The sequence below is a fragment of the Lagopus leucura genome, unplaced genomic scaffold (genome assembly GCF_019238085.1).
Source record: "Lagopus leucura isolate 7727_CA_CO unplaced genomic scaffold, USGS_WTPT01 Super-Scaffold_100026, whole genome shotgun sequence".
Taxonomy (NCBI): domain Eukaryota; kingdom Metazoa; phylum Chordata; class Aves; order Galliformes; family Phasianidae; genus Lagopus; species Lagopus leucura.
The window spans coordinates 7,381,308-7,525,486 of record NW_024962277.1 but is presented as its reverse complement, the minus strand read 5'-3'; the positions used below and the strand labels follow the sequence as shown (position 1 = coordinate 7,525,486).

At 37.6% G+C, this 144,179-nt stretch overlaps 1 protein-coding gene across 1 annotated transcript; it reads left to right on the top strand.

The window, feature by feature from the left end:
• The first annotated feature begins 50,423 nt into the window (after window positions 1-50,423).
• On the top strand, window positions 50,424-129,982 carry SLC6A11 (solute carrier family 6 member 11). Its single transcript, XM_042880360.1, has 15 exons — window positions 50,424-50,517; window positions 50,984-51,214; window positions 54,303-54,437; window positions 54,585-54,725; window positions 55,618-55,708; window positions 73,824-73,956; window positions 91,655-91,789; window positions 117,975-118,078; window positions 121,721-121,845; window positions 122,385-122,497; window positions 123,285-123,422; window positions 125,999-126,101; window positions 126,891-126,991; window positions 128,312-128,482; window positions 129,830-129,982. Exons 2-15 carry the CDS (start codon window positions 50,995-50,997, stop codon window positions 129,980-129,982), a joined length of 1,863 nt encoding a protein of 620 aa, XP_042736294.1. The 5' UTR covers window positions 50,424-50,517; window positions 50,984-50,994.
• Window positions 129,983-144,179: the final 14,197 nt, after the last annotated feature.

Genomic DNA, 144,179 nt, shown 5'->3' with positions numbered 1-144,179 from the left:
AACTAAACCAAGCCAGAACTCTCCTAAACGGGATTAGACTCATGGCCAAACTGCAGACTGAACTGACTAAAACGTTTTCAGGGTGCATCAAGACTATTCAGCCAGGTAAAGCTCAAATCAGCTTGAATTGCCAGCTTCCGGACTCTTGTGTAGAAGCTTGAATGTTTTTGGCTCAAACTCGTAGTTCGCTATCTGATCCAAACTTTTCATTCAACAGCAGAACAGGTCGTGGGAGGTGTATACAAATGTTTTCAGCAGATAGTGTTACCCGTTTCTTAACAGTAAAAAGCTAGCATGGAAGCATTATTATTTTAGCTAATTCCTAGCAACAAAGTGATTGAAACTCAGTCAGGATTGTTCTTCGCTTTGTAAATACGGTGACTTACCTTTGTATAACATGTATTGGGTTTCTATGGCCTATTTGGGATATCATATTCAGAAGAAAAAAACAAAAAAAGTGTTATCTATTTACAGGGAAGCCTCTAGCTTTGGACTTGAACATCTACAAAAGTTATTAATACTGGAACAACTTGTTTTCAGCATCTTAACACTGACTGTTTGCCTTTTTATTTTCAAACTTCATATTTTTTCTTGGTTTCATTTTTTTTTAAATTTTCCTGTAGGAGTATCCCTCCCTAAGGTACCATTTGCAGACTTGAAAACTGTTAAGAAAATGAACACTGCGTTCTGTGTATATATAGTAAAACATATATAAACTGAGATGCATAGATAACTTGGGCTTTTGTGAGCAGAGACTGTGCTTTATGTATATGATAAATGATAGATTTTTTTTAAAGCAGAATAGCTATGACCTTTCAACTACAAGTCGTGCATCACAATTCCTTTCTTTTATTGCTTGACCTCTCTGTGATGGGAACAATGGATCAAAAACCAAAATGATCAGTTTGTTAAATTCCCTGCAATATATAAATGCTCGCTCTCAACGTACTGTACTTAGCAGCATGAGATTTGTGGACAACAATACAGTGGTACATTGGCAATCCATCCCACTAGGGGTTATTAATATATGTTCATTCATCTGTTTTTATGAATTTTTTTATCTAGACAATAATTGTAAATAAAGAACTTACTCTGTCTGTTCATTTAATACTATGCAAAAGGTTATGCTTTCTATTGTTATTCTTATTCCTACAGTGTGATGCTGGAATGTTTGTGGTTTCAAAACAAAAAAAAAACAACAAAAAAAAAAAGACAAAAGTAAGTAAAATATGTGATGTAAATTATTTTATAGTTTGAAACAAAATGATAAAGTTTTACTCTTGCTGCTTACTGTCTTATAGATCTCTCTTGGCAGGAGCACAAGTGGAAAATTTAAAGAAATAAATTCACAAAGCAGCATGAACAATAATGGTCTGAACGTAACAGCTTTCTTTGTTGTCACCTGAAGTTATTAAATCCAGCTTTGGATTCCCACTGGCACAATGTAAACATGTATGTACCTGCTCTGGATTGGCACTATGAAGCCTGCTTACCACTCAGAGGTTGCATTGGCTCCCATAGGCTTTCCTTACGCCCAGTTGCTAAGTCAGCCCGCAGTGCTTTTGTACCTGACTTGGAGTCAGTGAAACAAAGCTGTGGTGGTGCACTGTGGTGGGAATGGCTGATGTGAATGCTGTAGTGAACTTAGCTGAAATGAGTAAGTACAGAATAAGACAGGTGATGAAAATAAGACAAATGAAGGCCCTGCCATTTTGTGTATGAATGTTAGTTCAATGTTGGTCCTCAGATGAGCATCTAAGTCTATATTCCTATCACTTTGGCCCACTGACATATCCCTCTACTGATACTATTTTCTGCATCTCTTTCCCTCTCTGTCGCTATCAGAAAAAGGATCGAAGCCTTCTAGAACCGGGGAGTTAAGTCCAGCAGTCATGTCCTGCCAGACAAGACCTGCCCTAAAATCTCTACATACGCAATGCAGGGGAAAAATGAGGGATTTCCAGTTTTGCTTCTCAGACCCTCAGCCCAGAATTTCTACATCTTGAAGTGTAGAAGAAAGAGAACTGGGATTGTTCAGTGTTTTAAACAAATACATACATACGTTAAGCTTCTGCCAGTTTCAGAGATCTGTTTTAGCAATTGCACCTTTTCAAGAGTGTTTGCAACACGTTTTTTGCATTGCATGGAAGTGAGTTGTAAATTCAGGAGAATATGAAGGAGGAAATTCCTCACTATTCTAACTTCTTTCCCTCTGCACCAAACTGAAGATTCAGAAAGGCACATAACTTACCAGTCCATCACAGGGAACTCACATCCTTCAAAGTAAGGACGCAGGTTTTATTCTTGCTGTTCTTTTACGCATGCTAAGTATTCTGCTAGGAAGACAATGAGGGAAGTCATACACTCACAGATGATAGAAAATCAGGTACTGACCATGCATGCTGATGCTACACTGAGTGCTGCTGCGTGAGATGGGCTGGAGGAAATGGTTCCTAAGTAATGGACGAAGGAGAAGCAAAAAGAACAGTAAGGAGAAAGGAGAAAGAAATGCAGGTGCATTTATACTTCCCTATACACTGAAGTAAAATTCTAAGTGGTTATTATTAGTTTGATTGAGGCATTGAGTTCTAATCCAGCAGATACTCAAGTAGTGTTCTCTGTCTTTTCCAGCTGAAGTCTTAACCAGAATCTTAAGACTTCATGTCCAGTGAATAGGCTGAGGTTGCCACAGTGAGGTTCAGGCATCCAGATGCAAAATCCTGATCTAAAAAACTCTTGCTCAGCTATTACCCGTAACATATGATCTGACCAGAAGATTGACCAGAAGAAGGAAATTATCTCTGTCATTGTCTTCCAAATTATTTTTTTCAATGATTCTCTGGTACGAAATAAATGTCACAACTTGTGGTACTGGTTAACTTCAAAGCTAGGCACTAACATAGGCTGTGGGAAGGTTGGGGTTCAACACTTCACATTTCCACTTGGTCTTACGGTATTACTGTAAGTGCTTTCGAGAAACCACACAAAGGTAAGCAGCAGACATTTCTTACTTATATTTGTATTCCTGCAGCAGTGGGAGACACTGGCAAAGACTTAATACAGTTTATTCGTGGTCCAGATCTGGACCAGACTGACAGGTAGATTGCTTTGGATTATAAACTACATATATTCATGTCTCTAGTTTTTTATGTACATGAAATCTGCACAGGTAATGCTCAGTTTTGTTCAACTACACACTGATGACAGTTACTGAATGAGAGAGAACTGATTGTTTTTTTTTATTCTTACAAACAGCCATTAATATATTGCAATCTAATTTTGTGCAGTTGTATAGCATAATAACTGGGTGGTACCTGTAATCGAACCACTTATGTGTTAAACAAGACAGGCTGTGGAAAGACAAAACAAAGGAAATGTTTATGACTTTCGCTAGCATCTTCAAATAAACTTTCAGTAACTTTATTTTATGCTGCCAATCTGGAAGACCATTTTTGCCTGGTACCAACTGGAATATTAAATTCCTAGTAAGGGAATGTACTTTTCCACTTATTCTTTCTGTGATTAATTTTTTCTGCTTTCCAAGCAGCAGAGCATCTCCCTGTCCTCTTCCTGTTTGTGTGTTTAACAGTGATAACAAGTTGAGCTGGTACAAGTGATAACAAGTTGAGCTGGTACAAGCAGTGTTGATGCTTAGTAAATTAGATGACTTTACTTTTTTACAACATAATCTGAGATTATGAAAAGCAAGTTACTGAGTTTTCTTGAAAAATGTTTTGAATATTTCTGTCATCTCAGAGACATTATAAATAATTTCCTAAAAGATTAAAGAAAACAAGATAAACATTTGGTGAAAAATCATACGAATAAGTTAAAAACACTTTGCCATCAAAGTATGTCAACTAGGAAGGTTTTCTTATGCTTACTTTGCATAGGCATAATCAATAATAATTGTTAATTTGACTGTTTGAAAGGCTTTTATAGAAGACGAAGTTTACGAGAGTTACAATGACTACCTGCCATTGAGAATATAAATATCTACTCAGTTTGGCAAGTAATGGATTCAAACAGAATGCTTTCTGTCACTAATACACGTGCCCAATACTTAGGACTGCAATGCAAAGGTACTTCATCATAAAAATTCTTGCCACATCACCAAAAGGTTTAACATGCCAAGTCTAGAGTTTATTATCTAGGGTTTATGTAGTTACATGGTGAACTGGATCAGACTCTGAATCTGCTGAAAACTGTTGTTGATGCTGCTGTACAATTTCAGCTGCTTTCCAGGCAATTTCATGGGTTGCTGTACCGTATGGTTTGGTGAAGGCTGGTGCCAGGACAGCAGCAGCAACAGAAACTGACAATAGATGGAGACAGGAAAGAATAAATCAACAATTATTTCAGATGGAGAGGACAGAATAAAGCCACAATTATTTCAGATTAAAATGACAGTTCTAGCAAGCCTACATCTAAGGGACTTGAACAGATGTCTCTAGTTGTTCTTTGTTTTCGCCAAAGACAGAGCATTCAGTACTGTCTGCCTTACTGCTAAGGTACCCAATGTGTCACAGAGAATGAGGATTTCAGAAGCAAAAATGCAGAGTCACAAAACTCTGCTCGATGGCTGCTGTAGAGCAAGCTGGCTCTCCGCTAGGCAGGTGCCTCCATCTGACAAAATGCCATTATGCTTCACTTTAACTGACATTTTTGCTGGAAATGGGAGCAGGGCTGGGAAAACACTTCCTCACAGATCTGCAGGATATACATAGGTCACTCTGATACTAATGCCTCCTATATACTTCCTTGGGAACTAGAACAGCTAGAAAGAGCACAATAACACTATTTGATAGAGCAAATTCTCAGCCACTAAACACTATTTTTCAACACAGTCAACACCATTAGCTCTGCGTTTTTACCAGGGATCTCTGTGTGCCATGCTCATAAAAATCTGCACCAGAGGAGATGACCCACTGTTTCACAGCTGCTACGATGGCATTACTGATAGGAAAATGCTGCCAACACAGCCCAACATTCACTGCGCTCACATCCACTGCCTGGTCCCCATAAACATTCAGCAATGATCAATGAATGTCAGTGGGTGCCATGTTTTCTACATGGAGGAATTCAGTGGCACACCTCTCCTCCATACACACTTCCATGTCAGATGCCATTCTGGCAAACTGCCCTTCTGCTGCCATCTCTTTTATGGCAACAACGTGTCATGAAATACTGGCAGCAAGGTTCAGCCTCTACCACCATGCCACCAACAGCTGCCTCTGATGTTGTGAGCCAATATAATGTAACAGGAGGCATTACTTTTTGAGCAGCTCTTGCACAACATTGGCTCCATCTGCAAAAGCCATTTCTGATTACATACATGCTTTTTTGGTGTGGTTTAATTGTCAAGAGTTTAAATCACTTAAATTTGGTTTTATTGTCCTATTCTCCTCTGGTGAGGAATTTGGTTGTTTTCACTGTTTTTCTATTACACTTTAATGCTGTTTCCTATAAGCCAACGTGATGAAAATGCTTTTAGTGAAATATGCATTTTTACCTACATACTAGTGTCCAATAGTTTCCTACATACCACGACGCCTGGGTAAAATTGTGCTTTCCCTATATGAAATTACACAAAGAAAACAAATTAGTGGAGTATGCTTTAGAGATTATTCAACTGCCTTTCTTTCCATTTTAATGTTTAAGGCTAGAAGCACTAGCTAATAATGATGGAACACTTTGTCTCCTTAGTGTTCCTGCCCAGCTGATGCTGTCATTACATTTTGTTCCAGAAAATTTGCAGGTTGATCTATGCTATGCCACTGGCAAAGCTTTTCCTAAGCTAACTGTGAGTTGGTATGTCAGAGAGGAAATCTGCTGTTCTTTCAAACACCAGACACTGCAAGTTCTAGCAATCTCCTGATACAACTTTGAGCCACCCCACATCAGAGAAACAATACTTTGCTGGCCAGTTACAGTCACAGAAATGATTACTTAAGATCTGTGTTCATAAATAGAAACTGCAGCAGACTCTATACTCAGACTGTTCTGTTGTATCCTGAAATGGGACAAAAGTGTTATAATTTGAGAGTCTGATCAGTAGCTCATGTAATACACTGCTGTATTGCACAAATCACATCTTTATTAAAGAATTTAAAAGAAACTTTCTTCAAGATCCCCTGCTGATTTTGATGGGGAACTCAAACAAACATCATACTGAGTGATCTCTCCTTAAAAGTTATTTCCACAAAACATCAAAAAAAAATCTAATCAAAGAAAGGGAAAAGTGTATAGCTTAAGAAAATAGCAACTAGTTATCAAATTATTCTGGGCTCAGAAAACATCTAATTCTGATGTTAAGATTTCATCACAGAGGAAGCATCACGATAATGCCTGCACAAAGCAGAGAAGAAATGCTGCTTTTACCATGACAGCAGTTTTAGATACTTTATATATGTCCCACGTTTGTTTTCTGTAGCTGTAACTAAAATGGTGTCAGCACAGTGCTGCCATTTGCTCCTCTGCGCTCCTGGGACAATCAGGGAAATGATACATCAAGAAACTCTGAAAGAATTTCTAAAAAGAGTAAAGGAATGCAAGTGGTTACAAAACTCCTGAAATAATATGAAAGTTCTCTTTATAAAAAAGAAGCCAAAATGTATCTACTGTAATAGACAATTAACTTAAAATTTATGTTGCTGCTCCTTTTTTATTTTTGATAAATATATTTTTAATAGCATCTTTACAGTGCTAATAATTTCAAAGGCTACTTGAATCAGACACACCCAACTAAGGATGAAACTCCCTGTCATACCTTATAACACACTCAGTTTTGATATACTTACTAGACACGAAAAACTGAAAAGTAACTTTCTCATCTAGTTTAAACAGTGGCTTTCTTAAAACGCTCTGTTATTTCAAAACCAATGCGGCTCAGACCTTGACCAACATAATTTCAACACAGTAAAGAGTTATGAAAAAAGAAACTAATTAAAAAAATCTAATACAGTCACAAGCTTTTTAAGACTTAAGTGGCTGAAGCTCATTTACAACCAAAACTACAGGTGTTTGAAATCTTGTCGTGAGGACTGTTGGCACTTCCCAATCAATACACAAAGCAGGTGCAAGATGGGTGCCTTTGGAAGTCACACTCTGCAAGAGCACTAGCTATTCAGGATGTGTAGCATCCTCGATAGTCCTAGATTTGTAAGCAACTACCAAAATCAAACCTCTGAGGTCTGTTAGTTCTGTCTGGTGCCAGCTATTTTAGTTACCTACTTTACAGATAAAGTAAGCATCAAGTCCACTGAAAACTGAAGGTTGGCTTGAATGGTAGTTGCAGGTGTGGGAGCTCCTTAAGATGAAGCCTTGACATAACAGCAAATGAGCACATTAACAGAGAATGCATTATGGAGCAAGAAGGGGAAATGATTCTACTTTGTGCTAGTGTAATGAGCCAACTGCAGCGTGAGCAGCTATGCACTGATTTGATTATAAGGTAAAGTCAAATGCATGGTAAATGAGGATGTACAGTTTTTATTTCTTGGAAAATCTCAATTCTATTCAAATGTTGTGTCCTTTGAGATTATTATTAACACGTACTGTGTTACTGAGCCAGCTGGGAGGACACTACCACAATGCTTCTGGTGAAATTTATATATCCTGTGACTGTACCAATAGATAACCCTTGCAGTTTGACTTAAACAATATGCTTGCCCTTTTCATTTGTCTCTTATTTCGTTGCTTTATTCTATGTTGGTATGTAGTGAGCTATCTCACAATTACTGTTTTTTTCACGTCTGATCTGATAAATTTCTTATTTTAATAATCATCTTTACTCTACTTTGACTTCAACCTGGCATGATCTTTCTCATTGGAGCTATACTCACTCTCTGTGACCTCACTGGCTATTCATGCTTTTTATTCATATTGTCTTTCATGTTGCTTGATAGACAGAAGGCCAATTAAGGATGCAGTAAAATCTGACTTATACTTTATTTCTGTAGCTGTTTGCTTTCTCAGATATCCTCGCTGTATTGAAAGTATGCAGTATCTCAGTGTGAAAAGCCATGTTGCGTGGCTAGCAATAATAATAGCTGATTACAAACAAGGCACAGATTAATGCTTTAGTAAAGGGAAAAGGGAAGTGGTTGTTTCCTTTTTTTCTTTCCCAGAACCAACACTTTCATAGTGAGTTTGTGTTTTTCTGCACTGATATTATTCAAACTCAAGTCACATTCTGTTTGTTTGAGGAGCTTCTGTGTTACATTTTTCAGCCTGTTATTCAGATTATAACTAAGAAATGAAGAAAGTATGCAATTAATTTTTGGTTGCCTATTAGAGCAATAAAGGCTGAGCTAAAACTATATCAGTACAGTGAATTGTTGCTACAGAGTTAACATCTTTTGGTTCCAGGCAGAGAGAAACATCAAAAATGGATTTTTGAACAACAAAAAAGCTAATTTCCAGACAGAACAAACGTATGTGCTTTTTGACGTGGAAAAGCTAGGTGGGGGGAAGTATCAGTGTTATATTTCCAAGGATTACAGCAACCTACTTCTGTCCCTACAGTTTCTGAATCTGTGCCGTGATGAAAACTGTAATGATTCCCTATGCTCAGTTTTTAAGATGTAGATTCAATCCCCAGTGTAGGCACTGATGAGGGGAGAGGGCGTTCTCAGCAATGTTAACGGTCTGTGTTATTAGAAACGCTTCCTTTCATATTGAATTGAAAAAGATCTGGTAGCAAATCACCAGGTTTGAAGAACGTGTTATGAATAATGATGAAGAGCAAGAGTGTGAAATCAGTAGCAATCAAATTCTCCTCAGGTCCCACAGCCCACGTAGCACAACATGACTGTGCACTGTTAGCAAAGTGCACGTTTTTCTCTCTGTCTACTCCTCTGCAGGTTTAATGAATGCCCTACGCATAGTAATTACTTCCACATTATCACTTTCATATGAGAGTAAGTAATCTACGAATTATCCGAGTCTCAACTTCAGAACAGATTTTATTAATTTAAAAAGAATGGAAACTGTCTTCATTCATTCTTGGTGCCCTCAGCAGAGGTTAAAATACAGCTACAAAAGGCATAAGAGATAGAAATGAATCTCATTAATGTCATTTTTACAGTCCTTCACCATCACAGAACCAGCAAATTATCACTTGAAACATCCTGTGTTCAAGCTTTAGTAATTCCCAGAAAACTGCAGAGCTTTGAAGCAATCCCTTAAATGTTAAAGTTATTCAGATCAAAAGGATGAACTATTTCTAAGAATTCCAAATTGCTTTGGTTTTCTATTTATTTTCCTCTTATTTCTTTTTAAACTGATGTGGGTGGGATTATGTTTGTTGCGTTGGTTTGTGTTGCGTTTTTTTATACTATTTTTGTGGCAGATGGATCATCAAAACAAAACTAACACAGAAAAATTAGACCGTTAGCTTAAGCACTTATTCAGGATATTTTTTTCTCCTGAAAAATGTCATGCTCAATACCAGTGCAGATGGTCATAAATACAGTGATTTAAAAAAAACTAGTTTTAATAAACTTCAATTTCCATTGGGCTTAAATATGGTTGCAGAAAAGCTTAACAAAGTGATCTATTTTTAAGACCTCAGGAATAATACTTAAGTATTTTCTATACCAATGTTCATGAAATTATCTACCTTGAGGGTAAGAAAAAACTAACAAGTTCATCTCACCATTCTTATTTTTACATGAAACTGAAATAATAGCCCTTATCATATCTAGCAGTTCCTCCAACTGATTCACAATGTGGGAGCACTGCACCTTCTGGTAGCAGAAGTAAGATCACATCTCAAATACAACTCCAGAGAAGGGAGTTTTCTAACTTCTTAGCAAATGGCTACAGAACACTCAGAGTCATGACAGGGAGAACGGACTAAGAAGCTCAGGAAGCTGCAGGTTAAGTGGTTTCAACACGGAACAAGTGCAGCAAGAGTCTGGGTTGGATGGCTTCTGAATCCTTAAGAGACGTGCTGGTTCTGAAGGAAACCCTGCAGCTCAGTAAGTTTCTAGGAAAACCAAGGAAGTATAAACACTATTCATCTGTCTCACTCATAGTTCAGGTAAAGGGGAGGGAGAGGGGAAAAAATAAGCAGGATCTTGTGATACAAAACTACTTGAATTGCACACTGCTGCCTTAGGTGATATATGGACACTGTAGTAGGCTCAGACTGCTTTATGCTCCACATTTTAAAGGCAAATGCCTGCAAATGGAGGTGTGAGATAAGGCTTGGGGGAATTTAAACTGATGGCAACTGTCATGCTGCAACGCTCACTTGGAGGATGCTGCACACACTCTCAAACTTTATTCCCCAGGTGCATGGGAACTGTTGATCACAGCATGAACCTCTGACTGCCTGAGGCGAGCAGCGAGTCAGCTGTGATAGTACAGGTGATGGCAATTCACCTGTGCTACAGGAAGGGTGGAGCCGGGCTGCACCTCTCCTAGATCCCATTTAAGGGCTGACTGCCACTGAGGAAGGATCTCTCTCTGGAGATCGCTCCTTGTGGAGTTTACTGCAAGCCTACAACACCGGTGAGCATTTCCATTTATTTTTTTTCGCCTTGATAATCTTAGCCTCACCTCTGTGTGCCTACTGATTGTATGCTCAGGTGGCACAGTGCTGCATGCTGAAAAACCTTACAGAGGAACTGATTTGAGTATTGAAAGCTTCTGGCTGGCACTCTGCATTCAGCTTTGACTCACATAAATGGAGTTTTCCCTGGACAGAGGTTAAGTTCACAGCCTGATGATTGTGAAATGCTATGGAGCTGAACCAGTAAAGCTGTGGATTTACGAGCTATGTTTAATTCAAGAATGCATGCGCATATAGAGGTCTGGTATTACTGGCAGGATCAGATAGTGAGTGTGTGCATCCCTGTGAACGGAGGAGGCAGAAGTAATACAAATAAAAGAAACAAAGGTCTGAACAGTCGCTCCAGGGGAAAAAGGCATGGAACTCAGAGGATTAAACTAGGGAAAACGAGTTTCAAGCTTAGTGCTATGGAGAAGGAATAGTGCTTCCTGGTTTTTTCCCCAATAGGCTCAGGAGAACATAGCATATGATGAATTAACAACGATTCTGTGAATTCAAGAAATCCTATCAATGCTTTTTCTCTTATAAAAGATTCAGACCACAGGCTGAGTGTTCTAAACCTTTCAAGACAGAACTGTGGGTTCACAGTTTTTGAAGTCCAGTGATTTCTATGAAGGTGATAGTTACTGAAGTTCAAACAAGCTCACTGTCTTATACTTCAGTCTTAACACTGATGTGCTCTAACCTTGCCTGTTCACAGCGTGTTACATTGACTTCCTTCTGAGCTATTCCAGGAGATAACTTGCAATTAAAACTTCACTGCTCAGATTAGCCACAAAGTGTCACCCTAGACCATAAGAAAGCTAAATAAAAAGCATTCTGCCTAATTACTACCATTGAGAAATGTGCTAGAAATAGTCTGGAGAAATGTTCCTACTTCCTAATAAATTAACAAGCTTCTCAGGGGGATCTATTTCAACCTGTGTGCAAGTCTGTAGCTAGAATCCCGCTGTTTTCAGGTGCTCCTGAAATTTTGGAGCTATCTCCATACTCCATGCCAATCACCACCAATATGGATCATGTTTGTTCCTATTTTCTGCTTGAGATATTGGCATCTGTAATCTTCATATTTTACACTGGTGTTCTGGTTTTCTAGTGATTACATACCAAAAGCATGTTTTTTTGTGTGTGAAATTTTGATTTTGAAGGTATACATATGTATCATTAAAAGCCTACATACTTTATTCCCATAAATAACTCCATTGAAGCTTCAAAGTAGTTCCAAAGCAAAATCTGATATTTCATTTTCTTATTTTTGGTTTCTGAAAGTGTATGGAATTGAGACTAGTTTGTATTCTAGGGTTTGCATTTGTCCCATATGACTTTCATTTTAAAAAAATGCATCTGAAGTCCAGATTTAGTAGCAGATAATACAAGTTCTCTTAAGAGTGATAATTTTCAAAATAAACAGTTTTAAACACAAGGCCAAACTACAAAGTATCTTTGAGACCCGAAAGAAAATACCTAAATCCAAAATACCAGAAAATTTTCATCCAAAAGTACAGTGTCATTACATGCATTTGCAGGCACAATGGTATGGACATCTGGTTGTGCAACAAGTTGAGATTCAAAGCATGCCCTAGCTCTTCACAGCATACACGTGGTAAAAATAAGAGATTATAGATATCTATTGGTCTTGGTTTAATTTTTATGCTATCCCTTGGATGAGATATTTTTGGTGGGGAAAAAAAAAAATGGTATGTGAATTGAGTTTGCAGCAGCAAGGGCAAAAGTCCACAGAATGGTGGTTAACTGCATCGCTGAAACACAAACTGCAACAAGATATTCTTGAAGTCTGACACGGAATTCAACTCTGTAAAAAATACCTGAGCTGCAAATGACCACGAGAAACTGATCTTCCTGTTCTTGCTGTCATTCCCACCAACTTTTGTCCTCTTCTGAAATCTCTGAAGCGCTGTTCTGTTTCCATTCTCCACTCCTGCCTGAGCAGCCCTGCATTTTCACCACAGCTAAGCCCAGGATGAAAGCTTTCTCCTTGCCTCCATGCTTCTCTGGTCTGGGTTGCTAAGCTGCTTCCTGACCTTAACACCAGTCTTTGTTGCTGTTGTTCTGGGCTGGGCTGCCTTGAAAATGAGTATGACAAATTCCATTCTAAGTCCTAGCTACGATGAAAATGTTGGGAACAGTGGAAGCGAAGCAGTATGAGAGAAGTCCAGGGATTTTATGTGTGTACTGGTTTGCCCCAGGAGTTGTGCCCTCACTAGTTTTGCTTCCTAGCTGCATTGCCTCCCTTTGTGGTTCCTCCTTATATTCTTCCAATCTCACCTACTCAAATAAAACTGCATTTATGTAACAACTCACAAGTATTTAAATATTCTGTATCTGAAAGCTCATGGTCTATCTGCAGCAGTGGACAGGCTAAAAGTTAATGAATATGAAACTACACTGCACAGAATTAAGACCTAAGATGTCACTAGAATTGTCACATTCAGGGTGTAAATATAATTAATTACCAAAAGTGGAGTTTCAAATAATTTGAAATCGATATCTATTGGAGCGCTCACAAGATATGGCAGGAGTGCTATTGCTCATGGGCAGAATTCAGGATGTGCTTAGGTTAAATAAATGAACTAGCTTTGGTAATTTTTGTACTTTGGTAATTCTTGTTCGTCCAAGCTTTTATTGCTATTCATTTTGAATAATTTAAGTATATAAAATAAGCTTATTTTTGTTTTCCTACATTTCGGTCTCCAAAAAAAAAAAAAGTGAGCTTGTTGGCTTTTTCACTGATTCCCCTTTACATCTGTTGGCCTTTCCTAAATTACTTGAGTACTCAACCTAGTCTCTACAGCTTGATTTGTTCTGGTTCTCTTCTAGCCTGTCCAGCCAAGCAGACTGAACAGGTCTGAGCTTTAGTTAATATATATATATATATATATATGAAAAAAAAAAGCTCATATGTTATAAACAAGGTAATTCTTAAAAGGGGAGTCTTTAAGAGTAGCTGCACCTGAGTCTTTTTGTACAACAGTAAAATGTTATCCTCCTTCCCTTTCTATTTTTACTTACATGTTAGGCATATGTATCTAAAGCATCTCTGAACAGTACTTGTGAATAGTGAAAAGAAATGGAAATTGCCTACTATGATCAAAGCACACCTTAGAAGAACACTTACAGAAAACACAACGAAGACTAAGTCTGTTTCTTTTAGAATGTAATGAAAATGTAGCAACCTAAGTGAGTCTGCTCTTATCTAGAAAACCATACAGCAGGCCTGGTGTTTGCAGAATGAAGCACTTCCTGTCTTGTAGTGTATTTGATTTGAATGGCACCAGGGAATTATCAAATTCCCTTCTTATAACTCTCCTGGCATCTTCTAGTTATTCTTCAGAACCCTATTGCAGTCTGTGATTCTTCTATGTTTTGAAAGCGATCCAGATTTGGTACATTCCATAAAACTGGGAAGTCTAAAGATCATTCAAGGTAACAGTCAGCAGGATAATCGTTTTGACAGAGGGCTCTTGCAACACAAAAATGAATACAGTTTGCTGTTGGTGGTATGGTCATAAAGCTGACTAATTCTGTTTGCCCTCAGTAACTTAGAAGTTCAGAAGTTCAAAATGCCTGGGAGTGTTTATTACTGCAACAAATTTCTTAGTTGGTACCACCTATGCTTACACATCAGGAAAGTGTTTTATACTTGATAGCAGAAGTAAAGAGAGAAGATGAAAAAAATTTTCCTACAAAGACATGCATCAACTTCAGATCTTATTGCATTACATCCATGCATAAAATTTTCTAAAGGAAAGCTTTTATTTACTTAATGCACAGTTAAAATCATGTTTAGATTTTCCACGTGGTCGTTTTTTGAGCAGGGAAAAAAAAAAAAACAACAAAACATAAAAGTCACCACGGCTCTCCATGGAATTATCAATCTGCAAGTAATTATTCTGCAGCTGTAATTCTGCTTAAATAACTCTATAAAGTTTTGAGCTTTGTAAGCTTTCTGATTTCTGTTCCACTGCACAGAATCATTTTCCAATTTCACATTCAACCTTAAATAAAATCGGGTGAAAAAATTTAGAGCAATATTCCTAAGAGCTTCACAAAATCTTGTAAATTTCATGCATGTATCTCTGCTTATGAACAGGATGTAATAAAGCAAGAATTCATGTACAAAAGATGTTACAGTTTTCATCGCATAGGCTTCAATATAGATGAAGAACTTGATGAGAGGCTCTTTTCTCAGAGAAAAACTGAACTAGATGGCCTGACCCAAGCACACATCTTTACTGAGAATGACAGGTAAACTGTATGCTTAAAGATTGTATGTTTAAGTACTGTGACTTAGAATTCTCCTTTTAGGAAGGAACATAAGTCTGCTTTTCCTGACTGCTAGTTAATAGGGGACAGTTAATATTTACTACAACATCAACTTGCAAATTGGAGGCAAGCCAGGAAGCATCTGCAGTCAGATGTGATATACAGTAAGAACAGAAATTCACTCTAATACTTCTTGGCAGACATTAATTTATTGAATAGCCTCCTGTGCAGCATTCATCTTCCTTAGAGAAAGACAGGAAACTTAATTTAAGGCTGAAGACTATATGTATTGTAAAATATAAACTGAATCAACCTGAAACCTGCACAGAGTTCTGTTTGATGTTAACATGAAGAAACTACGTTTATTTTCATTACGTGCAAACATAACTAACCAGCTTGGTTTGTTAAAATCCTTGCTGCTATAAAACACATTACTAGGAAGCATCATTATAAAGATAGAAGGGAAGGGAGGAGAGAACAAAATTCTGGGTCAATAAGAAAGATTTCTGAGTCTTAAAGAAGTCTTCTATGAAAAAAGAACTAGGAAAAAATGCATCTCCTGGGAAACCAAACAAGTCTTTATTGGTATAGAAGCTAAGCCCAGAGGTAGATCATCTTCAGATATGTACTATGATACCTTCACAGAAGGCACATGTCATCAGCTTGGCTCATGAGTGCCAATCAATTATCAGGGTATTGTAATGGACAACTAAAGATGTCTTAAAGATGTCTTGCTGTCATACTTTTATGCTTGTGAGAATCCTCTTACAAGGTATCCCTGACTCTTGCAGCTAGAACAGAAGTGAGACTCCTTTATAGCACATTACACATATAGATGCAACCTTCCTTTTCCATGTGGGCTCACACTGAATATGGCTGAACAGAATGTCCCAGCTGTCCAAGTCTGGAGAAACATGGATGGCTTTGATACAGCCCAGGCTGAGCCAAGTGAAAAAACTGCATTTTGTCTTTATACGAACGTGCCAGACTGGGTATGCAAACGAGGTAATTACTCACTTCATTGCTCATTCTCTTGCCAGTTTGAAACCAATAACCTATTTTTGCATTTAATTCTGAGCGCTAGCCATCCAACAGGATATGACTGCCACTCACTAGCACTGGATAAGGAAAAAGTTTTTCTTTCAGATGCTAACTTTACAGGCAAGTCCAAGTTACATCTGAATCTGTGTATGTCCGTTTCATTCCACTTCTCTCATGAGTTGTGGTAGGTATTACACTGGTACTGGATGATTTCATCTGCTGGTAACATAAAAGCACTATTTCCTATCTTCACAGCTCTGTTCAGATTTTCTGTCAGTTGATGCTGACCCTCAGAAATATGTTTACCTCTAGGACCACCCAAACAGCTGTCAGAACCACAGGCTATGATAGCTGAATGCAAACACTGTTCAGGTAGAAATTTCTTTAATCCAAAACAGTTCCATTCAGAAGGAAGGCATCCCAGTTTGTGTCCATTTCTGCACAAGAACATTCCCGGGTGCTAGGCTGGTTTCTACTTCTGATCTTAACAATATTTGTTTCCTGGCTGTAAACAGATTACCTGTTAAAATGCGTGAAAGCTTGGATATCTCACTGTCCTCTTAACAAATGCTCCTAAAAACAGAATTTGTAAAATTGTCTCTTTTCAGATTTATAGACTCATTAAAGTTTATGTTCAGTTCCAATCTGTTTCATTTTCAATAGGTTCCTTCTCCTTAATTACACTATGGAATATTTAATAATGTCATTAATTGTACTAGTGATGTTCATACTGGGGAAAAAAACAACAAAAAAACACAAGCAGGCTGGAAAGAAATAAATAAAAACCTACAGTCCCTTGCATGCAGCATCTCAGCAAGCAACTTGCTCAAGTTACTGCAAAACTGTGTCATGTTTTAGACTTCAAGGCTGAAGGCCTAAGCGCTCCTGAATTAATGGCTCTCTAGCAACTTGAGAACGGGCACACCAACTACTGTGCTAAATGCCACTGGAAATCTTTTCCTCTTTATTTTAGTGATCTACACTAACTGATAGATAGAAGTACCACCTCATTCACTGCTGTCATCCTTTCTATTAAGATTATTTCTAACTTTGCAACAGCAGCATCCTGCTACCCTACCAGCTGGATCTGGGTGATCTAGATGTACTTCTGGAGTCAGCTGCTCATGAAAGCAGACCAATCTGAATAGTCATTCATCATAAATATATGTATGTATAAACATACCCATATAAATATATTTAAATACATATATATAACATCTTTGTCCCTTTGCACATTGTGTTATATATACATTGTTGTAGTTAATTTCAAGATAAATTAACAAGCCCTTCTATCTCATCGTAAGTTAATATTATATGTCTTTAAACACAAATCTATCTCAATTGCAGCAAATAATTTCAGATTTATGTATTAAAAATACTCTGACAGGAAAAACACCAACCCATGTTCATCATAGCAACTATGTGTTCAGCATCACAGTTGTTCCCTTAGAAACAAGGAATCATACAATGCACAGTGCTAGTGGAGTATGCTCAGTGCATAAATAAAGCAGACTAATTTTTCTTCTTTTGTTCTGAAACCTTCCCCAGATTTTCTGCTGTCAACTGCAGCAGTGGGAGCTGCTTAATTTTACTCATATGTAAAAGCACATTGCAGGTGACTACCAACGTTGTGTAGTGCTGGTGCTAAAATCTTGATTAACATGGAACAAAACAACATGTGCTTTTTCCTGTGGGAAAGTTCAGCCTCCCTGCACGTAGACTTTCTAAAGAAATCTCAGCAAAGTGAATTTCACCCAGTTAGAAGGGAAAAATAAGCTAACTGAAATATCACAGCAGCAAGCTTTTATTCCTCCAAAGAGATAAACCAGAATTTTTCTCCATCATTTCAATTCTCTCTGTGAACTATTTATTTTTCCCTGTTTACAGTCCCAGTATTCTGTCAGTACTTTAAATGGAAGAAAAAAAAACTATTACATGAGAAAAAATTCACAAAATAGAGTACTCAGACTTTGCAGGATTTCTTTTGGTTTTCAGAAAGTAAATCACTGCTTTAAGGTGGAAAAATATCCTGATCTGTATACTGCAGCTCTGTTGGTTGGCATTTGTATCTAATAGTGTGTCTTGAATACATGATGAGCCATTCACAGACTCCCACAAGCTGCTGAAGTTTAAAGCTGAATTTATTCAAGTCCATACCCAATCTTATTTCTCTAAAGAATAAGATCTCTGTTGGAGCTAACTTGAATCACTCTTGTTTTTCCTTGTTAAACTAAGGTAGATCTTTCTGATGGTGTCAAACAGCAAAAATTATGGCACTACATATATTTACATAAATCTACGTGTAAGCATAGGAATGAGTATAAAGTTCTGTTACCTTAGGTTTATGAGGAGTGATAACAGATTATCGTCTTTACTAGCTCTTCTAGGAACATCACCATACCATATGGCTGGATTATAATACAGAAACATCCTGAAAAGGATTTGTTTTCCTTGAAAAATATTTTGTTGTTATTCAAATCTGCCTTAGAAGTATATGCTTTCCTGCTGCGTGCAAAGTGCATGGTTTTTTGGGTGGCAGAAGCAAAGCAATCAGGGAAAACCATGCCTTTCTTCCTGTCCCAGTAACCTAGCCATGAGGGCTTGTGTATTCAAAGGCTATTGAAGGTGCTGACAAGAAGAAAAACTGGAAAGTTTAGTATTGCATAATACCCACAGAGCAGGGAGTTACATGAAGGCTACACGGCTCAGTGTAGAGGCAGTTCATCACATGTCTATGTACTTGCTTCATGGAGATCCCTGTTCTGTAATGCAAGCCACTGCCATTCTTTAGAGCACATTGAATTTATGCTGTAAATAGGAGTACGATGAGCAGCTAAAAGGAGCAGCATCTCCTTATGTCTGACATCGTATCCCCAGTTCCATGAGCCATGTTGTTCCAGCTGCCTTGCTCGTTGCTGGGCTAAGGCTTAAGAGAAACCCAAACGAAATGCTTGGAAGAAAATAAACGGCTTTAGCTGCCACACCCACCAACCCACACAAAGCTGATGACAAACACCATCTTTTATTTTAATATCCCATCTAGTTACTTTCATTATACAATCAAACTGGAGAGATATGAAGGGGGGAAAAGGTTTTAAACTTTGTCTTGATTTAAATACTTTTTTTTTTTTTTTTTAGTGAAGCTACAGGAACCTAAAAGCTGTTATACAGAACTTTGCAACAAGTAAATGCATAGCAAAAAAAATAAAAATAAAAATCGAGAGCTATCAAAACATTCTGCATACCCTACACTGTCCTGTATGACAAAAATGTAAAAATGGAGCAAGAGAAGCTTAATATATCTCTACATCAATTAATCACTAAGGACTACAGTTGTACTGTTGCTCCAAGTTTCTCAAGTAGTTATGCAAAGCTCCGCTGCTATACTCAAGGGGCACAAAACACCTAAAGATCGATGAAGCTAATAATGAAGTAACAATTTGTGATGCTAGCAGTTCAGGCTCTAAATGTAAGTCATTCATGAGGCTGCAGAGCTCATAAGGCACGTCTGCTCTTGCAGCTGATTTTCAGTTTTCTTTCTTACGTAGCTTCAATGATTTGTTCTGCAGATAATTACATTGTTCTGTGCTATCTGTAATGACACCAGTAATTTTACGAAACTATTTTCAATTTAAACTTATCATCAGCAGTGAAAACTTAAATTGGACATATTGGAGGACTGTGATCTTCAATACAAAAATGAAAGCAAAGGAGAATTAAACAGACTGTCTAAAATAAACAGCACAACAGTTTGGTTAATGGAAAGGTCACTGCTTTCTGTCAATGAGTTTCTGAGTAATACGCAGTTAATTTAAGTCTTGCTTTGTCATAAAATAATTCAATCCAATTGAAGAATCAAACTATTTCAGTTTTCAAACAACAGATTATCTTTTGGGGCTTTTAAAATTCAGTTTACAGGAAGAGCACACATTTGTTTTTAAATATGAATGACTCTTTTTTGTTTCTTTTCCTTGTAGTACTAAGCTTTACGCTGCCTAATGGTATTAGTACCTACTTTAATAAAGGAAATACAAACTATGAGGGCTGTTCCAAAAGTAATGCCTGTGTCATTATACTGACCCATGATATCAGAGGTGGATGTTGGTGATATGACTAAAACGTGGCATCTTTGAGTTGTTTTCCTGAACTGTTATTTTCACCACACTCTATTTTGCCAGCATCAGCCATATCTGCCACTAGTTAGTACTTGGGCAACAGTCAACTCTACCCAAGTCAAAATGCCTTTGCAAGACTGTAACTCAGCTCAGGCTCATCGCTATAGGAAAAACTCCAGGAAATGTGCACGATTACAATGTTTGTTTCTACTACTTATAACTGAGAAACAACTGCAAACGAAGAAGTGGGGGAATCATAACTGTGCTGGACGGACCCTAATTTGAGGATGCATAGATGTGATTCAAAAATGTCTACATTGGAATGATTCATGGATACATGAATGATACATGGAATGAAATATTTGGTGGCCCTGCTAGGCAGGGGGGTTGGAACTACATGATCCTTGGGGTCCCTTCCAACCCGGGTGATTCTGTGATTCTGTGATTCTGTGTGTGATTCTGTGATTCAGAAAGTAATGTTATGGACACTGGAACATTTCTGTTAGCAGAAAATGTCAAGATTTTCTAGTGAAGAGAGTGAAACAATAAACCAGACAAGAACTGATATCTATATGACAAAGATCAAATCAGTAGTTGGCAAATATAGAGATATACAAGCAGGCTCAAAAACTAACGCCTAAAGTATATAGCACAGACTTCCATGACAAAACTACCTTTTCTGGAATTAAGCTCAAACAAAAAGCACGGGGACTTAGATGATGTAGTAAGTGTTGAGAGCCTCTCTTTAACACTATTGCTTCTCCTTGGTAAACAGATTGCCACAATCACTTTCTCAATTATTGTGCTGATCATTCATCTTTAAATCCTGCAGAGCAGCGCTGCGTGAAATGCAGAGATGAGATTTATGGTCACCTCTAGGAATGGTATAATTCTGCCTCTTCCATCTGCCTCAGTTTATAAATATATTCTCCACTTGAGCTATACTTCCCTTTAGCTCATCTTCTCTTCAAGCCTGTGCTTACAAAAATTAACTGATGCATTTGCAAGCGCTTCTGAATTTCACTGAATAATTATTATACTGAGACAGACTAAAGGTAAAGATTTGGAATAAGGACTAATTAGAACAAACAAACAAACAAAAACACCAAAAAAGAGAACCCAACAAACAACAACCACAAGTCAGAAATAAAAAATACAAAATAAAAAAAATAAAAAATTTAAAAAAAAATGGAATGAGATTTGTGTATGTTCTTGAAAAAATACTGCTGCCCCTGAATGCTTTTTTTTTTTTTAAAGTTACCTCCCATCTACTTCACAGAGAGATTTAATCTATCCCTCCTCCTTGCTTATTATAGGGTCATTTTTCTTTCTCTGCATTTAGAAATATGATACTGGAATTTTTTGCTAGATAAAAAATAATGTCTTAATGGAAAACTAAATTGAACAGCTACAAAAGTCACATTTAAAAAAAAAAGAAAACAAAGAACAAAGGAACAACTTGCCAATGAAACATCACGCAATCCATGTAAAAATCAAGACGTTCTGTCTACCTCTCTCACACTTGTAAGGTATAATCAAAATAGATATATATACTTTTTAAAGCTGGAATATAATTCAGGGGTTCATTACTCACTTTGATGCAGTGATGACCAACAAAAAATAGATAGCTGCGCTACCAACTTAGGTTGTCAGAACAGCTTATCATATTCTGGCTATAAAACCTACTACTTTAAACTTTCACAATATAAATACAGTATTCCAGTAACAAACTCATGGGAGGAATGTTGTCATTGGAAATACCCCAGATACATTTTTGGGAAGAACTGTAATTTTACCTGGGTCATGTCTGGTTTTGCTCCTAATGTGCTTGACTGCGGTACCATGCAGATGGTGAACACATCAGAGCAGCACACCGCTGCAATGACCTCATAGTGCTTCAAGTGAGCACAGAGAGACTGAATGTGAATAACAGAAAATATTCAGAATTTGTTTTGCTCTACTATTTTTTTTTTTTTTTTTAATGAGCGTTCAATGAAGGGGAATTAAAAACTGAGTAATAGCGTATCTAGAATTTAAGAATTACAAGTGCAAAAAATCCCCACATACAACTCAGGGTAGACTTGGTCTGGAAGCTCCAAAGACTTGCACTGAATGGCACTAATGATGCTGCAGTCATCCTGTCTCATGCAGCACTGCTTTTATTCTTACTGTGACCTTTTCATACAGGTGGGAGTAAGTAATGACAAATGTAAAATTTCAGCTGCAGGGTCTCTATTACATCTGTGTACAATGAGACATGAAAAGGTAAGGTCACGACAGTTCTAAGTCCTGAAAGCAAACTGCAGCCCTTACTGCAGGATGTATTTTCAATTTCAATTTGGCAGGCTACCTGCCTTCTGGGTGGCCGTAACTTCTCCCAAGTTCTCTGGCAACGGAATGGACTTTTTTCCAAAGTAACTGGCCAGATCCTCTTTTTCAGAAGTTATTATTCAGCCATTTAGTCCTTCCAGTTTTACCCAGAAACTCTATTCTTAGTGTTTAGTGTTTCTTAATTCAGATAAACAGAAAGTTTCTAGTCACTGCATTATGCAAAATCTTCAACAAGTACAGAGGGAAGGAACAAGTTAAACACACTGCTCAGAGAAGGATGTTTTTAAAAGTCTCTGGACCGAGCTCTGTGGGAATCCTTTCAATTCTCACACACACTGCCTCTTACCTGTATCTCTGAAAAAAATCACTTTATTTTTTGCTGCTGTTATAACCGAGGTTTATTCCAAATATTCTGTTAGCATTTGGATGATGGGTGCTGCAGTGTCTCTGGTTCTCAAGTCTGTATATTTTTATGTAATATTCGTGTTTACTTCCACTATAACAAGAACTTAATAATACTGCATGACCCAAAGCTCTCAGATTGTCTGATTGCCCTGATCAGCCTCACCTGAGGCTTCCACTCCCTGTCCTCAGACCCAGGATCCTTTTAAGCTGGGTTCTGTTTAAGCTCTGAGCTACGCTGTAGGTGTTTGTTTCTATGGTTCCTGCAGAGCAGACCTCTAGCCTGTGGTCTTATTTGCCAGCTTGACCTTGGGCCTTCCTAATTTACTGTGGATGTGCCTGGAAACTCCTGCTTATGTGTAGCTCTGCTTCTGATAATCAGATTCAACTTTAACCCCGATGCATGAATCTGTGTTCCTGGCTTGCCCTGGACCTACTTCAACACCACAGATTTGTATGCTGATCTAGGCTTTTAGCTGGCCCTGACTCCCATCTCCAGGTCTGTCCTGCTTGCCTCGCTCAGCTATGGTGGGACAGAGTCCCACTGGTGAAGCTCCTGTCCCATGGGGCATGCTTTGCATCCCTTAGGGATCAGTCTGTTTTTCCAGTGCCTTAACGCCATTTTCCTTAATGCCATTTCTTACAAAATGATCTTTATTCATACAGTCTACTTTCCCTTAGAAACCTTGAGCTTTGTAGTAATCATAGCCTCTGTGTTTTTAATTCAATAGATACTGCAAAAACGCTACACACTAATATTTTTTGACATAGATTTATATTCCCTGGCATGTTTGCAATTACCCAAATGTGTTTCCATTCTAATTTGCGTTTTGCTGTCTATGCTGCTACGTTTGGATTCTTACCAATTCTCCTTCTCAGATGGTGAGTAGCCTGGTTTCATTGATGCAGGCAATGATTATCCTTTTGTGTGTTTTTGTGTTGGTTGGTTGTTGGTTTTTCTTTGTTTTTAATAACAGCATATCAGAACTACAAACTTATCCTTGCAGCACATAACAGAAATCAGAGGAAGAAAAAAAGAACATGGATGCAAAAGAGTCAAATGGGGAGGTTGGAACTAGATGCTTTCTGCAGCCCTTTCCAATCCAAGCCATTCTATTATTCTGTTACAAAAAACGAAACGGAGGAGAATTCCCCTGGCATACACTTCTTTTACGTAAAATACTGTGTATTGAATTTGGTGAAGAAAGAAAATAGTTATGACAGAGCAGCATAGCGATCTTCACTATGTCAGGAATTCCTATGCATTTCATCTGCAATCTATGTGGAATCAGAAAGAATGCAGAACAGATTCTTATTGTAATAAGACAATAGAATGCGGGAGTGGATACTAGTCATAGGAACTGAATGTGAATCTGGTAGTGTTCTTCTTCCCTGTAAGTTTTAAAACTATCCTCAGATATTAAAAAAAGAAGTGAATTCTGACTATTTTTGGCAAGGTGAAGTATCAGATGTGCATTTTATATTGCATTTGCAACATCAACTCTTGGCATGTATTCGTTTCTCTTTAATCATGCATTAAGGCAAACAATTCTTCACATCTGTGACTTAACAGCAAGGAGATCTTTCTACTACATTTGCATTAGGAACACTGACACAGCAAGGCTTAATCCTACTCTGCCTTCTGTTTACTCAACTGACCATGAACATCTTAGGAGTAGACACTGTTTATTCCTCTTTCTGGTCCTTAACAAAGAAAATGCCCGATCTGCCTTGTTTTCCAGATGTCCCGTGCATGCAATAAAGGTGAGGGCTACACTTCAGGCCTTACTCAGGGTAAAAAGCAAATAAAAGCCACTAACACAAATGTACTTGCTAGTCTCTAAAGTGTGATTTCATGGTAAGTTTGCAGGGATCACATGGTGGTACATCACTGTACAGAGTAAAATTGGCTTCGTTTCTTGCATTAAACCTGCAAGACTTGGTGGAATGGCCAAGCAATAGAGGGAGCCTAAAATAGTGAACTGCAGTGGTCCTGATAGCTTACGTTCTTGTTCTACCTCAGAGCTAATGCTCTGATTGTCCCAGAGTAGTGACAATTACAGAATCCTTTCTGTCACAGCCAATTTGAATATCCAGAAGACATCTTCTTGAAATAAGCAAGGAATTTTATGACATTAAAGTTTCAGAAGAAAGTCTGATTGATTTCTTGTCAGTATGTGAATCAAGGGGAATAAAAAGCACCTTAAATCTTTATTATTTTTCTTGTTGATTTTTTTTTTTTTGTTGCTGTTGCCAAAGCTATTAATAAAGAAAAGTTCAGAAGAATTAAGGTGACGTAAAATTAGTATTAAGTATCACAGTCAGAAAGTAAGCATTTCATTGAAGCCTTTGACTCTACTTGGTTTCAAGGTCTCTGTTTTGCTCAGCTGGGAGCTCAGTTTGATGGAAGACACAGAACACACAGCTGTACTTCAGATGGGGATGGCAAAACATAGAACATCAAAAGACAAAAAAGTAATTATCAAATATTCTGCAAACGGCAATGGAAACTTACCATAGTTCGATATACTAAATGGAACTTAGTAGGGAAATGCTTTAAAATTCCATATGCCCGTGAAATTGGAGTACTATTAATATTTTGAATTCTTTTTCTCGAAAAGAACCATGAAATTTTGGCAGTTGTTGAAACCGGATGTTTAACTAAAAAGGTTAGAGATTTCTAATCCATTTGTTTTAATTCCAGTGCAGCTAATTTGCCTTTTTGCAAGTATCCTAGCAACCATTTTTTCCCCCTTCTCCAGTACCGTAAAGGTTAGGTAAGGATTCTAGAAAGATTGGCCTAAAACATAAAACAAACTGACAGAAGAACATTTCTTAAAGGCACAACTTGCTCTAATAATATTCTGACAATTCTAACATGCGTTAAGAGCATGGAGGCAAGAACCAGAGAAACAATCCCAAAATAACTTTTAACAGTTTGAAAGGCTATGCAATACTTGACTGAATAAGGGCAGAAGCTTCACAAAGGGCTACTTGAGACCTGGAGAACATTCCATGCACAGGCTCGAGCCCGAGCCCTTTAGTGCAGTATTTATTCAATAAAAATTTCAAGCAAAAAAAAAGTTGTGCTGTATTCAGAAACAAAGTTCGATCTGCTATAACAAAATATCTGCAGCCAAAATTGGGTACAACCAAATTCTTTGTTGTTTTGGAACTGACTGCTTGTGGAGTTCCAGTAAGACTGACATCAATAACACAACATTTAGACGACATTAACAAACACCGCTTCCTCGCTTCTGCCTGTGCAGGCACCATGACTCTGTCAGCTTAATTCAGGTTTCACCAGTGTCACATGAAGCCTGGAGTACATTGTACCAGACGTGCCACAGTTACCTGTGTCAACTGAAATGCTCACTTCTGACCAGCAACAAGGTGCTAATAGTTTCTCAGTTCGGAGGTTATATTTAGAGATGTATGAATTTCTAACTACTTAAGCAAACTACGGAAGGTCTTGGATATGTCCACATGGGATACAGATGGGACAGCCTAGAATGCGTGCAGGGAGCTGTGTAATCGTGTTAGTTATGCAATTATCTTTGCTATGGGATTTCTTTAATAAGAGATGATGTTGAGCTGTAAGATACACTCAACATTGATGCATGCCCAAGAATAGCTTTTGCAAGTATTTATGCTCTTTGCTTGTTTTAAGTTATCTTCTAGTCTCCCATTCTCCATTCTAACCTCATTTTATTCCTACATCTCTGTAAGTAAATGTTTGTTTTGGGACTAATTTTCTAAATACGCTAGGGCTGGAACTAAAATTCAGCATAACTTATTTCAAGTGTTACAAAATGATTATGTTACTTAATAGTTACACTTCTTTTACAAAAGCTCTAATGTAAAAATTGAACATTCCTGATTACTTCCCTGGTTTGCATAACAACAGAAAACCTCTTCAGTTCTTGAGATTTTAAATTTGCTCATGGGAGAAACACTTATTGATCAGTGCATTTCAGGAGACTTACAGTGCTCTCAAAGACAGTTCTTACTCGACCTGACCAACTCCAGCCCACGGGACTGCACGACTTTTGATGGAAAAAGCCCATAACTAGCGTTTACGGGAAGAAGCCACCAGAGGGAGCCGACATTGCTGGACGCGCAGAGCCTTCGTGCCCGCACACAGAGCAGCCTGCTTTGCCATAAGATACAGCACGAGTTCTGCTAAAAGCACTTCCTGTACTGTCAGCCTTTCTTTGTTACAAGTTTGCAGACTGTGACAACTTCATCAACACCCAATTTTTGTTAGTAAATAATTTACTAGCTGTTCCTAACTCAGACGTTTACCCTTCTGGGCTGGTAAGCGAAATACCAATATGAAGAATCAGATACATGCTGCTGTTCCTCCAGAAATTAAACTCCTAACTCTTCCTGCAGTGCTGTTTTTGACTCTTTCACTAACAGTCAGGAGGTAGCATGAAAACCCACCTGGGAAAGACCACACTTCCAAAAACAAATTGGGAAAGCTGGTAACATGCTTTTTCTTAGCACCCTTTGGTAAAGGATAAAGTACAGGGAGTGCCCTGATGTAGCCACAGCACAGGCTGTGAGAGGGCTTCCACCCCCTCCACCTGCAGGCTGGCAGCTGATGACAGGGTTACTCACTGAAGGGAGGTCACAGAATCACAGAATGGCAAGGGTTGAAGGGACCTCAAGGATCATGAATCTCCAATTCCCCTGCCACATGCAGGGCCACCAACCTCCCCATTTAATGCTAGACCAGGCTGCCCAGGGCCCCATCCATTCTGGCCTTGAACACCTCCAGGGATAGGGCATCCACAACCTCTCTCGGCAGTCTGGTCCAAGCACGCACACCCAGCAGAGGAGTTAACAGCAACCATATGCCAAATTCAGCAAGGAACTGCCCCTAGTCTGTTTGCTATGATGGCTCAAACGCCACGGCATTAATTCCTGCCTGGCTGAACCTGCATGGAGATGATAATGCCTTGGATAGGTTGAGTTGTTCATTTGCTTTTCCCACACCTATTTCTTTTTTCCCTAAAGAAAAATGTGTGGGTTCTTTATAGATGCAACAGGTTGTCTGGGCTATGAGGGAGAGAGTAGCAGGAATCTAGTCTCCTCAGACAGAGAAGTAAATACAGGTTATATTTAATAAAGATAAGAGCAAAAGAGGCTGAACTCAAGACTTTTTTTACATATTTCATCCACGACTTTTTTTTTAACTACCATACTGCTAGCAGGGCTGCTTGTAGCTGCTGTGCAGCAAACTTAGTATCAAAAGTACAGAAAAAAAAACTCAACTGTTAAAGTTTGCACGTTGTCGATTTGGGAGAATTAAAAACAAAACCAAGAGCGCCTCCTTCCCCCAATTCCTCAGGTTAATTGGCGTAATTCCAAAATCGTGATAACGGAGCACCTGAGAGGCCATGGGAGCTGATGGCCGTCTCTTTGTTATCCTAAATGCACAACACGTGTCCTCAATGGGCAGCGAAGTGATTATAAAACCCAGAGCTGCGCCCTTTGTTCCTTACTGCCTCGGGAGGGGAGCGGGTTTGCAGACAACTAGAGCCAAAAAGAAAGTACTGAAGGGGTCAATGGAGAAAGTTATACCACAAAGAAAGGCTTCAGGCACAAAGAGTCGTTTTGCTCAGCAAACCTGCGTTCAGGACCCTACCGGCAAAAAGGTTACAGCCAGCAGAACACCAGGAATGTCTTCTCCCTTGCAGCCGGGAAGCTCAAGTAAGTGCTTTCCTTGGTACGCCTTCATATAACCAGCTTTTTTCATCGGTTATCTCACACAACACAACCCTGAGCAATATTTTCCTCGGAGTTTGCACTTTCTCCACGTTTCTCACCTCGGTTTCCCAGCAGAAAGGCGCCGCTCCTCCCGAGTCCTGCAGCGGCTGCGGAGCACCACGCGGCAGGCGCTGCGGAAGGTTCCAGGCGCTTCTGTGTGGGCGGGGGCTGTGCTGTGCGGGGCTGCACCTTCCCACAGCAAACATGGGCTCTGTGGGGTCTGCTCTTGGTTTCCTGGGCTACTGATGGCGGCCGTACTCGCCTTACGATGGGATAGCGGTCACGTTTTACCTCAGAACAACTCGGTTGAGGGGCGTGGGGAGGAAAGCTGTTGTTAGTGCACAAAAAGAGATGCAAGTGGTGAAAGCTCTTCTGTTTTTCTGCACGTTTCTATGTGTGGCAAGCAGCTGTTTAGGCACGTTCATCTTGACCAGGAAATATAACTCGTATGGATTGTGTAAGTCATTTTTCACCCTAATTCCACTTAATAAAGGCAAGTGGACGTCCATGGGGGTTTTATCAGTAGAACAGAGGAGGCAAATCAGGTCAGCTGGTCCAAAGAGGAGGGCTAGGACCTGCAGTGCTTAATTTGGGAATTTTGATTGGTATTCTGTGTGCAGCTTTGCAAAATAAAGGGAAGAATGGGTGCCACTTAATTATCAGTACTTACTGCTACATAATAGCTTCTGCTTGTGTTTGATTATAGTTATCATGTAATTCATCAGAATCCAAGCAAGTATCCTAGTCTGGGAGATAATAATGGCTCCTCACTCTGCAGCATTAAAACTGAAAGTGGTGAATCTCCTCGGCTGGTGTCCCATGCAGATGTCAAAGGAAGGACTGAGAGCTTTGTGCTACTGAATATGGGGTAAAGTCAGCTTCTAGGGAGACCCAGTGGGTTTCACTACATGTATGAATAATGCTAACAGATAATTATTGCAGTACTTTTAACTAATACTTGAAATCCTTGCTAAATTTAAAGTTCTAAGCACGTTAGCTGGAATTCTCCTGCTGTAAGCAGTGGGAAGCACTACCAAGGCTTGCCTATATATATAAATATATATTATTATATATATATGTATTTTTTTTTTTTTTCCGAGAGAGAGAGATCTTTTGATCTTTGTAATGTTTTTAGAATTAGAGATTATCTGATCTCTTAATGCACAATGCCTCTGACAAGTGGTTTGGCCTGGTATGAAATGGGAGATGGTTCTCTTTGGAAAGGCCGTGCAAACGTTAATTGAGATCCAAACATCAGACATGAGACAAAACCTAATGGTATTTGGATGTATAGGGCTATGATTGTTCATTTTAAGGTTCTTTAATGCACTGGAAACTGTGCTGTATATAAACAGCCAGCATGGAGCCAGAGATGAGCAGAGGAACTATCAGCACACGAAGTGAACTACCTTCATTTGGAGGGTAGTAAGAAAATTACTTTTTATTGCTCATTGGCACACTTGTCTTGCAAGAAGCATACAATCTGTAGATAGTGGCAGAAGAGCAGCATCACAGCAAATGCTGCTGACAGGCGTTATGGTTTTGGTTGTTTTTGTATGGTTTCCAAAGAAGAGCAGGTTTGTACAGTCATGTTAGATATATCTGCCTGCCAATCATTTTGTTGATAGGTTTAAATGAGTTTAGTAATTTCAAGCAAGTTTAACCTTGAGGTGAGAAGCTAAAATGTTATGTTTTTGAGTTTTGCAACAGCAAATGGAGAAGTAAAGGATAGGATGTAATGCATAGAGCTACACACTTTGTGTGTGTATAATTTCAAATAGCTCAAAGATGACTCTGAATCTCTGAGGTAAATGAGGGGATGGGAGATCCTATCTGCCAATATTAAAACAACAAACCTGCTAGTGCTAAAGCTGTAGGAAGTAATTACACACAACTGTCTCAATCAGAGACAAAAATTAATAGACTTGTTAATTAAGTGCATAATAAACCAGAATATTTGTTATGGGAGGGTGGCCAATAATGTTATTATTTAATATGGTTTTATGGAGTGGATGAGGTGATAACTAGCCTCCCATCCTGTACTTCATACACTACAGCTGAAGATGCTGAAACAATGAAGGCTTGAAAACAGGACTGGTTGTTTTTGATTTAGAATGACATTGTTCTTCTGCTTCTATCCTAATCCTCCTTATATAGCTCTTACAGTTTAATGTAAAAATGTAAGACTTTTATTAACTTTCCTTGGAGATATTTAAAAGACATGAATCTGGACAGTGTGCTCTGGAGGTGGCCCTGTTTGAGTTGGAGGGCATGAGAGGGAGAGTGACTGAGATGACCTCCAGAGGTCCCTTCCAAACTCAACTGTTCTGTGATAGAATTGAATTATTTCTCCCACGTAGTTGTCTTATGAGTTATATTAGCATTATTTTCGTAAGTAAGCAATTCCAGAGTATCTGACTTAAAATACTAGTATGGGTAGAACAGACAGCTGAACAATTTTTCTTCCTTTTTTTTTTTTTTTTACTGCTGTGGTTAATTTTGCTTGGTATCAATATTTTATACTAAAGGAGCTCTCCCCACTTTTCATATTGCAGCAAAATGATACAACTTTAATGTGCTTGTTTGCAGTTCAGAGACAGCAGCACAGAAAGCGTGCTCAGATAGCCTCATCCACTACTCTGTAGGTCAGGCTGAGCTGCTGCTGTGAGATTGAAATGATTCTCCCCAGAAACAGCTGTGTGCCCCATGTCTGGGGCTGTGCAGCAAATCCTTAGAGTTTGGGAGGCACAGACAGAGGGGAAGGGCTTGCTCCAAAAAGTACTTAGATCTAAAGCAAAATCTCAAGGACAAGGGAGGGAAATAGCTTTCTGAAAGTCCCATAAGAGGTTTATGTGTGTATCTACACCAACAATTTATTTTGTTTGGGGTGATATGGAACATGAGGTGAAAATTTGGGCTGAAGTGATAAGTAGTGTCTTGGTAGTAGCATTAATGCAACATTGCTGTACTTTAAGCAGTGTTGCTCCCTGTGGAATCAAGATATTAATTACACACTGGGTGCCATTCTCAGTGCTTGACTTGTAATGTGAATTCAAGGTCCTGTAGCAGTTAAGAGTTTGTTTTCTTTAGTTTAATGCCTTTTCAGTGTTACTAGAGACCTATCCTCTGGATAGCTGCTTCTCTTCCTGCTCAGAGGACAAACTGTATTTTGGTTTCTGTTCCTGTAGCAAGCTAGCCTTTTCTACCTTTATCTCAGTGATCTGGCTAGTACTTCATTCCCATCCTGTTCTTCTTGATGAGGACACAGATGATTTATAAATTAGTCTGTTTCAACAGTTATTTTTCCTTCAGCACGTTTTCTGCCTCATTTTGTACTTTCCACTGTAGCTTTGCTGTTTGGTTTCTGTGCTGATATGCACTGTCACTAGTGGATCCTTGCCCGCAGGCTTCAGAAATGCATCCAGTCTGAGAGTGACATATTGTCTTGGCTCTGGGAATGCAGAACAGACTTTTCTGGTGATATGTTCAGCTTCTAAAAATAACTACACATCAGGTAGCTAGCTTTTTTTTTTTTTTTCAAGGCCTATCTCTAAAACATAGCAATGTGATATACTGGCTCCCTGTAAAGCTGCGCCTTTTCTTCTTTCTAGAAAAAAGAGAGGGGAGAAAATATATTAATATAGCTGTTACTTCTTGTCAAAGAGTAACTTTGCTGTTTAGCTTCAGCCTCTTTCCTTCAAGGTGTTAATCCTTGTAACAGATGTCTGTGAACTGTGTGGCAAATTTTTTACTAAAATGATTGCAAATAATAGAAATCCTTCAGTCTCTTCTATAAAACAAGCTATTGACCAGTCTGGGATAATGGCGTAGATGGTATGAACAATGCTAATAAGCTTTATTTTGAGGCATTGAATGGGCGCTTTTAATTATCATCTAAAATTTCTTCTCTTTTTTTAGAGATATTTATTTGCTTTAGGCAGTGTCTGAGTATTTACATTATCTGTAATAATAGAAGCTTGTCACTGAACATTAAGCTTGAATATAAACAGGTGTGTTCTGTAGTTACTAGAGAAGAATTAAGGTTTAATGCTGCTTTTAAGACACTGAGATAGGATATTTCTGTAGTGCAGCTATTCGTGCCAAGGCTAAGCAATAATTCCCCTGTCTTACTGAGTGTACTCTCACCAACTTTTGTCACTTATTATCTTAGTGACTCATGATTTCTCAGATTCATTTAAATTTAAAAAAAAAAAAAATGTGACTTGATTCCTAAGCTTTCCATGTTGAAAGGTCAGATTATTCTAGGAGGAATACTGCAATATGTTTATTTTGTGTAGATGTATGTATCTTCTCAGTGAGGTGTGTGCATTTTAATGATATAGTAGGTAGCTTACTGATTTCAAGCCTTCTCCTGCTTGGTGGTGTATTTAAATTCTTTCTCAAAAGACTGCTATGTACTGCTTTGTGTTCCTGAGAAGAATTCTGTGAAAGAAAGCGTTCCTTTTCCTGATCTGTATTTAAATGCAGTCTAATCTCTAGTTGCACACTGCTCTTCACCTCGAAAATCCCTTTGTGATTTGTGGGTTCAGTTCCATTTTTGATTATGAGAACATGTTGAAGTATATGTTCATCTTTATAGTGTCAGGTCTTTCAGTGGAAAGCAAATACTAACATTTAAGTATATGTGAAGGGTCAATAAATGCACTGAGTTCAATGGCAGAGTAGTTCTGCAACCAGATTCTGCTCTTCCTTGGTCACAGGGGGAAAGTTTCAGAAAAACAACACAAGAAAATGAAATAATTAAAGGTAAGAACTTATATATACACGCATATTTATATATATATATATATATATATATATATATACACATACACGCACATATATTTAAGGTAATTAAAATGCTAGACAGAGAACCTGCTCACTCAAGCCTGGGTTGAGGCCAATATTGTTTGGGATTCACTGTAGAAGCTGCAGGTAAAATACTGCTCTAGAATACTAATCACATAGTATGTTAATGTTCAAAAGGATACATATGAAATGAGATTGCACAATTGTGACAATTGGCAAAGATTTAACTAGGCTTTTGTTTATAATATCTTGTGGTTTACATCCATGTCCTTGAGGAGGTTACAACTTATTTCAGACAGGCTGATGTTACCACAGTGGATGTCTAAAGCAATCAGTGGTGGCCTGGTGTCCCTTGGTAAAACTGATGGCAGCATTACCTCCAGATGTGTTGAATGTATTGTTGGATTGAAGCTGAACAAAATCTCATATATATTTGTCTTTCTCCCACCAGTATTCACCAGTGATAGGGCATTGTCCATGCTAAGTTACACTTTAACTTGTTCAAATCGTTGTCTAAATACTGCTTCAAAAAGAAAATCTGAACGGGTCAGTCTTGTCTTCTAATGGCCTACTACTAATTTCAGCCACTGTTTGTTGGTTGCAGAGAAAATGACAGCTTAAAAAGAGCATTATGGTGCTGGTTATTGCATTTTCTTTATTGCTAGCAACAGAACTTAGAAATTTTTCTGTAGTGATGTGAAACTACAGATGAATTATTAAAATTCTCTCCTGCGGTTTAACGAATGTCACAGATCTAGACTGTATTGTATTATAGATAGCCAAGGGTTCACTGTATTTCATGAAGTATTCATCATCCAAGTTACATGACTCAACTGGTTTAATATATCTCACCTAAATTTGTCCAAGCAGCTTGATTTGCTATGATATCTTAGCCAGGCACTTGGAATATCTGTGTCCTAATAGCCACAACACTTAGTGAATCCTCAGTGAACAGTTGTTACATTAAAAAGATAATCATTCCATTTTTTCCCAAGTAGAGAAAACTTTATCCACATATTGCTAAGTTTTTAGTGTGCTACATCTATCTGTAAGACTACATACAAGAGCTACATATAAATGTGGATTCACATTTTATTAATAAGTTTTATTATTAAGAGTTGCTGTGTATCTGAAGTAACTGTTTTGTGCTAGGATGAGTTTGGGTAACTCAGAAGCTACCAAAGAATAAGTGAATCATGTTTGTAATCACAAATCTGTAGATATGTGGAATTAAACTACATGGCATTAAGTTAAAAATGGATCAGATTATTTTTATTGTGCAAAAATGTCCACTTACTGTCTTGTGAAGAAATGAGCTTGACACATTTTGGGCTGGAGAATAACTATATGTAAAGCTTCTCAAGCTACTCAAATATGCATGATCTTGAGAGTGTTGCAAGAAATGTTTGGACTTAGAACATCCATCAAATCTTGCTCAGCATTAGCAAGATTAACTTTGCACATTTCCCAGATGAATACGAGAAATGAAGTTCTTTTTTTGTTGTTTTTCAGCTGGAAAAAGCTACAAATTTCATAAGCATAAATGAAATAATTGTCATATTCTAATACTTGGCAATGCAATTTGCTTTAATTGCACAACCTGCTAATTTTGTTTTGTTGCCTTTTTAATTTTTTTAAAATAAAAATAATAGAAAATGTTTTGTTACTTGCATATATTAATGATATATAATATCCTATATGTGACCCAAGACAATTTCTCTTTGCCCTTTGTGACCCAGGCAAGCCCAAGTGCTAGGCACCCTTGATTTAATAGTCAGCTGCTGATCTTACCTCTTCCCTGTGTGTGCAAACCTGCTGCAGCTGAAGCTGCAATGCCCCTTTTCAAGCTGTGCATTTCAGAACTCTTAGCGGTCTCCAGCAGCTTTGACTGCTGACTCTGTTGTGTGGAGATGTCCCTGAGGTTTCTGTGAGCCTCACTTGATTTCCATCAGGCCTTTGCACACAGTGTCTAGCTGTTGGTTACACTGGAGGGGTAGTATAGGTTATGAGGCTTCCACCTGCTAGCTGACATTCTAGTTCTGCTGCAGACTGGTCTCACTTGTTTATTTAGTCATCTACAAATTCCCTTCAGCGTTAATGTCTCATGCTGACAGTCTGGATTTCTTCTTGTCTTGATTCTTCATCTTGTGCTTCTGCCAACGTGTCAGAGTCACCACAGATACTGACATTATCAGTGCTCCACTTTTTAATGGCATTAGACAGCCTCTCATTCCCAGCAATCATTCTTATACATCTTAGTCTATACTGCTGTTCTCAATTTATACTGTCCACTTTTTGCTATTTGGCTTAACATTTTTCATTTTCATTATGGGTTAGATAACCTGTCAGTCAGAAGGAGATTGCTATTCCTTCCAACTTGTGTGAACCCTGTCACTTGACCTAGCAAGTAGTACAAGGATTAGCATGTTTGTTGTGTAACAGTTATGGACTTCCTTTGTCAAACCAAATGAAAATAAGATGCCTTATCTGGATGTAAAGCAGAAAAGATTAGTAAAGTCTGTAAAGATTAGTCTTTCAGTCAGGAAGGGGATTCCTTCAGGAATGCTTAGTGTATGTATATAAAAAAAAGTATATATATCATATTTTGAATGTGATCTTGTTTTGATCTAGCAATGTTATGGTTGAGAAGTAGGACAATTCTGGCTGTTGTACCCTGGTAGGGGTAAAATACCTGTATCTTCTTTGCTCATGAGCCACAGTGTCAACTTTTTTTGTTCTGTCATTTTATAGTATTGTAACTGTTTCCTGGCGGTTCATGCTTTGTGCTTCTGGACTCCCTTTGTAATGGATTTAAAAGTACCTTAGGAAATTCCAGCTTTACTCAATTAAACACTTCTGACTTTGCTTTGCAATACAAACTCTAGGTGTGAACTTCTGGTCTGAACTTATCCCCATGTAATTTGAAATCTATAGTAATACTACTGAAAAATATTTCCTTTTATTCCTTAGTAGAATTTGCACAATGCATACTTGTCATAAGCAGGCCAAATATGTGAGGCTACAGTAATCTGATAAGTCAGTGTATGTCATGGTTTTAATATTACTATGCAAAACAACCCTTGCTTGTCATTTGAGCTAATGTGTAGAAAAATTTTGTTTTTGGGTGTGCTAGAAGACATGGTTTTGAATACTTGGTGTTTGGTCTTGCATAAATGTTTAATCATTTGTTTCTGGTGCAGGATGAAGCAAGTAATATTTTCAATGTTCAGTGAGGGCAGAAGTGATAAAATATTACATGGATTAGTTATCAGTAAAAATTCATTTTCTATTTGTTTTCGAACAGGAACTCCTACAGTGGGAATTATTGTCTATGAGCATTCAAAATAGATCATTGCATATAGTCATTATTATAGAACAAAGCAATCTTTTTTTCAGTTAAGGCGAGGTATGTATTCTCACCTTAGAGGTCTGAGGCTGCACTTAGTTATATCTTATGGAAAGATGGTGTCAAACACATCAAGGAAAGATGAGTCTTATACAGAGTGAGGCCCCGGAGTATTTTGGTTTTTGGAGAGTTTGGTAAATTCATAATGGTCTTTATGAAAAGTCTTTGGAAAATAATTCAGGAAAATAGCCAGAGTGAAAGTAGGCTGGTTGTTGTTTGTTTTTTTAACTTTTCTTCATAGATCAGTCATGCAAATGGCTGACATCTGACAATGTGTTGTAGCATAAAGCTATGAACGTGAAGCAGTGGGAACTCGGGCATTACTGCATTCTAGCTGACGGAATCCATGGATAGTAGCTGCTCAATTAAAGTTCTTATTAAGAATAAGAATAACAGGAAATATGCAGTACTGAAAAACAAGTAGAATAGCAAGTACTTGGTTGTAAAAGTGAAAACATGGCAGCAACTTGTCAGCCTGGGAATTCAGCAGGAGGTGGGGATGTTTGGGCACGGGAACTGCCTGTTCTAAAACTCTGCAGACAAAGTGCACTCCAGAAGCAGTGTACCTACCAGAAAAGTGTTTGCGAATGTTAATGACTTTTAATTGGTTTAATTGAATAGGATGTACTCTGGTCAGCGTGCAAGAGGTTGGTTTCTACTTTTACACACATTTCCGTTAGTAAACGGATGTAGCAGAATACTAGGTGGTCCATGATTGTCTGATTTGCATTGATACTTTAATCTTCCTAGGAAGTAGAAAAAGTCAAACAGTTAATTAGGGTATTCTAAGGAATATCAAGTCCTGTTCCAGCCTGATATTCAGCTTTGACAACATTGGGTTGCTGAGCCAACGGTGTGTTTTGTTGTCATACCTCTCCTGCTGAGAAACCCATTTTCTAAATAATAGCGTGACCACTCAAGTATAGAAGGGGACTGAGGGAGGGTAGGCCACTGTTTAGAAAAGGTCTATGGCTGGAGCAGTGCTGAATAGCAGCACGTAGCAAGTAACTTCTGTATTGCTGTACATCCTGCGGGACCTGTCTGTACTGCAGTGAGAAGTTTTCAAGGGAATGGGAGTGGTATGACCTGTTTTAATGGCTGTTAACTTTTAACTTCATTGCTGCAAACCACGGATTTGAAAACAAGAATACCTTTCCATTGTGTCAACGTGCAGTAATTGACAATGGGAAGCTTTTCACTTTCAAAATCAACGACACAAAGACAGCTATTAATTACAGATCTCAACTCCTCTTTGAAAGAACAGTCATGGAATAAATTTTGTAAGCTCCCATGGGCAGTGAGAGGTTTAACCAGATTCTCTGGAAATGGTAATGGGTGAGTTGTGCTGAGGCTCTTCTGGTTCACCTGAATGCAGAATGCCTTGGGGGTGGGGAAGCTCTTCTGAGCATCCTTGCTGCTACTTCTCTCCATCATCTCTTGTTAATCAGTATTTCACTTTGAGAAATTGGGAATTCTCTTACTACATTTATTTTCTATCTAAGTGAGATTCTTCAGTCTGAGTTTTGTTTTGATATTGAATAACATCAGAACGCCTATGTAAAAATTCAGCTTCAGCCACTGAGGTGCACCTGATTTTTGACACCAAATTTTCTGTCTGCAGAATTCCCTTGAAAGGTTTATTAGATCAGGACATATCTGGTTGGAGCTCATAGCTAGTAATGAAAGCAGGCAAGCTTGGCTTGGTTTCTTTTTTAGCTGCCAACAGTTTGTTCATCTCTATGAATCACTCCTCACAGCAATTGGGCATACTGATTCCAAGCTTGGAACATAGTAAAATTTTAGTGCTGATGCAAACATAGTATATCAGGAAGCTCATTCTATAGAAAGCACTCATAGGAACAGTGTAGAATAGTGTAGAAAACTTGAGGATTTTTCCATATATAAATAGCTAAGTATTACATTTAGAATCTGGTGCAAACGCAGTGACTAATCTGGAATATATTGTTGTAAATTAGGTAATATTAATAAATAGCAGCAGCGTAAATGAGTGGCTCATTTTACTGTGACCACAGAATTACATCAAGTCTAGATGTAGACCTTGAATGCTGACATCCTTTCTCATTATCACAGAATGTGGAATACATTTTGGGCTGACCTCAAGTGAAGAAATTAGTTGTTAATTTGAAACCTAACTTTCCATTTAATTTCTCCAGGATGTGGCTTTGGCCCATTTGGAGTAAGAACTTCTTCATCTACCTGACCAAATGAAATGATGCTGTTCTAATGAAAAGCATAAATTTTAGAGCAGATTTGAGGTATTTTCTAACACTAGTAATCTGTCACGTAAAACCCACACATCAGGAAAGGTGTTGCCTTGACACCAATGTGCAAAATTATCTAACAGATGTTTGTACTTAAATTTGAAGTTAACTTAAGCATTAAAGTTAGTTAATACAATTATGGTGATAGAGTTAAAATTGCAGGGAAAAAAGTGTAATGCTTTGTTGAAACATTATTTTAATATTAAACAATGTTAAAAATGCATTAAATGTTAAATATGCCAAGTGGTAAGAAATAATAGAAATTTGATAATGCGGAATAAATAAATATGACCCAGTGAGATTTTTAAATAAAATAATTGAAAAGATGGATCAATTCCATTGCATTCACATAATCATGTCTTGGAAGAAAAACAACAACAAAAAAAGTACTCTTACAGGTGTTATCAAGCATGAGGAGAATGAAGGCAGAGTGCTGATGGGGCTGTTCAGGCTGAGACAGCTGACCTGGAGATTGTTGCTTATTGCTGCTGGCTATCTTACAGCTTTTATGACACAGCCTGTAATAGATTACACATTTGTCATGTTATGTTGACCACACTTCAGTCGCATTTTCAGCAGTTGGTTTTGCCTGATCCCACTCAGTGATTAATCAAAAATTAAAATTTATTTGGTAAAATTGGTGTGGATTTTGTGTTATTTTTTTATTAGAGTAGACTGAATAAATCTGCTATGCATTGGCTGTCTTATTTGGATTGATAACTGACTGACTGGGCCATTAGGCAGTAACAGTGCTTTCACTTCCTGAGATTGGGACCTTCATAGAGGATGTGATTTTTTTCAAGAGCTTTTGAAATTCAGTTGCCTTAAAATGTATTCTGAAGATCTTTATGTCCCGATGCTTTTGAAAATCTCTGCCTCAAGCTTTCTCCCAGTCAGCTTCAAAAAATATTAAAATATGTAATCTCATAATATTTAGACTTCAAAATAATGAATGGAGCAGCTTAAAGGATATTAATTTAAAGATAATTCTTATACACAAAAAAGTGAAAAATGAACAAAATGTTCAAAGTGAAGGAAATAGAGGCAAGCCTTTATGATGTGAATGTTAGTTGTCTAAGCTGTGTAAGCTTTTTATTTATTGCTGCTTTAAAAAATGAAAACAAACCAAAAATAACCCCATAGCCTTAGGAAATGTATTAGCTGACTTTTTTATGTCAATGATGGACTAACATAAATATCATTGATGTTATGTCCTACTATAGCTATTCATTTTTTTATTATTGTGAATTCAGAACTGGGATTTGGAACACCTTTTTCTATGCTTTTGAGGTGGATCAGTGTGTAAGGATGGACTTTTATTGAAAGATAATTTTATCAGGAGCTGCTCTAAAAGAGCTTTAGAAAGAAAATTCAGATTGAATCAAGATCTAGCTTCTTTAATATGAGAGGAATATTGTTTTATGTCCAGAATCAATAAAATATAAGGACACTTTTAAAAATTATTTAATTCTAGCATGTAAGATGAATTATCTGCTTTCTCTAAGAGACCTAGACTTCTAGATTTAGATAGAACTTGGAGAACAGAATGGGGGTTAAATACATCTCTAATTTTACAAATAATGAGAAGTCTACCACTGCTGTTAATTATTTTAGCAGAATGAGAATTAATTTTCTGCGAGGAATTAGAATAATGTTTTGTATGTTGCAAATAGTGGATTTGGACAGACCTTCAGATGTCTTAACCAACTTGACAAGAGTTGATAATAATATTTTTTGTCAAAATGAAGTGCAAAATAATAATTTTCATGAAGAGGAGAATATTTGTGGGGGGGGGAAAATATGAACCATAAAGCTTAAAAATGTATTAAAGTTTCCTTGCAGTTAACTGTTCCCATTTGGGCTTTTTTTTTTTCTTTCTCGAATGCTAATTTGTGCTAATATGAAACTGTAATTTATATCTACTTTAGCTAGGAGTAAAATAATATGATAAACTTTGAAGGTGATAAAAGGGAGTTCCAGTGAGCTTTTAGTCTGCCGTTGTACAGATGAGGTGCCATTCTCTATGGTATTTTGACCTTTCACTTCAGATTTTGAATGCAGCTCAGAAACTTTCTTTGGCCTCTTCATTTTAATGCAGCCCAAATCCTTCCTGAGCAAGCCGTTAGCCAGCAGCCAGATTTTGTTTTAATCAAATGGTCTTGTAGATGGGTTGTTTTCTGTGTTTGCAAGTCAGAATCCTGGCCAAACAGGAAAGGGGGCGTAAAACTTCAGGATGCTGCTAGTGAAGTAGGACTGAAGCAAATAATTTGAAGAATCATGTGGAGCCATGTGTTGAAAAAATTATGCCTGCGTTAGAGCGGTATGAACACTCTCACGTAACCATCAACATGAAATTAAATAGGAATGCCTAGCTGGAGAATGTCACAGCACTTCCACTGGTTAATGTGCTTTGACACAATCTTAAAAACCTTAAAATAGTAGTTTTATAATTGAAAATGCATTTAACACAGGCATCTGAAACATCATACACTTTTATCATTGTTAACCAAGGATGAGAAATTACTTGCACTAACAGTCAGCAGAACACACAGTGCTTATTGTAGAGACAAAAAAATCAAAAGAGATCCTTTCATTTGAAGCCCATCTGCCTATTATTGACGGGGTCCTCATCCTTAGATATGTGGAATATTCTACAAATAGCCTATTGAGAATTCCTACTTTCTGTTGGAACATGTGAAGTCTAGGATTTATTCAAGCTGAAGGCAAAATAAGCAAAACATGCAACGTCTGTTGCAAGCAACTAACTTGAAATTATATATTATTATTATGGAAGTAGGAATTAAGCAATTAATACAGTAAAAGACTCTGTACTTTTCAGATACTTAAATTTACTAAAAGGAATCTTGATTAAAATTTTTTTTTTTTCACAATAATAGGAACTATCATATAATATTTTATTTTGTGCTTTTCTTGGGGGGGGGAAACAACCCTGCTACTTCTGTCATTAATGAATAACAGCAGATGTATAATTTATACATGGTTTGTTCTACTTCTGGTGAAAACTTCATATAGGTTTCCCTGGCATTCAAAGTTGTTTTCCCTTCAGTGGAACGAGGTGTAACAAGGTGTAACTGCCAGTATGCCTGAGTTCTTAACTGAGGGAACGTGTGACAATGAACTTACTTTACTGCATCAATTCTAGCAACGGCTAAAGGATCCATTTACTGCATGGTGACGATGCTTGTCTCTCTCGGGAGAGTCACCACATGGCCTCTTCACCGTGTAATCCTAAAGAAGAGCTTCCTACAGATTTTCAGTATGGCTTACAGGGGGCAGTAAGTTTCCAGTGGCTCTTCCAGGTTTGAAAAATAATATTCTCTCACACAGGGAAGACTTGGAACTCCAACACAACTTTCTTCTGAAGCACTCTAGTGTAAGCAAAGAAATGAGAAAACTGTCTCACTTTCTGGAAAGATGAATGCAATTATAGTCACAAAGCTGTATGGTAGAGCCATATCATCATAGCCTTGGCTACTTTACAGATGTTATTGTTACTGTTGTTTTCTTTCCACTTCAATTTTACAAACGCAGTTGATGTTAGTGTGCTTTGCAATTTTTCTGTGACCTGCTTCTGACTATCTGACTCAGTACTAAGTTAATCTGGCCTGAACGTTATGCAGGTGATGGGATGGTCTTTGCTTCCAGGTTAGTATGAGTTAACATTATGGTCTGTAATAGCAGAAGCATTGAAAACTGCTATCCCAGCCTAACTCTGGAGACCAGTTAAGATTTGCAAAAACTTTAAGTGACTTAGTGACTGTAAACTCCAGTTCTAGCCAGTAGAGAGTCTTTAGTGTGCAGTAATAAGTCTGAAATTTGCAAGCCTCTGTCTCTATTGCCTTTGTATGAATAGTAAAGCTGTGGAAACTGTTTCTGAGTACAAAAGTTTCAGATGGATGCTCAGGAGTATAATACATAATTGTAGGAGTTGTTCACAAATTACTATAGGTGAGCAGTGAAATCCTTATCCTGTGTCTGGCCGATGGCCTGCTGCCTTGTGTGACTATGCAATGGAGCATAAAAAGCATGACAGAGAAGTGCTCTGCAGTTTGTTTTATTGGCTGGAAGCTCTTGCAATCATGAAAAAGTATGTATTCAATATATGATGTTTAGGTAGAATTGTGCGCTGAATGAATTTAACTGTGCTTTGGCATAAGTAGACACAGTGAACATGCAATTCAAATAGCATTTTACTATAAATTGCTATAGATCATAGATCTTTCTATCAGTCCTTTTTTTAAGGTGCACAAGACCTTAAAATTTTCAAACTGCAAATAACTGAAGAAGTCTCATATTTAGTTACACATCATCAGAAAAGGAAAATCTGCCTTTGAAATTTACCTCCTGGAAATGGTATGTTTTTTGGTAATAATGGTATGCAATGTAAGGTTTGATTCTTGTTTTGTGACAGCTACTTGGCTTAAGCCTTGATTCGCATTAAGTTTAGTTAGACTTATAGAATATCTTGAGCTGGTAAAGATCCCACAAGCATCATCAGGTCCAATTCCTGGCTCCACACAGGATTAACTAAAAATTTCCTATTAGAGAATGAATTACAGACAGAGCTTCAATGTGCTAAAGGTTTTTAAATGATGAGCTTACAGGAAAAAAAAAAATCCAAGTATTTATCTGCAGCACATTATTCAAATATGCAACTGAGTGGCTGTGAATATGGATTCCTCTGCAGATCCAATTCTTGTGCTCCTCATTATTCTCTTCTCAATTTAGTCTCAGTACTAAGTGGAGGCACTAATAACCAAATGCAGCATGGAAGTCTCAGGGCTAATAAGAACCTATATTTGTGAATACAACATTTATGCCCTTACACTTCAGTATATATTAGTCTACTTTGATTCCACCAGTAAAAACTTCTTCAGTGGGACTGATACAGGGTGTGACACCTAGTGAGTAGATATTAACTCATCGGTGATGATTGTGTAGATATTCTTTCTTGTCTAGAAGCTCTTTCTTAAAGAAAACATCAGGACACAATGACTAGAATGATATTCAGAAGAGGCAGAACCAAACTGTTGGAGTTGATGCCTAGCCTCCCACTCTGTAAGGAATTATTCCTGCAAAAAAAAAATATTTCTTTTTTTGTGACTCTTCATGGTCTTGCTATGCCTTCATATCTTCTTCACTTACCATTCTGGTGGATTATATTCTATTAAAAGGTAGTAGGTACTTCCTCTTTAGGATGTGGAAAAACAGGTCCACACACCAGGTCTGGCGTATGATTGTAGTTTTAATTAACTATCATGAAGCTTGACTATTGTGTATTTTGTCTTTTACAGCATGGAGCTATTGCTATTTCTGGACATAACGGGTTGGAGTTTTACAGCAACTTGTTTTTTCTGGTCTTCTTGCTAAGTTTCATTTTGGCTGAATCACAGAATATAAATCTACACATGTTGGCCTGGTGTCAATGGTCAGTTGATTTCTCACATCTGTGAGGAAAGTATTTTAGTCAGAGGAGTTTCATATCTGATTAATACATATATATCTGATTAAAAATAAAATGCCAAAAAGGAAGCAAAACATTTAGTTTTCAACAGCTGTGTGCGGAAATGAAACTGGTTGAAGCATCTGCAGCATCACATCACCTGCTCTGCAAGAATCTTGTTGAAGGCAATTAAGTGTTAACTAGCAGCGTGCTGACAGACAGCCGAAGGAAGGATTGTTTGCTGAGTTAGTAGTTGTCCTATGTGATCTATGTGATTGAGCAGATACAGTAACAGTGTCTGTGTAAATACTAGGCCTGCTATAAGAATGTAGGCTATGGTACTTTATCTAAAACTGTGGGTATTCCTGTGCTTAAACACTTCATGCTGAAACATAAATACTGAAGATAATAGGTTGAATTTGGTAAGACCTGGGGAAAAAAAACTGTGCTTTTTATTTTCTAACATGCAGCGTCAAACAAAATGAACTCAATAAAGGAAACATCTTGAAAATGACAGATCTCTTTTTAAGATTATCATTATTTTTTTTAAAGCTGAGATTTTTAAATTCTGAGGCAGCGTATTGATGTTACACTCCATTTTTGAAAACAGAAAATACCAAAATAAAACATGAATTGGCTGCATGCATTAGCTAAACTATTGAAGTGGTCACTTTAAGTGACTAGAAGCATAGTTCACATTCTCTTATGCAGAAGTAGAGCAACTCAAAGTTTCCAGACAGAGGCATGAGGATGGCTGTTTGTTTGTTTTTTTTTTTTATTAATAAAAATAAATTCATGCTTACTGTTCCATTTCTTGCTACTTTTATTGTCTGAAGTACTGACAGAAGTAAAAATGTTTTTGTTTGCTAAGTCATCAGACGTGACTGACACAACATAGAATGATATATTCAATTTGAATAGATGACTGCTAACTCTGGGAAGATGTGTATGAACCCTGCTACTGAAAGTTCCCTTCTAGTGCTCTCTGCCAGTAAAACTTATGTTTAGGAAGCTCAAGATATTTCAAACAATATTAGCAGAGTGGGGTATGCATAAAATACAGTGGAAACAGTGCTTGCCTTTATGAGGCAGCATGGAGAACTCACTGACTGTGGTACCTTGTCAGTGGAGCACTGGATCACTTCAGTCATACAGTAAAAAATAGTAAATTAAAAGCAGGAGCTGATTGACTGTCAAGAAAAGACTGTCTAACTGTTTAGGCAGGCAGTGAGGAATGCTTCAGGGGAGCTGGAACTAAAACTTTTAACAGCAAGGTGCTTCAGAGATGGTTAAAGATGAAGACATATATTAGTGCGTCTGTAATGGAAAAGCTGTACTGTGGAAAATAGCACCCAGTCCTGCATCAAAGATACAATGTCCTGAAGGGTGAAATGCATCTAACAGAAAGAAAAGATGGATCTCAGCCTGACAGAAAGGGCAAGAGAAATCCTCCGAAGGGCCACATCAATGGATGTGATAGTGGTTTCAACAGTTCTTTTGAAATATGAGTTCAGCATCTAAACCATTGTCAGTCATGGGGGATAAATTTGAGAGAGAGATCTACAATGATAGCTGTTAAGCCTCTCTAAATAGGAGCCCAGCAATCAGTTGTTGTTTAACTTCAAGACAGGTTTTTTTTTTCTATTTCAGAGACTGATCAGACAAGATTCAGAGAGCCTGCTGCTGTTAGACTTAAGTCTGTTCTGCAAAAGCCTAGCTAAAGATGTCTTAGTTCACAAACTGCTTTATGATCTCAGTCTTTTGATCCAAAATGTTGTGTCAGATCACTATCACTAATGACATTCTTATTGTATTTCTTTTCTTTTGTGTAGCTATTTACTCATGAAGGGCCTAACTTTGTGAAATCCTTACGTAAGACTTGAGCAGATTTTGCTTACATCAAATCTAAACTAAAACTTAAACCTGGATAGGATTGTTTCCCGCCATACCCCACTTCAATTACATTGACATAGGGTTACTGAAAGAACAAGAAATCAAGCACAGGCACTGTGGTTTAATAAGGAGTAGAAATGGAACACGGCTTGTTTTTCATTTCCAGAGCTATATAACGTGTTTTTTGCTCACGTTAAACCCTTGAAACTTGCATTGGTCTTGCTGTTACAAAATCAGATACGTTCATAGTAGCTTTAATATTAATTAAAATTATTTTCTGTATAGCTATTTATAACCTTTTTTATTTGTTTTATTCAGGAAAAAAGTACAAAAATAGAAGCATCTACGTGAGCTGAAAGATTTTTGTGGTGTAGTAGAAACTTCATCTTATCTCAGTCAATTGCTACAGAAACTCAGGCATCCTAATAAGGATCAAAAAGCATCAGATGAGCAGAGCATCCTGAATTCCCAGAAGAGCCCAGAGCATTAGGGAGTCAAAATGTAAAACTGTCTCAAGCAGTTTTCTTTGTGTGCCTTCTGAATTTTGTAGAGGTAGGACAGAAAAAAGGGAAGAGAGTTAACCTTCCTTGTATTGGTATGTCTTCACACTAGGTGTTTGTGCGTTGAAGATATGGACTGATCAGATGTCCCAGAAGAGTATGAATTAATAGCCTGAATGTGTTCTGCCTGCAGCCAGGGAAGGTGCAGCATGTATTCCTTGTTACGTCTGGGCAATGCTACTGCCGTGCATTTTAGCACCCTGACATATCCTGTGGAAACATGGCTTTTTCTTGGAGGTTCTTTTATCAGCATGGTCTTCACATGTTAATTTCTTGTCTTTATTAATTTTAGTTTACAAATCTAAATATGATTAGTTTTAGAGCATTTGGAACTTTGCACACCTTTTTTTAACTGGCAGAAACATTTGTCTTCTGCTCACAGTTTACTTCCTACATAGAGCTTTAATGGTTTCCTTAGGGGTTTGGAGATAAAATCTGAATAAGGCAAATGAATTATTTTGCTAGGTAACATCATTTTAATGTGGAACTCAGGAGGAATGGCCAGGAAACTTACTTATGGTGAATGGGTTGGAGGTAAGAACTCCAAATGCTTGTGCAGATCAGGAATGGAGCAGACAGTGCAGAAAAAATCTTCTTGGACATAACTAGATTACTTGAGATTTGTGATGCGGCTAGCCCCTCTATAGAACATGAAGTATGCTTTAGATAATTAATGAATGTTTTAGTATTAGATACTGGTTTTACTAGGAACGGCCTGCTGATGTTGGTAACTGTGTTTTTTGTCTTACAGTTCAATCATTTCACAAGAGTTGCTCCCATCCCATTCACTGTGTTCTTCTCTGGTTTCACGCCATGTGCAGATCTCCCAACAGACTGACAGAAGGAGACGTGAATTCATGATGAGGAGCACGCAGTACACGAGGTTAGTGCACCAACTGAGATGTAATCGAGAGAACTGTTTTCCTTGCAATAGAGGAGGCTTCCTTGGATGGAAAAAAGAAAAGGGATAATCAACCTTTTATAAAATTTTGGAAGCTTTATGTTGCAAACTGTGTTGGATTTCAGTATTCACAAGGATCATCAGCTAGCAATTATGTTGTAAGCTCTTCAGTTGTCAGATCAAATGGGAATCAGTGCAAGAGTGAATAAAATATTTGTCTTTGCATATTTCTAATTTCAAATACTAAGCAAATCAGCAGTGATTAATACCTTTTGCATCTGCCAGTCATCTTATAGACTGTTCTTTGGAGCAGTCCCCTTCAGTCTGGTGTTAGTCTATTTGCATCAGAAAGCTACTCATGGTATGACTTGCTACAAAGAACACTAGGCAGAGTATCAACAGGGTGATACTGTTCTGATACATTTAGCACTGGACAATGTATTGGGCACACTATATAGAAGTGTAAACTTCCCTGTTGGTGAGGTAAAATTTATTCTACTTGAACATAGAAGACTGTTCCCTCCATGTTATTGTATCATTAGTCACACATTTACTGCCCCTTAGCTTCCATCCATTTTTAGAGCTATTTTTAGTAACAAGATGAGAATTCAGTATCACCTTTGATGTTCAAGTGTGTCCTGCTGAGTCTGCTCAGCCTGGCTGGAATTCAGAAAAAACAATGCCTGTTTTGATCCCTGTTGGAATGTAGATGAAAGGTGGGGTAAGGGAGAATCTAAAAACTGAGTTTGATTTATACAAAGCCAATTTGGGAAAAATATGAATCTATTCTATCCTTAGTAGATACCAGCTGCATTAAAACCAAAACAAAGTAACAAACAAAACCCTGTTGCCTCCTAACCTTACTTCTCCCCACTCCCACACCACTGAAAAACGAAAGCAAAAATGTATACACATAAAAAAGTCCTCCCTTCCCCATCCTTTTGATAAAGCAAACCCACGTATATATAGATAGATAGATAGATAGATATGAATTCTTCCACGTTAGCATAATGTTTTACCATAGTTCTACCATTGGTTGTTTTTCATTTCATAGTATACTAGAGACCAGCACTCTCCATATGGGTATCAATTAGCAAAGAAAGGACCTCATCCTATGCCTGTCAGATGTGCATATGAAGGTGGCAGAGAATACAGTTAAGTACATTTGACAGAGCGTAGACTGAGGCCCCAACACCCAGTCTTGAGGCACGCATAATTTAAAAGCCAAAATAAAACTTCAGCCATAGAAGAAGTTTGAATATGTAGATGTACTTAGGCTACAAGTAGGGTATAATCAGACTCATTTCTAAAGTCAGGTTAATATAAAAGTTAATATAAAATCTGCCCGTGGGCATTTTTCAAGAGGTCTTCAGTAAGCATTGGATGACAGTTTTCCTGACAGTGTGATAAACCATGGAGTTGTAAGGTAATGGGGAGAGTTCACAAGGAAGGGCTTGCTGTCTCCAGGACAGCATCCTCCAGAGTGCTTAAATTAATCCAGGTTTTAAGAGATAGTGGTCCCAAATGCATCTCCAGGGGCTGCAGAACGAAATATTGATGATCACAGCTGCCACAGAGCACATGGATCTGAGGGAAGATTTGGAATGAAAATGTGAGCTGTTTTCCAGCTGTGGAGATGAATAATGGAATAGGTTGAACGAACCACAGGACTACGTATGTGTGTAGAGATGATTAGAATGGGGGGAGAAAAAGATGACTCCGAAATATTTCATTCAATCTGAAACAGAATGGTTTGTATTTTCTTATTTTTCTATTCTTTCTTCCATTTTACACTTATTCAAATCAAATTTTAAGCAAAAAGCTGGTTAGAAATGCCTATGTGGGTTGCTTCTACACTTTCCAGTGTGACTAGAAAGCGCCCATAGCATGTCCACACCTTCCAAATGTTCCCCCAACATTTCTTTACCCTGTTCTTATTGCCCGTACCCTGCCTGCTCCCTCTCCCCCAGCTGCAGTTAATGTTATCTGCTTTAAGCTGGCCTCCTTTCTGATGTGCCACACCTGAGCTTGAAGGAATGGAGGAGGAGAGAAGGAAAAAAAAAAAAGGGAAAAAGAAGGAAGAGAAGGCAGCAAACCAGGCTCCGGGCTGCCGCCTGAGCAAGCAGCGGGCACTGCAGCGCTGCAGGTGTGCGGGAGCCGCGGGCCCTCCACGAGCCGCATGCGGGGAGTGCGGGGTTCGCTGCCGCCCGGTGCTCGGCCCCGGCTGTCTCACCGGCGGGCGGGGGAGCGAGTAGCTGGGGATGCTCGGGCGGTGATGCCGGGAGGAGGGGGAGGAAGAAGAGGAGGAGAAGAGGGGAGCCACTGGGACAGCCTGAAGTGGGCGGAGGGGAGAGGCGGGTGTTATACCGTCGCTCGGGGGAAGGCTGAGCGTTTGCAAATTGCGGCTCCGAGGCTCGGGGCGCATCCTATCGCCGCCGGCCGGCCGGGCGGCAGCCGCAGCGCAGGACGAGGCTTCCCGTCTCCCCGATCTCCTCGCGCTGCCCGCGCTATCCCCGCCGTCCCCGCCTCTGCCTCCGGCTGCCCTCAGCTGCTGTGCCCCTCGCCTCCTGTGCAACAGAGAGGAGAACGGCAGCACGCGGAGGCGCGCTCGGAGCCGAGTGTCGGCTAGAGAGCCAGTCCCTCTCCCAACCGCGCAGACATAAGCAGAACCCTGGGTGAGTAGTCTGGGAGATTCCCTGCTTCTCCAGGCAGGCCAGAACCGATCAGGCCCCTTCAGCACATCCCTTTCTTCCTTTCTTCTTGTTCTTATGCCTGGAACGGGCAGGAGATCCCTGTCCTCTGTGAGGTTAGTCAAACTCATGTACCTGCTTGGTGAAGGATTTTTGAAAGGTTTTACTACCCAGCCATTAGAATAACATTCTACTATGACTGTCCCAACTTGAAAACCTTTCTACTTTCATGTATGAAATTTTCTTCCTTTTTTTTTTAATCTTTTTTATTAAAAAAGTTTCTCATCTTTAAAACTTTTTTGGCCTTATGGAATTGCCCTGTTCACTTTCACCTGTAAATTTATGTAGGTAACACATAATTTGAAGCTAACGATATGCTAAGGAGTTTCTTAGTCCTTGAGTGTTGTAATTAGCAAGTGATATCTGCATATTTTTCTTTTGCTTTTTTCAGGCTGAACAGCCATGACAGCTGAAAAGACTATTCCTATTATTAACGGCAAGCCAGAAGATGTTTTGGATCCAGAAGCTTCAAGTACCAACCTCGTCCACAGCAATGATAAGAAAGTTCATGAAAGAGGTCACTGGAACAATAAGGTTGAATTTGTGCTTTCTGTGGCAGGGGAGATTATTGGGTTGGGAAATGTATGGAGATTCCCATATCTTTGCTACAAGAATGGAGGAGGTAAGATGGCGTCATGTGTTGATTTGCAGCTCACTGTAAACATCTGGGAAATAAACATAGGGGTGTTTCACAGTGATTTCTTGCACTAGTAAGAGGGGTTCAGGACTTAAGTGTTTGTGTGTGTAGGTAGGGAAGTATTAAGCACCTGAGAATGAGTTAAAAAATGTGATGTTTCCTTTACCTTCTCACCAAATACTACGCGGTTTAATTTCTCAAGGTTTTTCTTTGGTTGTGAGGTTGCTTGTTTTTTTTTTTTCATTATTAATATATTTATATATTATTGTTGTTGGCTTTTTTTTAGGGTAAAAGAAACTGGTTAGAATAGAACATTTTCTTGTGAATACAGAATCGAGCCTACTCAACAAAGTTTGTCTGACAGAATAAAGTAGCAGTTTATTTTTCTGAATAGCATACTTTGGGGAGGAAGAATATTGTTTCTGAAAATGCTGCTTTTTTATGACCAAAAAAAAAAAAAGCCCTTTAAGTCAAAACCTTTTTTTTTTTTTTTTTTAAATCATTACTTCCCCAATCAGTACAGTAAGGGAGGGGAAGATACAAAGCTGACTGTTACTAAGCCAAGAGAGCAGGGTCTGTATACCTTAAAATAAGATGGTAGAAGTCTATTCTTTTCTCTCTCAAATCACAGAAGTATAACGTATTGTATGATATGTATTACTTATAGTCAGGTATCAGCTAGGTAAGATACATGACAATTAAGAGTAAGCACATCAGCCATGTCTCACACAGAAATGAAGGAAGAAAGACAAAACCTTAAGTTTAGAATCCTGTGAGCTAGATTCAACATTCTCCCACTTAATGTCTGAATCGGCAGCCCTAGTGTAAACGTATATCCTTCAAGAACAGTGATATGCTCAGTGACTGATATATGCTAAGATCTGTTCTTAACAGGTTTGTTTGCTAACAGTGCTATGCCAGATTTCTTTCCCTCGTTTGCACAAAACTAGGTGAACTCAGGGGTGGTTTTGGCCATTTTGTCTGCTGTTTCTAAAGACTACTCTTGTGGTAGGTGTGTTTCTAGTTTGCAGCTCCTCTTTAACACATTTGTACTGTGGCAAAACTAAGATGACAAGAATTCACTCGTTTTAGCATGCTACTGTACTTTTAGTCTCTAATCAGTCTGTTGGATGACTTGCTGAACAGTTGCTGGCTTACTTAAGTATCATCGTTAATCACTACAGCAGTCTTTAAGAATAGAATGAATGCATGTAGTTTGATTGGCCATGTCCTGGTACCATGGGAAGTTTGCCATTAACTTCAGTTTTCTTTGGTGAGGTCTCAGTCTACGACCTTTGGCTAACACCTCTGTTTCTGTAACTCTCTAGACTGCTGAACTAGAATTAGACTTGGGTCTTGTTTGTTGCACTGAATGTAAATACTGGGAAATACTTTATGTGTAATATGTAATCATAATGAAGAGGTATATGAGCTAGTTACTAAATAGAATGCCTGCTAGGTACGGAACAAATTCAGAAGCAGGATGGGTACTTCAGGTCTAAGCTTTCTCTGGCACTACCAACAGATAATGTAGGCATAAGCTTCTATATTTCTGATTTGCTCTTATGGACACTTGCTATTTTTTTTCTTGAAAAATAGTTCACTTATGTTTCTTGAATTAGATATTTCATGGAAACTAATTGGTTTGCAAGCAGGCAAAATTGGTATACTCTGTTGTTTCCTGATGGGTATCTGTTTTAGAGGAATTTAAAAAAAAATATTTAAGCCATTATAATAAGTTTCATTAAGTTGCTATGTTAAACTCACTGTGCTTGTCCATGTGAGTGAGCTAAACTTGTTTTCATGCTGGACAGCAGTTCTTAAATCATGGCCTGGAAAGATGTTGTCTTTCAAGCCATTTGCATAAAGTGTTGTTCATTAATGATCAGATCAATCTTTAGGACTCCTGTTGAAGTAGGAATGTTAGTGCTCTGAAGAACTGATTGATGTATGCAGTTACTACATCTATCAAAACTTTTGTGCAGTACTTCACTGTGTTTGTCTGATTAAACCAGTGGAACTTTGTTTACTGGTGTCAGTAAAAATGGCCCAAATAGTTATTGTTTCCTCCTAGTATTTGTATTCTTCCTTCCTTGTTTCCCCCTAAATCAGTGTAGTTAGTTGCTTTCTATCTCATCCTTTGGTTTAAGAAATCTGAGTACCAGGGGAATGAAGGAAAAAAAATATTTTGGCCTTGTATGTTAACGGGGTCTCTGTGTAGTGAAAAGGCTGTATTTCATTCCTTGTTATTTAGGTTCAGTTCTAAATTGAATACTTAAAATCTACTGTATTAGCAAGTGACAATGTGCCTAACAGGTATCTTCTGTCGCTTCTTTGTTCATACTTCAGTCATGTTCTCTGTCTGCCGTACCTAATAACATGGTTAATCATGAAATAATACAGAATTTCTGCTCTGTGTTAATAAGAGAAGAATGGCATTTTGTTGAAGGCTTCAAGTTGTACCACTCGCTATCTTTGCTGGAGTTTACTGTCAGCATGTAAGAAAAAAAGCTGATGCTTTGTAAATTTCCTACAATTTCTAGATGGCAATGCCAAGTCCTGTTTTCTTTCTCTGTGTAAGAAGTCCTAAGGTGTATTTTGTCATTCCCTTCTTACGATCCTCGTCATTGGTCTTATCTAAATAACATCACAGTACTTGGATTTCATTTCCATAATGCTTCTTCATCCCTGCTTTTCTCCTGAGAAAAGAAAGTAAGAGAAGAGAGGGTAGAATGATTTGATGATAATCAGATCAGAACGGTGTGGCTTAGCAAGAATGTGATCTTTCCTGTGCTTGAGAGAATGTTCAGCAGAGTTTAGCCTATTCTGAAAAACTTAAGTATGCTTTGTGTTTTGACTGGGGATGGGGTGGTTTTTGTATTGGTTCTTTGTTTTCAATCCACAATAATGGCTTAAGAGTTAACTTTTAATATTTGGTGCCAGAAGCAAACGCTTTTTGCACTTTTAGCACTGCACCTGCAAGAATTAGCTAAGGAATGAAAATAAATTTTTTGCTAAGCTGTCAAGGAACTGTGTTCGTTGTAACCAATACCACCACAATGTTTACTCATAGGTGCTTTCCTCATCCCGTATGTGGTTTTCTTTATTTGCTGTGGGATACCAGTTTTTTTCCTGGAGACAGCCTTGGGACAGTTTACTAGTGAAGGAGGCATTACGTGCTGGAGGAAAGTTTGCCCTTTGTTTGAAGGTAACAACCTTTTCTGTGTTCTGTCGCATTAAATTTTAAATGAAGGAAAAAATCTTACAAAAGTTAGGATGTACTTATAGTATTAAGCATTTGTTCTTAAATTATCTGAAAAGTACAAATTCTTTGTTCTCTCTTCCTCCTCTCCAGGCATTGGATATGCTACCCAAGTTATAGAGGCACATCTAAATGTATATTACATCATTATTTTAGCATGGGCTATCTTCTATCTGTTTAACTGCTTTACTACAGAGCTTCCCTGGGCTACATGTGGGCATGAATGGAATACAGGTATGACCTTGGTGGGAATATTTGCTGTACAAATAATGACTTCCAAGTAATAAAATGAATTAGTGTTGAGAACACAACTATTGTGGTAGAAAAATCTGTGGGAATGGGCTGATCATGTCAAACTGTGATGAAATGAAATCACAGAATTGTAAGGGTTGGAAGGGATCTCTAGAGATTGTCTAATCCACCCCCCCTGCTGAAGCAGGCTCTCTAGACCATGTTGCACAGGTCGTGCAGTGAAGACTTAATCATACCTTTCTGATTTAGGTCATTGTATAAGCATTTGTTCCTGTGAAATATGATGTCAGATGGGAAAAGAAAGCTTTTGCCTTTGTTATTTCTGTAAAATATTCTGGCTAAATCCCAGGACTCTCATTTTCAATCATACCCATTCTCTCAGAATACAGTAAGTGAACTCAACAGAAGAGCTCTTCTTCTTCTTTATTTGATACAAGTTAAAGAGTGACTTTCCACTTGCTCTATTAAACAAAGTGGAGACTTGTTGTTGGTTGTTTCATCAGCCAATTGTTGCCATTGGCCATTGAACAACCACTTGAAGAAGTATTATGTTGTAGTTCCTGAATGATTGCCTCAATTTCTCAAAGCTTCTTCGTTTAGCCTCAGATGTTTAGTTGGCCCTTGTCATTGCCAAAGTGCATTTAGAAAGTGTAGGAGTATGTAGAGTTCTACATGGATATTTTTCTAGCCTCTGATCTGGTGATCAAAATACTATTACAGAAGTAGCAGCTGGAGGATTTTAGAATATCTAGAAATCCTTTTAACCATGTAGAGTATGATATAGTAAGTGGCTTTACAAGTGCACAAACTAGAATTTGGACCAGAAGAAATGTGTGTACATGTCAATATAACAACTTTGTTGTTGTTTTTATAGAAAACTGTGTGGAATTTCAGAAACTTAATATGAGCAACTGCAGTCAAATCTCTTTGCAAAATGCTACGTCTCCAGTGATGGAATTCTGGGAGTAAGTGCACATAAACAATCTGCTTGATCTGACTGTTCATTATCTTCCATTTTTTTTTTGTTTACAGGTTATTAGGTATTTTATAAACTGATAGTACTTAGTGATATGAGTTCAGCTGTAAATTTTCTCATATATTCAAAAGATTCAAGATGAGAAGTTTTAACTCTTTTTAGAGGATTCAAGGAAAAGAATTCTATATTCTGAAAGAACATAGAACAAAGTGTGCCACTTACTTGGAATCTTGGCTCCTGCTGCTGGAGGAAAGAACCTCAAATACATACTAATGAGGCAGAGGTGAAAGAGGATGATTTTAAGTGTTTCTTGTTGTTTGATGGTGGTTGTTTTGTTGGGTTGTTTTTTTTGTTTGTTTTTTTTTGTTTGTTTGTTTTGTTTTCCCAGGGTGTTTGCTCTCTTTTCTTCCATAACAGTTGCATCTTCATCTGAGCTAACTAATATTTTGGAGTCTGTACATCATTATATTTGAATGGACTGTGTCCGTTTTTCAGTTAGAAAAAGAAAGCTTAACACTCTTGCGTCTCCTTGATTCTGGTTTCTAGTTAGAGTGATAAAGAATTATCTCTTCACAAAATACGGACTGCTTTTGTGATGATGCATTTTTTTCTTACTATAAATATTTAATTAGTACATGTGTAGTTGCATACTTGTTCTTTGCAAGGCACAGTTTGTATTAAGACAGTCACAGAACTAGATTTTTACTTTAATGTTAAAGTAGCTCTTCTTAATTTAAAGGAGTGTATTACAGAGTTTCTGGTTACTAAATATTCTTGAGAGCCCATTCTAATTACCAATTTATTATTTGGAAAAGCGTTATTGTGGGACTGCAGTTACAGTTGTTTTGTTGTTTGTTTGTTTGTTTTTTTTCCCAAACTGCAATAGTTACCTTTGAAAGGGCTATAAGTTAAGACTGTTCTCCAAGGGAGAACTCTGCATTTGGCATCATTTTCTTGAACATTAGCATATGCTTTTGTCTTTGCCTCTTGTCCCCCTAGTCTTGCTAAATAAGTTATCTTAGTCTTAGCAGGTGGTAGTTATTGTTTCAGTAAATAATGTATTAAAACAATATTAAATTGTACAAGTTTTCATGTTTCTTTTCTGTTAAAATCAGAATAACCTAAGCACTCAGTCTGCTAAATTACAATATGCCTACTCTATCCACTTCCCAGGTAATCTTTATAATAAAGAAGATTTTCTTATGTGGCACCTCTTATTTCTATGACTTCATTTTAACACAAATTATGGTTCTTTAGGACAGCTGAAACTGAACTTTTTTTTTTTAATTTAAGGGGCATAGTTAGAGTAAATGAACAAAGTATTTTCTCCAGTACTAGCCTTATTTGCTCACTGTTTTTATTTACTTATTCAATTATACTCAAAACTTGGCAACTGTAAGTATCTCTAGCTATCTAAGGAAGCAGGCAATGTTCAGTTGATTTCTAAGGAGGGCACAAGCTGAGTTCTTACCTCCCTGTGTGTCTAGGTGTTCTGTTTGCTGTTCTGTTTTTTGTTTAGTATTTCTGTAGTACGGTTTTTGGGAGATTGTCTGATTTTCGATGTCAAAGTTATTGCAACCTATGTACAGGAGCATTTCAAATGCATTCTTTCTCAGAATTCTCTAAAAATGAAGCTGAAAAAGATTATGTAGCTGAACTTGGATTCCTGTTACAGTACATTTTGAATCCTTCAAATTCTGGATGTATTTGACTACCTGAATTAGGAATGAGTTATGAAACCATAAAGGCTGATAATCAGATTAACTTTTTCTCTAACGTCTGTTGCAATCGTGTATGAAAATGCACATTCCGGACTTCCTGAAGTCATTAAAAAAAAAAAAACCCTCTGAACCACTTCTTGTTATGTATTAGTTTTTTTGTTGTTCTGTGGAAAAGCTTTTCATAATATTAACAGTTTTTACTGACCAAAGTATCTTATGATATTAAACTTATCTGCTTTTGGTGCCCAAGCAAAAGTGGTGCTTGACTTTCCAACCTTGAAAACTGAATATATCTACAGCTAGGTCAGGTTGCTCAAAGCCCAGTCCTGCCTGATCTTGAATGTCTCTGGGGGCAGAGCATCCACTGTCTCTCTGGGCAACCTGTGCATCACTGTGTTTATTGCATGTATAAAAATGAACAAAAAATAGCCCACCTTCTTCCTTATGTCCAATCTAGATCTTTCCTTAGTTTGAAACCGTTTCCTCTTTTTCTGTCACAGCAGACCCTGCTAAAGGGTCTCTCCTTTCTTGCAGCCCTACTTCCCCCTCTCCCCCCCCCCCCCCCCGTGGTTGACTACTGAAAAGCTGTTCTCAGCTCTCCCTGGAGCTTTCTCATCTCCAGGCTGAACAGCCCTAGCTCCTTCAGCCTAGCCTCATGGAGGAGTTGTTCCATCCCTTGGATTATTTTCATGGTCCTCCTCTGGACTCCCTCCACCAGTGCTATGTTTCTAATGTACTGAGGACTCCTCACCTGGACAGAGGTGAAGTCCAACTAGAGCCAAGAAGAGGGGCAGGATCACCTGTCTCATTCAGCTGGTCATACTTCTTTTCATGCATTTGGTTTTCTGGGCTGCAAAGGCATATTGCTGACTCATGTCCAACTACCCATCCATCCACCAGTACCCTCAAGTCTGTTTTGGCAGAGCTATGCTCTATCCTTACATCTCCCAGCCTGAATTGATAGCTGGGATTGCCACGATCCAAGTGCGAACCTTGTACTTGGAGTTACTGAATCTCACAAGGTTCACCTGGGCCCATTGCTCAGCCTGTCTAGATCTCTCTGGATGACATCCTGTCCCTCAGGCTTGTTGACTGCACCACACAGCTTGGTGTCATCTGCACCAATGATCCTGCTGTCAGTGTCATTGTTGAAGTTGGTAAAATGTACTGATCCCAGTACTGACCCCTGGCTGACCCCACTTATCACTGATCTCCATTCAGACAGTGAACCACTGACCACCACTCTGGGTACAATCTTGCAACTGGTTCTTCATCCATCAAACCCTCCATCTGTCAAACTCATATCTTCCTAAACTGGAGAGAAAGATGTTGTGTGGGACCACATTAAAGGCCTTACTGAAGTTCTGTTATGCTTATACAGAAGTCCACTAAGGTGATCAGGTATGACTTGCCCTTGTTGAAGCCATGATGGTTCTCTTATACCACCTCCCTCTGTTCCCTATCTTCCATGATAATTCCCTTGTTAAAATTTAAGAAGGTACACTGTTGCATGAGTTTCAAATTCAGAATGGATATGATAAACTAGTTGAGAAGTGGAAGAACAAACTTCACATACTGGGATTGGCTTTGCACAAAAATGACCACATGGAACTAAATTTTATAATTTAGATACATCAGGTACAGTAGAGCTCTGTGCTTAAAAATATACAGTGCAGATCACAGAGTAATTATTATGTAATAAATGTATCACCAGGCTAGTTAATTTGTGCAGTAAGTCAACCTGCAGGTAACTGTTTCCAGAAGTGTTAGCTAAAAGCTTAGCTAAAAGTCTTGTTCACATGATATTATTTCACTCCTTTATAAATGCTAGTGTCAATAATCATAAGTTTGTTGAAAGATTCTTCTAAAAACGAAGTTAAAAGAAAGTTGATGGGCTAAACTGGACAGGGCAGATGCTAGCTGTTAATTTCAGAACTCAGTGATGAAGCTTTTCACACTGCAATAACCAATCACAGGACTGAATTGATTTGCATAATGACTAGATTTCTTGCAGTTATATTACTTGATGCCTGTGGAGGATGGGGGAGGCGCTAGTTTTCTTCTGAACAACAGTCAGATCCTTCTGTACATTTTGCTTTTTGCAGTGTTGAAACTGCAATTCAAACTTCTCTAAGTTATGGTCACGATAAACACAATTTATTGTGGAAAGGGCTAGCTGGGATAAAAAGTTTTTTGAACTATTAGCATCTATTCTTGAGACAATTTATGAATCAGAGTGGTAATTATTGTGAGTAGTCATCTAATTTCAAGTAGAATCGAATAGTGCATTTGTTAATTGTCAAGCTGATTTTTTTTCTTTGGTAAGCATATAACCTCACTACAGTCTCCAATTGTATTCACAGTATCTTCAGACATTTTAATTGTTCTAATTTAAAAACTAACAAAAAAGAAAAAAAAAAAAAAAAGCAAAAGGTACCCCTTCATTCTTGGAGACTGGAGAGGAAGAAACCTATGAACTGCATGAGTTATCAGTGCCATGTGTTTTCTTCAGGCCAATTGCTCCGAGAGTTAATCACAATGAGGAATACAGCGGTTGCTATGTATTGCACAGCAGACTAGACTGGCATTCTGTAAATGCCAGCAGAGGTTAGTAGCAGGGCACAAGCTGGATTTGTGTGTGCATAAATGAATGCACAAATCCCAGAAGGGATGTCTTCAAGAGTGTCTTTGGAAAGGAGTAAATTTTTTCTTTTCTCCTTCCTTTAGTACTGTTATGTCTTTTCCATCACTTAGACTGGAAGTCCCAGCCCTTTTTGTTTGTGACTGGAAGCAAACTCAAATCCATAGGTGTTTTGAGGACTGCAAGTAACGATTTCAGCCTCTCTGCTGAAATGTTTCTAGCTTTTATTACTTCTATGGACTTGACCATTCATAAAACTATCACTGCAGTCAAATAGCAGCTTGTTCAAATGCAGTGAAAACGAAGAGAATGTTGTGCAGTACTACAAGGCTACGAAGGCGTGTGGGCTAACAGTTATCTTTCTTCAGGTCTGTACAAAGGATACTGTCTCCTTGTTACTCTAGCCAGTACAGTTACTTCCTCTGATAATTTAACATTCTCTACCAGCTTTGATGGCAGGATCATGCAGTAGATGGAAACTTAATTCATGTCTAGGATGGATTGTTTGTTTACGTTATAAAAAAAAAAAAAAAAAAGCAAACCAGACTGTGGAGATAAGTATTGCAATAGGTCCTAGGTAATATTTTCCTTTTCTTATATGTAAGAAACTCTCATTGTAAGAGCAAGGATTGTTAATTTTTTTTTTTTTTTTTAACAGTGTAATTGATAATTACTTGTAGCTTTGCGGCCATAATGGCCTGATGCTGCTGAAGGAGCAGCATGCAAAGTCTGGGGGATTAGATTCACTTTACTTGCTCTCCTGCGTAGTTAAAAAAGTCTATCCCTGTTAGTGTCTGTTTTAAGACTTAATTTGAGTTAGCTGACTTGTCATTGACTTCAGCTATCAGTGTTGACAACTCTGGGAAAAAATCAGGAGCTTAAGGAGGATTTCTTACCTTCCTTAAAAAGATTTGGTAATTTAGGGTATTGATTAGTTTCACATTCCATATGCATATACAGTTTTCAAAAGTAAGCAACTGAATTGACCAAAACTCAATTTTTAAACTTCAAACTCATTTTACAAAGGACAGACGAGAGTCTGAAATTTCTTTCATTTAATACTGGTGCCCAGGATTCAGAGACTGTCCAGTTAATTACCGTTTTTCATCTCATCCTAGAAGACCAGCCTGATAAAAGATTAAAAAAATAATAATAATAATTTGAAGGTATGCCACAGGTAGGTTTTTTTTTGTACAAATCTTAAATGGTAAATAGCATAAGCTGCAGTAATAATAGAGGTGTTGATCATTTTGGGTATGTTAAAGCAGACCTATGAAAGAGATAGGTAGCCACAGATGGAGCTAACTTTATAGCCAGGGAAGTAGTATAGAGATTAGAAAATAAACTATTCCATTGTGCTGTGCGTTTCCCGAGGTGGGGAAGCTGTCTGGTAGGTATAGGGGACAGCAACTGTATCTTTGTGCTCCTTTGACTGTTATTCCGGTCTGCCACCGTGGACAGGAATTTGAGATTTCTTGTGCCTGGGAAGGGAGCTGGGCAGACAGAGAACCCACGGTTTTGTGGTTGATTCCACCTCAATAGTTTTTTATTGGCTGTATGACAACAACTTAGTCCTCTGCTAAAGAGGGTCTAGTTGTTGTCCTGTCATTCTCTGAAGGGAGTGACACATCCTTAGCGTTTCCAAGTAAAAAACCTTTTTTTTTTTTTTTTTTTTTTGTTTAGGGAAAAGAAAAGGATTTGTTCTCAGCAAAAAGGAGAAGGCACAAACCCTTTCCTTGAAAAGTCAAAAAGAGTTTTTCCTGTTTCATTCAGTCTGCAACTGACTGCAAGAGTCACATTGTGCTTAATCCCCCCTATCCTATGAAAAGTCATTAACAAGTTGGGCTCAATCCTGCAGTGCTCAGTACCCAGAGACCTTCAGCACCTCTCAGAACCAGACCTTTTGTGCATGTCTTGTTGAAGAACACTGAGCTGTGCCAGACTTGCTTGTTCCAGTTTAGTTCAAGAGAGGCCATGTGAAAACAGCTTTTTGTTTGGATTCGCATGAGCTCTTCATCTGGTTTTGCCTCAGAACCACAAATTCTGCCTGATTTCAGTTGAAAGAAGGAAATGGGGTAGGTCTCAAAGTGCTAAGCCAAGGGTAAATGTTAGCCTAATCCAGACAGATGAACTTTCCCTTGATTTTGATTTTATCTGGAATGTTTTGTGTAACATTTCAAATACACCGAAAAAATTACCTCAAAGTCATGTACTTGAATAGTACAAAATGCCAATAGTAAGACTGTGCTACTGTAAGTTGATATTTTATATGAATTTGATTATTTTTGGTTAAAGAAACACATAATATTCTTTTCAGTAGAACTGAAAAGGATGGATAGGAAGAAAATGCCATCTTGGTATTCCATATTTTGTTATTCTCTTTGTTCATTTTCCTATATTCTGTAATCTGTTGACAAAGATATTGATTTAATCAAGGCTTTTTAGGGTGCTTGTAGTGTCAACACTTTTGCAATCATAGATTTCTTGATTACCTTCACATTCATTTATCTTCATAAAATCTATGTAAGATCTAATTATTCCCACTTTACAGAAGGGGCTCTGAGCTACAGAGGGTGCAGAAGTGCTTAAGTGTCAGAGGTCTGATAATTGTTATTTAATGTTCTTTATTGTAGAATAAATTGCTATAAATTAGCTGTGCTAGTTTTAATTCAGTTAAGAAGAAAAATGAATGTACATGAGCCAGTGGTTCAAATGTTCTCCCTGTGTATGCAAATAACAATACTTGAGTTTGGAACGGACCTTTGGAGGTCATCTTGTCTAACCACCTAGTGATGCACAGCCACCTGGGGCAGGTTGGCCATGACCACGTGCAGGTCATTTTTCAATAACTCCAAGGAAGGAAACTCTGCAACATCTCTAGGCAATGCTGTGAATCTGAATAAGTATATTTATATCTTAAAATAGAATTCGTAAGGGAAACTTTTAGTTCTCCAGTGAAAGTTAGGAGCTACACATTTGTGGTTTTGAAAAGTAATTGTATAATGTTGCAAATTCTTCTTCAGTAGTTGTAGGAGCTAAAAATAACAAACTTCGTTTTGTTTGATTGTTAGGGAGCCATGAACAAATTTGATCTTTTGTTTTCCAAGTTACATGGATTAATATCAGTATTTCAGATAATATTCACAAAGCATCTATTTCATTTTCCATGATTGAGAATATCTTTGTAGCATTCAGTGGGAAGTGTGGGAAAGTTTTACCTGCAGTGTTACATTTTTGTAGCGAAAATCACACGTGAGCTAAAATCACCTCTTGATCACACAGTTCTTAGAGTTCTAGTAAATATGTTATTGCATTTTCTAATAGTTGGAAAATGCGTGCAGGGTGCTGAAAGACATGCTTGTAAAGCTGATGTCTTTGGAAGCTGTTGAGTTGGGTATCTAGTTTTGCTGGAGTGCTAAACCTTTTTTATTTTCTATTTATTTTTTTTATTTTGAAGTATCAAAAATTTCCATATTATTTTTAACATACGAGCATGTGTTTAAAGACACACCTCTGTAAAAGGCATTTCTTGATGTTGAGCAAAACAGTTTACTTACAGGGAAATTGAAAATAATTACATTTAAAAATTGTGAAAGGTCTACAACAACAAAACCTTACTTATGTGGCATTAAGGTTAATGAATCAGTCAATTCAGAGCATGCTAAAATAACCAGATGTGGTTTTTTTCTGACTTTGCTTCAGTTTTCATTTACTTTATATATATGTAACTTTGTTATTTGAGGGAAGGCCACTACTGAAAAGCCTTTTTTCAGTATTGCCAGATTTTGTGCAAGTACAAAAGAGAAAACATCCTCTTTAAGATAACAACTTCAGTAAAGGATGTGGAAATCTTTGCTTTACTGGAGACCATACTTAGTAAATGGTTAGGGGTTCCCTACTTTAGGGTAGAAAAAGGGAAGTACACTGACAGATTCATCTGAATACTACATAGCCTTAAAAATAATCCTTTACATGACCTGATCTTTCCTTCTTTAAAGGTGGTGATCCAAGTTCTGATAAATTTTTGAGTCACAATGCAAGGCCACGGTACTTTGAACAAATATGTTTTACTCTTTAGCAGATTCAAAGTGGAGATATCATGTAGAAATACAGATTCTTTAAGCTCCCCAAAGACTTGGGAACCATTCAAACTAGTCAACAGTGAATGATGTTGAAAGCTGTCGTACATGTTCTTCTACGCTTGTAACTGAGCAAAGTTCTAAATCTTCTAGAATACTGAAGGTTACTGAAACTGAGATACTGTCCAGGATAATTGCTATCTGAAGCCAAGTAGTCCAGTAGCTCTCCTAAAGAAACAAATGTACCTTTCACAGTTGAAGCTGAAACGTTAAATTTCAGTTTTACAAGATTTGAATGTGTTTAAAAACCATTTGGATGTGGTGCTCAGGGACATGATTTAGCGGAGGGCTGTTAGCTAGGGTAGTATGGTTAGGCTGGACTTGCTTTTGCAGGTCTTTTCCAACCTGAGTAATTCTATGATTCTATTGTCTTCACTAGTTTATCATGGAAATAAGAGCTGCAAGACTAGCAAGACAAATAGTATGCAGCTCTTCTGGGGCATGTTTCTTCCATGTATCTAGAATTCGTTAAATGTGTTTTTATAAAAATTAATAGACTACCGTTTTTAGCTGTCCAAGAATATGTCCATTAGATTTGTTCATGGTCTTGGTATCAAAATTCTTAAGGACACTGATGCAAAGAATTTTTGAGATGCCAAAGTAATTCTGAAAAAGTTAAACAGGTCAATAACATTAATCTTCCTCTTGGTTATCTATTAGTGTGGGTACTGCATAAAGGAAATGGGTGCGTGCATTTCAGCAGCCTGATATTGATTTTGGCTTTTGAAACAGTGCCATTGTAGACCTTATTCTCCACAAAAACAAAGCAAAGTCAACTAACAATAACAACAAAATTGGGTTTTATTTGAATTAAAACACTTTTTAAGAGTATTTTCCAACTACAACTTTGTGGACTCAGGGAGGTAGCTGAAAGGGTGATTGTTTAGTTTAAAGTTCCCAAAGGAGAGATGCTTTACATGTTCAAAAAAACATTTGGTAGGTTTTTCACTCTTTTCTGCTATATTCTAGTGGGGCAGCAAGGAAACTGAGTTTTAGTGTCAGGAGGTTTTCCTCAGGAAGACTCATTAGCTAGTGTTATGGGTTTCATGAGTTTCTGATGAAGATTGAACGTCAGACAGTGCAAGCCTTCAAGCAACCATGTAGGCATAGTTGTCCTGCTGTGCAGAAACAGAAATTGGCTGTTATGCTCCTGAAGTCCCCTCCTCAGATATATTTTTTTTTAATGATTTCAACTCTCCTGGCTATTGTTTTTAGTAAACAAATGAAAAATGGAGCCAGTCAAATTTACCTGAATTTAAGTAAGAGTCATGTAAGTGTTGCAGGAGGGTCGTGATGGTAATTTTATGAAGATTCCATAGTTGTAAATGTGGACAAAGGAATCAAGACCTCCCAAAATATCTCACTTACAGTATTCTTACTTTTTCCCTTTTGACCTATCAACTGTTCTTTACTGCCTTGCGTCCCTGCTCCTTTGCTTTTTCCATTCTTAGTTTCCTTTGTAAGTACAACTTAGTGCAGGGCCAAGAACTCACCATCGAGGACTGTTTTGCGTAATCGGGGAGTGGTTCTCAATATTTTTTTTGGTCTAAAGCTGTTCTCATATGAATGCTTAAAAATGAACAATGGAATACAAGTCCACAAACTGCCTAAACAGCTCAACAGAAAATTTGAAAGCTATCAGGTTGACCTAAATTTCTTCTAGGTGCCACCAGTTCACAGCTACTGTGGCCTGAGTGCTAAACTAATTTACATCACTTGGTGAATGAAAACAACGTAGTATTTTTGTTTTTGTTTTACTTTTTTAAAACACTGTATGACTTCTTCATAGGGCAGTAGGTGGAGTAGAGGATAAACGTCACAGGGACTGAAGGTTATGAGAGAATACCAAGAAACTGTAGAGTTGAGGTGAGTGGAATGATACAAAAAAAAGTGATTTGATAGAATTAAACTTTAAGATTTGGTTAAGAAGTTGTTTCCATGACTTCAGTAAAACAGGTTGAAGGAAAGTAGGTCAGAAATAGCTACAGGAGAAGCAAAATGTTCCGAGTTTATACATCACGCTCTCTCTAGTTGTAAATACACAGATACAAACAAGTTGGTGCTGTATGTATATATGCACAGTAGTTGCTAAGTGATGTCTCGTTCAGATAAGTACTGGTTTCAATGAGACAGGTTAACACAAATACTTTTAATTATTTTCCAGCAGCATGAGAAATTTTAGAGAGAAGTCTGCTGAGGAAACGTTAATATTTTAAATTTTGGTAAGTTTAAAAATGTTGGATAATGAATGGTGTAACATAACAGTTTTAGGACTTCAGAAGGAAAAAAAACTAGGCTGAGCAGCAGCAAATGTAGCTCAAGTAGAAATAATTCTTTCTGATATGTGTAGATCTCAGAAATATGCTGTAAGAGGTAAATATTTCATAGCTGTGCATAATTCTTCAGTCATGGGATTCTCACTAGTGTGACCACTGGGAATTATCTGTCTGCTGCTTTCTGAAAGGCAAGTATAAAATACAGTGATATTCAAGAAGAGAATTCTTACAGTTTGAGAAGATTTATTATTAAAAGAAATATTATGAGAATTATAAAATAAACTGCTAGCCATTTGATTTTACAGGGTTTTATGTCTTTACCATTTAGCATACTTTGAAAAAAATTACAGTGGGACTATATAAGACAGTGAAGCATACTGCCTCAATTTTTTAGCATTTTGTATACCCTCTGTAGTGTTCTTTTTCTCTCATTGTAAGAGAAAACCATTCTGTATTCAAGGAAAGGTGTGAAGCATGTAATTTTGGTGAACTTGTCTTTTCTTAGCTTTTATCTCTTAGTACGATAACTTGTGTGTCCAGTTAGTAAACTGAAACAGCTCAGAGCCTTCTCTGAAATACCACCGGCTGTATGTTTATATATTATTGTTAGAAATAAACTTCTCTTTATTCCACAGAGAATAAATCTCTGGAGGCATACAAGGCCAGTTTGGGTAGGGCCCTGGGCAACCTGTTCTAGTGGTAGGCAGTCCTGCCCACAGGAGGGAGGTTGAGGCTGAATGATCTTCAAAGTGCCTTTCTACCTAAGCCATTCTATTTTATTGTTTCTTTGCTTGTTTGTTTCTCTTCCATACTAGCATTTTTTCAAGCTTTTACTCTTCCTAGGCTTTTCCACTTTTGAGTTGTATGCTCCAGATGAATTGATTGGTCTGCTTTCCAAAATATCAAGCAGTTAGCATGTACTAGACAACCATAAGGAGATGTTGCAGCTCTCTGTTCTAGAAAAGTTTCTGTGCTGTTCCGTAGAGCTTTGTGTTATAATAGAACCAAAATATCAATTTCAGTACCTCAGAGATCCTTAAAGCTGCTCCTAATTGCAAAATCTGAGGAAAGAGGCTGGTTAAGCACTGACTAGAGCAAAAACTCGCAGCATTGCTGCTTCCTAGAAAGGCTGCAGGGTCAAGTGAGCTGCAGCATTCCTTTTTTTTTTTTTTTTTTTTTTAAGATTGTCAGTGGGAAAGCTGAAGTGACTTAGATAACGAAGAACAAATATTGCTGGTGGAGAAAAAGCTGAAAGCAGTTTTAAGTTATTGATGTCGGTATGTAATTAGCTAAAGTGTCATCAGTAAATAATGTATCACAAATGTTCTTTGTTAGATAAACAACTTCCTCTGATCACTGTGAGAAAAATAATGCTACTTTATCTGTCTTTGTGTCCCAGGGACACAAAGACACCTTTTTCAGTGTGTCTGGAATACTGCAGTCACTACAGTTCTTCCAAAGAAGGCTGACTTTATGACTGTTAACTACTTGAATAAGCTTTTGGCTGTGTGGCGGTCCACAATGAGATTGTTCTTCTGCAGCTGCTTACTAGAATCTTAGATGCTGGTGACTCTTTGGCCTTGTAATTCAGGTATCAACAGAGGATCCAGGTACACAAAAACTGAATCCCACCAGTTTTAGATTAAGTTTCTGAGTGTCAGAAATTGTATACTTGCACACAATACTCTAATAAATTTGGGTATGAAACACTTAAAGCGATACATTTTCACAGAAATCAGACAATATCAGCTACATAAAGTTGAGAGATAAAGAAAAATGAGAGTTTAGAAAACATTTTTTGATGGAAAAACTTCTGCTTAGGAATGGAGAATGACTGAGAGTTGCTGGTGCTCCTGAGCTGATGGGAAAGCTATGTGGCACTGCTGCTCAAATCTGTTACACTGTTTGCACAAGGAGCTCGGTGACACGCAAGGTACATAGACTGGGTGTGAAAAATCCACAGGTATAAAAAGGGCATATTAAAACATGAAAGCAAACTGCACCATAACACTACTGCAGCTTTAATTCCCCATGCAATGGACTGAGGACAGAGTCTGGTGTGCAGTACACAGACGGCATTGCCACCTATTTTCCTGGATAAACAGATGAGAAATGACCTCAAGAGGCTGCGTTCTCTACTTTATGTATTTATTTTGTCAAAGAAAAATGTCTTGTGAACTGCTCCAGATCAGAGAGGGAACACAAAGGGCCATGTCCTTAAAAAGATTGAATGCACTCTTCAGCTTTCCAAACCGTGAAATAATGCAATAATTACCTCAGAACATTCCTGTCAATAATGCGTTAGTAGCACTTAGTCCTCTTTCTCTTCAAGAGCGTGCTACAGCTCTGCACATTGGAACACTTTAATAAAGATGCTCTTTCTCTGGAAAAGTGTTCTCCCAGTCCATGGGAAATGTAGTGCTGTGGTTCCTGTGTCCCAAGAGAGTGCACTTGTAGAAGCAGCAGCTTTCAAACTGTTTTCAATGTGGATGAAAAGGTTATTTTTAGCTATGAGTAGTCAGAATAATCAGTTACTCTATAGTATGCCCATCTGCAGCAGTTTCAGAAATGTAGGGGCCCTTCTTTCCACCTGGTCTACTGAACCACTAAATTATAAAGGTATTTTAGGAAATTCACAAACAAAAGCAATTTCAGTAAGTAAGTAATACTTTTTCACTTGATTTCCTTTCCATATTTTTTTAGGGGAAATACATGAAATGATGTTGATTGAAAGAAGCAAGGTAACCATTAGCAGCAGTGTGTTTCTCAAATGTAGGTAGCAAGAGGTCATCGAATGATGCCTGGTTACTTGCTGAGGTCTACTGAAAACATGCTGAGATTTCTGACTCTATACTCTCTCTCAATCTCTACTTGTCCCTTTATCTTATACACGCTACTTTTTTGATTCAAAATGAACTGTCAGCATTTGGCTTACAATATTTGATCCAATAAACTGTAACCAGAATGAAATTGCCCTCTAAGTAATAATGCCATGATTTTGTTCAGTCTGGTTATAAATGTCTTTGTGACGAAACATCAACATTTCTGGAAGCTCACAGGAAGCAAACAAAGTGTGCTGCACTTCAGGTATATCCTGTTATTCCACTTACATTTGTCTTTTCTTCATTTGAGGCTATTAACTTTTAATTTGTGTTATTTCTATGGAGAAAAATAGAAATTATTCTTCAGTAGTAGTCAAACTATATGTCCGTAGCAAGAGGTAGTGAAAAGCTTCTGTGTGTTTCTGAATGTTAAGCATGTTGCAAATCTGCTCTGGTTTAAATTCAAAGAAGAGATCTTGATTTTCCATTTACAAGCAAAATATCCTGTGTAGAGTTAATATTTTGCTACTACTGATAGAAAAACTCTGGTCTGGCTTAATCTTTAAATTCCAAATTAACCCTAATCCAGATGGGCATCTTCCTTCAACATTCTTTTCTAGATGTTCAAATGCCACCAATCTTCTGGCTTCTTTCCCGGTTATTGGCTGGTCATGAAATTGAACTGCTGTGTTTAAAAGAAAATAGGAAAATGAAGTCTTCACAATGCTTCTGGATTTTTTTTGACTACTGCTGTTAAGGATGGACATGCATTATTCTTCTTGGAAATAAAAATTCAACCAAATTCTAAGAGGCAATTACTAACAATTGTTTTGCAGTATGACTGGTGTTTACCTGCACCTCTGCTGAGCTGCATGGCCACTTGCATCCTGATACCACCTGGGATGCCAGTTTTGACAATTACAATTTTTTATCATGCAGAGGTGTTTGGAAAGCATTCCCTAGTTTTCTGATTCCCAATAACTGAGTTCAACAAATCAGTCAGTTGTCGCCAGTGTCTTCCCTGAGGCTGTCTAGCTGGTATAGTTATCTAAACAGAGCACTTCTGGCTAAGAAATTCATTGCTTTTCATTTTTACTTGTAGTATCACCTGATAAATTAGCTTATAAAAACTTGATCAGTTTGCAGCTCATGTAAGGATCTCACTGTCTCCTTTCACAAGACTACATAATAGTTTATACCAAGAGTTTCTTAGGGCTTCTTAGGATTCCTTGGGTCCTCTGTTCAAGAATCACTTCGCTCAGAGGGACCACAAGGCACTCGCAACCTCTTCTCATCTCAATCTGCATAAATTATTCTGTGCACATGTATTACTCTTCCCTTCTGTTCTGCTTTAATATGAACTATCAGAAGTGATGAAGCACTTGTACAACCTTCACAGATGTGACTGTTCCTGGGCATCTTAATATAGAACATTTTCAAATGGTTGTTACTCTAAAATAAACAATATTACTTTCTACATTGTTTTACCATTCTTGCTCTTTCTCTGTCTTTCTTCCCGTGAAAAGATGAGATGAGGAGGATAAAATAACATAGGAGGTCTTGCAGTATTAAGTAAAGATGCTACTTCTTTCTGCTGTCTAGGTAATCTATTCAAGGTCACAGCAGCTTTTAGATAGAAGTTGGACTGCTGAGGAGTGAGAAGCTGCAATCAGCTGTCGTCTTCCAGTCCCTGAATACATCAGCCTCACTTAGTTGCAGGGTAGGGTCATGTATTTTTTAAAATGCTCCCCCCTTTTTTATTAATTTGTGTTGAATAATGAAAGGACGTATATGAGGGTGTGCACAGTCAGACTGAGATGAGGCTTCGTGAACAGAATTTCATGTTCTGAATGACTTCTCCTTTCAATGCCTAACCTCTGCCGCTGCTGTTTCAGCCAGTTTCAGAAGGAGAGCTAAGGTCCTGACATGGTGCAGGGCTGCATCATGCATCCTCAGGAAATCACTTATTGCCTCTGAGCAAGGCTTTCTCTTGGATGTATGTGGCACAATATATGTTATAGTTTAATTATATGTTTCAGACTTGTTGCTGCTCGCTTTCTATGGGAAACTTTAAACCTTCATTTTCTTAAACAAAGAAACCATGAAATAATTTGTAGTGCTTTAATATATTTAAAAATACTCACTACAGTGCTAGCAGTTGAAATTGTTTGGCACGATGTGTCTTTTTTTAAGTGTGAGAAGCAGGGCTAATTGTTTGGAGGTCATTAATCTGCCATTTACGAAAGCATCCCACCAAGGTTTCTGGATGGGAAAGGTATGCGTCCCTGCTATTTGACACTTCTCATAGAGCATTCAAAGACTGAGCGTGGGCATTCTGTGGACAGCTTCCAGAAACTAGTTGCTTTCAAAGTTTCTCAAGTCTTCACTGAGAATTGTGTTCTTAAGACAAAGTTGCCTTTGAAAATTGGATGTGGATTATGGCATGTCTAATACTATTCTGTGAACTTTGAGCCTTGACTATGTCAGTGTATCATCTATATACTTTCATTATAATTGCTATTTTGCACATTTCTCACTTGAGACATTCATGGGTCTGGAAGTTGAGTAGTGCTTGTAGCCCTTTGCAGAGCTGTAGGCAGGACGTGAGCGTGGAATGTTTCAGTGCGACTGCATAGTTGGTACTCATTGGAATTAGTGACTGGTGTGATGCAGTTAATTGTCCATATGGATGTGTACAAATCTCCAAGAGTAGAATCAGATCAGATTCTTCTCTGGCTGTCTGCAGCACTTAGCACATTTTCTGTCTGTAATTAGGGAATGCAAGAGTTTTCATGGTGAGCAGTCGCTGCTGATGCATGGAAAGTGTTTCTCAAGACCTTGTAAGAGAGAGCGCGTAAGATGATGTGATGCAACCCCCTTTTCATTTAAGAGAGAATAGAAGAAATGACAGCAACAAATAGAAGGGTGCTGGCAGAATCTTAATTATGCTGCCTTACGAAGAAATTTTGCAAGAGAAAATAGATAGGCAGCATGTGTGCATATAAAATTGACTCTGCCCGTGGGCTTGTTGTGGTCACCTCCTTTCTGAAAGCTGTGTAGCCACAAGGTATGGGTTGTGAGTCAAAAGCCTCAATTGTCTGCCCTGCTGCCTGGGAAAAGGAGTTGCTTATATTTAGGGGTTGTGTAAGCAACACCTAACAAAAATTTCAAGGGCATTTTGGATCACTATAATTTGTGTAAGGCTGAATGCTGGAAATTTATGTATGAATTTGTCTATGTATACACAGCATATAACGCTGCCAGTATAGTTATGGAAACACAGATAAAACGAGCTGTGACCAGACCCAGCTGAGATGTGATTAAAGGCCAAAAAAGGCCTGAATGGCTGATATTAATTATTCAGAGTGTAAAATTAGCAAATGACTAATTGCTTCATTTAAGTTGATTAGGGTTTCTTTTAGGTTAAAGAGCAATTGAAAAAACTCAAGGGAGTTCATGAAAATCAATGAAGTTTATAGGAGTAAGTTTGTGCTTTTACTTTTAACTCTTTATCCAACAAAATCCGAACTACCTGTATTTTATTTACAGGCTGGTAAAGAACTTACTTTTTCCTTAAACTGTGTGCTTATCTAAAGCAAAAATCAAAGAGCATGAAAGGAATGTGAATCTCCCAGATAAGAGATTAATTCTGAAGTTTGGTCCCACAGGTTTCTTTTATAGTGACTTTTATATCTGCTCACTCTTGTTTTATGAAAACAACAAAATAAACCCCTCTCTGTGTTGTTTACTAATTTAGTAAATCCTTTGGCTAGGGGGATGTGAGGAATGTTCCTAAAATGGGAAGTTAAGTTTTTAGATCTGAGTGCCCTTCTCTAGTATTTTAAATATGCTGTTTTGAAATAATAAATGCAGTATATATTTTTATTGATTGCTTTTCCCCCCAAAAAGGCAATTTTAAAAAACATTGAAACTTTCCTCCTGTTTCCAAAATATGATCCACCTGAAAGAAGGTTGACTTTAAATATAAAAGTTGTAAAATCATAGTTCAATTTACAAAAGGGCATTTATAAAAATAGGTTTTACAAGGCAAAAATAAAGGTTTCAACTCAAATATTTCTTATTGGAAGAACAATAAAACTGAAACAACAACAACAAAACAGAGCAAAAAACATGATTGGAGTGTTTTGTTTTGGGTCTGCATCTTCTGCTGATGATTCAGAGAGGAAGAAGTTTTGTTTTTCTTTCTTTGACTTTTCTTTTGCACAAAACCTTCCATGCTGAATCTATTTAAAAATCTTTTTGATTTTTTTTCACTGACCTGTGAGAGTCACACGCTTGTTTATTTTTAACCTGATTTTAAACTCACTGCCAATATCCCCTTTTTTCCCCTTTTGTATCTTTATGCCTGACATGGTCCATTCTTTCTAGTCAGTAACCAGAAGTCTTCCTGGTTGAATATGGTTTGGTTTTAGATCAGTGTTTTGTGTGCAGTACTATTTTGTTTCAGTATTGTTTAATTTCTCTTTTTTTTTCCCCCTTGGTAGACGCAGGGTGCTAGCCATATCTGATGGCATTGAACATATTGGGAGTCTTCGCTGGGAACTTGCTCTGTGCCTCCTTGCTGCTTGGACTATCTGCTACTTTTGCATCTGGAAAGGAACAAAGTCAACTGGGAAGGTAGGATTGAAATACTGTGTATCAACTGAAGTATCACTCTCTTGTGCCCCAAACCTGTGTGTTATTGTTTACCTTTCCTTACGCTGTAATGGTAGAATTTTAAGTTCATTTTACATTTTTCTAAGTAGCTGCATTTATAGAGTATATGAAGTACTAATACTGAGTAATTAAGAATTAGTCCTATTTTTTATTTTATTTTTTTTTTTTTTGCATTGCTTTGTTCACCTTATTTCCTAATTCTTTTATGTGAGGCTGGTTTTTTTTTGTTGTTGTTTTCCCTGTAGTTATTTTGTTCTTTAGCAGCCAGCCCTTGAACCCTGAGATCGGCAAGAGTTGTGTTGTTTTCTGTACACGTGGTATTAAAATATGAATTTAGTCCTTAACTGAACAGGGTTGAAACTCTCAGTGACACAAACAAATTACACAAACAAGCAGTGCATTCAGAAATACCAGGAAACTATAATAATGCTGAGGAAAATAAAACTGATCAACAAAAGCAGAAAAAAAACATTAAAAAATAAAAACTCAGATGAAGATGGATGTATTAAGCAAAAATAAAAAATTCAAAATAAAAATCCAGCCATTCTATATTGGAAACCCAACAGAGCAATACAACTTCACATCCTAAGGAAGTCCTGGGACAATGGAGGGGTCACCTCGGTGTGGTAGCAGACATAGATCTGAGTAGAATATGTGATTAGTTGAGCAAGCAGAGAGAGGAAAAGAGTAATTGTTCTGGAAGGAACCTGAGAAAACCCAATGGGTTTCTCATGTGGAAGCCAAAGAATACAAGAAAAAAAATGCTGGATTGCTGAAACATTTTGTTTATCTAATTTTTAGTTGTTTACTACATGGTTAGTTTGTAATTGTGGTTAATTTTTTTTGTTTGTTTGTTTCTGTTTCAGTAGGCTGCATTGATAAATGAAATATTTGAAATATAGGGGGTAGTTTTTCTTTTTATTATTATTTGGAAAATATTGAAATGACTTTTTCTAGCTTTCATAAGCACATTCATTCTTCTTCCTCTCAAAATTATGGCTGCAATTATTTGCTGAATTCTGTTTCTATCTGCCAACTGTGTCAGTCAACCTGGCACTGCATTTTTCACCTAAGTAATTTACACAGATGGATTTAGACAGCCCTACTTTTATCAAGTTGCTACTTGAAAGAAGCTGAGAGGCATGTCTAGAGATACATATAAGCAATAATAGTTTAGAGGAAAGAGAGGGGGAAAAAGAAGACAAAAATATAGAGGCAAAAAAGTGAGATAAAGGAATGGCAAGGTAAATATATATATGTCTTTGAAGTATGTGCTCCAGGGAGGTACGAGAGTGGTTTAGAGCTACAACAGGCAGCAAAGAAATGAAGTTGAGCAAAACCAATCTTTTTTTTTCCATCAGAAAGAATGTCTAAAGATGGATATCTATTCTAGCATAGAATAATCTTGTCCCAGAGGTGAAGGAAAAGCATGTATTTTGAATGCACATATGTGTGTGAATACAGGGCTGTGCAAAACTGTGTACAGCACTGAAGAAAAATAGCATCGGTAGAAATGATCTGCTAATAGGAGGAGTCTCTAGTGATCTTGGAGGGGATGTACTTTCTTTTAGCATTTGTGCAGTTTACATTTGGATTTTTGTTATTCCCCATGTACATATCACATAAGATTCCTGCAGTTTATACCACTTGCCCAGAAAAAGGTCTCACATTTGAAAGTGATTCAAGTGAAACTGTTAGATTTTTTCCCTGACTGCTTAACTAAAATCTTATCTCACTAGGAAATGTAATAAATGTATTTTTCTTCTGTTTCATTTTGATAACCACCTTCCACATGAGGTTAAGTGAAATAGCCTGAGTTAGAAACATGACTTGCCCACTTGAAACAGGATTTCAACTAACCAGAATTAACTTAGCTGTCTTGCAAAAGAAATGCAAAGAAAGTGAAATCGGTGCTCAGTCTTCAGCTTTGTTGGTCTCAGAGGGGTCCTGCATGAAGTAGACTCATTATATATTTATACTACTGAGATTGTTTTGCCACAAGCTGCGCTTTTATCTCCAAAATCATGAGGAAGGCAACTGATTCCTCACACTAAAGACCACACTCTGGTCTTCAGCAGTCTGTCAGAGGATCTACTGCTGTTGCAGTAAGATTATTTCATAGCCAACAGTGATTCTTTCTTACTTCATTTCTGCTTCTGTAATTAGTAAGGAAAGCCTTTTAGTAGATCCATGTGTAATAGTGCAATTGGTTTCAGTGATACATTTTTTTTACCCTGATTTTAATTCATTTTTCAGATTTGTTTCAGAATTTTAATATTCTTACGCTTGCCTCTTATCACTGAGAAGGTCCCTGCAAACCTGTGCCATCTTACTGCCTCCTTAGACTTTCTAAGCACAGATTTAGTAGTCAAATGTTGTGGTGTTACAAAGGATCAAAGTCCTCATAAATCGAGATGGCAGAGCAGTTTTCTGGTCTGAGTTTCTGTGTCTGATATAAGGCGTGTTTTAAAAGTTCCTAATTAAGTTCATCTATCTCTAGTCTTTTGTGCTAGATTGAATTTCATTATGTTTGTTTCCAGGAAGCATTTAAGATTTTTCTCTAGATTTTTATTGTAATATTTTTTTTTATGCTAGGCTGTTAAATTTCCTATACATATCAGCTGGATTGATTATTTTCAATGAAATAACACATTTATTCAAAGCAGAAAATGTCTTAAATTTTATTACTTTTGAAGACATATTCAAAGACTGGTGTCTGTGGGCCGGAATATCAGGAGAGAAAGAGGAAGGGGAAAATGAAGAAGAAAGATAAAGGTCAAAAGAGACATAATGTTTTCAGATAACTATGCTCTGTGAAATATTCAAGAGGTCAGTTTATTCCTTTCCTCTTTTTCTCTGCATCCTAATGCATGATGGCAGGAAAAAAAGTCCAAGCAATAAAAGTTGTCATTAAATCAAACCATCATTCTCTGAGCAGCACTAATACAGAATTCATCTACTCAGATTATGAATTGAATGTTTAATATTTTAAATTAATAAATGTATTAAATCTAACATACAGCTTAACTCCAAATGAAGTTCCTGTGACACTGTTAATGAGGTGTTTTAACCTTTTCCACTTAGAGTTCTTGAAACTCATCGCTTTCTTGTAAAACCTTTTAGTTTTCCATTCCAATTAATGTCTAATATTAAAACAATTTCAGGTAGTTCTGACAGCTAAATATGCCAACAGAATGTTATTCATATATTATAACTTACTGAGATTGATAACATATAACAATCTTGCCCAAAAATGCTCCCAAAGTTGAGGTAAGAACTACATAGGAGACTGATAAAGATTAATTTTCTGAACACATTAGTTATTATCCTAGACTCTGATCATTAACTCTTAGTTTAGTGCTTCATCTTTGAAAAACATTTATGATTAATAACTATGGCAATTCTGAATATTTCTATGATGTGTACAGCTTGCATAGTAGCTGGGTCTTGCTAATTTTTGATATTCAGATAACATCTATGAAATCTTCATGTAGCAATGAAAAGGATACCAGTTCTTTTGTGGATCCTAACTGTCTGTTTATTAATTTGACTAATTGTTCTTGAGCTTTAAACTTTGAGAAAGGGACATCAGAACTTCCTACTCAGTTCTTCTGAGAGTCCTTTCTGCCTATTAGATATTTTTCTAATTTTTTAAATATTTTTTCTTTTTCTAATGGCAGTACAAATATTTTTTCAGATAGAGATCACTCCCGTGACCTCATAGTGACTCCCTGTTTCAAGAAAGATTTCTATACTAATCCATATTTTTCATGTGCAATATCATTTACATTTCCAAGAAAATAATGTAAGGATGCTCTCTGTCTCATTGCAAAGACTTGGGCCCAATGAATGAATAATGCAAACTCTGCTGCATATTTCAGTAGGTCTGCCAAAGGATATAGTTATTATAGATTGCTGAAAGTCATGTTTTGCAGAACATTTTTAACATACCAGGTAATATTAACATAAGAATTTGTGCTCCACCATTTCCTTCTTTGCTTATAACTCCTTCTTGATTATTTTTATATAGGGTCTACTACAATTATAATGCTAATAGGATGCATTATTCAATTATGGTTTAGTTACAAAACCATAACAAAAAGCAAACAACTAATGAACTTATATTCCTTACTATATTAGTAAACTATAATAAAATTTAGAGTTCAGTCCAATTTGTGCTCTGAAATCTTCCCATAAATTAGACCAGTAAGTGTGATTATTTGTCCCAGAATATTGCTGCTATCATTTGGGTAATACTGATTTGGAGAAAAAAAAAAAGAGGGTAGGTGAAGGAAAATTTCTATTGGCCAGGGAAATTTCATTTAGTAAAGAGATAAAAATAATAGCCTACTATAATGCTGTAAGCCAGATTTCATTGTTTCAATTGACTCGACATGCAGTAAGCGTTTTCTGATAGGAAGTGTTAGAATATTGTGTATCAGCAGGATTTTGATATTAGACTATCATACTGCTTGTAATGATCACTGAGACCAAGACTCATGTCGTTTTTGAATCATCACAAATGAGATCTCATTAGTACCATGAAGAATCTTCTTTTATTATAGACAAAACCAAACAGAAAGTTATGTAGCATTTTTTTTTACTTCCATCTGACTCCTGGTGAAAATGTAGTAGAGCTTTAGGATCATTTGGAAAAAAGAAATCCCATAAGAGCCTCTTTATTTTTAATTTTTTAACTAATTTATGCATCACAGAGATGGCCTAATAATCATTGAACAGTATTTTTTCTGACTTTGATCTCTCAATGTTTTATCCCTTCCTAAATCTTGTCGAGTTCCCTGAATTTCAGCACACCCTAATTTTAGTTGTTGACCTTACGCGGTTTCTCCACTTACACTTCAAAGCCAAAACATAAGGAGAGGCTAAAAAAAAACAACAAAAGAACCTGATTCGGAAATATAAGATTAGAGATATTGTACTGACTTAGCACAAGGACTTTCAGGAGGGATCAATTCTTTCACAGTTAATGAGTGCCTACAAAACAATTGAGCAGTAGATTCAGAGCTCCTAGACACAGAGCTCCTCCGTTTTGTCCTGTAAAAAGTTGTGGATATCCCTCTAAAACTTGTTCTCATTGTTATTGTTGCTTCTTTTTGTTTTTAGATCATAATTGACTTTTAAATGTCTTGTACACCTTATCAAGCTTTGTCTTGAAAGCACGTCAGAAAACATTTTATGGTTCTGTTTATAACTTGCTAACTACTTCAGCTCTGTGGGTCCATTAACCAAAGCACAGAAATTGTTGCTAAAAGGTATTGTTGTGCTCACATGTATAAACAGTAGTCAGAATAGCCATTCATATAGATGCCCTCTCTACATGTACATGAGTTGTATAAGATGCTTGATTAAATTGTACTATGAGTCAAAGTTTGGAAGAATAGCATAGTGATTACATGGCATCTCCTCCTAAAGCTTTTCTTTCTTTTCTCCTGATTTTTCATTCAGTAACCTCACACTATCCATTACATCTTTAAAAAGGATATTGTTTGGTTAAGAAAATAATTTGCAATCATTTTAAATTAATAAATATGAACTTACTGCATCAATGGACAAGGGAAAAGCCCCTAATGTTCCCTATCTCTACCTCAGTAAGGCCTTTGACACGGTGCCCCACAACATCCTTCTCTCCAAATTGGAAAGATACAGATTTGATAGGTGGACTGGTCGATGGACAAAGAACTGGCTGCAGGATCGAGTTCAGAGAGTGGTGGTCAATGGCTCGGTGTCTGCATTGGAGATCAGTGATGAGTAGTGTCCCCCAGGGCTTGATGCTGGGGCCAGTACACTTTAGTATCTACATGAGTGACATCAACAGTGGGGTCGAGTGCACCCTCAGTGAGTTTGCAGATGACACATCAGAGGGATGGGATGCCATTCAGAGGACCTAGACAGGCCCAGGTGCACCTCATGAGATTCAACAAATCGAAATGCAAGATCTTGCACCTGGGTCAAGGCAATTCTCACTGCCAATACAAGCTTGGGGATGAATGGATTCAGTGCAGCTCTGATGAAAAAGACCTGGGGGATGGGAAGCTGGACATGAGCCTGGACATGAGCCAGCAGTGTGCTCTCACAGCCCAGAAAGCCAACCGTATCCTGGGCTGCATCAAAAGCAGCGTGGTCAGCAGGTCAGGGAGGTGATCCTGCCCCTCTACTACTTGCTGTCAGACCTCACCTGGAGCACTGCATCCAGATGTGGAATCCTCAGTACAGGAGAGACATGGACATGTTGGTGTGCATCCAGAGGAGAGCCACAAAAATGATCCAAGTGATGGAACAGCTCTCCTCTGGGGACAGGCTGAGACAGGGCTGTTCAGCCTGGATAAGTGAAGGTGACCTGATAGTGGTCTTTCAATATTTAAAGGAGAGCTACAAAAAGAAGGAGACAGCCTCTTTAGCAGTGTCTGTGGTGACAGAACAAGGGGAAATGGCTTCAAGCTCAAAAGGGGTAGATTTAGGATAGACATAAGAAAAAAATATTTTACAGTGAGGGTGGTGAGACACTGGAACAGATTACTTAGAGATGTGGTGGATGACCCGTCTGTGGAGACTTTCAAGGCGAGGCTGGGTCAGGCCCTGGGCAACCTGATCTAGCTGGGTGTCCCTGTTCATTGCAGGGATGGCCTTTAAAGATCCCTTCAAGCTGTAGGAATTCTATGATTCTAGGACTTTGAAAGCTTTCTCTGTAGTTATCACATATTAAAGTATGAGGCATTCTAAATTATTTTTTTTTTTTAACTGGTTACTTCAATTATTCATTTAAGTATTTTGTTTTCTATTATGATATCTTTGGGAAAGTTATAAACACTTCAGCAAAGCTAAAAACTTGCTTTTTCTAAGGGAGCAGCAGTACTGTTTAACCTACCAGAAATATGCAGTGTATTGGGTTGAAGTGTGGGCAGTCACTTGGGCAAGTGATGGCATAATTATTTCACTCCTATGCTGTTATTTGTTTTCTGTGTATATATACATAGTATATTAACCTGTAAAGCTAGGTGGGTTTTTTTGTCTGCTTAATGTTCTGATAAAAGCCTGTCTCACTCTAAATGATATGCTTGGCAAATTTGGTTGGCTCCCATGTAGACGGATTGTTCATGGTTTCAGGGTTTTATTTACGTATAAATCTTTAAGTGTTTGAGGGTATTAAGCTGAACTTTGTGAAATTCATGTTTTGACAGCATGGCTCTTGTCCTTTCCTATGCTTTTCTATTTCTGACTCTTTAATTATTTCTACTGATTCATTTCATCTGCTGAGATGACCAGAGTTTGTGGCCATTAAAGGGTAAATTGACAAGATATTCAATAGACTCTAAACTTTATGTATTAAAGAACCAGAGACAGGAGAAAGCAGCCATGTGTGAGTGTCTCCAGCCATGCCAAGCCTGGACTGTCTTGGCATAAACCTATCAACAAAAATAGCATGATGGTTTTGTAGGTAGTTCTGATATTAATATTAATTTGTAAAAATTGATGGACAGAAAAGAGTCATAAACTGGATGATCATTTAGAGCAAGTTAATAAGATAGCCAATGAATTGTTCTACTGTACAATTAACATCTGCAATTAAGTAAGTTTTAACTAAAAATGGAGGATCCTATGTTTGCACTCTGTGGGAGTCTTGAAGACCTTCTGTCCCAGGCTGCAGTTCTAATTGGCCTGAATAGTTTAATCTGAAGTTGACACCTGGGCTTTTGAAAGTTTATTCTAACAAATCAAGCTTCTCAGTATGCATTAGAAAAAGGTGACAATTTCACTTAAATATTGGTTATGTATTATTGTTAATTTTTCTGTTGAGGAAAAAACATTGTGTGAATGGTTCAAGCTGTCAACAACAACAACTGTTAAGCTGTCAGACTGCTTGACTGAGTATAGTGTCATCTTTCACTACTGAATGCTGTACTTTCTGATGTTACTTCCCTTTTTATAGTTTTCCTCCCTTCTCCTGCATTTTCTGTGCATGCCTCATTTGGTTTGCATTGATGATCTTTACCTTTTCTCAGGAAGGTCTCTCCTTTGTCCCTGTTGCTCCTTTGCTTCTCTTTGTCGACCTGCCTAAGGGTAGTTGATCATCCCAGAGGGAGAAGTGTTTTGTCTTTCATGCAATTCTGGTTCTGGAATAAACTATAGTGAACACATTTTGTGTCTAGCTTTGTCTGAAGTATTTTATCATAGTATTTAGTATTGGAAGGTGTGAATACTGCTTTTAATTTTGTCTGTCGTAATGAGTGAAACTTAGATGTTTCATGGTAGTGCAGCTTTGCTGATGTCATAGTGCCTTCTAATTTACAGTTGTGTAAAAAGGATTGACATATGGAAGTAAAACAAGGCAAATAGAAACAAGGAAAACAGTTGAAAAGGGTACACTGACCTGGTAGGAAATATGGGCAGAGATGCAACTCAATGTGGCAAGACCAATGAGTGAAATAGGTAGGGGGTGCATATGAAAGCTGAAGAAGGACTTTCTATTAGGAAGTGTAGCAATAGAACAAGGAATAATGGCTTTAAACTGAGTATAGATTTAGATTTAGATTCTTTGCTATGAGAGTGGTGTTGTGCTGGAGCAAGTTGCCCAGAAAACCAGGATGGATAGGACTTTGGACCACCTAACCTAACAGAAAGTGTCCATTTATCTGAAAGGGAGATTGGAACCTGGTGACATATAAGGTCCCTTCCAACCCAAAGTGCTCTATGAAACTGCTAGAATTAGAAGGTTAGCAAGACATGGGAAGGAATGTGGTGAGGTTTGAGACCTGAAAATCAGAGGTAGACAGTTTCATATCTTTTACACATTTATTTCTGCCCTCCCTCAAGGAGTTAAGCCTTGCTTGCCAGCAGTTAAGGTTCAGTCAGTAGTCTCAAAGAAAATTTATTTCTCAATAGCAGGCTATGTAAAAACCTTAATGGGTTCAGTGAGGCAGAAAGAAAGAGTAAAAGGACAGAAGGAGAAGATAAAAGGGAAAGATGTATGGATGAAGAAAAAAAAAAAAAAAAGGACTGGGGCCCATTGTGAGGAGCCCAGGAAAAGGAACTGGGCAGCAATGATTATATCTCCTGAAGTGTCTTTTGTTTTAGCCTAAAGTAATAGCAGAGAATAGCCCTTCACTGCAAGGCTTTAACACTCTGTCCAAGACTGATCTCTGTATTCAAAGAGAGAAAGTAGAACATTCATGAGATGCATGCTGAGTTCCTGCTATCCGCCTCCTCTGTGTGAGGTTTTAAAACAGCTACTGAGATTTTTTTTTTCACTCTCCTGTGCACTGAGCATTTAAGGACACCTCAGACTTGTTAGTAAGGGAGATTTTTGTGCCTTTCAGAGTGGTTTTCTCAAGCTTTTCTCTAGCAGCTGAGAAGAGTATCAAGTAGTAAACATAAATCAGGATTGCATCTGCATGATTTCATTCCTTGCTAGGTGAACCTTAACACTGCAGGCCCGTTTTCATATCAATCTTTTGTTATTCTGGATCTGAGCCCTGGTCCACAGCCTAAGTAAAGAGTGGATTTCAGTGCAGCTCGGGGACGTGTGTGTGAAATTTTGGGGCAGAGAAAATCACCTGTTCTGTCAAGTTAATGTATAGAAAAAAAGCAAGGATAGAAAGGAAAGGAGGAAGGCTGCCTTTGGTCATTTTAGTGATAATTCACAGAATTTTCTGGAAAATTAAAGGTGAAGCACAATGACATAGATTAGCATATTTGGCTGCAGGTAACACATAATGGGTTATTCTCTCCTTGAAGTTACTATGCACTCATGATTTCTCCATGTTTTTCTACTTATAGGACCTGCCCTTCTTATGAGTTCTTTTATTCCCTACCAGAAGAAATCAGCTAACAGTGCATAACAGAAGACAAACAGTTGTTCAGTCTTTGCTGATACAACTGTGTCAGGGCTAAAATTTATTTCTTTCAAATGTATGACACGACTGCTTTCTACTGAGCTCATCTGTGCTTTGTGACTGCTGAGTTACGAGGCTGTTCGTTTGGTTTGGTTACGAGTACACAAAAATTCCTTTTGGATACTGTTTTTGTTGGGTCTTGTTTTTATTCATCAAGAGCATGCAAAAGAACTGCTTGGTCTTGCAACATAATATAGAACCATGAGAGTTGATATATTTATAGCACTGTCTTTCTTTGGTTTCATATTTCTTCTGCCGAAGTAAAACAGGTAAAATACCCTAATTCTCACATGGGTGGTTTGTTCTTGGGTAGTGGGAGTCTATAAAGCATCAGGATTGTCTCATTAGCAATTTACAAGGCAGTATGTAGGTAACCACACCCATGGCACTATATGTGAAGGACAGTACTGTATCAAATTCCTGCCAGAGAGAATGCACTCTCTAGGTTGTAGAGTCAGTTTATCCATGATGTAAAAGTGTCTTTGTAGTAGTTCTGTTTACCAGGCATCAGGTGAGAGATTTACGAAATTTAATTGTGTACCATCTCAGTGTCATGGATTGAATCCAAACTCTTTCTTAAGAAAACTTATTGAAATAAATTTCTACACGAGCAACAAAGGCAGCTTCAGCAGTTGCTGGTGCTATATTGGCTACTAAAACACATCCCAGAGAAAAGAGTTGGCTGCAATGCTCAATTTGCCTTTCAAAAATAAAAAAGAAAATAAAAAAAGAAAATAAAGAAACTCAAATCATCCTGTATAAGCTTTGATTGTTGTCATGTCATGTGTGTCAACAGCATGACACCAAGAATTCTGCAAAAAAAAAGATTTCTCTTATTTTCTGTGGGTAGAAAAGGTACATGGTTCTATCTGCGATAACTAACACCAATTGATGTCAGTATTTAACTTAATTTGTAAGTCACTTGTTCCTGAAGTACCTTACTGAGGTAAAAACCACATTATTACAAGTCTTGGATGAACACAGTAAGGTGCCTGTATTCCCCAAAGAGCTTGTCCTTACATTTGATTTGCATGATGGGCAGTTGGAGATCCCTGTTGAACTCCAGGTATAAAGTGAGGACAGGGAGATGTGCCTGAGGTAGAAAGATAAAACTGGAGCAGAATCATAGTTTCAAGTCCAGGCCAATATCTTTAATGTGTGATTCCTCTCCTTTTCTGATGCATTGCATCAAATCTACTTCTCATACTGTGAAGTTCAGCTCAAAAGCAGAATTGATTTGCAGCACACTGTGTCAGATCAGCATTCTGCAAGAGGGCCATGAGGTGATTTAAGGGCTAGATTTAGAGTCTACAGAAGTAGGAAAGTTAAGTGCAGTAAGCCTTGAGGTAAAATACAGATGTGACTAACTGCACTGTAATAAAAGTAGTAGCCACAGGGAATGGAAATGTGGAGAATGTGGGACCTGGAGGATAGTTTAAGTGGTAAAGCTATTTATTATGTTGTTGGAACAGGCTGCCCAGGCAGTTGGTGGAGTCACCATCCCTGGAGGTTTTCAAGAAAATGGTAGACGTCACACTGAGTGAAAAGACTTAATGGGATGATTGTGATGGGCGGATGGTTGGACTGGACTAGTAATCTTTCCAGTCTTTATGATTCTATGATTATATATAGCTATTAATAATTACTATACTTAATAAACACATAGTATTACAAATGTTATATGATGAATATATCTCTCAGCAGTCACCATGGTGATGAAATTGTATCATCTTCTGGCTAAACAAACACAACTTTTCAGTAATAAATGATGAGCTCTGTTTTATCCTACAAACAGGAAAATCATCTCTTGTCCCCTGTCCTGTTCTGACCCTTGCATCTTTATCTGCTTCATAGGTTAAACATTCTCAGAATATATCAAAAACTACTGGATAGAGCCTTCAGTGAGATCTGGACAGGCATGTCTAAATTAGCTATAAATGAAGTCCACTTAGTGCCTTATTTGTACCTCATTTCTGTCATGTCTAAACTCAGTAAACTGGAAATTGAGGTGCCCAGTAAGGGACAATTCTGTACATTCATTTTGTAGAAACTGAATTGTCTTATATCAGAATCATCAGAAACTCAGCCCATATTGAAAGCTATGTAAGAAAATTTCAGGTTTCTATGCCTGTTTATAAGTAATATCAGTATCTGGCTTGCTATGTGTAGTAGAAAACAAGAAATCTGGAAGGTTCTGAAAAAAAAAAAAAAGCTTTGATTTATAAAAGCTTAAACTTTTTGAAGACCTTTACAAATTGTAGGGGGAAAAAAAATCCTCAGTTGATTAATTAGTCCTAATTCATATTTAAAATTCTTCCTGACTGATTTTTAAAGTTGACTTTTACTTGATTAAATAGCAGTCTTTGATTTTGAGATATTTGTGTCTCTGCAAATTCACTACTTGATGGGAGCTGCACGTAAACACTTTTGCTTGCAGTAATGAGCTTAGTGAAAATGTTTGAAGTGCTTCCTGTATTATTGTGAGGAAGACTGGAATAGAACAGGTCTTTCTCTTTGTGCACTAGGTTGCTAGCAAAAATAATAAAAAAACCATTATTCTAGATAAGCATAGTTTCAGTGCACGTGTGTTTTATTTGCTGTTCAAGTTCTATGCTGTCTCATTTATGGCTGTAATAAAATGCTCTTCAAGCAGGATAAAATACAGGACGCTTGTCTTGAAATCCCTGAGGCTATATTTGTTACTATTTAAGTTTAGTTTCTCTTGGTAACCTAAGAAATGAATGTCTTTAGGTAGTTTTATTGACTGAAGTAGGAAATCTTACACAAATAAATGGAAGTAGAACTTTGCATTTGCCCTAGGCAATACATTTTGAAAATTCAATGTAAGATCTGTAGGCCACATCAAAATAGCCAACAATCTTGAAGAACAATTTCAGAAGAAAAGGCAGATCTTGATCTCAATAATCCTGGGAGGTCTGGAAACAAAGCCAGCTGGTAATAACTTGAGAAAGAATTTCAAGTAATAAATTTAGAACACTTTATGTTGTTTAAGAAATATATATGTATAGAAATAGCAATTCATCTATGTTTATTGTTTACTTCAGAAGAAACTGCTGTAGTTCATTGTTATTGTCTGTCTTTGGTACTTTTTCTTTACTTTCTTATGTTCTTTGTAATCCTGGATTGGTAGAGTACTAAGATTCCACTTAGTCAAATATTTTGCCATCCTATCCTCCTCCTGAATTTCTGAGTAGAGCCACAGAAAATGTTGTTGAAATGAAATTTGGGAAATGCTGCAAAGATCATAAAATCAGACCGAATTTAAATAATAATTGATACTAGAAACAAGTACAGGGGAAAAGTATCTTCACCCATGTTTAATTTTTAAATGAAGCTTAGGAATGTTAACTTTGGTTTGTTAAAGGTATTCAGTCAAGATGGATCTTCCATCCATTCGTTAAAAAGAACACAGACAAAATGGAATGGAATAGATTTTTTGTATTGATGTGAAGTTTTGGAGTTTTCATTTAATTCTAAAGAGAACTGTATCAGCTTGACTCTGACATTTATTTATTTATTCATTGCCTTAATTACCACACGCATTAAAATAAGGACTTGCACAGCTCTGCTAAATGGAGACTTTCCTGTTCCTCAGCCATTGAACTTGGTGTGATATGAAATTAAAGTTATTTATGTATTTCTGGTGTTACTATTACATGATTAATATTCTACTTCCTGTAATCACTGTGCACTTACTAAGATTCCTTTACACCTTTATGAAGCTATCTTTTGCCACCTAATTTTCTACTGTGCCATGCATTCCTAGTGTTTTTTTCCTCAGAGCTAAGAAATGAGCATCAGAAATCCTACTAAAATTTCTTACCTGTTGGTTTTTCAGCTGCTTTCTATACCAAGTGGAACTGTTGTCACACGTTAATAATGAGCAGCTGCAAAAGACTCTGTGTCTTGTGAACAATAAACTGGTCTAAGGGTGATTAAGAAGATTATTCTGTGCAGTTTTGTCTCTATGGGTTAACAAACAAGAAAAACAGCAAATGATGCTAAGTAAATCTGAAAAACACAGAGAAAATAGAGCCCTCATCTGTTGTGCTAGATCTATCTTCTACCCCACTCATACTTCTTACAAATCCACTTATCTGGTATTTTGTTGGCTTTTTGTTTGGTTTCTTTTCTGCATATGAAATTTTAGCTTAAAAATATTGGTAGATCTAGAAAATGTGTTTTTCCTTTTTGATATAGTTTTGAAAAAACTTGTGAATCAGCTGTCATTCCTTTGTACTGTTCTTGTAAATCCAGTTAGCGTTGAAAAATCTCATCTCTCTTCTGTTGTGATTTGTAAATTCATAGATGGTATGGTGTCATGTCAGCAGAAGACTTTCAGACAATGATGAATGGAAAAATTAGCATGTATGGTTGTAAAAGAAAATCATAACGTTATCTGCTGTTAACATCTATGATGTTAAAATTTGAAAAACTGAAAAATTATTAGTGGAACAAGATGGCTGGGTAAACTGTGGCATGTAGACTTTTTTTTTTTTAAGGGAATATGTGCCTACATTTATAATACATTGGCATATGTACAAAGACACAGACTGTGATGAAATAATTCCTTGTACAATTTTACTAACATCAGTACTGTAAAGCAGGATAAGAACTACTCTTTTCCTCTGTCACATCACTCAGGCAGTGAAATTTTTGGTTCCCAAGTCGTTTCTCTGCACAAATGTACTGCACTGGAGATATAATTTCATCTTTTTCTACTTTGTAGACAAGCCTTGTATGCTACTGATACCTGCAAACTTTAGCAGTCTCTTCCTGACAAAAGAAGTTGGTGCTGTCAATCGAGTTTTCAGTGGTCATTGTGTCCACTAAATAAATAAGTTAAATGACTAGCCAATAGTCAAAAACTCTAAATGAAAGTTAAAGATGGGCAAAGCATGGAGTCACGTCTTTTTCTCAGTATAACTCTTCTGATTTATGGCAAATTGATGATGATTCCATCATTGCTGCTACTTTTGCCTATCTCCTAAAGAAAAATAGAGGAATTCAAGGGAAATAATGTTCTAAAACATCAAGTGATGCTAAAATCTTTATTCCATTTAAGCTTTTAGACTTCTGAGACTATGTTGCTCAATTCATTGCATGCGGAGCTTCCTCCTTATTCTCATAGATTTATTAGAGATTTCTTCTACGTTTGCTCACAAGTCACTCTCACTGGAATATCTGGGATTGGTCTTGCCAGACTGTTCTGAAAAGCACCTTTTTAATTTAGGATGGGAAGTTCAACAGTCCTCATAGCCTGATCTGTACCCTTGTACCAGATCTAGGTGTTTTGGTATGAAAAGACACAAACTGGTAGCTATTGTGTAATTATATGCCTACCTAACTTATGTTACATAAGCATCTAAGTCTCTTAAATTTCTGCTAATTGAAGTTCCAATGTTTTGATACTTAAAGTTCATGGCAGCCAAAGCTCATGGTGTCTTTCTACATAGTGATATGTATAAACATCTTGGTAGATTTCCCTGTTGTATTGCAATGTGAGAATTAAGTGCAAGAAACACCATGCCAGACATTTTTATTTTGTTTCCAACTCCTCTAATACTGGCACAGCTCTGACAAGTTTAAAAAAAGCATTTTGAGCATTGGAATGCAAATTAACATACCAAGCAATTAAAGTCAATTAAAACAGGATGTGGTGTAATTAGAAACAGTTGTGTTCACATTTATATTCAGAGAGGTTTGATGTGTTGAAAGAAAATGATTTAGGAAACTTTTAATGCCTACAGATGTGATGATGATAATAATAATGACATTTGATTTCTAAAATGCCTCATCCTCTTTAATTTTGTGAGCTCTTGAGAAGCATAATAAAACAAGCACAGGGACAAATGATACACTGGACACAATGGAATGGAGTACACCAACACACAGGGATACTCAAACACTAACTACAAATAGTGGCCTTCCCTCCCCTCTCAGCACACTGAGTACCTGTTGCAGTAGCAAAGAAGCTACCAGCAATGTTAGTTAGCTCAGGAAGGCTGTATCTTTCCTATGTGTACTTCCTGGGTATCTCATTTATTGTTTTGAGTATTTATATTAGCATTTATTGCCAGAAATACTGAACCAATTTTCCTCCCTATTTATTATCTTTTTTCAGTATTGTAGCCAGAAAGGAAGGGGATCCCCACTCTCTCCATTCAATACAGGACTCAGATCAGGACCATGTTCATTCTTTTTCTTCTCATTAACCCGCATTCTGTTTTCATTTTGAGCCTTGCTATGGAGGACAGTCTCTTTGAGACGATATCTATTTGAACTCAGTCATATTCGTTTGCATTTTCACTAAGTCAATAATAGTAGAAGAAAGTACTGGGATAAATCTTTCCATTTTGCATTGTGTTGACCTATGAATTAATTAATTCAGAATTTTGCACTTTACAGGTTTATAATGGTTGGTTTGATTTCCTGGGAAAATAATTATTTGTATTTTCAAAAGGGATAGGGGACTTGAAAGATATGTAGGTAATTACCTCCTATTAAGGCCAGGAAGAATGAGGTGTCTAAGTATGACTTGGGCAGATGGACACATTCAAAGATCTGCTGCATGTTTTCAACTTCTTTTCTGTCTGTGCCACGTGAAGCACACGTGACAAGATTTCATATTTGGGATTATGCATTCAATGTGGCTTGAAAATCAAAATTCCATTTGTCATGAAAATGTGTTTGTCCTGTCATGGGTTGTCTGATGTTACAATTCTGAATTTGAGATGTCTGTTTTTGAGGGCTTTACAAGTTATATCTTTTTACCAAATGTTGCTCCCTATTCTTGCAGTTTAATTCACTTTGATTTGTGCAAGTCAGATATATTAAAGCATCATCTCATGTTAGGGTATATTGGACCTGCTTTGTGCAGATAGAAATAGTTACAGAGAATTAAGTTCAAGTTACAATACTTCTTAGAGGAAATGTATTTGTAGTGATGTGGAATCAATCATTTAATCCAACTCCAGATTTGAATAGCTATATTTGGCTCTCAGCTAGGTGACTATATAATTAGAGAAATTCTGCTCATTTTTTTCTTGGGAAAATATGACTTCTCACAGGTTTCCAGAAATATTCAGTTGTTCCCCATCTACTAAAGAACATCGATTTCTGAAAAAAATCTGGCCACATAAGTAAAAACAAAAATTACTGGGTTTCAGCACTTCCTTAGAATGCCTCACTTGATAAGGTTAACACAGCAGATCTCAGAAGGATATACGTAGTATTTATGTATGTTTATGAAATGTTCGTTCTTCAAGCACGGGCTTGCAAGCAAGGCAGTCATATGACATCAGTTTAGTAATTACTAGGTGGCTGAGAGTTCATTGCATGTGTTGTTATATACTCCATATAAGATAACGCAATGAATTTCTTGTGATTGTGAATCAGTGTCCCTCTACCAGTGTTTGGAGTAGTAGTTGTATAGTGTATGTGTACACCACAATATACAATGCAGCCAACTGTCACTAACCAGAGTAAATAATAGATTTAGAAACTTCACAGTTTTTATTGAAAATATTGACCTTTCCTGCAAGTTGTAAATCATTTAAAAGGGAATATGGTTGAAGGACAACATTCATCTGTGTGAACAAAGGCATCAAAGGCCCCTTTTCTTCCAGAAATAATTTGAGTGTTTTAAAATCTAACTGGAAGAGAGACGATGCACTTTATTGCACTTGGAAGAAAATGATTTTCTAATGTTTGCTTTTTTTTCCTAGGTTGTATACGTAACAGCCACGTTCCCCTATATCATGCTGATGATTCTTCTGATTCGAGGGGTAACGTTGCCAGGTGCTTCCGAAGGGATAAAATTCTATTTGTATCCTGACATTTCCCGACTGTCTGACCCACAGGTAGGACCATGGCCCATGCATTTATTTTCTTCTTTGTCTGGGAAAAGCCGCAAAAGTTTATTGATGTTAAAACCTGAATGCAGGTGATTCCTGGGTAGATGTTTATTGGTGGAGATTTGGAGTTGTAGATAGAGATTAAAGCTATCACTGCTTACATTTGTTGGGTTGGATTGTATTACTCTTTTAGTAGAGTTACCTTGGCTGACAAATCAGAATTTTCAGACGTACTCAGTTGCTGTTGTACATTCTGCCACTGAGAGGCAAAGTGTTGCTATTGGTTTCATCAGGAACAAACATGACTCTAAATTAGCCATTTGAGAGCTGTACCTTTCTGTGCTCATTCCAAAGCTAAATCTCAGTCAAGAGTAATATAGAAATCAGTCATTCAGATCATTATTGACGTTGAAGAAGTCGTCTCTATATACCATGAAGAGATAAAGGTCCAGCAAGACACTCAAAGCATTAACATTTTTCAGGTATTTCCAGAGTGGAGTTGAACATGAAAATGCTGGCTTAAGTTGAGTTTTTGTTGTTTTTTTTTTAAAATGATTGATTACTACAGTAAAATAATTAATAATGAGTTATTTCTATGATATCAAAGAGGGAAAATGCTACAAGCTCTATAATAGCTAACAGATTGTAAACAGTGTTTTACTTATCTGGTTTGGTGTTGCAAAAGACAATAGACGTTGATACCACTTAGTAAACGAGGTGATGTGTTTTTTCTTACCCTCAAAGATTAACCAAACAGAAAACACTAGGGGAAAAAAAAATTTAAAATACAAAAATTTCCAATGAAAATTTAATCTTGTAGAAATGCCATTCAGCCTAAAAGCAGCAACTGTTCTGTGCCTGCATAGATGAGAGGTAAAAGAACAGTTGTGGAAATGGAGTTAGGAACCCAGTGATGTGCTGTGGCTTCCTAACATCTAGCCTTAGCCTTGAATAAAGGTATCCTCAGTTCTCCTGAGAAATTAGCACAGTGAGAGAGCGAAAAAAAATAAAAAAGCAGAATTCCTTCATGTACTTCCAATCATTTGTTTGCAATACTTAGCAGACACATACTGTGGTAAATTCACCAAGCCCCATTTCAAGTGAACTCTATGTCTTAATTCATCTCAGCAGAAACATGAAATGTCTCTAATGTCTCTAATATGCTTATCTGAGAACATGGATGGCATGCGTTTATTATGTTCAGTTTTAACTAGCGTTTCACTTTATTATGTGGTTCTGACAACTGAAGTTACGTACAGTCTTAGCACAAAGTGACAAGTACTCGTTTCTTGTACGTGTTCTTCCACCTATGATGTCTGTTGACCTCATGTGAGCAGGAGGTAGACCTGCTACTTAGGTTTTGCTTCCTTCATTTGTCCACTGGCTCACAAGAAGCCTTTTAACAGGATTTTGCCTCTGTGGATTTTCCACATGCAACCAACACCCTTGCTGCTGTTTGTCACTGAAGGAGGGCATGCAAGCTTAAACAACGTTATTGTCAGTTTACAAGGGGGTTTTTATATGCCTATTTACCATACTGTTTCCATTTGTAAAGAAGTACATTGTTGCCATGACAATTTCCAAAGCATAGTGTTAAGCAAGGAGTCTGAGAAGCACAATGCCACATGTGCCTCCATCAGTTGGTCCAGCACATACAGCTCAGCTGATACTGGAGTGTCTTTAAAGAAGGCTTCATGTTTTGGTTTAACAAGCCAATATTTTTTCCCTCTGTTTCAGTGTGATTTTATCTAATAAACTTCCAGGCTTAGCAAACTTTGGAATTTAAAAGATTTATCTCTTTTTGTGGGAAAGATGAAATAGGATAGGCTCCATAGTTCACAACAGAGTTCATTAGCAATAATGTAGATGGCTTAATTGTAGCACAGGTGGTGAAACGGTTTTAGAGCATTATTTGTATTTTGAAAAAAGTGTATTTTATTGAAATTGAGCTTTGTTTAGACAAATCAGCTCTGGCAGAAGATTTCTGGGTTATGGGTAGTGTCCTTGGCACTTCTCAAGATAACAAAGCAGATTGGCATCACAATTGTAAAAGTAGAAGATATATTTTTAACATTTGCTTGCAAAGCAGAACACAGTAATGTTCAAAACCATGATTCTTTTGCATTAAAAAAAAAAAAAAATTAGAAAAAAATATCCCAAAACATTCCACGAGCCACTTCTGAATTTGTTCTAGAAGTTTTTGTCAAGGAGAAATTAGGAGGCAGCTGAACTAACCGTAGTATTTGTGTTTTCAGTTTTCATCTTCACTCCTTGTTTGTTTGGATCTACTCCACAGTATCAAAGCATAATGCATGTGTACTAGCAGACGTTGTTTTTCTCTTTGCTTGGAGGTCTGTTTAAATGATGTTCCAAGAAGACTGTGTGTCTGTATTAGGAGAGCAGTATTTGAACCACAGTGCCAGCTATGTTTACTGTGGATTGAGTTTCTCTTCAAAGCTTGCTTCAGTCTGAAGTTCTTGAATCTTTTGTTTTTGTGTAATTTGCATTCCATGGTTTGTTATAGCTTTCTAAGCAGCTATTCATCTGTCTTTTCAGCTTCTCTTAGAGAACACAGCATTTGAAAACTATTTCATTTTTATGTTTTCAGCAGACTGGGCCCTCATGGTCTGAAAATTCCATGTTCTGTCCTGAGTATCTGCAGAGCTCATACTGATCACTTTTCTTGATAATAGTAGAGTAACATATTGCAGCTTCAGTGATGCTTTACTTCATCAGCACTAAGGTCTCTATAGCCCCCATATTCAAATTGGTTTGAAATGTGCTCCTTTACCTCCAATCTGGAAGACATAGCTGCTGTTTATAGATTAAACATGGGGTCCTTCCTGAGCTCTAACTCACACAAAAGAAGTATTCTGAAAAGTTAATAGGATTATCATGCTTCTTATGTGCAAGTCTGACCTCAGAATATGGTTCTAGTTACCTCTCAACAGATGTAAGTCACTTAATATGTAGTTGTGCTTGTGAGTGGTATTCCCTGTTCCTTTCTGCAGGAAAAAAGTTTGATTCCCTGTAATGAGATTTTCCTAATATTTGTGTGCTGAAGAGATTTTAAATTCTTTGTTAGGGACTAGCAGAGAAAACAATTTGCTGTGTCTGAAATTGTGGTAAATTTAATCCCTGCTGTAGCTGTGGATCCTTAAAGTGTGGAGGGAAGTGAGAATAGAATCTCCTTGTTTACTGCATGCCTGGGTGCTGTATCTGGCTGATTTACTAATTTATTTAAAACATTCACATGAAAAACAAAAACAAAAACAAAAAAAACATACAAAAGTATTGCTTTAATGGAAATATTCATAACAGCATCTGTAGAGGTGGACATGATTTATAGTTGCAGTCTTTTCTGAATAGTTGGTGTTTACAAAAGTCTTGAATAAAGTTCAGTAACATGGTTTTGGGGCTGAATTTCACAGAATGCAGTTCCATTTGGGGGAATGACAGTTGTGCTTTACCTGTGAAGCAATTACTCATGACCTTAAATATGAAATATGAATTACATAAAAGGCACAACAAAATATGAGCCACCACAGTTAGAATTGTTTTCAAATTCATCTGAACTTTCATTTGCAGTGATGAAGTGTGAATGTTGCAGTAAAATTTCTGATGCCAGAAACATTTCTACGATGCACATTTAGTAGCTCAGCTTTTTGTCCTCTTTTTCCATCTTCTCTGAACAGAGCCAAGCGGGAAAGAAACAGAAGTGACAAGAAGGGTGTTTGCAGAGAGAACCTCTAGTTACTCTGTTGTGATGCTGTGGCAGACATGCTGAAATTTGTCATGACAAAAGCTTAAGTTTCCTCAGTGTTCTGCATAGACTCTTGCTAACATAGGCCAGAATGCAACTGATTTATTTTGTTTTATTTTTAAAAGCACACTGCTGATTCGTGTCCAATCTGTTGCTCTACAAAAGCACCAGGTCCTTTTCAGTTCTTAAGTCTGTGTGCAGTCCGTGTTGTTACGTGGGATGATTCTGTCCCAGGTGAAGGACTTTGAATTTGCTTTTTGTATTAATGACGTTCCCGTCTCCTATTTTACTAGCTTTCTGATATCACTCTGAATCCCAGCCCTGCCTTCCAGACTGTAGATCTATCTCCAAAGCTTACAAGTAGTATCATCCAACAACTTGCTGAGAGAGCACTCTCTCCTTTCAACCAAATCACCAAAAGAAAACGTTTGATATTAACATCAGTGCTGATCGCTCAGAGACATCACTGCCCCATCCCTGGAGGTGCTCCAGGCAAGGCTGGATGGGGATTTGGCAGCCTGATCTAATATAAGGTATCCCTGCCCATGGCTCTGGCTGTTCCCATGCTCTGTGTGAGGAAAAAAAATGTACTACATTGGATATAAGTTGCAGAGAAAATGTGTTTTTTCAGTAGACATCCACTTAGAGTGGATGCAAGTTAAAATGTTATTTTTGCCTGAAAATTTTACTTTTCTTTAGAATCTCCTTGATTTTCTCATTAGCATAAGTGTATTTTTCTAGTTATTACTCTTTTTTGGCATGGACCTGCAATTATTTTCTTTTGATTGTAATTCATCACAGCTGTTAACAATTCCTGTTCATTTAGCCTACATATGGTATGCAAGTGTGTGTGAGCACTGTGGGACACCGATGTAGAGGTGGTATTTCATTCAGTCCTGTTCTATTTAAACTGGAAAAATATGAAGGAATTTATCATTCCTGAACTTGTGATTTCCAAGCACAGTTCTCTGTGATGAGAGCATCAGTAGTAACATCGTTCTGATTCATTGCCAAGGAGTCTCTTTTTAGCAGAAATATAAACGACTGAGATTAATTCCCCCTCGCTCCCCTGCTAGTCCATGCAGCCTTGAAAGCAACTATCACAATCGCATCGCCATCTTGAGGCCAAATGAAGCCCCTGTTTCTGAAGGTAGAAAATAAAAAAAACTCGTAGCCTCAAAAGTGGAGGCAACTGTTTTATCTAATCAGAAGTCCTAAGGCTTTCTTTCTATTTCACAAAATTTAGAAGAAACAAAAAAAAATCATTATGTTGGCAATGAAATGATGTCTCATATCTGGATAAGTGTTTTGATACTTCTGTTTGTTTGGAATGTTACAAGTGAGAAACCTAATTCTAATGAGGAACTTACTGAACAGAATGCATTCAGTAGAGTACAGTCAGCCTGGTTTTTAAGTATGGTACATAGAAAAAAGGTTCCGCAGCAGATCACCTGCCTGCCATCATACCAACCTTATCACTAAGTCTAGTAATACCTTCAACAATTTACTGCACTTTTCACTGTTTCAAGTAATGATGCAGACATTTAGTTCAAAGAATTAGCTGGGGAGAAAAAAATAAACAGTAGGAATGAAAAGAAGAGAAAGTCAGTTCCCATCACACCTATGCAGTTCTGATAAAAGCTCTGTAATCTTTTTCCCCTGCCATTTCCCCCCCATTCTCTATATTGTTTACATCAGTAGGTATTCACTTTCCAAACCAAACAGTTATGATGCACAGCTGTGAACTGTTGTGAATGTAAAAAAGAGGAGTGAATGCCAGAAGGCTGTGCAAGGGCCATAGGTATGAAAATCCTGAGCTGAATTTACTGTGTATGTAACTCCAACTCTAATGTGTATTTTTGAACAAGCAGTGTTGTTTATTTGATACGGAATCTACATTTCAAGCTGTTGTGCCTCTGAAAGAAAAAAGGTATTGCTGCAGTTGTGAGGCTCTCCTGTTCCTTTTAAGTATTAAATTCCTTCCCCAACTTTCTAAAATTAAAACATGAATAAGAACAGATTCTTCTCTGCACAACTCTGCTGTTTTCAGTCATACAAATAACTGAGGCTTTAAATTGTAAGGTAAGCACTGTACAAAGGCTGGTGCAATGTTTAAAAACATTTTGCCCTGCCGTGCATTTTATAATCTGTGTATTGAGAATCTTCCATTTTACTACGCTCTTTGTCTTTTGCATTACAAATTATTTAAGTGGTTTTAAAGAAGAGCTAGACCAACAAATTGCTGCAATGCAGCACTTGCTGAACGGACAGAGATGTTTAACAAAACCATAAATCACTCCTGGGAACCTGTTCACAGTTGCTCCAAAGACTGGCTGAAGGCAAGTCTGGGAGCACATTGCGTTAGCCCTACTCCAAGGAATGTATTTACTGCTGTGTTGAATCTGCACTGCGGTCACTGAGCATATGCATTTCAAGATGCATGGGGAGAACGCACTCAGGGTCTTCTCCTGTCACAAAAAAACAATCAATGAAACAAAAAAAACCTCTGCAGTGCATGGAATAGCCCGATATTTGTTCACACACAAGTCACTACATTGTGCATATATATCTCAGTTTGCTGTGGGAAAGGAACAATCAAAATTGCAAACAAAACTGCAGGACTGTTAGTTTGTAGCACTGACTGATGTGGCCATCTGACTGATTATGCCATCTATGTATATAGATACAGCCCTGGATTTTCAGCAGCTTAACGCTGTGAAATTTATGTAGTGTTTTGTTATGTACCAAATTTGATTTCAAAGGTCCGACTATTGCCTTGGAAAATATTGCCTTATTTCAAGCAATGAGCAAATAGTTTGTCTCCTTCCACCCTCCAGCCCCCCCCCCTCCCCACTTCCCCAGTTCTTTCTTGTGTTTCTTGCTACTGCTACATAAGCAACAGCAAGCTGAGCAGGCAATAGCAGATTCTGGCAGTTAGTAGGGACTTGTTGAAAGAATGGGGTCATTTTGTAATTTGCACAGGGCTTTCAGGCCACATGGAATCTCTCCCAGCTTTCCCTACAGCCCCCTAGCAACCATGGCAATGGAGAGACATCACCCGAGTGTCAGGGAGACTAACAGCACTTTAATGTTAGACTTTACGGCCAGGGGGACGTGCCACTGGAGGGAGACAGGGTCCACGCATTAGCTCGCTGTGTTGGCAGAACAGGGTGAAATTTTCACTGTTTGCAATGATGGCACCTAAAAAGAACTAGATAAACACAAAGAGCTGTTTTATGTGTAAATTGATTTACATTCTCTGGAACACTTTTAGTCGTTAGGATGGTCAGTGAGTTCAGCCTGTCATCTGCTCAAGGCGTCAGGTCCCCCAGCAAGAGAAAAGTCGTTGATAAAATTTGTTACAGATTAAATTAAAAAGTGGTGCAAAAATACTAAATGAGCAATAGACAGTAACAAAGGAATAGCAATAAGGCATCTTGTTCTTAGTGAAGGATAATCAATAAAGGCAGCAAATAAAGGTTGCACACTGACTCTGGGACAGGTCACAAGTGGATGTATGATGTCATAGAATGAGAGGCATTGGAAATATGTAAGTATTGTAAAAATTGCAACAGGATTCTTGGCAAATCCTTGAAGAGATATTCCAGAGGAATGAGATGAGAAAAAAAAGAGCAGGACACTACTGGAACAAGTTACAGCTTAAAGAAAATGTCTTATTTACTGTCCAACAGAGAAGTACGTTTACATGTTTTTCTTTCAAAATCTTTAGAACATGCACTTTGTCATTCTCCAGACATTTCTGCGATTATTTCTGTCCTAGAGTAAGAATCCAAATTGAACTCTCTAAACAAACCAGCAGAGGAAAGGGTGGACAAAACTGCACACCTGAAAGCAGTGCGTTCACTGCACAAACTCATCACAGAGGTGCCATCCTGCAGGGATTGACTGTGAGATTGGAAAGGTCTGTAGCTAAGACTACATGGAGCACAGTTCACTAGATAGCCTACATGAGATTGGTACTGGAGTTCTCCTCAGGTGTTCTCTGAACTAATGGAAATACATACCAAATGAGGAGGCAGGCAGAAAGAAACAAACAGCAAATACCTCTCTCCAGGTCACTGTATGTGATGACTAAGGATTACTCTGAGCTGTGGGGCCTTCTGTGGCAATGTCTACATATTTACCTTACAACTGAACGTGCCTGGCTGCTGCTCTTCACTCTTCCTACTGTGCTTTCCTGCAAGTGTACAGTTTGTATGGCAGCTGGTCATACATGTACGATTAAGTTGCAAGGGCGCTGTGGGAAATAGGTAAAAAATGACAGAGGAGGAGGAAGGTGGGAGGTGACCTATGTCAGAAAAATGAGCTGCCTCTCCCATCAGGAGTCACCAACTGCCAGGTAGCTCCCAGCAAGCAGCCAGACACAGGAGAGATTAGAAAGATGAAGATATGTGTATCTGCAGCTGTTACTTTCAGATGCTCCCTACTCTGAATGTCTATGCAAAATTATTTCCTTGTGGGTAAAGCAAGTCCACTTTTTATTAGTATTGCTTTTCATTTAGGCCATTGAAGCTGTATTGATTTTCAGCTACTTAGCATACATAACTGCTTCTTCCCTATGCATTCTGTAGTGTTTATATGTACTCAAATAATTTTTTTATATATGTATTATACAATATAAAATATATGCTATGCTTATATCATTAAAATTGCCCATGAAGATAAATGACAGGATGGGATGCTCAGCATAATTTTTAACTTCAGTCTGTTGTGATGCATTTCATAATGCGGAGGAGCTGCTCAGATTCTTTTCTCTGAAAGAAGTATTTTAAGAGGTACACTTACTCCTGTGTCGATCTTAATTTTCAAAACATGTTTTTTAATTTAGTGATCTTTTCTGGAATTCCTGTTATTTTAAAATAGATTTCCATATGTTATGATATTTTTCCATCTGGTTGTTTATAAATAGTTACTTTAAACACAGACTCAAATAAGCTGCACATTTGGTGGCCATTTGCACCAAAATCCTGGCTGCAAAGATACATATTTTTTATTCTGCCAGAAGAACAGAGGCAATAATCTGCTTTGTTGCTCCAGTGCCAACCAAACGCTATTTACTTCAGTTTAGGACTGTAAATAAGGATAGGAAGGGAAGCATTTTCCTGTCACGAAGAGAGGCGATAAAATGCTTTGTGTAAATTTGTTACAGACTTGGCAGGAAATCATCAGATGTTGATGCACTTTGGGATACAAGTTCACTGCTCTTTCATTTGTTTGCTTATTTTCAATCTGTGCAAACCTTTCAGAGAACATTTGAATCAAGAAAGCACTGCTGAATTTGTAAATAATCAGAGGCAGAATCTGGCTGTTGGTGATTTTCCACTTAAGTTCTGTGTTTGTGTATTGATAATTTGTTGGAGCAAATCGGAAAACATTTAGAATCATAGAATTCTCAGGTTGGAAAAGACCTTGAAGATCATCAAGTCCAACTATAACCTAACCATACTACCTTAACTCTAACAACCGTCTGCACCACATTTCACACAGATCAGAGCTTTAGAAAGTGATATTAATTTGAATAAGCATTTTCCTTTATTCTTTTAATTTTTATTCTATTTTGAAACAAAACCTTATTTAGGAGTTAAGTGTGAAGCAGTTCATTTAAAAATAGGGAAATAATATTTGATTCCTCAAAATGTCCTTTCAGTTTTTGACCAAATGCTTTAATGTTTGATGCAATTGATAAATAACGTAAATTAAATAATCATTTCTCTGCAGAATTAAATGCAATCTCAAACAATGTCAACACTTTAAGTAGCTCTCCTGGCTTTAACAAAAGAAGGCACTGAATACAAATCCTAAGCTGCACTTTTTAATTCTAGTGATTTATTTATTTATTTACTTTAATATTGAACTTCACTGTAAGTTTCTGCCAATCCATGGTGTAAAGGAAAGGTTTTCTACTGCTCAGCTCTCTTAAGAAAAGAACTAGGCTCGCAACACAATTTTGGTGAAATTTGAGTGGCATGTTTAGTAAGATCTTACAGTTTGGTGTACGGTTCCTGCTGCTCTCGTCACAACTCATTCTTTTACAATAGTCTGAATCCCTCTGTGTAAAATAATAAAACAAGGCGATTACTCTAAGGAATGTTCATGAAAATGTGTAGTGAGGGCAGGCATTTTTCCAGCCTAGAGGTCTGAACAAACTTGTTTATCCATCCATGAAGGTGAGCTGAGCGTAGGTGGAAAACAAAAGCTGCAGTTAACTCACTGCCTGAAGAAGGTGTTGTTGGGACACTGGTCTTCAGAGAGTTGCTGTCTTATGGAGGAAAGCAAGGCATGTCAAGCACGGCTAGGGATTACAGGCTCAAATGTTTTGTTCCGTAGTTTGGTCTTCTCTACAAAGTAGGTTAGGCGGTCCAGACTCACCTTGTTTAGCCTTAGGTATAAAACTAATGTGTAAGATTCCTACTTTGCAGATGGTTGCCTTTCATTAGTGTCAAACACGTGCAAATAGATAGTGGACTATCAATATATGGAGTCAAAGAATGTAAGACTGAGTTAGTAGCATTTGGGAAAGATGAATAATTAAATAAAAGCATGATGCCTTTTTTCTTCTTTCCATACTAAAGTAATTCAGACTGTAGATTGGCAGTATCAAATGGAAGCAAGCTGTTCTTCAGAAGGAAGAGAAGTATTGCAAGTGACTCTGAGGAACAAGTTACAGCATCAAAGACTTTTGTGGCTTGGAATGATGCGTGGATCACTCCATGCTTCTGGCTGGAGATCAGGAAAAATTGCACATCAGTCCTCTGAATGTTTCTGATAAGCGTTTAAAAATAAACTTAGGATATCAGCATATAATGTTTGTTTTCCAAATTAAATTCTCCACTGCAAATCCGTCACAGGGAAGTGATGACAAGCATCTGTCTGAAGGCCTGAAACTAATTTTCTGTATTACTTTATTTACTTCCTCTCCAATTTGAAAATCATCTAGGGAACTGATTTTTGTAACTGTTGAACCTCTTATGAAGCTAAAAGTTAGTGATAGGATTTGTAGCTCCTAGTGATCTGAAACTCTTTAAACTGTCAGGTGGCATCTCAGTAACTTCTTGTAGCTGAGAATAATTCCAGAAAATACAGAATGCCTTTTGTCATTGTTAGTTCTTGGTATCTGAGGCAGAGGAATAACATAGTCAACCAAAGCTTGCTAGAGATGTCAGAGGTTCTTGGCACATAAATCTCAGTATGTGTCAATTTTGGTTTGTTTGTTTTGACTGGTTCCAAACTGATTCCTGCTACTGCTCATCAGGAATTAGCTCTGAGATGCTCCCTCAGATGGTACACACCACGTCACCCTGTCAGCTGCAGTTGCAACTTCATCCACAGAATCACATTTGTCCCAGTCAACAGAACAAGTCAGAAGTTGGTCAGTTTGCCTCTCTGTACCAGACCAAATTTCTTGGGAGTCTTGTGCACGCAACCTTGGTAGCAGCAGTTGTCTACTGCAGGTGCTACATGACTTCCCATCTCCGTCTGGCCATTAGGACTGGAGACTTCTGATGTGCATACAAGAGTAAAGGAAGGGTGGACTTTGAAGCTTAGTCACTCAAACTATGGTACTGTAAAATACCTAAATTAATGACCATCACTTGCAGTATTGAATCATTGATGAAATTCAAATATTTAAATCATAATTTAATCATCAATTAAAGAGGCTAAAGGAGAAAAAAGATTTTCTGTAAATATGGACTCTTCAAGGCTTCAGTGCCATTTAAAACCCGTGGGTTACCAGTGACCTGCAGATACAAGGCTGAGAAAGCACTGGGAGCAGTGCTGGCCAGAAGGTATGTGCTTGGGGTGAGAGAGGTGTTGGGGCTCCCAGACTTCCTGCACTGACCCTGGAAAGAGAAAGCCGCCTTAGGAAAGCATTTCCAATGTGTTCTACTCGAGTCATTTTAACAGATGAGTAACCTTTTGGTACAGCTTAACTGACTGGAATAAAATTGATCCGTGTTTGCTGCAGTGCTTCCCTGAGCTTCAGATTTTGACAGTACTTAAAAAAGTACAGTGAGCTGCACTTGCACTGATTGAATACTTTCGTTACATATTTATATCCAAATATCTATTTATGTACATATAATACATACATAAGTAGCTGAAGTGGTAAAATATTTATGTTAGGCTGTCTTTCTAGTAATTTGAATCCTTTCAATTTTATTGTCATAAGTCACATTAAATAGAAAATGACAGTTCTCAAATGAAAAGAGGATTTAAGATGTTTTATGGATGTGGCTAATGTTGTAGATTAAGTGTATGGCATTTCTTAGTTTTCTGGGGCAGTTTTTGCTGAGTTGGGATGAGATTATCCACATCTGTAGCTTTGTTGAAGGCTGTGACTAAAACATGATTAAGTTGTTGTAAAATTATACTTTTTGTTATTTTGGATTGCTGACCTACATTATCAGTGACAGTTTTTAAAGGATTATACATAAGTTCTCTGGGATTGCCATTTTAAAAAGACTATTAACTACAAATTATATATTTATTATTTATTCTGCCTTGGCATTCAGATTTTATTATGTTTGTGGAGGGCAATGCTTGGGTTATTGTGTGGGCAACATGAAATCAGTGCTGTTTTCAGTTAAGCATTTATTTGTGTAACAGTAATGGGTAATAAATTGTCACTTGGCAACATTTAATTAGTTTATTTTTTTCTTAATTTGTTTATTACTGGGACTTTCTAGAGACATTCCTTTTTTTTTTCAGGTTGGTTTTTTTTTTTTTTTTTTCTTTTTCTTTTTTTTTGAGTGCTTTGCCTCTTTCCATTTAGTCTTTAAACAATATATTTTTTCCAAATACATAAACTATAGCAGACATATTCATTGGATATGAGCTGAAAGCAGGATCACAGTTTTGGTGGGTATTGTAGACAATTAATAGATTGTAGTTGCTTTCCAGATAACAGTATCAATTCATGATGCTCCTCAGACAATTGGTTTGCTCACTAAATAGCAGTGGTAAATCTACAGGGCAATATATAGGAAACAGACACTTTGCTTTCCTTGCTTTCCTTGCTTTCCTTGCTTTCCTTGCTTTCCTTTTCCTTTTCCTTTTCCTTTTCCTTTCCCTTTCCCTTTCCCTTTTCCCTTTTCCCTTTCCCTTTCCCTTTTCCCTTTCCCTTTTCCCTTTTCCCTTTTCCCTTTTCCCTTTTCCCTTTTCCCTTTTCCCTTTTCCCTTTTCCCTTTTCCCTTTCCTTGAGGGACGAGGCTTTAAACACGGTTAGACCTGAAATTAGAGCATAGCCCTCCTGTTTCTGCAGCCAAGGCACCATTGCCTGTTTGAGTGGCAGCCAGCCAGTAACTCAGGAGGTCCTACTGGAACCCTGCCTTGGATTTGGTAAAAGTCTGTCAAAACAGAGATGCAGAGCATTTAGCAAAACATAAAAGAGTGTACTATTTAACTGGATGAATAGTTAAGTGGTGGAACTCAATGCTAGTGAATGCGGAGGGCAGAAGTATAAATTCATTCAACTCATTATGAGTAGGTCAATTGTGAGCTGTTAAACATGAGTCCACTCACAGCCCGTGGTTCCAGCATGTTTCCATTGCAGAATTTCTATCCAGCTTTTCGGTGCTGGTGTGTCTGTCCTGAAGGTGCAGCCTCCTCTACCCCTGGTCCAAACACAGTGATGTCTGTAGCAGCTTATCAGAGTGTGCTTATGTGACTAGAAAATGATGCATCAGTGGCTGACTGCTACAGATTCATAATTAATTGGTATCTTTAGTACTTTCACAGCAATTGTTTATAATTTTCATAATCTCATGACGTATTGGTGGGGGAAATTGTGCCAGAAGTTTTATAGATGTAGAAACATAATGGCCCTTATTTGGATACCTGCGATATCAGGTGGGAGAGAGCAGAGAAAGGAATGTTAGTGGAATGGAGAGGAGATGCAATGCAATATTTTTTCTGCAGAACAGCAGGTGTTAAAGGAAGTATATGAAACAAACTTACAGAATTTTAATGAGAGCTTATGCTAAGCATGCTGGTCAGCAGCAGAGAAGGCAATGTATCATTTGCTTGAAAGCATATAAGATGATATGTAAAGATCTGTTTTTTAACTATCATCTTTGCTGGTCTAACGTCTTTGCTACCTGTGGAGAAACAGAACAGCAGAAGCACATGCTTCCTCTATTGTAAAAAAATGAGTAAAATTATTCCTTTCCCCTTATCAGCCATTTTCAATCTTTTCATCTTTTCTTCGACAAAAACTTTCTTTCTTAAATCAAATATCCTTAGTTTCCAAAGCTTTTGGTGAAAGAATTTTCCAAAATAGTTTTGAAAATCAAAATAATCTTACATCACCTTCATCCATGCAGTTGCTGACTACTACCAAACATTTTAAGAACGATAAACTGGACTGGAGTTCATCTTTTATGCAGTTTCTAAACTTTGCCGGTATCGTCTGTCACGTTTCCACCACCAAATATAGATGGAACGGATGTGGAAATAGATTAATTTTGCCCTGGTAATGCTGCAGAAATTTGATTGGTTTCTGAGTTTTTGAAATGCAGTTGCCAGTGGCACAATTCCAGCAGCTGGGCTGGAATCCAGTGGTGAAGTGCCCGTCCACGGCACTGTGCCAGTGCAGTTGAGAAGGGGAAATATGTTCTTTACCTCTGGGCAAGGCAACACTGCAGACTTGAGTTTAGTTTGCTTTTGGATTTTATGCTTTTGGCAGTGGCTACAGAAAGGCAATGCTGTGGTTTAGAAAGCCATGCTTTTATGACTGTTGCTCCCTGCTTTCCATGAAAAGTCAATAGAGACAGATCATTTTCTTACAATCACTCACTAACTGCAGGCTCTGAAAAAAGAAGTTGCATGAGTAAAAGCCATAGCCATAAAAAGATTACTGAGAGACTCATTGCCATCTTCCCCAGTGCCAGCTGGAAGAAGGTGGTCAGGTCATTTAATCTGAGAAAGTATGAATCAAGCAGTTAGTGCATTGATTCCCTCAAACAGGATCTAGGGCAGGTGCTGTAACTATTGAAGTGACAAAAACAAGCAAACAAGAGGAAATTATATAAAAAAGAAGAGCACATTTTCAAAGGGAGCAGTTTCCACTCTATAGAGTGATATAGTAAACATGAATAAGGTTTGGGAGACAAACTTTCGCTTCCCAATTTTTGATTGTGTTGCAGAGGGCTGTTTTTTGCTCAGATGGAAGCTATGTTATGATGAGCTTGATTTTTCCAACCCAACTTGATTTATCATTCTCCATAATTTGATGAGGATTTTTAAATTTTACTTTGCATTTTATGTCCTCAAGCCCATTTTCAAATGTTTCATTAGAATAATAGAATGTATATCAACTCTTTACATATTTCAAACTTTAGCTTGACAAATATTTCTGCCAGCAAGACACACAAAAAAGAAAAACAACAACAACAAAAAAACATTAAGTCAGTTGCTGAAGTTTTCAAAGGTAAGGAAGTACTTTTTTTCCAGGCATTTTTGCTCTATTTTAAGAAAGGTTCATAAGCAATTAAATATGATTGGATCAATTATTTTTAGTGGAATTTGAAATGTGTTCTATTTATTACTGGGCATGAATAATACATGGTATTAAGTTGATTCATTAATACATCTGAAACCTTTGGATCAGCATTCAACTGCAATAATTAAATAATAATACATACATAATATACAATATTTTACTCCCTGGTCAAATTTTGCTTCATTTAGGATTTATGTACCATTCTGTATCATCATTTAGTACTTAGATGGTGTCTATATTGAAGAAATGGATGGGAATTCCTTTGTGGAATACTTATTTTAATATGTGATGTAGGTTGTTTTTAGTAAAAATTCAAATAATTCCCATATTTCTGTAACACATTTACTCCTGCCTCAAACTTCACTCTTTAGAAACAGCGTTAAAAATGCAGTTTCTTATCTAAGTATTCTTAAGAAGATTTCTTAAACATAATTCTTGAGAATTAACTTTTTGAAAGATACCATTTTTTTTCTTAATTTTCAAGTTAAATTCTTGGAATAATGATTGATAAACAATAGATTTGCTCTTTTAAAAAATATTGGAAATCAGGACTGAATACTGTTTTTTTTAGTATCTGCAGTGTTCCTCCAGCTTCAAGGATGCTCAGTGAGAATCTTAAAAGAGTGTCAGGAACAAACAAAAAACCTATCAGAGAATGGTCTGCATTATTACTGCAATATTATAGTTGAGCAGTTCTGTAATAGAAAGTAGGTACTTTGAAATTACCAATTTGCTGAGAAAATATGCAATCCCACTGCATTTGCATAAAAGCAGCACCCACCACCTCACTGTTTTCACGTTCACTATTTGGTACGTCAGCAGGCATTGATGAATGTCAGTGTGTGCAAAGTTTTCCACGTGGAGGAATTCTGTTACATTCATTTACTTCATATGCACTTGCATGTCAGATGCCATTTTGTCAGACTGCTCTTCTGCTGCTATCAACACCTGCCTCTGACATCAGGGGGCAATGTAATAATATAGGATGCGTTACTTTTGGAGCTGCCCTCGTATACTGAAAAGCCTCTAACTGTTGACAGGCACTGTATATGTGGCAACAGCCAAATATTTCTTTCTGAGAGCGTTTGATGATGGTCAGTAAATAGGGACACTAATGAACACCCTCATATTTGAAATAAGTTATCTGCATTTCCTGCATTTATTTCTAAAAAGGTGACAATCCTGTAAATGTCATTTCTAGGAAATAAAATTAAGCATGTTTTGGTCCCTAAATGTGCTAAGAAAAAAAGACCTGTTGTCTTTATGACACTGAATATATACTCTGTATCAAAAAGGCAAAGAAAGCATTCATGCTTTTTCATATTGTACACAATGAAAACAAAACACTGAATTCCTTAACTGCTTAATGGCTGAAGCTTTATATCGTGCAAATGCATGAGAAGGAATAAATTCTGCTGATTTACTGTGCACTGTGAGAGGACTAAAGACAACTGAAACAAGGCATTGCTTTAGAAGTCAGTGACTTTATCTTTCCATAACACCAGATGGCTTTCAATAACTGAAAGCTGTCAATACAAACAGACTTCATCACAGAAGAATGATGGAGACTGTTCCTGCTGATATGAACCCTGTACATGTAGTATGCAGTTGCAGAAAATAGATCTTAGTGAAAGGAACAGATGATGTTCTAGTGTTGGGATTGAGTGAGATTTTTTTTGCCTCCTATCAATGTTTATTGAAAAAAAAAATCAGTTTGCCAGATTCCCAAATTTAAGCTACGAACCAACCAAAGGCATTTCTAATTTCACAAAGCTTCATTAAAATTAGACAGAAAAATGTTTCAGAACTGTTTCAGCTACTCATATAAGATTTTTTTTTCCTCCAGAAATCATGTTCTTCATAGAAATGTAAATGTTTTCATCCTGGTAAAATCTCCTGAATGTTTACCTGCAGTTTACGTGGTCAGTCACTTTATGCATCAAAACTGTAGTGGAAAGCTGGTATATATTTCAGGGGAAAATTCTGTATTATGAGATGACTCCATTGTTACTTGTGTTCTAGGCAGTAGTAAGTACTGGTTGTAAATGAAAATATGCAAGTCTCATCTTGAGGGCTGAGATGCCAATTAGAAAGGGAGGCAACATAAAGATCAGCAGTGGAAATAAACAAGCATCTCAGCATTAAGTGTATCTGAGCCTTGTACCTTCCAGAAATGAGTGAAGGAGGAGGAGATTGCTCTTTTAACAAACCGATTCACTGTATTGCAATTTCATAACAGAGTTAAAGGTGGGAGCTGTTCCTTAGTGAGGTATCTGTAGTGATGTTACATTTGGGATAAAGTTGTGCGGATGCATGGGGTACATGGGGTGTGCAGATAGTGGTTCTCAGCAATGGGCCAAGTCAAGAAGACAATTGATAAACAACAAGTAGCACGGTAATGTAAAACATTTGCAATCTGCTTAGCTGCCTAAGTTCTTGCTAGGTTGCAGTTCATGTATTTGAATCCTACCCTCACGATACGTTGACTCTGGGAAAAGGATTCAAAGCCTCTGGTCATTTTCTCATCTCCTGTTCTGTTGTGCTGAGTGAGGTAATTTTGAGGATGCTAAAATCAAAACCATAATCAGAATAGATTGCAGGCTCAGAAGACTGTAATGAGAGTAAGGGAATTGGACACTTGAAAACCCACAAAGCCCTGTACCTGAAATCTGTGCATCCATTTGTTCACTGCTCTTGCCACAAACACACATGCATACCTGCTATCTCAAATGAGTGTTCAAGTTGCTACTTACCACAGGTAGCACTAGGCAGAGAAGAGGAATTTTGAATAATATTAATTTCATTGTAATGAATGCACACCTTAACATATATGGGTATACTCATGATTATGAAAACAGAGTAGTAGTACAATAGTACTTTGTGGTTGCTTGCTTTGGAATCTTGCCAAAGCAATTAAGATATCTGCTAAAATTTGGGTTAATTAGTTCAGGAAAGTAAACTAGTCCAGTAACAAACATTTTTTCAGTCATGAAAGGCAGTCAAAGTGAGTGAAAGAGTTCTTCCTTCAAGTCCCAGAGGAGCCTTGCTATGCCTTGCTCCAGCACCTGACTTTCAACATTGGCTGTCAACACAGAAACATACTACTAACGCAGCTCTGCATTGAGGAAGGTCCTGTTCCATTTTAACAGGGTGGTACTTGGCTAACAATCATGTTGGGCAAATTAGCATTTAAATGTGTAAAGTAATCTGAGCTATAGTGTTGGCCTCCAAAAACAGCAGTGAATAAACAAAACTTCATGTATTTAGGTCCTCTTCCCCTTCAGCTCACCGTTCTCATAACGAATTTGCTGTATTCATCCCCTTCGTAAGTAACATTAGCAGAAAGTAGGAGAGAGACTGCCTAGCAACCCACAGAGATCCCAAAGAGAGGTGGAAAGGAAGTGTTTTTCATGTAATTATTCACTTTTACAAAAGCTGTTGTCAGGTAGACACTAGAAACATAGCTGTTTTATTCTTCTCCTAACCTACTTTTAATCTTTTGAGAATCACTACTGTTAAAGAGAAGGAAAAAAGAGCTTAATTCAGCCATTTTCTGCCTGGCCGTTCAAGTTGTGTTTTCTTGCTCTAATGAAGGCTGTGCTTTCAGAAGCAGTGTTGTTTAAAAATGCCTGGATAGTAAACTTTAGAAACAAAGTCCAACATCCAACCTTTTTTTTTCCTGCTTCTCCAGAGTACGCAGTTCATATTTTGTTTTGGTTTAGTTTCCCATTTAATAATATTTCACATATAACTGAATGAAGCAGAGATTTTTTTTTATTTTTATTTTTTTCCATCCTACTTCTTTTTTTTTTCCCCAAAAAGTCATCTGGGGATAAAGGCCAGGGGCTAAACACCTCATTTATTTTAGGTAACACAGTCAGTGCCAGTGTGCTTGGATCCAGCAGTTTCTTTAATTTTCTGAACATGACAACCTTAGCTTTTTCCTCAGACACCATTTGAGTTGACTGAAGCTGCATAGAGATAACTGATACCACCTGGGTATGCCTGGAGGAGTTGTTCCACTTCTAAAACATTGTGTTGAATCTCTTTTCTATTGCTTACTGCCTAAGTATTTCAAGTAGTCTGGAGATCGGCACCTTTTCAGTGAATAGTCTTTGATTTACAACTTCATTTTTCTGTCACGTTTCTACTTTAGGTTCAGTGAATTTCAATTTAATAAACTTACATATTGAAAATTTTCTTTTAAAGGAGTAGATGTAATGGAAAATAAGTATATTGAAAGTATGCTGAAATACGGTTGGAAGTGTATTGAGTGTTTCTCATTTGCTGAGGCAATAGCATCCAAATTTTTAAATTGATCCTATAGGAAAGATTGTTTTAGTAACGAGAAATAAGAAGATATGTATAGAGAGATAAATGTAGCATTTAGCAGAAGAATGTATTAAATAGCACTTTATGAAGCCATCTGGGAGTGATTCTTATAGTTGCATGCCAGCCTACACTGAACTGAACAGACACACTTCAGTCAGTAGCATGCTGGTTAGATTCTCAGTATGAGAGAACAAAAAAGTTCATCTAAGTGATGTTTTTGTCATTTTCAAAGGACAGGGGATCTAAGGCTGGAAAAAATAGTCTTGTAAATGTAAATGGTTTTATGCCTCAGAAACTTCAGGCTATGTGATACTGTTACGTGGAAGTAGATTCCACATGTTCTTTATTTTCCCAACATAAAAATACTATTTTGAGTACCGGATTCCAGTTTCATATACAATTACAGCTCTTTCTGTAACTGCTAGTTTAAAATGAAGCTTTTTTTTTTTATCAGGAGGGGAAAGAAAGGTTCCAGTCTGATCTTGAAACACGGTCAGAATATTTCAGTAGCATCTCCCTGTCCATCTGATTGACCTCTGAATTCCAGGTATAGGCTTATAGCATGAGTGTGTTTTTATGTTGGATTACAGCAGCAAGATAAGCTTGGCTTTCAGTTTCAGCTCCTGCTCAGTCAGGCATGTTAGTAACTGAGAGCAGCCCTTATGAGATGAATTGATAGAAATGAAAAATTCAGACTGCAATGAAAGGATAAGTTGAAGCAGGGACTTTGCACAAAGTCATAAGAAACTGCAGTTTTCTCATTATATTTGGTGCAGCGTATATTTTAAGATCTCCTACAGTGTTCGGTCTGCATTTTTGGCAGTCTGAAATTAGGCTTATCCCTACCTCCTGTAGAAGTACTTGGTCCTGTAGTTGTCATCACCAAAGGCAGTTCCTTAATCACTGTAATTCAGGAGGTGGATTAAGAGGAAACGAAAGAAACCTGTCAGGTCCACAGCTGGCAGGTTCTGTTAAAAGAGCATGATTCTGCAAAAAATTCTGTCAGTACTCACCATTGGACAGGTAATTAATTCCATCATATCTGACGCCCCCTTTAAATGTAGGTGCTACTTGAAGATTAATGTCTACCACTGATAGTTTCTTACAGCCCTGCCATCCTTACACATACACTACATCAAATACTCAGATGGCCTCACTGACTCTGATAGCTCAGATGTAAGTCACTGCTCACAGGCTCACACACCACGTGCCTCAGAAGCCAACCTGAAAGTGCTAAGCTTTGAGGCCTGGTACAGGTAGAATATTCAGTAGCCGACATGAATGTTGGACATTTTTCACATATTCTCCATATACTGTATGAAACACTGGCACATGACCATTAAACCTTTCAAGGTGTGTGACTTAAATTCTGGCAATACTTTTAGTTGAGACTGTTTTGTAATGAGTTGTTTTACTCGGGCCTTGTTACTGCTTTTAACTCACACTTCTATTTATCATTTCCTGACAGCACAGGGTTTATTTGTAAAATCTTTATTTGTAAAATCTTTATTTGAAACCAAAGGAAAGCTGCTCTTTAAAATACAAATGCTGCTGAGATTCATCAAAATTAATGAATAATTTAAATTAAAAGAGAACTATGAAGTGATTGCTCATTCTCTGACAACAAAATGGGAAGTAAATGACTATTGACATTTGGAATATCATGTTTTAGAGAATGAGTGCAGCATTTAACTCTCCTATGAGATCTCATATGCTCTCAGATGGAGTGCTTCATTATGGAATTGTCATTCCCACTCTGTAGTTAAGAATGCTTTGAGTTTTGCAGCTGAAGTGAGCGTTCAGTCTCACTGTTAAGTGAAAAAAAAAAATCTTCATGAAATGAATTCCCTTGATTTTGTTAAAAATAAGTAAGCAACTTAAGAGTGTGTACAGATATTAGCAGCCATTATGTGTTTTTCATTTCTAATAGAGCTGTTAACTGTTCATTACAGAAGTCATGGAAAGAAAGATGAGCAGTGTGCATGTTCTGTTTAATGCAAGAGTACTCATCGTGCGTGGTCGTTGCTCCAGTTACATGTGGATAAGTGAATTGTACATCAACGTTGTAGTTCTTTTAGATCAGCCATTACTTCAAAACTATCCAAAGTGCCTCCTGACAGTGGAAGTATTATGGTGATTTTATACCACTGAGAAATCTGTGAAATTTAGCTTAATTTCTGACTATCACATTGTAACTAACCTCTCCACTCTGCTCAGAATATCCTCAGTGTACCTAGTTAGGTGTCTTACATTCTTCTGTAGACTAACACGCAAATGAAGAGCTATACACAGCAAGACAGAATAGTGAAATTTCTCGGATATCTTCCTAGCTGTGATACAAAATTAAGTTTTTCAGGTGACCATATACTATTTTTAAAATTATGTACCTCTTAGGAGGATCAGACTGAAAATAATTACTTGATTTTCCCATTTTTCCTAGATATTTGCACCTTTTAAAATACATTCAGTTGATTGTTGTGATGGTTTGTGGAAGTGATGGTTAAGGTCAGCTTATCCTGGGACCATGTTTCCTGAAGTCATGGGAGGATTCCACAGTAGCTTTGTGGTACAGTTTTGTTTTGCTTTGAGAGCAGGAAATTTGATAAACAGTGTTTTCCTGATGATTTGATACATGGAAATGACAAGGAATTGGGTTGCAAGGGCTCCCTCCTAAGAGCAGGTGTGTGGCTGCTGCACACGTGAATTTTGATCTCTGAGGTTTCCTTCTTCCAATACAGGAAACGTGGCAGAACATTTGTGAAAGTGTTGTGATTTGTGGACATGACATCACATGAAAACTTTATAGCAGCAACATGAAACAAAGCTAATCCTCTGGATCAATATTCCATATTGTTTTCACTACACTACACATCCTGTTTTTTCCTTCTTCATTCATTATATGTGCTACAGTTCTCCTTGAGCAGAGTCTGGAGTAGTACTGTTATCATATAAGCAAAGATTGAATCCTAGCCCTATGCACAGAAAGACCGAATTAAGGTTACATGGTCATGTGCATTCATGGATATTGCTGGCTTTTGTGGGGTGGACTTTGCAAAACGTAATTCTCCATATTAGTAAACAAATCAACATTTTTATTCCGTTTTGTGGATTTGTGTTGTACCTGTGTAATTTGGTAATCAGCAGGACAGCTGAGATTGCTGTAGAATAAAGCACGAGCAAGCCTCAAAACAGAGAATGGGGCACAAACAGCTCTGCTCTTCTCCTTCCCACTTAGAAAATAGAACATGAACAGAATTTGCATCTTCTCATTTCCACCTAGACAAAGCAGGTCGTGGCATAGAGCTGAAGCTTCCTTACTGTCTTTTCTCCCTTTGGGACAAAAGCTTCATCACATAGGCTCATTGATCCTAGCAGCAAGCAGCAAGAATTATTTCTGCACAGGAATCAGAAGAAGAGCAGCGCTGTGTTTGCATTCTTCTGGTTTGCCCATACTGCTGCTAAGCTGGTGCTGGGCCTGGCATGTCAGGACAGCAGCTGTAGCCCAAAGGCAAACTGTGAGCACAGGGATTGAAGGTCGACCCTTTGGCATTTGTTTTTTTTTTTTTAATTTTAAGTTATAATAAATAACGTTTCTTGTACTTTAATATTGTTTTTGCCTGGAAACTTTAAGAATATGAGGTGAGGAAAAATAAGAAGAAACAGTTACTTCTTTTAAAATAAGACTTAGTGGAAGACTGAAATATTTTCAGACCCCAAATGTATGAATGCATGTTATTGAATTGATTTAAATATCACTAACTAAAGGACTTTCAAGGTAAATAGTTTATAAAGCATGAACAGGATGTTCCCTAGTACAGGTTCTTTCCTCTGGAATTTGCTCATGCCAGAAACGCATTGAGCCCAGTCACATCTCAGAAAAAGCATGCTCCTTTTGTCCCAGCCTTTCACCAGCTGCCGGCTCCAAAATCTTTGCTTTGCAGTTCACTGGCAATGTTTTCTTTTGTCTCTGTCCTTCAGAAATTCATTGTTCTGCATACATTCATTCCATATACTTGGAAAACGTTACAACTTTTAGTCTAAGCCAGACATTACAAAATTACCCAGCCAATGCACTACAGCGATTCAGCACTCTCAGAAATAATTAATAATGCTTTTGTTGCCGTAACCCAGCTGGATGGTGCCTGGGTTTGAGCAGTATCTACAAGGGGCCATCTGTACCCAGTTTTCATGAGAATGAGTTTCCTTGAGGTACAGTTTATGAATGACTAAGTCTGGGTGCAACTAAGATGAACAAATAATTTGTGTGCCAACAAAATCTACAACTGCTAATGAACATTGCCTTTTAACGCCAAATTTGTCAAATGGTCACCAGTTTTTGGGGCAAGAAAATAAAGAAGTGACATGTAATATCAGCTGCTTACTTTTAAAATGTCAACATCTTTAGGCTTGTGACAAAATAGGAGAGTTGACCATCTCATATTTTTCCAGCTACCAAAATCCTACCTGTAATTCCTGATTTCATTTCCCAGTTTGCTGCTTCCTTGATCAATTGTAGATGTTTCTGACATTTCAGAAACCTGAAATTGAAATATTAGGTAATCACAAATCAAATCTCATTGGTTCTCTGACTCTATAAGCAAAGCTACACTGATTCTATTATTCTTTGCAGCAAGTGAAATTTCTTCCTCATGCCTTTTTAAGCATTAGCCACAATTTCTGGTGGAATTTCTACTTTGAAATCTCAGACTGCAACAAATACAAAGGGCTCTTCAATCAGATGCAACTTCTATAAATATGTGAACACTTGATTACGGAACATTTAAAGTTTTTTCCTCTGTTTTTATATTGATTCACAGTCAGGTGTCACTGTCTTTCGAGGAGACTCGTTTTCATTAGAGGAAAAGATACCACTTAAGGCCAGATTTTTATCTCTTATTTTCAAACTAACTTCAGGACCTCTAGAAGGATGTGCTCTCTGCTCCTGTTCTCAAGCAGCTCTGGAGTTTCTCACTTCAGAGTACAATTCCTCTTTGACCCCATTTCCACTAGGACTTGCTGTCCCAGGAATAATCAGACTTTGGGAGCTGGCGTATGCCAACAGGAAAGGCTAATGCTCATCTAAGTGCTGTACAATGCCCTGCAACAATGCATTGTGCAAAGACTGAAACGGAAGGAAACAGCAGATTCTGCATCTGCTGATCCAGTTTCCTAGCTTTTGTTTATGCTTAAGAGGACCGTGCATTTTCAGTTGACCTATGCTACTTGCAGCTTTTTGGGAGCTTCCAATCTTGTTAAAGAGCCTGTCTGTCAAAAGGCTTTCTCTGTGCAGTTTTTCCCTTACCAAGTGGTGAAACTTTGAGATGTAATCAGCTGTATCTTATTCAGTATGACAGCAATGAAACCATTTAAGCCATTGATGCAAATCAAATCTGATCTTAATGTTATTCCTAAACAGAAACACCCTCAGCAACTCCAGAAACCAAGGACTCATTTGATCAGATGCAAAACAAGTACATCCCCTTTGTATATTTATGAGGATTTGTTTACTATTATTAGTACAGTCATGAAGTCAGTACCTGAGTAGAATTTCATCTCCTTCCTGTCGCAAACTCGAAGCAGTTAATGGCTACGTAGCTACTGCCTCTGGTTATCAGCCAGGCACTGTTTTGTTACTTCTCTGAAAAGTGCTTTGCTTGCTCTGCCCTAAAAAAAAAAAAAAAGAAAGAAAGTCTTAAAAGAGCTCATTTATCTCAGAGGTCAGAAGTAAGAACTTATTGGATTGGAAGTAGTAGTGCAGCTATGCAGGTGTGGATTCTTCACACCACTCTCATGGCCAAACCAGAAGTTAAAAGCATATAATCATCTCCAGTAATATTCCACCCAAAATTAAGTGGAACGATTAATGAAATAATCTGTTTAATTTTTAAAACTTAAAAAAAAAAAAAAGTTAATTTTCCGTGGTTGCTGTGAGGACAATAATTGTACTGTGTCAGTTCGTGCTCTTTTCTCTTTTTCTGGTTTACAGTGCAGTTTTTGGTCAGTTTAGGATATAAATGTTGTCACTGATGCAATGAATTTATTTATTTCATTAGCTCTGCAGGACTTCTATTCTTCAACTGTACAGAGACCTATCACCTTTCCCTAAATAAGCTGTCTTCTCTTTCCTCCGTTCATCTATTTGTGTATATATATAAATCTCATATTTTGTCTTTATTTTCTTCATGCTAAATTATGAAATTTTAATTTAAAAATATCAGTGGAGAATGAGATAAACATAGCTGATTTATTTAGCTTAAAATTATATCTTACAGTGTTAATAAAACCATTAAAGATTTTTACTCACTGGGTTTTTTTTTTTTCTAGAAATTCTGTGTCTCTTTCTACTTAAGGTTAGTTTGAATGTGTAAAGACCAGGTGGGCTATTTCATGTTTATACCTTTAGGAGGGAGTGGGGAGGTTAATTCACAACATGTATCATTTTTCAGCTTGCAACTTAGAAAAGTTTTGCCAGATGCAATTTCTCTGCATGGTTTGCTCTGCAAATTTGCAGTCAGTGTAGATGTAACTATGACTCCTTCCTGACCTCTTCTAACCACTCTACTTTTTGTCTTTAGGTTTGGGTGGATGCTGGTACACAGATATTTTTCTCTTATGCGATATGCCTTGGGTGCCTGACAGCCCTGGGAAGTTACAACAACTATAATAATAACTGCTACAGGTAATAATACATTCTACGCTTTACATTTATTTCCAGTGACGGAAGTTTCCACAGTGCTTCACTCTGAAGTATTTCCCTTTTCTTTCAGCAACTCACATGAGTGATTGGATTCATTTTTTGCAGAACCAGAGACGTGTAACTTGTTTTTTCAGAACTCTTTTCCAGTTTTTTGTTTTTTTTCATTCCCTTTGATTACCTCTGACTCCTCTACAACACAAGTCACTCAGTACACACATGCTCAACTGTACAATACACAAAATTTCATAGATGCCTGTGTGCCATATTTGATTGTATAATGTTTATCTGCTCTAAAAAAAATTCCGTGAAGAACAGCTATTAAAACAGTTTGGTCTATTCTGCATGTCAATGTTATCATAGTTTACTGACGCCAAAGTAGAACGCATGCGTAGCATGTTATTGCAAGTCTGTATAGATATCAGCAAGGAAATTGATAATGACTTTCAGTAGGTTTTAATCTTGTCATAGAATCACCAAGGTTGGAAAAGACCTCTAAGATCATCCAGACCATCCACATTTTACCAATATTTCCCATTAAACCACATCCCTCAGTACAACATTCTAAATGCTTCTTGAGCACCTCCAGGGACTATAACTCTACCACTTCCCTGAGTAATCTGTTCTAGCACCTGGCCACTCTCTTGGAGAAGTATTTCCTAACGTCCAACCTGAATCTTCCCTGCCTCAACTTGACTAACTACATGGGAGAAGAGGCTGACACCCACCTTACCACAACCTCCCTTCAGGTACTGGAAGGCTGCTATAAAGTCCCCCCCAGAACCTTCTTTTCTCCAGGCTGAAGAGCACCAGCTCTCTCATCCTGTCCTCATAAGAGAGGTGTTTCAACTTTCTGATTATCTTTCTGACGATCTCTTCTGCACCTGCTCCAACAGCTCCATTCTTTCTTGTGTTGGGGACCCAGAATTGGACATAGTACTCTTGGTGGGGTCTCACAAGAGCAGAGCAGAGGGGCAGAATCACCTCCCTCGACCTGCTGGTCATGTTTCTCTTGATGCAACTCAGATACAGTCGGCCTTCTGGGCTGCAAGAGCACATTGCCTGCTCATGTTGAGTCTGTTATCAACTGACACCCCCAAATCCTGCTCCTCAGGGCTGCTCTCAAGCTATTTTCCACTGAATCTGTATTTGTACTTGGGAGTGCCCCTGCCCAGGTGCAGGACCTTGCACATCTCCAGACAGAGAACTAAAATTACATTTTTTAATAAATGAAATAAATTGTAAAACAGTTCTAAATCAAAAGAAAAAAAGAAAACTGTGGGAGAACAAATCCCATTGTGAAAATATTTAAATTCTAAATTATAGCTTTACTTGAAGAATTTAGAAGCCGGTTTCAGAAAACGTTTTCCTAACAGCAATTTGTGCTTCTGTCAGAGAAACACAGAATAGTAGGATCCAGCAGAGAAAGAGAGATCTGGAAACCACAGCCACACAAATGTATCCACCAGCTGAATGTAAACTCTCCAAAAGCAATTAAGGGTACTCTGCCATCTAAAACACTCAAGTAGCTTGTCAGCAAAAGTTATTGTTTTGCATGGCTATGAGTGCCAAACTGCCAGACATCTTGCTGCATTAAATAGTGTAAGTCCCAAACACTTCAAACAATGTTGATGGACATTACTTTCAGAACAGCGATAGAGATGCCTCAAAAGAGAGGAGAGCAACAAATGCTCCTACAGAGCAGTGGGCAATAAGGGCTTTCTCTTTTTTTTTTTTTTTTTTACCAGCATAAGAGATGCTTTAACTGAGAGTGCTCATTCTCTCAGTTATTTAATTTCTTTTGAGTTGCATCCTATTTAGGAACTACCTTTTTACTGCCTCAAGGACTGCAGTAATGTTTTTTGTGATTGTTTTATAACTTATTGCAAAAATCAGGATTTTTGATTTGTGACCAGAAAGCTTATGTAATTTTATTTCCTCTGACAGCATAGGTTGGCACCCATGTGAAGAAGATTGGCAGCCGCTCATTTTTAAAGCTCCTGAGAATGGTGCTGCAGCAGAACAGTTTTTAATAAATTCAAGCTTTGCAATTCAGTTAACAAAATATTTTCACAAAATTCCTCAATAGGACAGATTTGGTGGCGTCACAAAATCAGATTCTTCAGAAAACTGAGGAAATGGGTAGGGCAGAAGTTAACTGCAGAAAGAGCTGAGAGAAACTAGGCTGTTAACAGATTAAGACATACAGAGACAGAAAAAAAATGCTGCCTGTTCTCAAAAAAGAAGGCAGAATTAAACTTACATCCTAACTACCACTTAAAAAATTAAAATCAGGCCATGGTTTTGCCTCTTGTAGTATGTACAGTTTCTTGTCTGATTGTAACATACTGCTGCTATTCTGCACCCTGTTCTATTGGAGAACAAGGGTACATTGCAGTGGAAAATGATGATGTTACATATTTTAGTGGGAAAAGGAGTTTTCTTACTAGCAACTTGATCCACATCACTAATATTGTAAATTAATTGCAACCAAGTTAATGCACATTTTTGAGCTGGAAATGAACTTCTATTGTCTTTATTAATCTGTCATTTTAATGCTTTAAGACAGTGAGACAATTACCTGAGGCCAGATCCTCTGTGGATTTACAACAGTTCATATCAACAGTGATTATTCTGAACAGACAAAAACAGAGGCAGTAAAATCAGCTGGCAGTGCTTTCCACATAGTTTAAATATATATATATATATATATATGTACAGAAGTTTCCTGTAGTTTTTAGTAAGCTAAGAAATCCCTAAGGAAAGGATTATCTTCAGACTCTGTAGACAGAAGAGAAAAATGTTCTTGTTCCTGCTTCATGTGCTCTGTATTTATAGAACTGATCCAGCTCCCTGCTGGACACAGAGCAGTTCCCCACCGTCGTACTGGGGACTGCACCTCAGCGACATAATTTTTGCATATAAGCCCTTTTACAATTCAGGAGTTGGCTTCCTTGCTGCTTGCTGTGGTACAGATGAAAAGTCAGCAATTTCACCTGCTGTTAACAAACTGACAAAATTTGAAAGAAAAAGAAAGTGTTCTTGATCAAGCTTCCATTCTAAGATTAAAAGAGTAATGTGAATTTGCCTTTAGAGAATCTGTATAGACAAGGAAGTGACTGCAGGGGTGCAGAAAGCTCTACAGACTCTTCTCTCTCATCAGAGAAGCTCCTTAAGGAAGGTAGAATGAATTTCCAGCAATATCCAGGCTGTCAGGCAAGGTGAAGATAGAGGGTGGAGTCCCTGAATTATTCAGGTGATTGTCAAAGCATTCATTTGGAAGAATGTAAAGTTTTCATAAAAATTTGACTGTTTCCCATCATTTGAAATCCGTTAGGACTTCAGTCTGACTCTGATGCCTTTCTACCAAGGATACTTATTAAAAATTGATGGAAAATTAGATAAACTTTCTTTTCTTTCCACTGGTTGTTGGGCCTGAGCACTTGCTTTCAAAAATTCAGTGGCTTGTTAATCAGTGAATCCAGATTCCCTCTCACTTTTCCTTCCCAGAACAGAAAACGAACAGAAACAAAAAATCAAAACAGAAACAGATGTTAATCTTATGGCTCATTCTATGAATGAAACCCAGGCTCTGGCAACTGCAGTATTTCTTATTTATATTTTCAGAGACTGCATCATGCTCTGCTGCTTGAACAGTGGCACAAGCTTTGTTGCTGGTTTTGCTATCTTTTCAGTGCTTGGATTTATGGCTTATGAACAAGGTGTTCCCATTGCAGAAGTTGCAGAATCAGGTAAGTTCCAAAAGCAGTCTTTTGATTACAGAAAAAAGACCCAGAGTTGTCAGAATAGCTAGTCTGTGTCACATCCTTTGGATAAGTTAACTGTTTTGCAGATATTTTGAAAAGAAATCAAATTAAAGACCTGTTACCTCTTAGAATATGTTAGAATAATTCCATGTGAAGAGTTCTTACTTATTTGAGAAAACAGCTTTACAGCTTTTTGGAAAAAAATTTGGAAGTCATCTCAACTCCTTCTTAAGATGTACTATCCAACCACATATTTTTGATGTCTAGACTGCTTACACCATCTCCTAATGTCAGTACTTTTTCTCTCGAGCACATACATTGAGACACTCAGATTGATTAAGTATAAAATTTCTTACTTTAAGTCCAGATTGACAATAAGGCCCATGTTTACAAGAAATTAGCTATCCAACTTACATTACCATCACTTGGACTTAGAAACATAATGAAAGTTAATAGTTCTTTATTGTCGTTACATGAAGTATATAACTGTGTGAAACTGTTTACTTTGTTTTCTTTTGTTTCAGGACCAGGACTAGCATTCATTGCTTACCCTAAAGCTGTTACCATGATGCCTCTTTCTCCTCTGTGGGCAACTCTGTTCTTCATGATGCTCATCTTCCTTGGACTAGATAGTCAGGTATGAAATAAACACACTTCAAATACTTTGAAGTTCCTTGTATGTGTGTGTCATCATCCTTGATTTAAACAGCATTTATCTTCATGGAAGAATGAACTCTTGACTTAATTCCTTGACTAAAACCATTGATTCAAGTTTATTATTTTGAATCTCATTTAAGTGACAGTGGAGATTCTGTTATTATTTACCATTGTTTCAGCCTCAGTACAGCTTTATGTAGTCTATATTTGGGCATTCACTTTGGTGGCGCTTTTGGAAACCTTGCTCCAGAGCTGTGAGCCAGGCACTCGGGTCTCTGGTTTTCTGGTGATGTTTAAAGGTAGCAGGAATGCTTTTTCCCTCCCTCATTAGATATCTTGGGCACTTAATAGCTTTATAGAATGTCTTTCTTCTGTAAAATGGAAAGAGCTTCACCTTGGAGAAACAGTTTCCTTAGAATGAAATTCTGCTGCAGTCCTACAAAAGTCGCACATCATTCAAGCAATGTTTGAAAGATTTAAGTTTTATGTAATCCAACTGCTACAGGGCAAATAAATTCTGAGATAATATTAGCAGCTTCAAATATTTGAATTTGGTGGTAGACTGGAAATCCATAGCTGTAGGCTTTTTAATTCTGAAATGATGTTCCTCTCAGTTTGAGCTTCTGTTTATAGTATCCTCAGGGATCATTCAGTCTTTCTCAATGATGAAAGCATAGAAGGATATTTGAAGTGTTTTGTAGCAAATCCAAATCCCAGGAGTAGATGAGATACATATTTTATTTGTACTTTCTTATCATTTGTTCTAGTTCGTGTGTGTTGAAAGCCTTGTGACAGCTGTTGTAGATATGTATCCAAAGATTTTCCGAAGGGGCTACAGAAGAGAATTGTTGATTCTTGGCCTTTCCATTGTGTCATATTTCATTGGTCTAATAATGTTAACTGAGGTAAGAGGTTCTTTATTCAACACCTACAGACTAAAGGAAATGTGTGTCTTATAAAAGTGACAGATAAAGCACGTGAATGTTTGCCATAGACAGAGTGCACTGTCAGAAATATGACTACAAAATCCTTGAGAGACTGTTATCAATTAATTTATAACATTTGAAACGTGTCCTCAGTTTTATTCCTAAACTCAGTTTTTTGAGTTTAGGAAATATCTTAGCTGAATTTATCTGGCCAAGGAAATTCCATCTGCTTTGCACCAGCCAACCGCATATACTGACGATGGTTTCAGCTGACTTACTCTGGGCAGACCAATCTGAAGACAATAAAATGTTAGATGAAAAAATTAGTAAAGATGATGAAGTGAAAAAAAGCTTAAAATGTGATTGTTTTTTATATCATCAGGCCAACCCCATCAGTAAAGTCCATTTCTGAGCAGAAACTGATTTGATAAGAGAAAAAAAAAAGAATTTTTTTTTTTCAGACAAATCAAACTCTGGGATCTTTTGCTGCTTTTGTAGGATTTTAGTCCTGCTGCTCAGTGCTACCTTTAGAGAGTGACTTGAATACAACAGTCGTCTTCTTTTTTGTTTTAGCTTCTCAAAACTTTGAAAATACAGGCAGAGTCCATACTCTCCTCTGCTCATGTTTTTTCACTTGCTCAGACATCAGAGCCTCCCTGCACTAGGGAGAGAAGTGAACAAGTGTTTCAAGTCTGATGAGCTGTGGAGTTAAATGCCAGAGGAACGGGTGTCTGGAGAACCCTGGCTGTCTTAACTGTGAAAGTCGACTATGTGTCTCTTGTCCAGCAGTATCAGGCAGGGTTTCCCAGAGAAGCAGCTTCCCAGGGCTTCATCAACTCATCTGGTGACACTTAAATTCCTTCTGCAGAGATCCATGGTCCTTGCACCATGTACTTTTCAGTTTGTTTTGTTACTGAAGAAGAACAAATTTCATCCATACCACGGGAGAAAAATGGAGACTAGGACAAAATGAAATTTGTTGTTGCTTGCTTTCTTTTTTTCTTTCTCATTGAAGTGACATTTTATACCAGTCTACTCAGATGTCTTTCTCAAAAGAGACCTGACCCTCTGCAGTTGAACAGAAGTTACACAGACCTCAGTGTGAAGGAGCTGAAAACTCACCACAAGAAAGTTTATTAATTTTATTCAGAAGTAAAGGGCTCATTCAAAAAAGAAGATGGTGACTGTTGGTGTTAAATGATGCAGTGGCTGAAATAAGATTTATTTCAATTGAAATGGTCTGTGAATCTCATGATTATTTCAGTGTTGAATGCATATGGGATAAGAGATTAAGTATCTTGCATGTAGATTGGTATAATATTATTCGTATAATATTAGTCAGGTTTTCCATAATGTTATTAATTTGACTTTATAGTTTTTCTTCTCGTCTTGCCTAGAGGCAAAGACTCTAGAAAGTCAGCCAGTTCTCTGAGCACCTCTGATTAAGAATGAGAAAAAATACAGGAAATGAAGAAAATAATGGTGTTTTTGATAGATGTGACAATTTAAATAATTAAGCTGTATTCAAGTAATAAGGAAGAGGAAGACTGTCATACAGGAGTAACTGAGACTGCTTGAATCACGGGACCTAGGAAGTACAGCTCCACAGTGCACTGTGCTCCAGCACCCAACAGCCTGCTGCACAATGTAGTGATAAGGAATACTGATAAAACCAAGACAAACATGTCTTGGTTGAGCATGTATACCTTTCTTCATGCTAATTTGTGCTGTGGTACTACATAATGCAGAAAATTATAGGACCATTGATAACCAAGTGCACACTGTGTATGGATTCTGTGCTCACTGAAGATGCTGCTTGGTTTTGGCTGCTCTGATTTTTGGAAATGCAATGATTGTTATTTTAAAATAATTTGAAAAAGCAAATTTTTAATTGTTAGAAAAAAACCATTAACAATAAAAAGCTTGCTTGAGTCAGGATGTTTATTATTTCATGCTTTATCACTTAACATAGACTTGTGTAATTAATGCAGCCGAAAGTCTGAGTTATATTCAAATTACTTGTTTTGTAGTCTCTGACACTGGAGATTCTAGTAGCAATAGATTTTGCCTTCTTTCCCAGCATTTTAACTTGTTTATGTATTAGTGGTACAGACACAAAAACAAACAAAACCCTATTTCTACTCTGATCTGGAAATCAAAATCTCCTGCATTCATCTATCACATTTTGTGTGATAACAAGTGAAATTGAAGAAAAAAGGAATGGAGGTGGGATAGTATTTCAGAAACAAGTGCAATGTAGTTCTCTTTGTACACTATTTACTACCTTAAAGCAAATGTGCAGTATTCAGCTGGCATAGGGAACAATCTGAAGTGCTTGAAACAAGAGGTCGTTCACAAAAATCAGTGAAAAATGAATATTCTTTTTTCAGGAAGGAACCAACTTTGACAGGAAGATTGCCAGATAACCAACAGACTGGTTGTGAAATTAAATACATATTTGTTATGAATTATTCATACCATTGCCAACATGACACTTCATTTTGTTTTTTTTTGTTTGTGTTTTTTTTTGTCTTCTTTCTGTATCTGTCTTGCAGGGTGGAATGTACGTCTTTCAGTTATTCGACTCCTATGCATCTAGTGGCATGTGCCTTCTTTTTGTTGCCATATTTGAATGTGTCTGCATAGGCTGGGTTTATGGTGAGTCACTGAAAAATTGCTGCAGTTTTGAGTATTTATGAAGTTTTCTGTTTCCACAAGGAAAACAAACACATAGGCTATGTACGCTTGCAAAGCAGGGCCCTTTACATTCCCATGCTTTCTCCTGGATTTTTTTCTTGCCCCTTCCTGGGACTGACCTTCACTTTCCACTAGCTGCCTTAGAAAGCAGTAAGTCCTTCTTCTCTCACAAAATGTCTGTGCAGGCCACGTTCCCTTCTACATCTGACACTCACAGATAAATCCACTTGGAGTTCATACCTCATTAACACAAAAGGGACATAGTAGTGTTCCTCACTCTGCTGCTTCTGTCAGCAAAGTCAGGAGAAAGCCAGCACAGATCCAGGTATGTTCATGGCACTTCCTCAAGCATTTCTTTGCATACAAAAGACTCAGAATGTTATTTTGTAAAGCATATATGAATTTCGGATCTTGTGTGTCGTGAGCTAATTAAGGATTCATGCATGAGCTTGTAGGATATGTACTTTTCAGCTTGGGCTACTCAAACTGTTACTGACAGAAGTCATTCTTGTCTGACAGCTTGCCCGCCACTGCTCTCTGTTGCTATTTGTCAGACATGTATGTAGGCAGCAATCCCTGCCAGAAGCATGGAACAAAAGACAGTTGTATGTGTGAGACAAAGAGATAGCAGCCTCAATTTCTGAAGCTTTGACAGAACCCGCATTTTTGTCTGTTCAGTTTTAAATGCTGACCTCTGTAACCTTCTGCATTTATATTCTACATCATCTTTTGCTTTGCTTTTTTGGGCAGGCAGCAATCGCTTTTATGATAACATTGAGGATATGATTGGGTATAAACCATTGTCATTGATCAAGTGGTGCTGGATGGTCTTAACTCCAGGTATTTGTGCAGTAAGTATAGAATATCTGAGCAACTTGTTTTAGATGCAAGGGATATTTTGTGTGTAGTTTTGGAAGTTTATTGCTGTTAATAGTTCAACAGTTGAGAAAAATACCTATTGATTTGCAGTGTATGTTTTAATGCAAAAACTCTATAGAATCTTTAAAAATTGTTAAATTTATGTGTTCTGTGAATTGTTAGAAATCTTTGTATATACAGTAATAGGAAGTGATAAACTCAGAGGCCTAAGCGAACGTTTGCCAATATAAGAGAGATTTTTCTTCAGTGCTTCGGTAATACACTCTGTACCTACCAAGCATAACTCAAACTCCTCCAGACTTGTGTAGGTTTCCCAGTCACTCCAGCATCCTGTTTCCTCCCCTCTCTTTGGGTGACTAGACATATTCCAAAGAAGTCTGCGCATTTTTCCTTCTAGCTTAGATAGTAGAATAAACAAAAGATACGATTCATATGCATGAAGAAGGGGAAGGAGGAAGCTGAAAGTACAGCACTGTGCTTTGGGTACATAAAAGAGACAAAATTACAAAAGATGCATGATCAAATTGCCCATAAATGTGATCCACAAGATTTTGAATATTAGATACTAAAACTTCTCAGTTTTCCCGTAACAAAGTGATAGCAAGCACAGACATTAGAGCACCTGAAGATCCAGGCTCATTGAGCTCAACCATTTTCAAGGTTGTGAAAATTCCTGTCTATTTTTCTCCAACTCAGAAATGCAGAAAATGTCACTTGCTCTTGTACACTCTTGTTGTGACTTTGGAGTAAACACATGGCAACTTTCTGTATTATGTAAACTTAGGAAGTCTAAACTGCTTAATTATACACTGGTTTAATTTATACAAATATATTAGAGCTTCTGAGAGGATGAAAGATTTGGCCTGCAGAACTGCAGTTATGACAGCAGATTAAGGCAACTTTGACAACTGTGGCTTTCATTTTTCATCATGACAGGTGGGAGAGTGTCACCTAATCACAGCTGGTTCATGGTAGCAAAACTTAATCTTTCCTGCCCAGGTACTGTTCGCCATCAAAATGCAGGTTTTATTGTCACTGAGTGGTAAATAGGATTAAAACTTGAAAGGTTGTTAATTTCAGTGCAAGGATCTGAGACACATTATTTCAGGTGTACATAGAAGAATATATTGCTGTGTTATTTGTTTTTTGGTTGTTTTTTTTTCTTTTTCTGACTGTAAAGCTCTGCTTCCTACCCTTAGGTAGATTGGCCTTGCCTAAACACACAATCATTTTCTTGTTAGACAGGCAGTGCTATTTGAAATACTGCTAATATTTTTCTCTGCTTATTTCAGGGAATCTTCATTTTTTTCCTGGTGAAATACAAGCCTTTGAAGTATAACAATGTATATACATATCCTGACTGGGGCTATGGCATAGGGTGGCTGATGGCTCTCTCTTCCATGATTTGTATCCCTTTGTGGATCTGCATTAAGTTCTGGAAGGCAGAAGGCACTTTCATAGAGGTGAGATTTTCAGTTTAGCAGTACTGACAAAGAAGTTGGAATGGAAGTCTTGTTTGCATAAGACTATGCACAGTTTCATCAGAAAATCAATGTCTTTGTTTCAGGTAGGCTCCAAATATGTGTTCCAATGGTATTTGACTCTTGCAGCCTGGCTCTGTCTTTGGTGGAAAGAAGCATCTGTAGTCTCTCTGTTTTCATTGGAATTTCCACACTGCTTTTCTGCCTTCACTGGCTTGAGCCTGTGGTAGCTAACCAGTACTGTAATCTGCTGTTCCTTTTCCTGCTGAATTTGAAGTTTAAAATGTCTATAACATTATCTAAATCAAGAAGGTTTATATCAGCCTTTCATTCAAGTCTTTCCATGATTTTGATAATTGATGTTTGTGTCCCTAGGATTTTTGTCCAGGAGCTGGGTAGCAAACACTCACATAGGTTTGCTGGACACTTTCTCCAATTACAGTTCTCTAAGTGAGAAATAGAGGCAAAAAAATTAATATTCAGTACAATTTACTAAGATTTGGTATCAGGCTATCTCAGGTCTAGACTAAGATTATTAAATTTAAGAAAATTTCTCAAAAGACAGTGAAGATGCCTATGATCAAAGAAACAAGAACATAAATCTTTTTAGCTTTTTGGGATTTCTCATATTCCAGAAGAAGATGCCTCTGTCATCTCGGTGAGAGGACAAGGGGAAATGGCCCCAAGTTGCGCCAGGGGAAGTTTAGATAGTTTAGAAGTTTAGTTTAGAAGTTGTATATCAGGAAAAACTTTACAGAAGGGTTGTTAAGCACTGGAATAGGCTCCCAATGGAGGTGGTTGAGTCACCATCCCTGAATGTGTTTAAAAACCATCCGGATGGGGTGTTCAGGGACGTGACTTTGTGGGGGGTGTTAGAGTTAGGGTACTATGGTTAAGTTGAGGTTGGACTTGATGACCTTGAAGGTCTTTTCCAACCTGAACAATGTTATGATTATATCTACAGTTCCTTAGATAATACACAATAAAAGTAGGTATCTCACTAGTACCTTCTTATGTTGATGATCTCTAGAGGTCCCTACCAACCCCTGTGAATCTATGAAACAGGCTATAGCCAGAGCATTGTTCTGAATTTACTCATGAAGGAGACTGTAGCTGAAAATTAGCATGAAAATTCTCTTTTACTTTGTCTTCACTTTCCTTCTCTATCCTTTGCTCTGGTGTGATGTGAAAAGAATTGCAATGCAGTCTTATGGATGGACAGGGTCACGAGAAGTGAGACTTCCAAGAAAAGACAGCTTTAAAGTCAGTGTTTGAGAAATACTGTGAGCAGGAAAAAGGTAATGATTTCCATTTTCTTGCATTCTCTAGAAATTCAGGAAGTTGATTACACCTAGCTCGGATCTGAAGATGAGAGGGAAACTTGGAGGAAGATGCTACATTGCAGCAATAAATGACTGCGATGCCAAACTGAAAGGAGATGGCACCATTTCAGCCATTACGGAAAAGGAGACACATTTCTGAAAGAACTCTTTTTTTTTTTCTTTTTTTTTTTCTTTTTTTTTCTTTTTTTTTTTTTTTTGTATAAAAATAAATAAATTCACTTAATTATAGAAGCTGGCTTGTTTTGCACAAAATTTTATTAACCAGTTAATTTTAAAGTGAAAATTGTATACTTGTTTAAAAGTGATTTTTTAAAAATTACTATATAAGTAATAAGATTATGTAAAAGAAAAAGAAATAGTATTATATGATATGTTAGTAATGACTTCTTGTAATATGGTAATTTCAGTAAATGCTTTTTAGAAATTAGAGAGACCTGTATAATGGGCTGTAAAGCTTTTCTACTCTGATTTCTGGCAGGTGTGACGTTGTATAGCTATATGCATTCTAATCTCCAGGTATTTCAGACCATTTCAGCTTTTAATGTATGTATATAAAAAGTACCAGAATGTCCTGTTGTTTATATTGGAAGAAGCTGAGGATATGTTGCTACATTATTTAACACACATGTTAAATGCCGTTACCTTAGAGCTGTCTAAAGTGGGCTGTACCCAAAGTCAACTGAAACCAGCAGGAGCTTTTCCAACTGAGATCAGTGGCTTTTGCACCACGCCGTCTATGATTCAGCCTTTCTTCTGGGCCAGCACAGCTGCAAGACTGAGTTTTGCACCTAACAAAGCTCCTCTTTCAGGGCAAGTTTTGTGAAGCTTGGAAGCACCGCCTCGACTGCTTTTCCTGCCTTCCCTCCATGTTCCATCTGTTTCCAACAGGCCTGAAAATGTTGTGAGATAGCCCCACTTCTGAGTCACTGTTCTTTGTTGGTTTTATTTCTGGAGATTGGATTAAGAATATATATTTTTTAAGAGTTATAAATTTTTCTTTTCTTGCAAGTTAATGCCCTCTGAGATGACATGTGCTGCTTCAGAAGACTTCTAAAGCTTTTTCGTTTTCTTTAGTGGCTGGGTAGCCAGTACTTCATTTCGGTTGACACTTCCCATCCCCTGAAGTGAAATGTGTTTATGCTTGTACAACAGGAGGAGGTCAAGGTCATCTTTATGTATGCAGAGATGTTCTAAGGAAAAAAAAAGATCAGGTTTAGAGCTCTCCATACCTTGGCCTCTGTCTCTTCAAACATTTGGCAGTCTGTCTGTCCAATCCCCTTAAAAGAAATCAGGGATCCTGTAATCGTGATGTGTAGCACTGCATGGCTGTTCTGATTTTCCAGATACTTTCTAAAACCTTTCAGATTAGGCACTGATTTTTTACCTACACTGCAGTTAGAGTAGGAATTTATTTTGTGGAACACCAGAGTAATTGGTCCTTAATTTTTACCAGAGTTCCAAGAGGTAATTTGTACACTGTGCAGATGAAGGAATTAGGGCTGGGAAGTTGTTACTTCTCTGTTTCACAAAGGCAATAGTAGAGCTTTCTGATATGAACCCTTTTTATTCAATCAGTTGTATTAACTTACTCCCTCTGATTGAAAACAGATTTTATACGAATCCAACTGATGGAATTTTACCATGAGGTAAGCAAATGCTTGCTTCAAGTATCAAAATCTGTGGGTAGACTCTTGGTTCTCTCTTTTTTTTTCCCTTCTGCCAATATTCCAAAATGTTATTTCTGGACAATTAATTCTTTTCCCATCCTGTTTTTCATTTAATGGCTGGATGATAAACCTGTAGAGGAATACTGCACAGTATTCAGTGGGGAGAGACAAAACAGCCTAAGAGAACGCTGACAAAATGTCATGAAATCAGCTGTCCTCTCTGCAATTCAAGATCAGCAAACCTCAGATACCAACATATGAATTTATTGGGAAAAAAAGTGTCTACTGGCCATTTAGTAGTGAAAACAGTTCACTGGAAGTCACTAGGCACACCTTAATATTACACAGAGCTGAATAAGTAGGCAAAATTTCATTATGATCTCGATACCATACCTGTTAAAAAAGCATCTTTCATAGAATCACTGTCTCAAGTGACAGCATTAATTGGTCTATTTTGTTTCACTTCATTTTATTTGTATTTTTGGTGTCTAAAAGCTTTCCTGCCGCAATTCCACTTCAAACATTCAAAGTGTTGCTTGAATTTGCATGTCTCCATCACTAGGTGCTTAGTAAAGGACATGTTGAAGGAGCCAGCCTTCATAATAGTGCAAAGCCATTATCTTGTGAATGTTGGGCCAACTCAGGGGGTCTCTTGAGATTGACATACAGAACTGGAGGTGACTAATGAAAATCACTCTCAGTTGGGAAATTATATATGATAAAGAGAAATGTTCCCAAAACTGAAACTCCAGATTGAGTTACGTAGCTGTAGAAAATAAAATGACATGACTGCAAGCTGAAAACAGTTCCACTCCAGAATCTAGTATTTTTTTTTCTTATGTTCAAGTAAGTGACAAATATTTCTAACTTGGTGTTCCTTTCTAGTTTTTCTCTCCACCCAGAACCTAAGACCCCAAAATCACAGATGAGCCCTGTGATGTAAATATCAACCCATTTTCAGTGAAGGATGAGCAAATGTAGCTGCACTATTAGGTCGTGCTTGGCCTTTCGCTGTGATTTCAATGAAGTGATTTTTATGAATGTTTACAGTAAAATGTCCCAATAGGTGGAATCCACACTGGTTAACTGGGCCACCCATTAGGTTCAAAAGGAACATCTCAGACAAATCAAGATTACCCTTTAAATCATAACACATGTTGCTGTAGCAGAAAAAAAATACAAACCCTGACTTGTGCATTTTGGCTTGTCAGTGTACCTTGAACTGTAGTATTCATCCAAATATCTGCACAGGAACTGTGTGCTTTGTATGGAATAGGCTTCCTGTTCTGCTGCTATGAACCATTTCACTGCTAGCTTTATACACATACATGTGGTTTGACATGGTCTAAAGCATTATACTGTATTGCTAATATGCTGTGCTTGTAAATGTGTGCATTTAATATCTGACTTGTTTAACACTTTACTGATATTTTTTAAAATATATTTCTTTTTTTGGGAGGGTGGCTGTGGGAGGGCAAATTTCCTAGTAGTACTGTGATTATTATTATTTTTGTTTTTGAAACAATATGAAGGTGGAAAATGCAGAAAACAACTATATTGTGATGATTTTTTTATGTGTTAGAAACAGTATTGCCCTTTTCTGAAGTATCCACAGTATTATTTAAAATAATTCAATAAAAATCAGTAACGTCCAAGGTTTATGTAACATTTTGATCATAGAAAGATTCTTTTGGTTTTCAAGGGCACAAGATTTCATATGTTTTTGTTTTTAAAAATTAAAGAAAATGGGCAAAATTTATTCTGTGTATTTTAGTTTATATCTTTGTATTTTATATCACCCTTAGCTGACAAATGAAATAAGCACAACTATATTCTTAGACCAGAAATGTGTCCCTCAATTTTAAATTGGGAATTTATCAATGAGGAAATTAAGTCATGTGAGGTCATGCAATAAATCTGTGGCTGAAACAAACTGAACTGAAGTATCCAGATCTCACAAGTTAATGTCTCTTTTACTTATCATATCCATGTTGCCATGGAAAAGGGCAGATCAGCCACTACCTTCTGAATTCCCCCATACTTTCCCCCTTGTGACTGTGTTTTTCTGGGCCCTGCTTTTTCAGCATTGTTAGAAAAGCCATGGAAAGAGCCAGCTCAGGAACCAATCTAGCTGAAACCTTACCCAATAAAAACACACATTTAGCTCTTTGTAACTCTCCATAATGTTTATTACCTGGCTATACAAATATTCGTGCTGAAGGGAGGTACTGCTGCAAGATAAATACCATCTTCCAACTGCTGCATATGTTATGGGTTGACATGATCAAAGGTGAGAATTTGAGGGAAGAGTAGCAGATCTCTTTTCTTAATTTTAAAATCTGTTCCTTCTGCTTTTTTGACCTTTGCTCACTGAGGGCTGCAACCAATGCCAGCCATGTCTAGCACTCCTTCAGCACATCTGAATTCCAGTCACAGTCACACCTGCTTTGTTTGCTGGCCCTGCTCACACAGACTGTACAATGCTCTGCTTGGGCTTTCAAGCTAATTTTATGCATCTGTGACCTTCAACTGCTTTGACCATCACCTGTGTTTGTCCACCCTGTGAAAAGCATTGCCTTGAGCTTTGTTGTTGATACCAGCAAACAGAAGTACATGTGTTGTCATAAGTGGAAAAAAAACAAAACAAAACAAAAACAAAGCAAAAGAAGCATAAAGGCAGCTGAGAGTCCCTTGCTATAGATGGATGGCGACAATATTTGGGATATGCTTTCAGCTTCTATCAGCTTGCTATTGATGTAGTCAGTCAGCCAACTCCCAGTACTTACTACAAGAGGCACAGCATCCTTTCCTAAACTTTATTGTAAAACAATCTATCAGGAAATCTGAGAGCTCTGGCTGATCTCTTTTTACTTAATTGATAACAGCCATCATAGTACACTCAGATGAATCATTCTTCTCTTCTTCCCAAAGGGCTAAAAACTGCAGTTAAGCCATGCCATGCTCAGAAGAGCAAACCGCAGTTACTCAGGCAGACACCTCCAGGGCCAGTTCTAAGTTTGGTTGCAGCTAGTGACGTGGAATTTCGCTGTGCTCTGATCAGCACTGGCATCAGGAAGTCCTGGCATCCCATGCACAAGCGAGAGGTAGAAATGATTAAGACAACACAAACCATTTAAAATGGATGCAGTCAAGACATTGCACCACTTGTGCTTTCACAATCTTTATGCATTGGGAAGAGGTATAATGTCATTATTTGTACACAGCGGGAGACATCGGGGCAGTTTATGTGTTTATGTCCTTCCATCTTTGAATCAACACAACTGGGCTTGTCAGCAGGAGCAAATTTTGCTGGGTAGTTAGTGATCAGAGGCTGCTGCCAAGCACCATGCTGTGCTGAGCTGTGTTTCAGTGGGGATGACAAAACACTGTTATTCTTTCTAACCAAGCCCTACTCTCAGCTTGCCCCCAAATTAATTCAGAAGAACAAATGCATGAACTTCAACAGAAATGTACCCAAGAATATTTTTGGGCCTGCAGGCTTGTTGTTTTTTTTCCTTCCATTTTCCAGTGAAATGGGTTTTGTTGTCTTTGTTGAAATACTAGCAAATAAAAACAAAACACATAATGCTCTGTAGGTCATTAAGTGGAAATGAAGAGAGTAATAGAGGCAAGCTAAAAATCTTAGGACCCAACCAATTTCTTCCTGTTGTCTGTTATGAGGAAAGCACTCTGTATCATAAGTGATACTTAATCAGCTTTTATCTACCTATTTTTAGATACTCTTCAGAAAACCAACCCATGATATGTTTAAAAGTTCCTGCTATCAAGTTTTTACTTCAGATTTTATGGAAAGTATTTTGGGGCTCTTTTAGAATGTACTTCTCTCCAAATTTTAGTCCCTATTGTTTCTGTGGCTGTCATTGCTCCCCTTCTAAACATTTTTCTTCAGTGCAATTTTCTGCTTTTACAGTAGAAGAAGGGAAAGTGATGGCATTGGAGGTTACTGGCTGCTTGAATTAATTGTAAGTAATTGACAGCATATGATAGCCATGATGGAGAAAGAAAAGGAAAGTGGTACAAGAGGAGGTAGGCAGATACTATTTCTTAGGAATAGGAGGAAAAAGAGTATAAATGAAACATTAAGGATGATTGCTGGGTACTACACAGCTTTTTTCACTTGGAGCTGATACCATGAATGCACTGCCTGTGGTTAATTCTACCTTCATCAAGGATGTATCAGGTTGGAGTTGTGCAGTGTGAGGTGGATGATAGGCTTTTGTCTCGATTATTTTTCTGGTATTGTAGCTTCCATTATATTGGAGGCTTTTGTGTGCTATTGATCTGAGCTGGCATAACTGTTGTAGGATTTGGACTAACAGAATACGCAGACTGTTTCCCAGTTACTCCTGCCTCTGCTAAATCCAATCCCTGGAGGTTCATCCATCATCTGTCCCACTCAGACAAGGTTCAAACTGTAAGCCTGCATTATGTACAATACTGTCACTGTTCTAAAATTCCTAATTCCTTAAATCATTTGAACAAGTTGCTCTGCATCTCTCTTCTTTCCACTGAATGTACTGAGAATCTTGCATGTCCATGCTGGAACTATCACACCTGCCTTGGGCTTGGCACATTCCTGTTACACATTGCTTGTCTTTTGAGTTATTGTATAGAGATGTAAACTCAAGCTTTATGTATTTAGCTGAAGGAGTTTAATCCATCTGTGCCTTTATAGACTGTGTGTCCCTTCTTTAAAAAAAATCAAATGTTATAATAGGTAATTCTGTATTGGAAATTAGTAGTTCTGTTTTGGGAAATAATGTAATAACATCCAGGTGGGATGGAGTTGAAAGCACAGCACTAAGGGCACTAAATCTGCTACTGTAACTCTAGACTAGTTATTAAAATATAAGCTTGTGAGATACCTTCATGGACTCTGGAACTACCTGGGAAATACTAAAACTCAGTGAAGTTAGTACTTTTCACACCTGGGAATGTTGTTTTCTTTCAGCAGCTGCCAATCTTTGTTCAAATAGAGCCAGCTGAAAGAGATTTTTCTTGCCTTTTTAATTTTACCTAAATTTTGGACTTCTGCTAGCTGAGGGAGAACTAAAACTTGTGAAAATAGCTTATGTAGTTTGCAGCCCCTGTGCTCTGCTATGATGTGATGTCGAGGCATTCCCTGGGGAAGGTTTCTTTTTTTGATGTGGAGTAGAAAAAGAATGGTTAACAGCCTCCTCAGCTGCAAGGTGCTCTAGAGAGGTACCTCTAATGACACTTCTGTGGTGCAGTGGGGACACCTTTTGGTTGCAATTGCTCTAAGCCTGATGACCCTACAAAATAATATTAAAAACGACTTGCAATACTCGCTGCTTGCAGAAAGCAAGTAGAGGCAAACTGTATCACTGGCTCTTTCTACTTCTTTACGTATACTTGATATGTAGTCTGCTGTCTCAGAGTAAAAACGCAGCGCCTCAGATCATGCTTTGCCAGGTCCTTCTGCAGTTCCACCCGGTTTTGTTGCAGCTCCCATTCTGCCGAAGATCTGGCTTCCATACCGTTAGGTGGCAGCACGTGCCAGCAAAAATCTCCTTGTCCCCACAGCTTGGCAGCAAAACCGGGCGCGCAGAGCCAAGAGAGCTTCCTTTGCAGCCTAACCGGCACGTGAAATTACATTTATATTCTTTACGGAGAAGGTATATTACAATTTATTTCCAAAAATATGAAGCTGCTGCTGCGGAGCTACTTATTTCAGTGTGACAGCGATGGTTTTAGTTTTTAAAATAATGGGGAGTAATGTGTGCCTCAAGGAAGAGTAAGAACCCATAACACGTCCTGGGGGAAAAAGAAGGTGGACGTGCAGTGTTGAATTTTTCTCAGTGATTCAGGAAGGCATTACTATGTGCCTGATTTATTGTTTTAAACACCTGCTGGTCTTCTCTAGAAAAATTCCTTCTGTGTCGTTTTCTCTGGAGACAACTAAATTGTAATCAAATGCTAAACAGAGAAGAAAAATGAAGCGTTGTACCCTACACTGAGCAGACAAATCTTGAGCAAAGAATTATTTTACCAGGAAACAGGCAGCGAATGCAGCAGTGTAGCTTTCTTAATACCTGTGGAAACATTGCCAGCATGATCATTTCTGAAGAGGTTCTGCCCTTACCTGTGTCTGAGGTGATCAAACTCATAGCTCAACTTAAGCCTGAGCTTAATTCTTAGAATAATTTTATCTTCTGAAGCCACAGTAGGAGGTGTTTGTAAATATTTATGGAAGACACTTAGCAACAAGCTGTGCAAGTAAATCACACGGTTACACCGTTGGAGTGATTGAGCTGCTTCGTTACTGGCCTTTGCTGGAGGTGTCTTTTCAAAGGATGCTACCAGAGACAGCTGGCGTACCTACACTGCAGCTGTCAATTGGAAGTGTTAACTAGGCTTACATCCTGCAGATTGTTTCCATGTTTTCTGAAACCTTTGCTGTCAAATCGCTGTTTAGAATTAATTATTTGTAATCCTCAAGTTCTTGGAATGACCGTGAAATAGATGGCCTTCTACATGTAAGTTATTATGCTCCAAAGTAATTTCTGGGTTCAGGATTGCTTGAGTCCCCATAGACAGTCCTGGATTTTGATGCTTACAGCAATGTTAATGACTATTGTCACTGCTTTCTGCTTATTAGATAAGAACTGTAGGCTGTATCACCCAAGGTAGGAGGGCAAGAGTACTGTCCTGCACCTAACACTGTTAAAATTCAGCAAGAAATATTTGTGATGCAGTCACTCATCTAGTTTGAATTTTCTTCAAGTTAGAAGCACAGAATCACTTGGGTTGGGAGGGACCCTAAAGCCCACCCAGTTCCAACCCCTGCTGTGGGCTGGTTACCACCCACTAGACCAGTCTGCCCAGGGCCTTATCCATCCTGGCTTGGAACAGTCCCAGAGATGGGCACCCACAGCTCCTCTGAGTAATGTGTTCCAGTGCCTCACCACTTCCATGCTGAAGAATTTCTTCCTTATATCTAAGCTAAACATACCCTCTTTTAGGTTAAAATCATTTTATTCTTAAATTGAATAAATGAAGTTAGAGTTGCCATGTGAAGACTTGTAGAAAACTGTTGCAGGTTGGTAGAAGTAGCTGCATTGCTTATGTTAAATTTGTCAGTATCAGTTAAAACTGCTTTTTGGCTTTCTCCGTTCCTCTCCTACCTCCCTGAAAAAACTGTTAATGCTCCCAAGTTTAATACTGGGATGGAGCCCTAAGCATGATCAGATAATCTGAATTGTTTTGTCACCTCTGACTAGGATTATTTTTGTCAAATATAAATATGTATTCCTTACAAATTTCACATGAAAAGATAATTACAATATAGTTCTGAATAAAAAGCCTGATTTGCAATCATAAGAAGGCCTTCCTTCCATTACTGTTAATAAACAACTGTACAAGTTGGTGACTATTGAAAGCTCTGAATTTACTCTGCCTTCCTCCTGACAAGCCTGCACGTTGGTTCTGACATGCAGACTGACAGCTTCATGGCATTTTGGAATGTTCCAACTGCATTAAGTATGTGGTACTATTTATTTTAGTACCCCCTTTCCCACATCAGCCACTGACTCACAAGAAAGAGCTAGGAGCAATATTTGGCATTTGCTTCCTGTGCGGTACAATTTTCCTGGTTCATTAACCTTCTTTATGTAGATGTAAATTCTGAGCCTGCCATGGTTATTTCTGGGGCGCGTGTCAAAACAAGATTTGTCTGTCTGAGCAACGTTTGCTTTTGAAAATGTTTAAAATTGCTCCGGCAATCTTGTCTTTCAGAGCAAATTTTTTTTAATGTATATTAAGCTATGTTTATGTTGTGAAATTCAGATCTCCAGCACCATTGAAGTGACTTGTAGAAGAAAAGCAGGAGACAAAGGAGAGCCTGTGAAGCACTAACTGTGCAGTGCTATCCTATACCTGTATTACCAGGCAGTGCTTGCTTCTGCTTATACAACACAGCATTACTGCAGAATGATGGAAGCAGAACGTAAGCTCTGTTGTCACTTGTAAATAAAATTGTATTGGCTATGTATATACAAGCATATGTAGAGAATGAGAGTTTTATTTCCATCTAATCAAATCAGAAAAGGCTCTAATATGTCTGTATTTCTCTGTGCATGATACAAAATACAGACAACTGAATTCAGTCCTCATTTCTGCTACGGATCCCCTGTGTGACTCTAACAGATGAGTGAAGGGAGAAAATTTGCGTGGAAATCCATAACTCTTTTGATGCTGCTGGATTCTGTACAGTTCTTTACTTAGAAGGGACTTGACTTTATCCTAATTCATATAAGGTTTTTAAACCTCTGTGCTGAATGCACAATGCTACTTGTGAATGTGCTGAAAGCCAGAACATTCTCTACTAAGAGAGTAGCATCGAGATCTGCCCGTTAGCATTCTAGAACCAAGAACTTTGCATTGAATTTATGATTTTTTTTTTTTTCTTTTGAGAATGAAGGAATTGATCTATAGCTGGGGGCTTCTTTCAAGTGATCTCCTATCAGGAGTACGATTATGCATTACATGTTATGAATAACATACACACCAAGGAGAATGAAATGCAGATGTGAGCAAGTCAGGAGCAGTAAATAAGAATAAATAAATAAATAAAATAGGGTAACTATCAGTGATGGCCTTATTCTTTTTTTAAAGGATCTGGTTTTTTTGTTTGTTTTTGGTTGTGGGTTTTTTTGTTTGTTTTGTTTTGTTTTTTAGCCACGTTTACTGATAAAAAGAAAGCACTATGCTCTAGGACATAAAACTTCTGTCATCACTGAGACCTCACTCACCAGGGGCTGGTTTTATTGTTCCCCCAAATATCTGTTCCACTTTTTTCCCCTTTTGTTGTGCCAAGAGCTGAATAGAGAAGAGGGGAGGGAGAAATACTTTGGCCTGTTTTGCTGTTACTTTTCAGGATCTCATCAATCTTGTCTCTGATGCGAGCTCTATCTTTCTACTCCAGTGGGTGTTTCTTAGAAGGGATGATGCTCAGCACAGGCAGCTTTCACTTGTGCCTGATGCACACTTGTTTTGCCCAGGGCTCACCACGTATTAATACTTCTTCCCTCCCTTCTTCCTTGCATTAAGAATTAGATCTTCAGTGACCTCACTCTCAGAAGCACCAGACAGTCCAGCACGTGTGTCAGTCCTCTGGTATGGTAGACTGAATCTCCAGATGCTACCAATGTGTAATTGGATTTGTTTCATCTCATTTTCTATCATGATTCTAAAACTGGACTATTGCTCTAAGTTTAGGACTCATTTTGTTTTTTCTAGTTGCCTGACAAGAATATTTTCAAAGCAATTGGAGGCCAAGATAGAAAGATAGATAAATTGGAGGCCAAGATAGAAAGGTGCCTCTAAAGTTAGGCGTTACGTGGTTTTCCCCCTGTGATATAACTTATTCTCAGTAAAACAAGTTGCAAAAATCTGGAAAAGTGAAAGATGAACATAGAATCATTGCTTCCTTTCTTGCCTACTGAGCCAAATCCTCACTTTGTCTTTTTATGGTGCAATATGGATTACTATATTCTATATACTACACATATATACTATATACTATACTATACATATATACTGTATACTATAGTCTGGTTCTTGGAATTATATTCTCTGTATCAATGTAAAATAATCTTTTTTTAAAAAAAAAAGCTCAACAGAACATAGTTTAAAACTACATGATGGCAGAACCATGATCTAATGCTGAAGTTGGTCAAGAGATTGGACATGTATGTTCATTTATCTTATTTACACAAAGAAAATTATAAATATAGTTCTGAATTTAAGCAAGAAGAAGTAGTAGGCAGTAGTGCAGATTATGACTTTTACTAGAATGGCAAACTGTTTCCAAGTTAGTCCGATGCTGCTTTTCTGCTGTTTGACTGATTTACATGAAATTTGAGGCTTTTTGCAACCTATGTGGAGAAGGGCAAAGATCCATTTGAACTTCATTTGACTTTCTGCAGCTTTCTGACTAGCAAGAAATGATCTGTGGGCTTTCTGTACTGTTCAAAATATGGTACCCCCTTTCCCCAGCTGATCAACAATAGTCTGGCAAGAAGTCCCCAGAATTCTGTGTACTGGAATAACCCATTAATGTATTTCTAAAAATGAAACAAAACCAAGCAAAGAGAAACTCATTTGGCTTTGGGCTGTGCAGTGTGTGGCATGACTTGTGCAAGCTGTTATCCTTTTGGGTTTTGGCTACAAACTGCATTGTGCCAAACAAGCATGATGTATGCTAGTGGAAAGCAGTAGAGATTTGCGTAATTCGATGTCTTGACTTATTCTAAAATTATTGAAAAACTAATTCTGGAGAATAATATCAATGTGTTTATATATATCTTATGGCTGCAGTTTCTGTGATTCCATCAGTCCTCATTTAAAAAAAATAAAATAAAATAAAAAAATTATACCAGTGAAACTCTCCTCCTGTGATCTAGTTTGTATCAGTTAATGGCACGCAAGTTTCTCCTAATGACTGGGACGTACAAAGGCAGAAAGAGCACATATCAAATGAAATCACTATGAATTGAAGGGCCTGAAGTAGTATATGCCTCACTGAAGAAATTTGTTTTGAGCTGGCGCAACTCCTGGGAGAGCATCCAGTTATTTGTGCAAATAGGTACATTCAGGAATTCTGCAAGATGGCTGTCCTAAAGTGAGCTTTGAAGCCAACAAGCTGGGATTTTCATAGCTGCTAGGTTTGCATTCTTGAGAATTTTTAGGCATCCACAAATTCCATCACAGAGTTCTGCTTTTCTCAACACTGGCAGGTTATCTATGTAGCTAATTTAAAAATCAGTTTAAATATTCAACTTTAGACTCCCCAGTCTGGAAACTTCAGTTAATACGTTTCTTTCGAATGTCAGTGTTACTTACAGGATCACGGAAAGAGACATCTTATAAATTGGAAGTATGCAAATAGGTTTATCTGCTGTATGGAGCCACATTCAGGATAACCTTATGCCGCTGGATGACCCTCCCACAAGGTTCAGACTGTTTTGGAAGTACAAATCCTTACACGTTCTGTATAAAACATAAAGTACAGTCTGTAGGACTCTGGATTCCACAGTGAGAGGAGGGCAAAACAACATCCAAGTTGCAATTTTAGCTGGCCCGTGAAAGAGCTATTGACGTCTCTGCTGTTATGTCTAGCAAAAGACATTCAGTTTTCATTTTCTTTCTGTTAATCATTGGGGATGGCAAATCAACACTGCATATATCTGAAAGGTTTTAGGATTTCTTTCTAGAACCTTCTTTGTTTGCATGGGTTGCTTTGGGCTAAGATCCAAAGAAAGCGTAACTCAGACTTTTTCTGCCCTTTTGCCCATGTATGTTTGAGAATTTTAGTATTCAAAATCAGCAGAATCTAACCTCCTCAACTTTCTGGTTTTCAAAGAGCAACAAAAGGTTGTTCATAAGTAACCTGTCAGAGCATAATCTATTTCAGGGACCAAGAATGCTACTGTAATAAGCTTCATATATAAAATGCCTTTGTTGAGAAGGGACTTATTTGAGTACAGAACAAGAATTAATGGGGTGAAGGAGCTGCAAGGAGAATTTGAGGCACAAATCAGCAAAAGCTATAAACTGAGGTTGGCTGCTTGTAATATGGATAGATAAGCATTCTTTCAGGATTCAGTGGAGGACAGAGAAGCATTAAAGCACACTGGTGGAAAATCTCCCTTGATGAAAGATTGCAATAATCTAAATCTGTTTGAAGTGATTCAGGGGCAGAGTGATATCTTTTTTGACTTTATTTGTTAGAATTCTACCTCTACATTCTTGCTAGCCTGAAATTAATCTGAAGGTATTGCTTAAACTTGAAATAAACATACTAATTTCTCCAAAAACATATTTAAGATATATTAAGATCAAATATATTAAGATCAAATACACATAGCTAGAAAATCCAGCAAGTACTAATCAAGTCTGAGCTATAGCAAGATAACATTCATGTGTCATGCAGCAGAGCATGTCAAAGTGCTGTAGAACGTTTTAGCTCCATGAACCTACTGAGTTATTTAGTTACTGAGTCTATACAACTTTTTCTCCATTAACTTGAGCCCTACTATAGATGACTTTGGCATATAGGTAACTATTTCTTTGTATAGCATTACTTGGGCTATTTTTTCCAGTATCTTTTGATACTGGTAGAAAGCTCAGAGGGACAGACCTCCTAGAAACAGTAGTCTGGGGCACTTTTGGAAGAGGTGACTGAAAAATGGGTTCATGGTGAGGTTTGCATTAGTGAAGCAAGCTAGCTTCATATGCTGCCAAGAAGAAACTAGATGATTCTTTTTGCCTTTAATGACCTGCAGTTGACTTAGTGGCTATAACTGTAAAGCTCTGAACCCCATTACCCAGCTCATCTCCATGAAATCAATGAATGTTTCCCTGATGACATATAAATAGCTCAAACCTTTTAATAAATGTCGGGAGTGGTCTTTTGTTTTCCCCATATGGCTCTTGAGTGTTCACAGAAAAGCAGTCCTCTAATTTCTAAAGATTATTAATATAAATGCAAGACATAGACACAGGCAAAACCAGCAACTCCTTTCTCCTGTTATCACTGAATAGAGTTTGTATGCTATTTTGAAAATAATCACAGTGAGATTTTAATATTCCTTCTCTTTATTTGCATTCTGCTAGCTCATGGCTGCT

What these genes read in the sequence shown, in the direction of transcription:
- SLC6A11 (XM_042880360.1), top strand. Translation starts at nt 50,995, where the DNA reads ATGACAGCTGAAAAGACTATTCCTATTATTAACGGCAAGCCAGAAGAT. An exon ending in GAACAAAGTCAACTGGGAAG is followed by an intron (nt 73,957 to 91,654) that starts GTAGGATTGAAA and finishes TTTTTTTCCTAG; the next exon opens with GTTGTATACGTAACAGCCAC. An exon ending in GTCTAATAATGTTAACTGAG is followed by an intron (nt 123,423 to 125,998) that starts GTAAGAGGTTCT and finishes TCTGTCTTGCAG; the next exon opens with GGTGGAATGTACGTCTTTCA.